Source organism: Neolamprologus multifasciatus, chromosome 18, assembly GCF_963576455.1.
Source record: "Neolamprologus multifasciatus chromosome 18, fNeoMul1.2, whole genome shotgun sequence".
Classification (NCBI taxonomy): Eukaryota; Metazoa; Chordata; class Actinopteri; order Cichliformes; family Cichlidae; genus Neolamprologus; species Neolamprologus multifasciatus.
This window is the reverse complement of record NC_140456.1, coordinates 9,021,215-9,137,416: the sequence shown is the minus strand read 5'-3', so window position 1 is coordinate 9,137,416 and position 116,202 is coordinate 9,021,215. Positions and strand designations below refer to the sequence as shown.

The window sequence follows — 116,202 nt, the reverse complement described above, 5'->3', positions numbered from 1 at the left end:
TTTTTTCCTTTTCTTTTTTAAAGACTCGAAAGGACTTGAAATTCAAAGTTTCAGACTTGTGACTTTACTCGGACTTTTACACCAGTGACTTGAGACTCGACTCTGACTTGCCTGACATTACTTGAGACTTGACTTGTGACTCGAGGATAAAGACTTGAGACTTACTTGAGACTTGCAAAACAATGACTTGGTCCCACCTCTGCTACTACTACTCCTTAATCGTGTTTGTTTGGAGCATTTATCATGCAGTTAGCTCCCAAATAATGGGCTTATTGCAATGTTTATTGTACCACAAGATTAAATAACAACTCTGATGCTCAGTTCTGGTAAGTAAAATTTGAGTACTATTAGCAATTTAGCACTACTGTACTGTAATTAGCAGTTATCTGTGAAGGTGCCTTGCTAACCAAGTTAGCAGACAGCTTAGCCATCCTCCCTCTCTGTTATTATATCAAAACTGAGGGGTTATTGTCTCAAAATTTCAACTCAATGAGTGACCGCCTTTAAGTTTCAACAAACCTACTTAAGATTTTGAATTATAAGGACATTTTTAGCTCTACACTAAGCTACCATGTATTAACTCGATATTTGCCTGTCAACCTTCTACTTATATATTTAGGCTATCTGTATGTTTTGATTGATGAGTGACTTAATTCTCATTTATTTATTGATTTATTTGTTGGTGAAGGGGATAACAACAGGCAGGAGTGTGCTGATGCTATTGTGTCAACTTTTAAATCATTTAAATAAAATCTGATGCTGCTCTTTTATTTTTAATACTTTGTAAAAGTTACAGATATCTTTATATCTGTAACTTATATCTTTTTCTTGTGTTTATCCAAGAATAGAATAGCCTTTATTGTCATTGTACAAAGTACAACGAAATTGGAGTGCCACTCCCTTGGTGCAAAATGCAATAATAAATATAAATGTAAAATATAAAAAGTACAATAAAACAACCGAAGTACTCAGACAATAATAAGTACGATATATACAGGATAGCAGCATAATATAATGATAGTATGAATAGCAGCATAATGTAGTGACAGTGGCAAGTATGGTATAGTTAAGCAGGCTCAATTGTTTTGTGCTTATTTACTACGGTGATAGCTCTGGGAAAGAAGCTATCCCTGAATCTGTTTGTCCTGGTTTTATGTGACCTGTACCGTCGGCCTGACGGTAATAGTTCAAACAGTTGGTTACTGGGGTGAGAGTAGTCCTTAATGATATTGCCAGCTCTGCTGAGGTACCGAGAGTAAGAAAAAGTTTAGTGTAATAATATACACTTTTTATATTTTACAACATAGTTGTTTGTCAATTCTAAATAGGCAGCTTTAGCTGGTGAATACGTGACCGTTTTTACAGGTCATGGTTTGCAACTTTGTGCAAGTCCATGAACAGTCAAATTTTGTTTTTGTCTTTTTGTTTTACTTTTGTCCCACCAATCCCGAGAGAGTGAAGCCACAACATGCTCTGCAGTAATTCTAAAATCCTCACTACAGTTCATAACAGGTGTAACAACAAAATATATCAGAGTGTATGAGCAACTTCAGCCAACCCTGAAGTTGAGCTCAGTTGTCTGGAAACTTTGCGTTGCTCAGGCAAGCAATCTGGCTTTATTACTCCACAACTAATTTCCGGCTAAAGTCTGGCTTATACAGTGCATTATCATCCATCCAGTTTAACTTTGGGAAGCACAGCATATAAGCATCTGCTCCACAATGTCACAAGATAATACAAAAATTCCATCTGCATCAGCTTTAAATAGAATTTTTAACAAATTTAATTTTGGTTGTTTGCATAATCCAAAATAAACCTACATTTGCAGCATTCCATGTTCTCCCATTGGCCAGTCAGTCATACACTGTCTCCAGGCAAGTCAGCGCACATCTGTTAACGACTCTGATGTGAATAATGAGGCAAAGTATTTTTGAAAAGGTTATGCTCACTAAATCCCACCAGCATGTTAATTCAGGAAAAAAAATCTCCTAAAAAATTATATGTTATTTTGCCATTTCGTGAAAGGGTGGTTAATGGTTGCTAGGCATTTATTTCCTGTTTATCATTATTCCTTTTTGATTGTAGGATTGCAAAGCGGCATGATGAGGAGAACCCATTTTAGCGCTCACCTGTTACCATCATGCAGGAAAGCTTAAAAGTTTAATTTCAAAACTGAATTCCTTTTGTACTTACAAGAAAACCGCCTGGTGATCACTGTGCAGCATTTAAAACCAGATTACATCCTCTAAAATGGTCTTTTTGAAAATGCAAAAAGCTTTCAGATAGCTAATAAGGTTAGTGCTGTTCTATAATGAGTTTTACATCTCTTGCCAGCAGTAAGCATATTCAAATATTTCAAATGGTAACTATATCATTTTGCAAGGACCTTCGTCTTTTGAAAAGTTCATAAAAGTGAGTCTTGGCAGAGACGTACGTGACAAATTTACAGAAAGCTTAGCACTCGGCACAGAAAGAAAGACACGGCAGGCACTTTCAGCTGGGTTTACTTTTGTCTTCTGTTGACAACAGCTGGCGACGTGGGGATTTTATTTTTATTTACGTTCTCTTTACAACACATTACAGTCACCAAAAGTCGTTAGTGGTTCGAAAATGATCACAAGCATTAAAATAAATGTAAAAAAATGTAAGAAGCTCCAGTCATTTCAAATGAAGGAATGTTATTCTGCAACTACGACTAACACGGTTCAAAATACATACAAAACGTGTGTTTAAAAGGCAGTTTTAATGCTGTTTGTCTTACGTCAGGTGTCTGTGTGGCTTTGCTGAAAAAAGAAGAAAACATTCTAACTAATCCATTTGACTGGATAGTTAAACAGCGACTAGTGAAACCAGTTATATCGATGTGGATTTTAGCACCTCCATTCCTGTTATGAATTTTAAAGAAACATTCAAGTCTACGCTTTCCACCCTGCATATTAAGCTCACCAATCGCAGTCCATCTTTGGCTCAGGGTTGGGGAAGGAGCACCTTTAAAAGAAAGCTCTGGGGGAAGAGGAGGCTCTATCTGTAGTGATACATATGGATTTTTGGCTGGGCTTAACACACCAGATAAGTCTCTTCCTCTAAAGATTTCTCCCACAGCAAGCACCTTCTCCCCCCATCTTTTTTTTCCTTCCCAGCCACATCGCGCTGCATCTAAGGCTAACCAAACCCTTATCCACCCTTCATCTTCTCTCTGACTCCGCACAACAACCTTGATTTCCCTTCATCTTTGAATAAAACATACCATAGAGACAGCCACACAGTACCTTCCATAACACACAAGGTCAGAAATATGACATATTCCAAAGAGTTACATTACATTTCTTCCCTGCCTCCATAAACATGTTCTCCAAGTGTTTTCTTGCACACATGTAAAAATGCCTCAAAAACATTTGCTTTACTTGGGGTGACATACTGCTTTTGTTTTGTTTTTTAAACTTCACATGTAATCTAAATTTTAACACTTTTAACAAGACACACATATACATAAAACACGCAGTGGCGACCGGAAAAGAGCTAGCTAGATTATAAGTTTTTGTTTGGCGTCTTCAGTGAGGACTAAAGGCGGATTTGTGCCCATCCGTTTCTTTCCTCTGGAAGTAGTGGGCAGAGGAGAACCTTTTGGCTTTCGAACCAGCAGAAAAAAAAGACAGTAAAGGGCCGGAGAAGAAGGGCTGGCAAAGGGACGTGCCCCTTAGGGAGGTGGTGCTTGAAGGGCAAACGAGAGGGCGTTGGTCGATCACTGGTGAACACGAAGGGAGGGGAGAGAGAGAGAGATGTCCATCACCGAGTTGAGAAAAGAGAAGAAGCAAGAGGAGGAAGGACAGAAGAGAGAGGAGCAGAGCATTGAGCTGTAGGCCTGGCAGTCAGATAAGGAGAGGCTTAAAGAGTGGAGTGGATTGTGTATAGGCCTTTTCTGTGGGGGAATAATGCAGTGCAGACTCACTAACTGGCAGGAAGAGGAAGAGATAAAAGAAGTCAAAGACGTTAAGGACGGCGAGAACGAAACAGGGAGTTTAGAGAGAGGTGATGATTCTCAAGATGGGGGCTGACATGAAGAGCAAATAACAGAGGAGAGGAGACCGCAGAGGAGGCAGGGAGGGAGATGTAGAGAGAGATATCTTGTTACCAGCACACGCTAAAATAATTAGCCCTGGGTTGGCGAGGAGAAACGTGCAAGCGGATTAACTGGACCTAAAATAACTCTGAAGCTGCACCTCTTCCTGGTAAGCTCTTTTGTCAGACTCGTGAGAGCGTTCGCCAGCCTCGGGGGCCGTGACGTCATTCCAGGTTGTCAGTCCCCGGCCGTCGAGTCAACAGCAAACCGCCTCATACACTTAGCGCAAACAGCACAGCAGGGCCCCCACCACCTGCTCTGCTCGCCTCTCTCTTCCACCCCCCTTCCCCCAATCTCCTGTCGTCTGAAAAATGTGCAGCTGTTACAGTAAGCCCGTACGCTCTTATAGGACCAGAAATAGCCCCCTTTAGCCAGGGCAGGGACACAGCGACAACCTCCATTAGCTCAAATGTGAGAGGATTGAATCACCCCGAGCTCGAGGGCTTGAACCTCTATCTGCGCCGGCTGAGAGCAGGAATCATATTTCGCTCCCACTATCACTCTCCTGTCCCTCTCTGTCTCGCTTTTTCTCTGTCTAAAGACCAGAGTGCACTCGCAACTCCGCCTAGTGTGTGTGTGTCTGTGTGTGTGTGTGAGTGCGTGTGTGATTGAGTTGTAAACATTAAGCGGGGACATTCAGGGGACTCTAAACACGAGGGGATATCTTTCAGGTTCCTCTTAAGGAAGTTATGTACATAGTTAGGCCCTAAACAGTTTTACAGTTTGCCCAATGAGCGCATACAGGATCTCCGGCGAGGCGTCGTGAAAATTATTTGACACCATTGCCGCTGATATAGTGGGACTATTCTTACAGCCAGTGCTGTCTTGAAAGAGTAGAGATAATGGAAAATAATGGGGGTTGCATCAGGCTGGGCGGAAAAGGAGGGAGCAGACTAGAGGATTGGAGGCAGTCATGGAGAAGTCAGACCTTTATCTACAGGAGGAAGAAAAGAGGGAAGGGAGGTGAGAGAGAGAGAGAGAGAGAGAGAGAGAAACAGGATAGAGCAGTTAGCATATAAATCACTTCTGTAATTTGAATTAACAAGAAAGTCAGGAAATTCACAGTGAAAGGAGGAAGAAATGGAATAGGAGAGGGGAAGAGAAAGAAGATCAGTGTGAGGTGAGAAAGTTGGAGTTTGACATGTTGCCTCTGAAAAAAGCAAATTGGCTTGTCCCCGCAGCCAGGGCTTTGTGATGCGTATCGGACGCACTTGGAGAAAGCTCTTCTTTTTTTTTTTCGGTGGATAGGATCACAATGAAAGGAACCAGAAAGGCAGAACCCAGGGAGCAGCTTTTTAGATTTTGTTATCAAACCAAGCCGTCTTAGGGTCTCGCTTCAAATGGCATATCTTATGACCTGACAAAAGCACTCGGGGTGCTGGCTGGTGTAAGAGATTATCACGACATCTAAGATCTCAGCCAGTATAGCTGCGTTTATAATCATCAGCCTGTGACAGGAGCAGTTATGATTTGACTCATTTATTCAGGGACTCAGGTTAGCGTTGTGGGTTGAAAAGCAGGTTTGTGGTTTCTCAATAGACTTCCCACTCTCTTATCTTCGATGGGTCCCCCACCCCCACCTCCCTCTCTCGTGGTCTGTTATTTGAAGGTGAGCTGATTGGCGAGCCTGGAGAGGAAGCCAAGCGGTTCGGACCTCCCTGTCCCTCCTTCACCGCTGGGGCCCTCCTCACCATTTCTGCGAGTCAGCTCCAGCTCGATGGTCATCAGTACCCGACCCGAGCCCTCCTCTCCTCCTCCCCCCGCCCTCTCTGTTTTTCTGACTATGGTTCGCTGCTGCTGCTTGGGCTGGGCCTTCCCCACCGCCTGGCGTACGGGCTGGAGCAATCGGTCAGCGAACCCGCCCCAGCCCCTCCCCGTATCCTATTTCTTATCCTTGCGTGACTCCTGCTTCTTCTTTTCCGAGGTGGCCGCCTTCACCTTGGAGGGGTCGGCGGGAGGCACAGGGCCCTGTGGGGGGAGGAGGGAGAGGGGAATTGGGGGGAGAACAGGGGAGGAGAGTCACTTCAGGAGGAAAGGAGCGTGAGGAAGAAGAGAGAAAAGAAGGGGGGGTGACACAGGTGTGTTAGAGGTGAGAAGATGAAATATGGGGTTAGCAGGGTGGGTGGAAATGTGAAGAGGAGAGAGAAAAACACATTTAGGTGAAAGAGGAGGAGGAGGGTGAGGAGGTAGAGAGAGAGTCCTTTTAGGGGAGGGGGTAGCAAGTGAGGGGGGGCGGTGTCCAGAGCTGTAAGGGGGTGACAAAACAGGTAACCATGCGTTAGGATGGGACCCAGTGGCAGGTAGGCTCCATACACCTGTGACAACTGAGTGACAATTGATGATTAACAAACAGACAAACACACACACACATGCAGAGTAGATTTTGATTGGCTATTGAGCAAATATTGCCCTTGAATTATTTACATATCCAGTGTCTTTGAATTTAGCCTTGGTTTGTATGAATTAACTCTTTGCCGTCCTTGTCTCGGTCAAAAATAGTTCCCTTTACTCTACCAGCCACATTCACCCATTCACTCCCACACATTCACGCAGTGCTTTTTTTACTATACATACAGCACTTTTATTTCCACTTATCAAACACACATAAATGACACATCAGGTGCAGTTTCAGGGTTTCGAAATCTCTCGCCCAAGGACGCTTTTGCATGCCGACTGAAGGCACCGGTGATAAAACCACCGACCTTCTCATTAGTGGACGACCTGCTATTCCTTCTGAGCCACCGCTGGATCCTTCAAAGAAAATGTTTACAAATGTCTCAAATTTAGCTGGAAAGTGTTTTCATCTAGGTTACATTTCAGTGCTGAACATTATTCCTCTGACTGGAGTTCACTACGGAGTGAAGACCTTTAGCTCAACGCGAGGAAGCCGTTTAAACACTGTTGAAAGTGCCGTTGCAGATGGAGCCAGGACAGTTAAACGCCACGCATTGAACTCTTTTTAATTATTTTTAAAAGAAAGATTTTTCATAATTAAAATCAAGATAATTTTGCTTTAAAGTCTGACTTTGTGACTAAATAATTATACTGTTGTCATTTTTCTTCTCCCGTTTTTATGTGTTTCGCTTGTTGTTCAAATACATAAATGGTGAAAATCCAATATGTTTGCACGACCCTCTTAAAAAGAAATGCGTCTCTTGGGGGGGTTAGCCTGTTAAATATGAAACATGTTTTGATCCCAGACACGCTTCATTCGACCATTAAATACTAGATGTCTGGTACATGTTTTAGACTTTTACAGTTACACCAAGAACAGAAAAATTAAATCATTTCCAGGGTGGCTGCACTTTGAGGCACAGCATCCCATCACATTTAAAAAGGGCAGTTACAGGGTCAGAGTGGCAACAGAAAATTAAATATTTCTGAAGTATCTAACTGAGCTACTGAATAAATAATAACTAAAGTGTGCAGGGGAATAGTCGTTATAAATCTTCAACACTGTTTTGCTGTAGCTGTGGTCAGGGACAGACTTGCGTAATCTCTTAACATCCTCCAGGCCTCCGGTTACCCTTTGAGGATTTGGGTTAAGGTTAAGTTAACATTATGCATCATAACAGAAGAACTGAGAGCTAAGTACACTTCACTTAATTTTTAAAAGTAACATGCTCTAGTTTGAGAGCACGCTTGTTTAACCTGTGGCTAAAACACACTCTAACCCTAAACCTGAACGAGCCTGAACGAACTGAACTCTTTATTTAGCTTCTGCTTATATAACTTTGCAGTTTTACTGGCAGTCCTTCTGTTTATCGTTTGTGTGTTTTCTAAAAAAAAAAAAAAATCTCCTATAAGAAATCTATAAACGCAGGAGGAGGAGAGAGGGAAAATGAAGTAAAGTGTTGCTTCATTTGAGCACAACAAATCCAGGAGGAAAGACTTGACCAAGTGGAGATAAGGTCAAGGCAACACTTAACTTTACAATAACTGTATTCCAGTGCATTAACCCCTGAGTTAACCTATTGAAAACTATCACAAGCCCATGATAATGCTTTGATGGAGCCTAATAAAACTTTGCTCGTATGTAATGGTTTTTATAATGCCATTCCTTTTGAACCCCGGGTCAGCACAGTGTTGTCGTGTTACAGAGAACAGAGTGAAGAGGGAAGCGTGCCGGATATGAGGCTTCGAGACTGAAATACTCCTCTAATACGTGAGGTTAGTCAACAGTGGAAAGCACACTAGAGGCGGTTTCTACCCACTGAAGCTCCCAGTAATAATACCCCGCTGATTGCATTAGAAAATTTATCTTCTTTAATTACGCACTCTGCAGAAGCTGCACACACAGACGGCAGTTGAGACACACAGTGCAACCAACTCGACGGGGAAGCTGCAAGGGCCGTCCGGTGTCATTATCTTCGATCATGCTTACATTCTCTCATACATCACTGTATTGTTTACCATTATGCATCCCAAGATAGGCTCGAGTTTTGCACTGCGGTGTTTTCCATAGCTCCCACGCTAACGACGGGCTTGCTTCGTAAACACACTCCTGCCTGCTTATGCAGAACGCAGTACCACCCTCGTTACAGGGGCTGCACACACTTCAAAGGAAATGTGGGTACAGTGGCAAAATAGGAGGGACTGGCGGGGAGGTAGATAGGTAGGTAAGTGGCTGCGTCCCGTGCTGCATACTAAAAAGAGAAGGTGACAGGTGAGGAGGGAGATTGAGAGGTAGATGAAGAGCGAGAGGTAGTGATTTTCTGTCTGGAACCATAGCTGATCAGAACCCAGAATACCTGAGGAGGGAGAGGAGAGAAACTGGAACGGGAGAGAGGAAGGGGGCGGCGGGGCGTGGGGAGGAGGGTGAGGAGGCAATCGGCAGAGAGAAAGAGAGAGAGTTAAAAAAAATGAAAGAGCAAAGAAGGAGTTACAGATAGATGCTTCTCATGGTCAGCAAGGTAGTCGAAGGCATGGAGAGAAGAGGAAGATGCGACTGAAGAGTGGGAGACAGGGGACAGGATAAAAGGAATCTGAATGAGAGAGAGAGTGTGCGAGGGAGGGAGTGGAGTGAAGTGAGGCAATTGGGGAGTGGAGAAGAATGGGTGGGTTGTGTGTCTGTGTGTGTGTGTGTGTGTGTGTGTGTGTCTGTGCTCAGATCGATACTGAGTGCACTCAATTATCATTCCAGTACAGTGCGTGTGTGTGTATGCGTGTTCAATCCTTTGAGCTTTCTTATGTGTGTGGCTGCAGGGTAAAGTCCTCTTCCACAACTCCACCTAATGGGGAGTAGCGGGCACCACAGGGTTTCTTTGTCTCTCTGTCTCGCTCACCCTGTTGTTCACTTCCCTGCCCAAAAGCCTTTTTTGAGATTTGTAGTGCAAGCCCAGCAAACAGAGGAGCGACGAAGACGGCGATGCTGATGCAAAGTTGTGTCGTGTCAGCAGAGCCTCCTAATAAGGGCTATGTGATCAAACAACCACTTATGAGCGCACTGTAAACTCCCACGAGTCCTCTCTGTGTGTGGTGCAGCTAGAAGACCAGAACCGGCTCAGAGGAGCGAAATAAATAAATAAGCTAAAACACACTGGAGAGTGAGCTCAGATGGAAAAGCTGTTTTCGCTGTATATTTTTCTTCCAAGCAGAGACTTGCAGGAGAGTAACTGCAAATGACAACGTTGTCAAATATTTCAGTGTCCTTTTGGCGGCGAGTTATTTATTCATATATGCACTGTCATCCGCCGCAGGCACTTGAGAGCAACTGACTGCAGCTCAAGAATAACCTGACAATCATATGACAGTAGAAAGGAAAGAAGAAGACAGAAGGAGGAAGCAGGGCTCCGGGGAGATGAGAATGAGCGCACTTGTTTAAGGTAGGAGGAAGTCTCGGTCCTTGCCGGTGTCGCCCTCTAGGTTTACACTACAGGGGCAACATGGCGCACTCCGGAGCCCGCCACCGCTTTACAGTTACTTCTACCTGTGGCTAAATGACTTGCTGTTACAATAACACCTTTGATCTCCTGCCGCGGATATCTTTACACGTCTCTCGTTTCAAAGCCGAGTCTTGATTGTTGAAAACGCCTTGAACTCAAATCCTTTGACTTCTGTCTCTCTATTTTTTTCCTTTTTTTTTTTTTTTATTATCAGCATGCAAAGCATACAGTCGATTACAACCCTGCAGCCCCCACATTACCACAGAGTAATCAAACAGAACTTGCCCTGGTGCACAAAAGAATACAAGCCACCAAAACGTCTGATTAATCCACCTCTTGAGGCTATCACACCCCCATGAGGAACAGAAGGGGGAAAAAATACACCAACTCCTTGGCGTGCAGCAGTGTAAAACCACTGATAACAGCCCAGACCATAATAGACCCCGTGATTTTCATTTGACTCCCAGTGAGCAAAATCAGCAGCTCCCGTCCATTTCCCCACTGCGAGCAATCATAGTCCCATTCAGTAAGGCAATAGCATTAGTGCCATAACCTGGCCTCGGCCATTTCACAGTCACTGGTTTGAGTGTTTCCTTCTTCTTTTTTTGTTTTTTGCCCCGTAGCTGTGTACAGGCACCGTACTGTTAGGACCCCTCCCATCCCACCCCCGAGGGAGCTGAAACAGTGGTGAGGACCACGAGAAAGAAAGGTGTGACGGCGTGGGCTTTAAAGCACCACGAACGCTGAGATGACACAAGAATTTTAACAGCTTGAACACTGTTATTAGTGTTAGCGGGTTTGAATGGCATGTTATTTTGTTGTTGATATGTTGCTGAGAGGAGGAGCCGGCTGAGTGTGAGGGCATACTCGAGCTGGTTGGACTGGCATCGGGGGAATGCGATTAGGAAACTGTGCCGTTATGCACTGTCATGTTGGATGCGTGCTATTGTGTTGCTGCACTGCAACAGAGGAGATGAATATTCCCTCTGACAACATGTTTCCTGAGCCCAAATACTCAAACACTGAATGCCATTGTAACCTCTCCAAAAGCACATGATTTTACTATTAGCGCCTGAATGTGACAGCAAACCAATCTGTTGCTTTTGGTGTTGTCGGCTGGATGTGTATATGCGCCGGTCTGTGTGTGTGTCTGTGTGTGTGGTGGGGCTGGAAGGAGGCAGAGGAAGAAGAGGAGTGGGGGCAGGAAGGAGAGGAAGAGAAGCATGTGGAATAAGTAGAAGGGGAAACTTGCCTGTCTCTGCTGTGAACCCTCTTTCTTTTTCTTGCCATGTTTGCTGGAGGGGACAAAAGAAAGACAATGTCAGGATGTCGAATCTATCTCTCCCTCCAGTGGTCACAGGGCTGCATTGCCTGGCAGCCATCATAAAGAACATCAACTTAATCTACTGGCCCTGTCTCAAGCACAGCCCCCAGGTGCTAGATGTGTTAAGATCTCATAAGAGTGGAAGATTGGAAGGGTATAAGCAAGATGATGAATCTGTCATTTTCATGATCTAGTAGATAATCCACTCAGAAACCTTCACTTCACTACTTTTAATCATCTCGCCTTGGACTTGTGCAGTACTGTTTTTAGATTAAATCTAAATCGAGAGATCATTATCTGTGTCTTTACAGCTGACTAACTTCAATTTTAAACGCCGCACACCTAACCAAATCAAACCGTGGCACAGCAGCTATGCCAGCTTGGCCACGCAGGTGTCCATGCCAGGGATGGGCTCCGGCTTCAGCTCCAGTCCCTGGCAAAAACCCGACTGGCAGAGAGTCGCCGGCCACAGGCCGGGCACTGACCTGACACTGAGGCTGAAGACTCGGCGTGCCACCAGGAACCTCATCAGGTAGTAGATGACCACGATGAGCACCAGCAGGCCCAGGACCACCCCGATGATGGCTCCTGTGATCACGCCAGCCTGGATGGGCACTATGAGTGGACGAGAGGAAAAAGCAGATGAGGAAAGGTCAAAAAGGACAAAGATGGAAAACTGGCAGTGGAAAGCGAATGCCAGGTTGAAGTCAGGAGCATTCGTAAGAAAAAAAAAACGTGCAACGAACAAAAAAAAAAAAACAGTAAAGGAGATGGAAAAGAAACGATGCTGTCATTTGTGGGAGGAAATTGGTAGGAGAGGAAAGGGTAAACAAAGCTAAAAGGAAAGTGAATAAGAGATGAAAGCAGCAAAGAAAAGTAAAGCAAAAGATAAAATAACGGTTGAATGAAAGATTAAAGATACCAGCACAGTGAAGGTAGAGAAGGAGATGAAGTGACAGAGAGATAAGGTAGAATAAAGGTGAGATCAGAGAGAAAGTCATGGAGAGAGGTGCTGAGGGAGAAAGTGGAAGACGATGGCGTAGGGGATGGAAGAGAGAAATGGGAGGAGAAGCTGAGAAGGAGGGGGAGAGAAGAAGTGAAAGGGAGGCAGTGATAGCAATCGCAAATAGAGAAAGAGATAAAATTGTAATTGATTTCATTTAACGGGAGGTGCGAAGAATTCTAAATGAGGCAAAGCAACGACTGGTTTGAAGACAGTCGCTTGATTCTGATGAACGGCGAGAACTGAGATTAATTTCAGAGTTTCAAATGATTAAAACAAATGAGAACAGTTCACTTTCAATGGGAAAAAAAAGAATAGAGGGCGGGTGGGAATCTAGCAAGCAGGAATTTAATTTAGGAGACAAACCCCCCACAGGACGCCTCACCTTTCTCAAACACCAGCAGTCGGACACTGGAAGGCCGGCCCACTATGTCAGGGGGGTTCTTGGCGTCACAGGTGAAGGTGCCGTTGTCGTTGAGCTCCAGGTTTTTGAGCAGGATGGATCCGTCACGGCGACCTGGGTTTCCCACAAACTCCAGTCTGTCTCTAAAGGGACCCTTGTTGTCAACGTAGGCAGCACCACCAGTGTAGTGGAAGATCTACAAAGGACAGTCAACACACTGTCACTCTGACTAATGCTGCATTTGGATGTTTAGTAAGTAGAGCAGCAGATCAGACCTGTGATTTCCTGCAATAACAAATTTTGCCACTATTTGTGTGCATTTTTAAAAAAATATAGAGATGCACGAAGCACCTGTCAGGGGGACACTCATGGAGCATTAGAAAAAAATAGGGCACAGCTTTTAAAACTGGCAAGCAGCTTTATACGAGGGCCAGAAAATAATATTCAAAAGCAGCTCCTGAGGGGTGTAGCAAATGTGACGCCAATTACTACCGCAGGAAAAACATATACAACATTTATAACTAATATATGGTGGATAATTGATAACTGAGGGGGTTTGGGGAATTCCAGGGAGTGGACCAAATCCCAGTGAAACATATGAGCAGTCTATTGCTTTGCATTTATAACTTATTAATTATTAAGTCCATTCAGCGTGCTGCCATTACTGCAGCAGCAAGTCTACAGTGATTACTGCTGCCTGCTGACACTGACTGCGGTGACCTATAGATAGTTTAACTGACAGAGTTAGCCAGTTTACTGTTTCTGATGCAGACGTTGTGCTTGTTTGGTTCCCCTATTTAGAGGTTCTTATCTTTCCCAATAATACAACAGTAAGTTGATTAAATTAGCCCATTCTTGATTTACTCCACAACCACAGCTCCCAGAGCAAGAGCTAGCTACCTGTTTCACTGTATTAAATTAAGCAGATGCACACTAATCACTGTGGTACTGCAGTTAGCCATGATGTTGTTACTGGGAACAAACCACTTTTTCTTAATAGTTTTGGTCTGTTTCTTGTGCACATCTTGTGCTCTGCACACACAGGTTAATGTATATGGTCTCAAACCGGGCAGCTTACAGCTTATTGAAGGCTTGTAAATCTCACTCCTGCTGGACCAGCTTAAACTGCAGTATTGGCTGCACAGCGTTGTCAAAGGTAGTTTTACATGTAAAGCAATTTAAAAGCCGGAAGCAAAGGAGAGCTTTGCATTTAGATGTCTGCATATTGTCGTGACTTCTGGTTCTTCTTCCTGGAAGAAGTGCCATGACTTTTAAAATGATGACATGCCGTCACCAAGTATCGATTATTAAGCATTAAATGGTCACAGTGGCAGAATCGGGGTGATGCTCTGGATTTTACAAGGTCAAGGTCAAATGTGTCTTTCAAGGTTTCATCTATAAATAAAGACCTGAGGCCTGCGGTTGCTGTTACCAAGTCCCACGTGAAAAGAAGAGGACCTTTCATATGATTAACGTGTCAGAAATCAAGTATGACATTTTAAAGGGACAAATGCAGCGTAACAACAGATAGAGATATGAAACTGTAAATCTGTCCAGGCAGGGAAAGAAATAAGTGACTGAAGATAAGTGAGGAAAATAAATAAATAAAAGAAGAAGAGAAGTCTAGTTTCAAAGTGAGGCCACCGCGGGAGACAGATGAAGGCGAAGGAGGTGAGGGAAGGACATAATGAGAGAGGAGGGGAGGGACAAAGAAGGTAGAGCTGTGGAGGAGGAGATTAAGGGAGGTGGACAGAGGGAGGCGCAGTCAGGATGGGGAGATAGAGAGATTAGAGAGATGGCAGGATGATAAGGGCAGGGAGAGTGAAATTAAAGAGCAGGAGGCAGGTGATGCAGCGGGAGGAGTGGGGAGATTAGCAGAGAACATTGCTTTTAGTTAGTGCAGATGTTAGAGTAAACTGAGTACTTGTGTATGATGACATTTCAGATATGCACAGTACTGCATTTGCTGGATTAAACATGGATTTGTTTTTGGATAACCGTGCTCCCTCAGTGCTCTACAAATCACTTTGTGAATTTTGGAAGACATTTAAAATACAGACATCCGAAGATTAAAGAACATCTCCCGAGATAAATCAAATCGCGTGGCCTCCAAAAGAAAACCACACCTTCTTCCTATTATCGGTTTTCTCCCTTTGCTTGCCGTGTTTCACAGAGATGGTGAAAACAATAAAAAGTCTTTTGGAAGAAAATATAGACATTTTTGGCAAGTCTAAATTTCTGTCAGTGCAGCAGACTTGTGTGCTTCCCTCCTAAATATTTATACATGACTTTGTGAATGTGAGAACAGTGGGAGTAAACAACATAAGAATGTCATTCATGCAAATAGCAAGAAAGGAGGGAAGGCTCTCCTGCTGTAGCCCGCCTTAGTGATTTACATCTGGCTCTTTAGCTGCCAAATGCTCCATTATCTCAACAGCTAGACGCTATCGTTGGCGGTCTGCTGTTTGATTCTGGACAAGAGATGTTTTACTGACACAGCTGCATGCTGCAGATGAAAACAACACTGTTGTGGGCAGGGAAACAATGACTTTATAGATACCACGCTCGGTGACGTTTCGCTGGAGTTTCATCAAGCGCAGCTTTGATGCGACTATACTTGAATTGCTTGTTCCTTTCAAAGTAGCCGACCTGTAAACACACGACCTTTCATTTTGCATAGCGTGTGTATATGTGTGTGAATTTGAGTATTACAGAGATGGAGTCCCGTGAGCCATCGGGCCTGTATGTCCAGGAGAAGGTGACGTCCTCCGAGGTCCAGCGCCAGGAGAAGAAAGAACAGGAGAGTCGGATGTCAGAGCCCACCAAGGCGTGCCGCTCCCAGCCAGTGTAAATCGCTATGGCCTGGGACTGCTCAGGCACTGGGAGACACAAAACAGGTTTAAGTGGTTAAATCACACATAGAAAGAACAAAATATTCTGGGAGCTCATATTATTTTTGATACTATGAGTTGACCTTCACCATATACTGTGTTCAGGAATCTAAATGTGTAACTACAAAAACACATGTACATAGTTGTTAGTGTGAGCTGGTGTAGAAAAATTAACATGCACTGTTTCTTAGAATACCTTGAGTACCTTTGTGAATATTTTTACACCTAAACTGTTATCAAGAGACACAAAGTAGTCCTCTTTTAGCATAATGCTAGGTGCATGCATATACATCCAGATAGTCACTGACAAACTGCACATTAAGTGGGGTCAAATGTGCCATTGATTCAGAGTTGCACTCAGTAAATATTTGGGTTGTCTCTGAAAGGGGGAGCTTCATTTTCTCCATTGGTAGGGATAATGTTGGCCTAATCATGTGCACAGTTTATGCTTGAATAATATTTAATGATCTATGTTAATTCAGTCTTGGCTGCAAAAATCAATATTTTAACTTCCTCCAAAAATGCACTCAGCATCTCAAACAACTACCAAAGCCCCTCGGAGCTGCACAGTCTCGCCGCTGAGCAGTATCATTTTTTTGTATTGTTCACTTTCCCTTGGACCGCGCCACCAACGAGTCACAGTATTCTCACTGCTGTATCAACATGAATGCCCTTAAGCACTCTGGAGTTTTCAACACCCAGGGAGTAAAGTTCGCAGCTTTCGCTGTGCACATCCTTGAGCGATAGCCAACCCCCGCACAACTTGTCAATGAAATCACGCTTGACGTTTTTAATTAAAATTCTGACAAAACATCTGACAGGAGGGAGTTTAGAAAGCTGCCTCCTCGAGACCAAAACTCCTCAGTTAAAAAGCTGTAATGCTGCTGCTCTTTAAAGATGCAAGCTTGGAGACACCTGCTTCGAGAGAGAAGCACAGATGGACGGTGCTGACCCATTTACTGGAATGCATGCAAAAAGAGACTGAATCTTCTACAGGTGTACTGTTGGCCTTTTAGATTAAATCAATACAGCAAATGCCAAGATATCAATTAAAATGCTTTAGCTAAGTGTTAATCCAGTGTAGTGGGAGGTATTAGAGTGCACTCTGAGATTGATTCAGTATCAAAGCTATTAAACCTTTTTCATTGTCATCAAGTTTATTAGTTTTCAGGTAGCACAAAACACACAAAAACCCACTTTGCCATATCCTCACATTAATAGAAAGATCATTTCTACATCATCACTTTCAGTAGATTAAGTTAAGTGTGAGCTTTTTTTGTTAGAGAAGTCCTCAAAAATGAAGTTAAAACTTTAAAAGAAGATGTTTTCTTTCATTTTCCCCCCCCATTTGTTGTTGTTGTTGTTGTTTTACCTATTCCCAGGAGGACAACCGACGTCAGCGCCAAAAACGTCAGCATGGTCTCTGGCTTCTACGGAGCTCCCAAAAGACTGATGCTGCAGACCCGACTGGAGTCGGTCGAGGAAGAGTCCCTCTCTGGAGGGAGCGTGAGTGGAAGGAGGAGAAAGAAAGAGGTAAAAGAGAGTGGAGGGGTGCAGGATGCCAGGACAGAGGGCTTCAAAACAGGACAACAACAGAAAACCCACTGTCCCAAGTTTTATACCCAACCACACCCCTCGTTCAGGCCTCAGCCCGGCCCATTCCTCCTCTCCTCACACTCCCCTCCTCCCAGCTCTCTCCATTTCCCTCTCTGAAATAAATGAGCGCATGCTATCTTTTGAAGTGGAAAAGAAAGGCAGGTGACAGACACCTGCTCAGTACAGTAGTTGGTGAATTAATTGGATAGGCAACTAGGGGCGAATTTGCAAAGTATGCGCGACATTACAGAATGATGAATGTGATGTGTCACATTAAACCCTCACCTTGATGTGACTGAGCTGACAGGAGATGCTAATTAACACTTAGTGTGTAGGTGCAGGTAAAGGCGTGTGACGGGGACTCGTGACCATATGCGGCTGCTCTGTATGTGATCACTGCTCGCATGTTAGTATAACATGGAGAGATCCAGCAGAGAGGTCAGTCCAGGGCTCTCTCCTCCATCCCCCATGCCTCACCCCTCATTCTCTTCTCCTTGCACTTTCGCCCTGTGACACAAACAATGCACCAACTATTTTCTCTCATTCTTCCCCCTCTTCAGATTCCTGTCATTTGCTGACGTCTCGCACACGAACACAAAGGAGAGAGAGTGGACAGGGCCTGACTGGTGTTTGCCTGTCTGTCAATGGGGCTTTCTTCCTCTCCCTTTCTTTTTCCCTGCCCAGACAAAGCTGCGTATTGAAATCGCAGCACCCACTCCTCACTTTTCCAGTGGCACAGACAGCAGTAGAGTGTGGGGAGAGACATGCTATATATAGATGGGTTGATATGAGGACAAGAGAAGAAGCACAGACGTGAAAGTGAGGCAGCGGCGAGATACAGGCGCAGGGTGAGGAAAATATAAGAAGGAGAGCAACGGTGTGAGCGAGAGTGAAATAAAAAAAAAAAAAAGAGTCTGATTTCTGGAGGTTTCATTCAATCATTTTGTCACCCGTCATGAATATGGATTCATTTAGCCGCTGGCATATTTGTAGTGAATACATGCTCAAATTAGTAGTTCTCCTCTAGCTTCAGCAAACACACAAGCTGGATACACTCAACACTAAAGTGTAAATCATATCAACCTTGATTCAAGTCCTGCTACCTCTCTTTAGAATTTGTATATGATGAGTGAGAAGAGCTGGCACTTGACAAGGACGTCCACTTTACCCACTTCACGTCATTATTACACTGAGCCCACTTATCCAAGTTTTCTGGGATAAAAATCAAGGCTCTCGTTTTGCAAGGTAGCACAAAGCCAAGAGAGCAGCAAAGCGCCGAGCATCAGATCAACTTTCTCTCACGTTTCAGACGACAGCATACTTTTTTTTTTTTTGCCACTTGTGACAGCCACTCATTCATCTTAACTCCTCAGATACCCCCCCTGACGGATCAGCTGAACAAAATGGACCATCTGCCAACTTGTTGGCGCCATCAACTGTCTAAGCTTTGGCTTGAATGTCTAAATCGCGACATCCTTAACAATTATTGCAGATCCTGCCTTCAGGATCCCAGAGAAACAGGGGGATTCTTTATGAGTCTGGCAGGTGCAGAATGTGGCAAGCACCCAAACTCGTCAGCACCGAGCGATGGTGGCAGCAGCAGCGGCTGAGCTTGGCAGGCAGAAACTGTATCACGTATAGAGCGAAGGCCTCCATTCCTTTAGCTGGCAGTGATATAGCACACTAATGCAGGAGAGGGAGAGCTCATCTGCTGCTAAATTATACAGAGAGGAGAGGTAGAGGAGAGGGAAAAGAGGTACCAGCGGGAAACAGCGGGGAAAACTCGATCTGTAGACCAATTTTAACATTTTTTCTTTTTAGGAAAATTATACACAAGTCCTCAGCTGCACTTTAGTCATATTGAGGTGGACAAGGCTTCACATCAATTGGTGTTATTAGAGATGACTGAATACGCAAAGTACCTCGGGCTTTAGCCACTGTGCGAATGAAACCATCTCAGCTGTCTGCCTGTATAACCCATCAAGCTTGTTTTCATGGGTGGAGACAGTGGCCTCAGTTGTATTTGGTGAGGGCATGTCATTAGACACCCATATAAATTTACAGAGCACATTTCCTTGTGATTTTCTCATTTCCTTTGACATCAAATTATTTCCAATGGAATGAGGAAAAAAGAACATACCAAAGCCCACAGATAAACACAGGCTGGGAAGGCATCCTGAGCTGTAGATGTTTGGGGCACTTGTCAGCTCTATCCATGTCTAATTTTTCTGCAATGTGGAGTATGTTTGTCACAGCTGAGTGCAGCACTGATCACAAGGCAGGCTGGCAGATGTGTAGAAGGGGAATGTCTTTTTCAAAATGTGGAGGGCTTCTGCGAATGAAGAGCCGCTTTAAGATGGGACTGCTGGAGGGTTTCTTGCCGGTCGAGATGGAAAAAGACAGAAGAGATACACAACACAGAGGCCAGTTCATACCAAGGTCAAAAGACTAATGACCGTCAACAGCGATCCAATGGAGTGCACTGCAATCTCAACCCCTTAAGCACAAGCATCTCAGTGTGGGCCAAAGTGAAGCGCTGAGAAGTGGGGAACAACAACTGCTGCCATCATAAACCCATCACAAAGCGGTCTCGTTAGCGACTGGATCGACTCGCAGTTTCGCTGAAGGGGTTGAATAATCAAGCGAAACATTTCCATAACCAAATAAGGCAAATGAGCCATGGCGAGCAATTGGCCAGAAAACTGTCAAAAGTTCAGGCTAGAAGGCAGGATTAAATATAAATACAGCCGTGTTATTCCACCATGGGTTTCTAATAGGAGGCAGGTTAACGATGCAGCAACAACAAAAAAAAGGTCAACAGAGGAAAGAGTAGATGACCAAATGTATGACATAGGTGTGTATTCATTAGTAATCTTTGACATTTAGAGAAGTTATTCTAAAGAGTGGGAAGTGTGTTTCATAGAGCCGCAGCTGCAGCTGCTTAGAGTTACAGTTTGAGACACTTTTGGCTCAGTTTAGAGTCAATGGTTTTATTTTCACTGTTTCTGTAAATGTGTAATGATATGAAAGACTGAAACAGCATCATTGGATTTACAAAGAAAAAAAAATTCTAATTCTTTAGTGAAACTGTCGTTTGTTTTCCATACTCTTCATAGCTATCCAAATCTATCCTACTTGAAAAAGCAATCACCCCCTAAACCTAACAGCTGTCTGTGCCATGTTTGCCAAACAAGAACTGCAACCGAGCGTTTGCAATGACTGACGAGACTTCCACATCCCTGTGAAGAAATTTTGGGCCACTCTTTAAGGACATGCCGGGACATCTCAATTTGATCAAAGTCCAGACTGACTACGCCCGCCAGAGCTTTCAAGCTGGTGTGTATCAGGTAACTGTACTGCTACATAACCCGAGTAGATTTGAACTTTCTTCCACAGGATTTTCTAAATCTTAGATCAGCCTCTTCGTTCTCTTTGGTCAGCAGTGGCTTTCACCTTGAACTCTCCCATGGATGCCATTTTTGCTCAGTCTCTTACATATTGTCTACTGAAACACGAGAAGTCTGCAGTTCCTTTGGGACCTCCTGAATAAGTCGTCAATGTGCTCTTGGAGTAATTTTGGTAGGTCGCTCCTAGGAAGGTTCATCACTGTTTCATGTTTTCTAAGTTTTCTCCATTTGTGGATAATATCTCTCAGTGTGGTTTGCAAGAGTCCTAAAGCATTAAAATGGGTTTGTAAGACTTTCAAGACTAATAGATGTGACTGGATGTTTCTCAGTTGTTTCTTTACATTGTGTCATATTTTGTTGCTTTGTTAGTAGGTTCTATGTATATGATTTATTGATGCACAATAATGAGGCCTACGTGTCAACTCAGACTTTCAATAAATGTAGTTAGTCACAGTTAATTCACACAGGGTCAGGTAACCTTTGACAAATAGGCAAATAAATAAATCAGAAAGCAGGGAAATATTTTCTGCAACTGACTGCAACTGTGCAAGAGGGGAGGACACACTTTGCACTGATCACTAGTGAAATCAAGCTTCCATGCTCACATCCACAGCTATGCCCAGTTTAGAATCATCAGTCACCTTCTGCATGCATGTCTGCAACAAGCACTCTGAGAAAACCTCCAAATGCACTGGAAGAAGATGCAAAAACTGCACACTACACCCAACTGACCAACAGGTTTGCACAAATTTAGAGCACTTGCTAGCTGGTTTTCATTGTTTACTGGATGTAGACTGGTGTTTGTGAAGGTCACGTTGTCGAACACAGCTCTCCACCACTCCGCTCCCATGTCAAATAGTCCTTGCAGAGCCTAGGGGTGTGTTTTGATGGTCCCACTGAGCTCAAACCAGATGGGATGGCGTGTCACTGCAGGATGTTGCTGTAGCCCTGCTGCTCAAAACAGTGTTGCTTTGAATGCTGAATAAATTTCCAGCAGTCTCACCTGCTAAGTCCCCCCTCCCCAAAAGCCACACGCCATTACAGCTCATCCTCTGTCCTTCATGGCGTGAAGCACACATGCAGATGCTCAGCAAACCAAAGTCCAAATTTCCACCTCATCTAATGTGTATTTGTTGAGTTTATTGGCCTTGTTTTTCTTACAGTTTTTTCTGATTGCTTAAGCACATTTTTTGTAACTATTGGCTATTTTTGCAAAACTTTACACACAAATAAGAAAACCTGTCACCCAATTATCAAAACATTGTAGTTCTCTTGCAAAAGCGAACACAGCTAGATTAACTCTTCACACCTTTGTAAAAATGGTGTTTTCGTATCAAACAGTACACACAAGCCATCATCTACTAAGCACACAATGCGCCAACTGCACACTGATGGTATGAATACAAAACACATCTGGCTTTTGCTTTCTCTGTGTACAGATGTCAATTTGAGGTCACACTTTTGTCATAGTGTCATGTAAACATACAAGGATCCAAACTTCAAGTATTGGTGTTTATTCACACTCATCAAAACCAAGACAAAGTCAGAACACAAAATAGGAATTTCAAAAAAAAAAAGACAATCAGCCTACATCATGTCGTCTTTCTGGGTCCGGCCACAAAATTTCGTCCACATCGCATGCGATATCCTCCAGTCCAAGGCACCAGGGAAAATATCTCCTTGAATGCCGTATCCAGGCCTGACATGATGCCTGGTCAATATCTCCACATGCCTCCTCCATTGCCTGTAAAAGGGCTACCTGTTGATGAGGATGAGGGTCGTACACTTTCCAGCGCCAGGCAGAGAAGAACTCCTCGATGGGATTTAAGAATGGAGAGTATGGAGGGAGGTTGAGTGCCATGAAGGATGGGTGGTCTGTAAACCAGTTGCGGACCAAAGCAGCCCTATGGAAACTAACATTGTCCCATATGATGACATATCGGGTCTGCTCTGGTCTCTGAACAGTGAGCATGTCATGCAAGGTGTCCAGGAATGCAATAATGTGTGCAGTGTTGTATTGGCCTATGGTTGCATGATGGTGAACAACACCATTTTGGCTTATAGCTGCACACATGGTTATGTTACCACCACATTGTCCTGGGACATTGATGATGGCACGGTGTCCAATAATGTTCCTGCCACGTCTCCTGGTTTTACTGAGGTTAAAACCGGCCTCATCTACAAAAAGTAGCTCATGTCCCGTTGCATCTGCTTCTAGTTCCACCACTCTCTGGACAAGACAAAACAAATGCAACACATCAGGCCCATGCACAGCACTACAGTATGCACTTCCAAATTCAGAACCAATGACACTAGCTTACCTGCACATAGTCATATCGCAGTTGCTTTACACGTTCTGTGTTTCTCTCGAAAGGAACTCTGTAAATTTGCTTCATTCTTATTCTGTGGCGCACAAGTACACGACTTAGTGCAGAAATGCTTGCACTGTGTATATTTTGAAAGATGGTGTCATTATCAATTATGCGCTGCTGTATTTCGCGCAGTCTTATTGCATTATTGGCAATCACCATGTTCACTATATGGGTCTCTTGCTCTGGAGTGAACATTCTGCCTCTGCCCCCAACATCTGGACGTCTAGCAATTCTGTAAAGTAACAATTTCAGTATTTTTGCATGTATGGTACTGTTGTGTTTCTCATTAGAGTATGGCAGTGCTACAAAGTACTAACCGATTCTCATTTCGAAATGTCCTAATGATGCTTGCCACAGTGTAGCGGCTCAGTTTAGGCTGAACCCATTGGCCAGCTTCCCTCAGGGTCATCCCATGGTTGATGACATGGTCCACTATTGTAGCTCTGATGTCATCAGTTATTCTGTTTCTTACTCTTCTTACCCTTCCTCTTTCCCCTCCTCGTCCTCTTCTTGCTCCTCCTTGTCCTCTTCCTCTAACTTCCTCTAACCCTCTTGCTTCTTCACCTCCACGTCCTCTTCCTCCAACTTCTTCACCTCCACGTCCTCTCCCTCGGCCTCCTCTGATTCTCACTCTTCTCACTCTTACTGCTCCTTCCATTGTACTCCACATAGACAGCTTACCTGTGACCTGTTTATAGTACTTAGGCTGATTGCAAAGTGGACTAATTATCTAAAACAGTTTTCACATGTGAAAGTGTGCCAGACAGTTGGCAAAATAGTGTTAATAATAGCCATAAATGTGTATAGTTTTGCTAGGAGTGTGTTGGAAATTTGGTAATTGAGTGTAAGCAGTGAGTTGTGTTTAAAGTTCTGCAAAAAGAGTGTTGTGCAGTGAATTGTGCCTACAGTTTTGCAAAGTGTGTGTTACAAAATTGCAAACTGAGTGCAAAGCAGTGTTTGTGCTTTTAGTTTTGCAAACTCAGTGAGTGGCTTTGCTATAAGTATTAATAGTTTTAGGAATTGTGCTATAAGAATCACAGTTAGGGTTAAAGCCATCAGAAAAAACTGTAATGTCCTTCAGCAGTGGTTTCCTTGCAACAGCTAGAGTATGACAGACTGATTCACACAGACTTCACCTAGCAGTTGAGGTTAAGATACTTGAACTCAGGGAAGCACCACTGTGATGCTTGTGGTGCCTGAGGTGCTTTTTTTCAGACTGACTGACCTTCATGTCTTAATGTAATGATGGACTGCTGTTTCAGTTTACTTGGCAGCGCTGTTGTTGCCATTGAAAAGGGGTTTATTTGCTGTGCTGTACCAATATTAGCTTGGCACGGGGAAAAAAGATGATTTCAAAGAAAAAAATAGGGTAATACATTTTTTAAATCTCTTTTGATGACTCAGGTGATGTGAAGAATCGCAGACACAAGCAGCATTGTTTTACACTGTCAAAACAGAGGGGGGAAAACATCAAATATGTAACTGTCCAAAGTATAGACAGCCACAGCATGTGATAAAATTGTAAACTGTGATGTAACACCTGAACACATAAAAACCAGCTGAAAAGCAGGAAGTTCATCATGATGAAAGGGAATAACTCATTAAAATTGTTTTTTTTGTGTGTAAACTCTGAAAAATATCTTTGATGTCTGAGCAAGCACAGAGACTAAAGGATGAATGTGAATATCTACACGCAAGTGTCATTTACAGGAAAGGATTACAACGGTTATATTTCACGGTGACGCCTCAGCCATTTGAAGTTCAGTCATGCATAGGTTCTTTTTTTATTTTTAATTTTGTGGAGAGTATTGCAACTTTTCTCCTTTATTGCCTGGTATTTTTTCACTGTTTGTGCTTAATAAAAAAAAAGTCAGTAAGATTGGAAAATATGTCTAATAAAATCACTGCTTTGTGAGTCCAGATGTCTGTGATGTATCATAGCCTCTCCATAGTGAATATGAGTGATTAACATCAGGATGGAGGTATGTGGTATCGCTTTTGTGGACCTCCTGTTCGTGGAGATGTTTTATATGTCCTAGTTAGTAAAATGCTGTTAAACTAACTACGATATGGTATGAATGTAAGTCGCGTTTGTTATACTTGGCATCCACTGTTGTTAATCTAAGTCTATCAAGGTTATTGTACTTAATCAAAACTTAACAAAAAAATAAAGCTAAGTGCAATTTTAGTTAACTGAATTAAAAACTAGATTTTAGGGTAAAAACAGATATTTTGTGCTTACAAAGCTTGTATAGGAAAATTCACACACACTGACACTTTATTAGGTGCACCTTATTAGACCCCCTTTTGCCTTCAAGCTGTTTGATCAGAAACCTGCACATCTCTGGAAGCTCTCTCCCTGTTTCTCACACAGATGGAGCAGATACTGGCCCTGCTGCTGGACCTTATGTAACCTTAGTCTCCTGGTTTCTCCTTCACACTGTTCAGATACTTAATGGTCATTTTATATTTCTATTTCCAAATAATCTTACCAGTAGTTGTCTCCTTCTCACCAAGCTTCTTGCTGATGGTCTTGTAGTCCAGCCTACAGTTTTACCCCTGACATCCTTTCACAACTCTTTGGGCTTGCCCATGAAAGTGAAATGGAGGAAACTGATTCTGTGGACAGATGTGCCGTATACCCATAACAAATTTAGACCAGAAGTATCTACAATCAATTAATCAGTTACAATATTTGTACCATATGAGCACACAGTCAATCTATGAGAGCCAGAAATCTGGTTGGGTTTCAGGGGATCAAATACTTATTCCACTTAATGTCACCAAAATCAGTTTATAACTTGTGTTTCTAACTTCCATAAAAACTAGACTGTTAATTTCTTTGGAAGTGAGCAAACTTACATATTCAGCAGGGGATCCAATCATTCCCACACTGTATGGATGCAGAAATCTGGATGGGCTGGACTTCCTGTGCTTCAATGGGCTGTTGGTGCTCATGCTACCAGCAGTGACGCTATCAAAAAGCAAAACCAGAAGGGATAAAGAGAGAACAACGGTCTGCTGCAGACAACTTAACTCCTTATTTGGAGGTACTTTTATTATTTTTCTTTACAGCTTTCCATAAACAACATGTGTTTACATTCAAGTGGCACAGATCTCAAGAACCAGCAGAAATTATGACCCTTGTGCACTTTGAGCACGGAAAAACTGAGTGTGGGTGGTGGTGGTGGTGGAGGGGCAGTCAACAAATGTCTGATTTTCAGGATGCTGCTCAACCATGAGAGATATCGCTGCTAAACTTTTCCCCTAATTAGGTCTGTTTTTGTGCTTAAATGTAAATAATTTAAGCAGAGCAGTGATTTGTCATGGCGTGTCAGAAAAGAAAAAAACACTGGAAGACAATTACCAACGCCATTGTTTGTGGTTTAATTTCAAGGATTTGTTGGCACAGTTAAACCCAACTCGCATTAGTTAAAATGAGCTGATGAAGTGCGCTGATGAGTCACACTGCGCGCACAATTCTGCACTGTCTCTGGTGTTGAGGAGCTAATACCCTGTTAGAGTGGAGACTGGAGGACGAGGGAAATCATATAAAGGGCCTAAAACAGAGGGGGCCTGACATCATCAAATCCGAAAGGTTACTGGCCAACGCTGGGCACTCAAGCTCAAGAAAAACACTATTGATATGCCGTGGGTTTGGCTGGGGACAATGGCAGGGACTGTCCCTCCCGCTCTCCCTCGTGGCCTGGCATCGCAGAGATGTCACAGAGAGCACCAAACAAATGGATGGAGGGATAGAAAGGGATGGAGGGAAGGCGAGGAGGTGGAGGAGAACAAACACATTGTTCTAAGGGTGGAGAAAGCGCTATTGTGAACAAGACAGATAGCTTATGTGGGAGAATGGGGTGGGGAAAGAGAGAGGGACACAAAAGGACAGAGAAAGGTGAAACCTGGCATTTTTTATAGATGCCCCCCCTCCCTCCCGTGCACTTGGAAGTAATCCATAATCCTGGCTTTAGGGTACACTTCCTGAAAGTTTAAAGAGGAACACAGCAGGGACGGTTTCAGCACACAGGAGCAATCTTCAGCTTGCCTTTCATGTGCATCAAGCCTAGAGATCCTTTCTCCTTTCAAATTGTGCTTCACATCCAAGAGCCTCCAGTCACTTCTTAACATGTGGATAAACAGTTCAACAGAGGCAGGGAGCAGGTAGGTCTGCAGCAACTGCCCCCTGGGTCCAGTCTGAACGGGTGACTTGATGTGAACTAACAGCACAGCTGTTTGAACATGGGCTGAGACCTCAGTGGAGAGATGGAGGCCGCTGTGCTGCAATGCCCTGCAGGCGTTCGATGCGTGCCAGCTGCCCCCCTCGGTAAACATCAGTGACACAAATACACGGGCAGTTAACCAGGCGCACACACACAAACACGCACGTGTTCATGAAAAGATGACAAAAACAGCCTCGTTCAGACATGCAGAAAAAAAGGGAACAAATGCAGAACAGTGTCAGCATGCAGGCATTTAGACCCAACAGCAAACCAAGGAGGTTTGATCATTTCCTCTCCACTGACACAATGACACAAATTAGACACTCTCCACGTCAACCTTCAGTTACCCACAACAATGGACAATATCATACAGCACACACAATATGGGATTAAATTAAATACATGTTTTCTTTCTAAATATTTCACGCTCTGCTGCCTGCGTGATTCCCATTTGGGACTTTTTCCCTCAAACTGGATGTTTAAAGCTCCTCTCTAAAGCAACAGCACAGCTGAACACTGCTGGTTGAAATTCAGATTTCAGTAACACCAGCAAGCCCTTGTTCTTACTTTTTGTTTTTTTTCCTTGAAGATGAGATGTGATGATGATATTCAATATGTGCTTCAGATTTTCCCAAAGCTGTGTGCACGAGAGACGACACATTGAAAGCAGAAACTAGACTAAAACATTTCAGTATTTACACGAGAAAAAGGAAGACTGAATAAAATAGGAGGGAAAATGTGCTGCAGATAAACAGAAGACAAAACAGGCAGGCAAATCTGGATTTGGCATTTCCATGATTATTCAGCCACAATGGTGTCCTTCTCAAACTCCCCCTCAGCAGACACAGGACACGGCCCACACGCACAAATAGGCAAACCACCAGCCGTGCAGTATGCATACCTGCATGCAGAGAAAGCATAACAAATAGCGATCTCAAGAGCTTTCGACTATGGGAAATATAAACCACTCTGCATGTAAATACACTGACAATAGTGTGCCACATGCTGTTAGATGCTGCACAACTGGCACAATTTTCCAAGTCTATGCTAGAAGCTGTGAGGATGCACAGTGGTGCCTTTAGCTAGATGGCATCTGCATGCCAGTAAGCAGGCCGGTATAATACTTAATATGTTCATCATTACAGACCGAAAGGTTTGCTAATTAAAAGTGCAGCTGAGGATAATCACTTTTTTTCCCTCAGTCATAAAACACATTGGAAATTCAAATTCAGACAAGATGAAAAGTAGCATTATCAATGAAGCAATTACACTTCATCATTAAGGGAATTTCACAACAATCCATCCAACAGCAGTAGAGCTTTAATTTGCAACAAAACAGGTAAAGTGAATGGATTTTGTGTTGTGGGGGGCTGAGCAGCAGCGTGATCCAGAGGTTTGCGCTGCCTCACACACCAAAGGGTCTGGGTTCGAATCCTCTGGGACACATTTGTGTAGAGTTTGCATGTTCTCTGGCTTCCTCCCACACAATAATCACCCCAATAAGACATGCTTATTAGGAAGATGAAAACTGAACAGTGATGGTTAGAGGCAATCTCACTTTGCACTTTGAGTATAATTAGCTTAAAAAATACACAACAAAAGCTGTTGATGCTTTTTAGATACTGAAGTAATATTGCTATTGTGATTTATTTTTTTCTTAGTGTGATCAAAAAAAGTTCTAACTTGTAGTAGATTTTATAGCAATCAATCCTAATCTGTTGAGACATTTTATTCGGGACCACACGCAAAGCCCCACCTTATCTTAAAGACCTCACAGTATCTTGTTATTCCCGTAGCATACTTCAGAGGAAGAGCCTCCAGCGATCTGGCCCATCTTCTGTGGAATCTGTTTCCAGGTTTGGAAAACAAGTGCCCTCTCTACTTTTTAGATTTACCTTCAAACTTTCCTTCTTGGAACTGAACCATCCTTTAGTCATGCTTCTACAAACTCAAGCTGCTGGTGAGCCTGTATTTATATGCCACTACTGCATATAATCAACCTTGTGTCCCCTTTGGTAATCTGAAGCAAATGACCCCTGAAGCTGCTCCCTGTTTATTATATTGTTTGTTGTTATGCTCTTTTTCTCTTTGTTCACCTCTTCTTCTCTGTTCCCCCCTCACCCAAACAAGCAGAGACAGATGGCGGTTTCCCCTGAGCCTGGTTTTGTACATCACACTGTATATAAAACCTGGCCATCCCGATGTCACCTTTTGGTTAGTAAGGTCTCACTTTGAGGCCTTGGCATCTCGGGGCTTGAAACCAACAACAAGTGAGGATGGATCTGAATTAGAAAACAAAGACACTCTGTGATCATGTGATGTTGAGCTGTCAGTCATAAGGAGGGTATGCCACAGAAGTGCACTGGTGAAAAGGCTTGCTGGTGGCAGAGGGCTGTATGGAAGCATATTAGTGGAAAGTTGGCTGGAAGGAAAAAGAGTGAGAGAAAAGTTGCACCAGCAAAGGGTCGACTGCAGGCTTGAGAGGATCGTCATGAAACATGGAGGCAAAAGCTGGTCTCAGGCTGATGTGAGTGCATCAAGAGCCACCAGCCTCAGAAGTCTTCAGGAAAGGAGCTCCAACTGTCGCTTTCCTAATCTAAAGCCACTGCTGAACAACAGACAATGTCAGAAGTTTTATCTGGGATAAGGAGGAAAAGAACTGGACTGTTGCTCAGTGGTTCAGAGTCCTCTTTCCAGATAAAAATATACTTTTTGTTACATATGGAAAACAAGGCCCCGGCGTCTGGAGGAAGACTGATGAGGCACTGGATCCAAGGTGTTTGAAGTCTAGTGAGAAATTTCAGCAATCTGTTGTTATTCGGGGCACTATGGCAGGTGGTGGTGCTGGTGGGCTATGTCAATGCAACTGTCTAACAAAACATATTATAACACTTCATGCTTCCATCTGCTGAAAAGCCTTATGGGGAGCTGCCCAGAGTGCCAAAACTACCATCCAATAGCTTGCACTCTATATTAATAATACGTTTAAATTGGCTAACCAAGTCGCCTGAAGATGAAGATGAGAAACAAACGAGGCATAAACAGAGAAGACTTGAAGGCCGCTATCAAAGCAACCTGAGATTTAATAACATCTGAGCAGAGCCACAAGCTGATCCCCTACATGCCACGTCACACTGATGCAGTAATTCACTCCATAAACTCAAAATCTGAAAATGAATTTTCACTTGTTCCATTGGCAGATTTTTTTCTAGTTTCAAGGTAAAATATCTTGTATTAAGTGAAAAAATCTGCCAATGGAACAAGTGAAAATTCTCTAATTTTTCTCTAGTTTCAAATTTCACTGTCTTGAAACATGTTTCTATACCTTACTGAAATGTTGCTCAGTAGCTGATTGTGTCTTATTTTAACTGTAATGAGATCATTTTGACTAGAAATAAGACAAATATACTTGGTAAGATTTTGAGTTTTTGCACTGCATGTTAAAACAAAGCTCTAAGTATTCAGTATATAAACAAACATACTTTTCAGAACTGGACATTTTTATAGTGTCCAGAGAAAAAACTTTAACTCTAAAATAATTTGAATGACTGAATTTCTGATTTTCATAGACTAGAAATTGTAAATTCACTCCAGTTTTATTTATACTGTGTCAAATAACACATCAGTCAACTCAAGGTGCTTGTTATTAAGACCCTACAATCATATCAGAAACCAAAACGAGCACTTGATGACAGCGGGAAGGAAAAACTCCATTTTAACAGGAAGCAGTCATATCGAACACATAAAATGCACCAGTATATGCAGTTTATATTTCCCCGCCCTGCCCGCTGACGATGTCAGGGGATCATCGAGTATCTTTCTTTACCTTTTCCTTACAATGGAAAATGCCCTGAGATGACTGTTGAATGGGAGTTTATGGTGGATTGATATTACCACCCCTAGAGCCAATACTGTGGCTTAGTCAGTAAGCACTGCTGCCAACATGCTTGCAGATACAAGAGCTTATTTGCAGTTCAACAGTTTTCCCCCTCCGTTCTTATTGCAGCTCTGTTGCCCTTGCGTGATGTGTGACTCGCAAAACATATCTCTCAAGCAGTGAGCGTCTGTCAATGTCAAAATATTTCCCGCTCATTCAGTCTGTTTAGCATTAAAATAGATTCTGAGGTGCTCACAGCTCACAAATACCAAAGTAGTTCAATCTCCGCGAGCACTCGCTGCCTCGCACATGGAATCACTGTGCAGAAAACTCACAATCCTCTTTCTCCACGTTATAATCACCCATCCTTGGCGCTTGATTCGCTGCGACTCTCCTTCCACACATCTGTGATTGATTCATGCTGGACAGTTAGTGGATTTCCATCATCTAATGCAAGCTGTGAGTGCTTCGCTTTTGTCCTGCTGTTTGAGCAACTGTCAGCTCCGGCATCGTCAGCTACTAATAACATTTTAGGCAGTTGGCAATCTCTTTGGCTCGTACTATTATTACCACACACTTTGCTGTTGCCTTTTTGAGGAGAAATAAGGACAGTCTAAAACATATTTGCATGCAAACCTTACTTTTCTGGGTTTACTTGGCGGCTGTGCAGAGTGAATTTCTGATAGGGATCTGATACCGGCAGGTATGCTGTAACTGCTGAATCGATGCAGGTTTTAGGAATTTATGTGCATCGCATGTGGCAAGATGTTAAGGCAATTTTGACTCTCAAAAGGAAATCAAAGTAAGTAAAAAGGAGCAGCCTCAACAAATCAATAACGTACACAGGACGCTTAAAACTGGCAAGTGCCTTTATTTTCATTCAACAGTACACAAAGAAAGAAAGAAGCTATTTACAATTACAAGACTTAAAATTCAATTATTTATTATTCCCTGCTGATGACAACAGACGATCAGTAGTAGTCCTCTGGGTCAGCTTTATCCCCCTGATTCTGAATCTGCTGCTGCTTCTTGTACAACTCGGCGATCTGCAGAGATCGAGAGGGAGAGAGATGTTTAGAGAGAACAAGGGAGATGAGATGATTTGCGAGAAAGAGGGGAAGCAGGGTGGAGGGAGGGAGAGACTATCATGAAGTGAGGTCAGAAACATGAAGAGGAGAAGCTAAAAATATCAGTTTGATTATTCATATGCTGGGCTTTGATGTTGGTGACTCCCAGCTGCTGAGTGCGAGACGGGGGCTGCGCTCACTTGGGCTCATCGGAGTTCGGGGGCGAGGGAGGAGGAAGGCGGGACAATGAATAATGCGCGAACAGCAGGCCCACCCAGAATCAGCAGTATCAGTACCAGTACAGCAGGGTGGCACAGTGAGGATGGAAAACAATGAAACATCACATTATTTCTCCTCCGCAGGATCAAGGTAAAGCTTTGATTCTCAGCCCAAAAGTGGTTGCATCCAACATGATCTGGCTGGTCTTCATGTTTTCTTAATTCCCACCGACTCGAATGAGGTTAAGTTTTATTTAAACCGCGCGCTACGTCAGGCAACGTGAACCGATGTGCTGTGCTAATGAGCGTGTGTGCATCTTAACTGATGAAAACTGACAGAAGCATCATTTTAATGCTGCTGATGTTCCGACTTAATTCCCTGCTGTAAACGCCTATATCTACACTCTATAAGTAACAGATGGGCATTGATTCAACTCAGTGAATATTAACATTTTATTGTAGTTGAGTCTTTAGAAATGCTACACAAGTTTGGGCGCAGGTGGTGTTACACTACAATGAACCTGGCATGGATTTTCCCGGTGAGGCGCGGCGTGTTTTTCCGAGCTGGTGCATCTAAGGCGATGCATGATGCAAGAAAGCATGTCGTAAAATGTTTAGCAGGGAATCAAACTTTAAAAATCTCGTTTCATTTTGTTGACTTGTTAGAGTCAAACGGTTTTGAACGTAGGGGATCTCTTTATATTCTGCTGTGAATCAGAAAACATGGTCAACAGCAGGAGGACAAAAAAAAATATCAATGTTCAATGTTGTTTTCAGGTAAAAGATGTTCTATAAGTCAGGCTATGAATGATACATGAACGCAACCTTCAGAAAACAAAACTTTGAGAATACAGAAAGAAATCAACATGGAGACTTCAGTACGAGTTTCAGGCATCATAAAGACATTCTGGTGCATGTTAACACAGAAGTGGAGACTTCTGGTTTCAGACACATAGGCCCAACAGACAAGGTAGTAAATTAAAAAAAAAACAAAAAAACACCTTCATGTCTATTTTGGACATATCTTTTCTACATCGACATTGTAATTGAAGTACAGCTGAAAGTCTAAAAAGTGCATGAAAACACATATTTGGTAAGTATCTTACCCTAATGTTTAGGTTAATTGAGAAGAATTGGACACTTTATTTTATTTTGTGCATTTCACATTTTAAGGGTTCATTATTAAGCTCATTTCCACCTCCATATTTTTAATACTTTGACTCTGTTAAGAGTAACTTTGTTTTATTCACATTCAAATCCATATTTGTATTACTGGAAAACAAACAGAAAACAAATGCAAGAGTAGAAAAAAACTTTCTAAAACACAGTTTTTAGAATAGCACTTTAGAGCTTTAAGCTGATCACTTGTATATACACTGGCACTATATAAGAGAAATTACAGAAATATTTGGCAGTTTTAGCCCCAAGACATAAAATAGTTAAGTACAAGTTGCAGTATTTTATGGTAATATTCCAATATATATCAATATTTACCATTATTTCACTAATACTACAATCTAGGAGAAAAAACAAAACATAAAAATATTTGTATGTATAAAGTATACAGTCCATATACAGTCCTGTAACTCAGGTCAGCATAGTGATAAGAATTTTATATGCTCATGGGTCAGCAGTCAGGTCATTCAGAGGCAGGCAGAGATCGACATGGCATAAAAAAATAAAAAAACAAACAAACAAAAAGGAAAAAAACACCTAAGCAAACCGCTGAAAGTTGATTTGTGTTCTGGCAAAACTTTCTGCGAGTTATGTCAAACACAAATCCACCGTTAGACTAAAATAACACAATTAATGGTTTGCGCTGGTGAGCTTGGCGTTGTCTACTTAAATTTGTTTTTCTGAAGATACGACTGTCCTGCAGTTTGTACAGTACAAATCATGGTTGCTGCCTCACAATATATTGCTCCGAAACCAACAGTGCTTTAACTGACTGTAATACAGCTCTGTTCGACATGCAGCAGGAGACCATTACATAAACCAATTCCTGTATATAAAAAAAGACTGTCCTTGGAGTGCTATTCACCCGTGAAATTTTACAGGACAGCTATGATGATGCTTTTCTATACAACACGGTCAAACAAACTTATGACTGAATTTTACTAGGCCGCGATCTTCCTTCTTTGACCTCATGATCCTTCATATTTTCTAGTCCTATAAGAGATCTATCTGACATTGTTTGTGAGTGTGCTGCTGGTTTCATATTCATTGGTGGGACCAGTACTGATCTAATGTACCTGAGCTGCGGCTGTGGCGTCCTCGGGCTTCTTGTCATCTCTAATCCTAAGGAAGCGAGGGAACCTCAGAGAAATGCCCTTCTCTGGATCCACCTGAAGAAGAGCAGATCACAAGAATTATAATTAAAACCAGCAAACAACCTGTGATACTGAGTTATCATTTGTTGTTACTTCTAACATACCCCCACGTACTGGATATTTTGTTGACTAACATGCACTGAAAGATATTCAAGCCCTGCTAGCTCAAGGCTTGGAAATATCAACTTTCTACTCCGGTTCCAAAAACCGGAATAAAATAAAATGAATTATTTGCCTTGTTTAGTATTTTACTGGCTTTAGAAACAGTACTGTACATTTTCTTTTTCAGAACAACCAACAATGCAGATATATTGAATGTGAAGGGTGTGTTTAAGATTTTTCAGACCTGTACTTACAGTTTATCAAATGCGAAAGGGGTTTTGTGTAAATTCGGGGGGTCAAATGTAATTAATAAGTATACAACATTGACAATAATCTGACCTATCAATTCAATCTTTAAAGCTTTTCGTAATTTGCAGTAAGTACAGGCTATTTTTTTGCTGTGCCTTGAAATTTTGGCTTTTAAAAAGTTGGGAAACTGGCTTAGACCACCATAACAGCACATGAATTAGCGAGGGTCCCAGCAAAGCATGATGACCCTTCTGTTCACAAGTACCTGAGCTGCTCACATGAGCTGCTCGAGCTTCACGTACACAGAGGGGATGAACATCATTAGCAAATCCACATAGCACTTATAGTTACATCAGATTGCACTGCTCTAATATCTCAGAAAGTATACACTCTTTTTCAAGCTACTGACTATCGCAGAAAGCCGTAGCCACATTATGTGTGAAGCCTCAGGGTAATCTTACAAATTACCTGTCAAAACCATCCTGGGGATCACGGTATTAAAAGAATTGATACTGCTAATCCTCTTTTTGGTTACTCATCCAAACATCTGATATTCAACTGTTTAAAAATACGATGTATAGAAGGCTTATTGAGAACGAACGCAACACCTGGCAAATTTCACACCGGATTTTTTTTTAATTAATGGCAGCGTTTTATCCATCCCACTGTTGTTTTACTTTGCCTGCTGTTAAAACGGGAGCTATATTCTGGCAAACCTTTTTTATTTGTGCTGAGGGACTCTGCATCTAACATGCAGCCAAACCACGGGTAATAAACAAGTATCTGTTCTATTAAAACCGGACGCTTTTACAACATTTTTAATAACTCAATTAAGAGGCACTAATTATGACTTTTCACTGTAGGCAACAGAGCATAACAGGCTGAATTTATCAGTGGAAACACATGGAGGGCGGATTAAGACACTGAACTGACCATTCCCATTGCAGCTTTGTAGACCGGAGACAGTGAGAGGTCAGCGCACTTCACCTCCCAAACCTGCACAGCATCCAGCCACACGTCGGGCTCGGCTGATTGGTCAACGCGGTAGTAAGCACGGGGCTTGGGCAGGATGTGCTCCTAGAGAACATAAAATGAAAAATTAATGATTAAATCACTAAATTATCCAACTTAAGAATAAAACGTTAGATGAATGTTAGAAATGTGTACCCAGAGTTAATGGTGACTTCTTCAAAGAACTCAAATTTGTTCTTCTTACAGTACAAATATATAAACGTTTCAAACTCAAAACTCTTCAGATATGCACAGCTTGTGCAGGGCACTCGGTCACACATAAAATGTCGTGATTAGGATCCAAGTTGGATGAAATAACATTTTTACTTTTAGCACAGCATAAACTGAATGCATGTAGTTACATAATCAGACAGACACCACCAGATTACTTTTAGCATCTGACTTTTTAAACGCCACTCAGTACCAAGCCAGTTTGCAAAAGACAATTTATATGCCCTCAGTTTGTGCATATACACTGAGTTAACTGGAGTAGAGGTCAGTTAGTTCAGGTTTATTACTGTTGTTTAAAAACAGCATAGAGTTCAATACAAGTCCTGGCTCTACACATAAATGTTTGCTTAGAGTTTTAGGTGCATAGTGGGATTTAAGGAAGCATCTAAAATGGCCCAAATAGCTGACCTTAAAAAGGAGTTTGGGCAAATTCAAGTCTGGTAAGTTTCTATTCGTGCCGATATTCTCCTTTCCATGTTTAAATATAGTAAGCAGCAACTCTTCTTATTAAAGCAGCTGTTGAAATATAGCAGCCATGACAATAAAACTTTGACCTCATGCATTGTTTGTCAACTGATATACTGTTAAAATCTCCTTCAGAGTACTTTATCCCACACATGCACCCAATGCCGTGGGTGTCTGAAGGAAAGCATGAAAAAAGTGACTCATGCCGAAATGAAAGACTGCCATCATTTGAACAGACTGATGAAGCCGGCAGTGTTATGTATCCCACTTCTGAGAACAACTAGAGTGTACATACAGTGTACATGCAAATATGCACAGTGTAAAAATAGGGCAATGCATGCACAGAGAACCTGGTAAAAAAGACAGTGATGGAGCGCTTCTGGTTGCCCTGCTGAATTGTGCCGTGTCTCAAAAACCACATCCCAAGAGGCAGACACAGTCTCAGCACTCCCATATTTCTTGGTGGGGGCAACATGATTTCAAAGACACATTATCACGCACCTACACGAAGGATTTCATTTAGACACAGCCTGATATACTGCACTTTTTTTCTCCTTATTTTAAACTCGATATTTACCTCGCAGGCTTCACCGCCAAACTGTTTCTGTTCCCGCGAGGCGACCGAGAAAAATAAAAAGAGCCAACTTCTGCAATATTTAATAGTACCATTTTAACTTTGACACGAGCAATCATTCTGTCAGCGTAGGTGTCAGTCTTTTACAAAATGATACCCATCTTGTTTTGGCGTGAAACAGCCATTTCAGCGAATGTGCCTCTGAAACGGTTTAATGTTAACGAGACTGCTGCAGTGTCCACAGAACTGGGTCATAGTTAAATAATTCTGGGGGAAAGAAAGCTCCAGCTGTAGCGGTGCTGTTTCCCCGCACACATTATTTATACTGTGGGCATTCAAGTGACACTCCAATACAGAGTGAATTACAATGCATGAGCTGGTAGGCGTGTAGAGTCTTATAAAATATTGAGTTCTGTCGGAGCTCAAACCTGTGGCCTTTCAGTTATACTTGGGGATACACAGATACAGCTATATAATAGAAAGAGTTATTATTGTAATCATTAGATGGGTCAAGTATTAGGTGGAGTTAATAAAACTATAATATTGCAATTTTACACGCCTTCCAGAGCATCATAATTACACTTCACACAAGCCTAAAAAGGTGTGTGGGCTATTTCAGTTACATGCAATTATTCATGTTGATTTAAATGTATTTACACCACCGAGGACCAAGTGAAGAACTCATCTTCGGGGCATGTAAAGTGACTTATTTAAGGTGGAGTGGCAATTATATAATCAAGTACAGTTGTTACTGCTGGGAAAACTGTGCAGTTTGTGCCTGCTGTGGAACAGTTTGGCTTATATGATGTGAAACGGTAAGTTGAAAAAAATAAAAGAACTTCTACTTACATTTTAAGTAAGATTTAAGTGATACCTAAATCACTCATGATTTAGGTATCAACTCTGTTCCAGGCTTTTAATGTGAAATGTGTGATCAGAATACTAATAATAACATTTTATCAGTTCACTGAATGAGAAACTGAAATTCAGTTCAATTCAAATTCAATTCATTTTTAAATGATGATTTCCAACTTTTGAAATGCTATATTTTAGTTATATATTTTTAAATAGGTACTATATTTGTCCCTTGGTTGTACCTGAATCTATAACACATTGCTTCCACCAGAAGGTGACAATAAGGCATCAAAAGTCATTTTCCAAGTATTATTAAACAAGAAAAACACAAAGAATGCGTGATATTAATTAATTAATTAATTAATAATGATAAAAAAGAGTGCTACAGGAATGTTTTTTGCAGGCCATCCTGCGAGTTAGGACTCCACCCTATGCCAGAATCACACGATCCATGAATATACTTTTAACTTGTTAAAAAAAACCTGTCACATCATGATAATGATATAAAATGATAAAGTGACACCACGCGTTTACTTTGCCTAGCACACACGACGATAAAAACAACTCCAGACATGTCTGAGAGCGAGAGCAGTGTCATTTTAGTACTTAAAAAGGGAGTTTCTTCAATGACATCCAATATAACATGATAACGCAATATGCAAGAAAAATGTTGCTGCTAACAATGGGAACAGTGAACTTGTTTCACCACTTGAGGCAAAAACACCACCGACTAATACAAGGCTATGAAGGCAGGTAAAGCGGAAATAAGAGCAGCGACGCAAAAGTAAACATCGCTTGAGCACTCTATATGGCAAGAAGAGCCAATGGTGGATGGAAATTAGTAATGTGGTTACACAGCGGTAACGCAGGACTTTAAGCAACTGGTTAAACAGCTCAAATAAACCCAAGTTAAAACACCCTGGATAAAAATAATTTTTAGACTTATACTTTATTATGTGATCATATTGTGCAGGCTCCTGTGGAATTACAAGGTTAAGTTGCTTTTCTGGTTAAACTGTGTTAAGCAGTTGCATTATTATTATTATTTTTTTTAACTTAAAACTTCTGGAGAAAACACTGTCGAGACTACAATTGTACTTACAGTTGACTCATGCCATGTCAGTGGATATAAGGCTGTCTCACAGCTACATTAATGCTGTGAACGCTACACTTCAAATTAGGTAGTCTGTCATCAATGACAGTAACTCAATGGAAAAAGAGGATGGAAAATGCCCTTCATTTTGTTTGCACATAAAGCTGCTGCCTGCGAGCTAAGATCACCAAAGAAATGTTAAATTCTTTCCCCTCTATTGTCATAAATATGGTTATTGCAAATTTTCAAAATCTCATGATATAATTGGGCTTTACTGCCCACTACCATTTTGGATTAATGTAGAAAATATGTAGAAAATAAAAGTTTATGGTACTTACATAGTTTGTTCCTCACAAATTGACACCACTTCTATGATTTTTGAAGCCTAAATGTAATTTTCAGTTAACAATAAGCTACGAACAACTGAATGTGAGTGTCACCACTGCTTAGCTGCTTTGTTCAGATCAATGACACCAAAGTTCTGGAGTCTCATTTAGTCCTTTGTTACAAAATGCCTCTTTCCTTCAAAAGCGCCAACTCATTCACAAATCATTTCTGGGAGAGTTTATTTGAATGTCAAATTGTACTTTTGCTTAAAATCTATAATGAACATGATTCTGCATCAGCCCCCCAAAACTCCACTATCAGTCAACCTCTAACATCTACTACCTTTAATCATTTTCAAGCATCAGAATAACGATTAGACTGAAAAATGGGGAGGAACAGCTCCCGGTGTTACAGCACAGCAACTCGCCACCCAGGGGATTGTGAACCGAGCCAATCGTCTCCCCGTCTCGAGTCCCTTCGGCTTGCAGCACTGCTGCAACTAAAGCAACACGGCCACACCACTGGCCTTCCTTAATTCACCATCCATCACTTTCATTACAAAGCAGCACAGTGCAGGCTCTATTGGTCTCACAAAGAAAAAAAAGAAAAAAGGTTACACCGCTTTCTAAATCACTGCTTCACTGTAGTGATTCGACACTGGGCAGCAGTTTGTTACACCAAATTCAACCCTTTAATCTCTAAAAGAGATGTTTTAAAAAACCCCACGGTGTTCACCAGGTTTGCTCAGTCTGTATTAAATAACGATTACGTTGTTTTAGAAATAGATGACTGTATTTTAAAAACCCCGTCTCTTTTATTCCTGTAAAAGAAGTAATAAATTTAGCTGATAAAGCCAGCAGAATACAAAAATGAATTCACACTCTTGTAACGGCTATCATTTTCAGAGAGCAGTTGTCAAGTTTCTTCAAATGCTTCTGCTGCTCTGCTGCTCTGGAGCAAACCTCTTCAAATATAAATTGAAAAAGAAATTCATTAACCAGCGTCAGAGCACGCCAACACAGTTTCACTAAACACATTTTATTTCATTGGTAAAATAGAAGTGATTCATAGTGCCAGCCCAGCATTTCCTAAACACACCAAATGAACACCTCTGAAAGGCACGTGCAACTTATTTTAGGTAAAATGTAACACGTGTATAAGCCTAGAGGGTAGAAAACATCATCTGTAATCCCTGAGCTTATTCCTGTTACTTTTCTCCTTTTGGATAATTAAAGGTATCCTCAAGGTGCTGTTTACAAAATGAAGTTGTAACTTAGGAGTTTATCTGCACACTGCTCCTATTATTTTAAAACTAAAATCTTGGTTCATATCTGAAGAGACTGAATGAACAAAGAATATAATCTATGAATGTATAGTTGTGGAATTTCACGACTCCAACCCCCCAAAAACCTCATTGTGGTTTTGATCTAAAATTTACTGCGTCTGTGTTTATGTTACTATCAAGTAAGTACTTATCAAACAATGAATTCAAGTAATCCTAAAGCTGAAGCTTCAGATGTCTTTACACAGTACTGTCATCTGTTATCTCTGAATGAAGTCTGTTAGATGGGATATATATACTTTGTATGGTCTCCTCAGGCTTACAGCTCTGGCTTTGAGTGGAGAAGCCGGCCATTCAAACCTTATGTTTGCGAGGGACTGTCTATCAGAGAAAAGCTAGCTTCAAGGAAGCACTAAAAAAAGCCAATTTGAAAAGACTGTACCAAGGCCCAGTATAAGACAAATAAAGATTGTTTTGAAATCACACAAAGCTAATCTTGTTGAGTCTACAGTTAAATATTTGGCTCCTGTATATTTGCGATTTAAAAAAGAGGAAGAAAGAAAAAAAAAATCAAGACATCAATGTAAAGAAACAACAGTGTGACTGTTTAAAGAGTAAGTGCAACAGCCTTGCTGTGACACTTTACCTTTAAGAACTTGTAATGCTGCTCCAGATCTTCATCCTTGAAGCCTGTCCCGATCTGGAAGAGACGAAAGGAGATAAGAGGCATGCACACATCTATACACACACACACACACACACACTCAGTCTTAGATGTGTGTGAGGCAGCAGACATTTGGCAGCAGACTGCAAAACAGAGAACAGCAAGAAAATCCCTCCCTACACCACGAGCATCTTGTCTGCCTACTTCACATTAAGCAACACGTCACCTCTCAAAAGACCTGAGCCTTGCTGAGGCACAAGAATCACCCAATGAATAAGGGGGGAGGAAAACAGGCTGGTGTCTCATGCAAATATAGGATTTCCCAGCTTACAGATCTGCATGTATTCTGCAGATCTCCATGATAGGCTTCACTGTGTGTTTTAAAGGTAGCATTCAAGAAGATTTGGAGGTTAATCCAAGCATGTGTTCATGCATTCATTATCTGTGCTGGCCAAGTCTTCTACCAAGCTGACTGCAATGTATTTTTAAGAGCACCTGTTCCACATGAAGTAGAGGTAAGCTAATTACTGTACAACTAGTCTGTTTTGTGGATAATCAGAGTCTCCCAGCAGCTTAATCCAATCAATACAAGGGTATGTGCGCAAGTTAACAAAAGCAAACAGCAATGCTCACAAACATTCATATTTTTTTAACACAACAACAACAAAAAGCAAAATAAATTATTCTATTTTGGTAGTTCTGGGCTGAGCTTCCTTTTCTTGATGACCACAGCCAGGTCCACATGTTTGATTTGCCCGCTTGTTATGCTGGATGCCCTTCCTGACACAGCCACAGTGGGATTTGTTTGTTAGATAAATGTTTAAACCACTACATTATGCAAACACTCTTAATTTGATGATTTAATTTTTGGTTTTATAACTCAAAACACAGGGAGATCAGTGTGAGCTTCATTGCAAGCCCACTGACTCACTATGTTGCAAATTTAAAAATATATTTAATTAAAACTTGACAAAAACCAAGCATAAAAAAAATTGACTTGGGTGGAAATGAAGTACATGAGCAGCAACACGGACAAGCACTTAGCACGGTCACAGCAAGAAAATTCCTGATTCAAGTGACTGCTTGGGAATGCCCCATCCAATTCAGGAGAGTATGGAGCGCTCACTGTAGCTGAATGGGTTCCCTGTGGTTTCCTCCCACAAAGACATGCTTGGAAAGTTAATATATCTTATGTGACCATCTGTGAGAATGTGGGTGCATGTGGTTGTATCCACATTTGCCCTGTGATGGACTGAATAGCTCAGAGTTGATAGATGGAAATCTATGGGTTTTATTTCGTTTTAGCCTTGCCAAACATGCCCGAGGAGGCATCGGTTCATTGAGACCGACTGTATGTCAAATGCTTTTACAAAATGTTTGTATTTTTAAACACACGGTCTAAATCCTGCCCCTGACAACTAGCCCTAATATTACTTTTAGTAACAAACAAACACTGAAACTAATAAAAATGGATCCAAAACTAAACATTGACAGCTGTGCATGAATGTCCTCGTCTCTTGCACGCTCTGCACGCCTATTTTCTTTCTCCCGTATGTGGGAATTTTGCGTTTGTGAGGTGTGTGTGTGTGTGTGCATGTGTGTGTTTTTAATTTCTTCATGGTGGAGAAAAGGTTGTGTGGCTCAGGTCCTATTTGTTTGGCAGCACTTTTCTTTTCCAATATGCTTTCTTATTTTTCTATTTTGACGAAAACCTCTCAGCTTGCTGCTCTGAGTCATTCCTGCCTGCCTAATATCAAGCTCCTGCCAAAGACTGCAAACTGTAAATACACTTCTAAGGTATTTTAATGGGCTCACAGAGAACAGACTCAACAAACAATCATTTAATGAGATGCGTGTTGACATAACTACCAGTATTTGTTAGAAAAACCTAGCAGATTAAAGGCAAACCAGTGGCTTCGATGTACATTAATAAACTGTCGACATAAAGTGGAGAAGACTGAGATTTAGATCTTGTTTTCCTCTGTGAAAGTCCTCAATACTACAGTATTTCAGTACTGGTCATTAACAAATTACCACTGAGTCAGTCTTAACTATGTATAAGTGCTGGTTTCTCATTGTGCACAATTACTTTACAAGCACTTGTTTTAATCATTTAAATGACTGTAAATAGCTAAATGTATCTCTCAGCTGTCACCTTCCATTTCATTAGTGTCCCTTTTTCTTCTCTGTGACAGCAGCCTGTGTGAACTGTGTGTCCACAGCAGCAGCACTGCTCCAAAATCTGCTGCTCACTCAAGGACACTTCACAGGACATACAGGTGAAATTACATTTGGGAGATGGAAATGTGGTTTAGATTCTGCTTTCGGCTACAGAGAGGGTTACTGAAGTGTACAATGTCAAAGACAAAACATTTATTCCTTTGTTGTTTAGCTGACACTGGAGAGCAAAGGGAAGATGAGTGCAGCACACAGGAGAAGTGGATGCTGCAGTCACATGGCACACACTGACAACTGCAGAAAAGATTAACGGCGTGTTTCCATGTGCTCACTCATCTCACACACATGTGAAAAAGTATGTACACTCCAATTTTACTGAACATAGCTGTCCACGTGAGACGTTTAGACAGGAAACATGATCTGAAGTATTTTTTTTTCTTTCATTGTACAAAAACAACTGCAGGAGTTGAGTGCTGCTAAAACTGAAATGCAAGTTCAACACGTTACACGACTTTCAGACCCATCTAATAAGATGGTCTCGAGACCGATCTTGGTCTTGTCTTGGTCTCGATACCCTCTTGGTCTTGGTTTAGACGGTCTTGACTACAAGTCTAGCTTAACCACAGTTAAAGTTGGTCATCTTAAACAACAAAAAGCCTTTAAAAGCTAAATGCCCTTTAATGAAGTTGGAAATGAGCGGAAAAGAAATCAGGAAAAATGTTAAGACTGTTTTACAGTCAGACACTTCGCTTAGAGCCGTGGGAAGGGCCTTGAAGGTGGGGGTGCTGTAGTGTGTTACAAAGGTTGTCAGTCCTGCAACTAGCAGACCCCGCTGCACACAGCAGACACGAATGAACACCCGAAACTGAACTGAACCGCTCAGAACAGCCGAGAAAAAAAATACAGCGGCTTGCACACAACAGAACACTAAGTAAACTGCACACGACGGACACACACATCAGTCATACTATGAGGTTTGTTAAGACGAAGCAGTGAAGACATACAATAAAACTATTTGTGCACTGCTGACCAAAACCTATCAAAATATGGAGCCAAATTTATAAGTACCCTTTTGGTAACAAAGGCAGAACTGTGAAATTACTGCTTGATTACAATATTAAACTGCACAGCGGCAGCTCATAAGTCAAAGCCTGACCTTCATCTGGGTGCAGGTTATAATACTCAAAATGTGACTTGGTGCTCAGAAGTTTAGGCGATAAATGTCGATGAGGACATTTAGCTAGAGAGAGGTACTGGCTGATAGCTAATTTTGAAAAATGCACCACTTCTAGGGATGTCCAGTAACGTCATTTAACCATGATGCTTTTAAAAGGGGGAAACAAAAAGTACTTTTATTTATTTTACCCCCAGTTTTCCTTTTGCAATTGGAGGTGCTGCACCACTGGCAATACCCCCACTTCTCTTGGTGTTGGTTAGGCTGATATCAATACATTTGTTCACCAAAGACAGTTAAATGAGTCATTTGATTGATTTGGTACTTTCCTTCTGAAGTGGAGCCTAAAAATAAGTCAACAATGCAGCTATATGTGATCTAATGTGTCCTTGAGGCAAGAATAGTGCCACTGAGTTGTGAAAATTCTCATGGTGACCTAAAAAATTTAAGTCAGTTTAATAATCTTTAGGCCTTTTGATTACTTGTTAAAGTCATTTTAAGACTTTCTAAAGACCCTGTAAACATAGGTGACCTAAAGTAATGCCTGACTGCCTCAGTCAACTGAAGAGCCTCCTCTGTAAACATGGTTTAAATGACGCCCTTCGTCTTTGAGAACTTTTGCTGAAATTTACTGTTAATGAAAAAAAGGCATCTGTCCAGAAAACATTGGCTTTGTTAATCCTTTACGTCTGTGAGAGTGTCAGCAACACTTACATCTTTCTTTCCGTTTTATGTGTCAACATGAATAAAAATGGAAAATGAATGACACTGCCTACAAAGTCCAAATTGTTTCCAAGCCTGAAAAATAACAAGTAGCCCAATAAGTGCCAAAACATCAGTCAGTCAGCTTGCAACTTAGTTATACAGTTTTTGGCTCTGGCTTTTGAAGACTGTCCCCATGTATTTACTGTGCATGGAGGAGGTGATGCTCCAACATGACTTTAGAAAAGCACAAAGTGTAACTGCCAAGTTGCATGTCAGAGAATTTAGTCAGTACAGCACATATTGTATGGGACATCACGCCCCCGTGTGTCCTGGCTGAAGAAACCTGTATTAATGCCTTTAAAGTGGATGACCTGTGATAGCATGCGTATGGCCCCGCCTACACATATACCCCATGTCATCACAGTCATCCCTCAGTTCTTATCCTCGTCATCTCGCTAAAAACATTTCTACTGAGTTGGGCTAACTATCTACTCCTAGTTATCTCTGTTGTCTGACTGCTTTAAGTTAGTTTAACTAACCCTGTTGGTGTTAGCTTCCACCGCACAGTTGGTGTGTAGTTTGCTCGCAAGGCGCCAATTTAGAGTCTTCCTGTGCAGTGCTTTGCATTTTGTTATGGATGCTAAACAGAAGCAAGGAAAGCCGAAATCTACTCTTCTCTCCTGTCCTCTGAGACGCTGTTTCTCTATGCACAACAGTGATCCTCACCGGTCACTATGGACGATACACGGAGCCGTCCCTGGCTGCTTATCTGGCCCTGTCCCAAGACCATGGTGCCGGTGGCCCTGCAACACTGCTGTCTAAGCACAACAGATTCTCTGCGTCACAGCTGGATTCATCGAGCTCATGCTTTGCGTATCTAGCCAGAGGTAGAGCTCTGTGTAAACAGAGGCTGTCCCACTGGATTACAGAAGCTCTCTCACTGGCGTACAGCACCAAGGGTCTCGCTTCGCCCCAGGGTATAGGAGCTCATTCCACCAGGGCAAACTCATAGGCTCTTTTTAACACTGTAACTGTAGGTGATATTTGTGCTGCAGCTAGTGGGGCATCACCGCACACTTTTGTTTGGTTTTATCGTTTGTACATTACAGCTCATGCTGTCCTTAAGATGCTGGTGGTCCAACTCCAGTTCAGTGGCTGCTCTGCAGGGCATGTATATATGTCCCATACTATATGTGTTGTACGGAGTGAATCAGCTGAAAGGGAACAAACAGTTACGTTTGTAACTTCTGTTCCCTGAAGGAGAGGAACGAGGTCCAACACAAGGTTCCTCCGCCCCGCAGCTTGGCTTGGTGAGGAGCAGCTATTGAACTGAGGGATGATTGACGAGAGGGGCTATATGAACGCATGTCATCACAGGTCAAAGGTGTGAATACAGGTTTCTTCAGCCAGGACACACAAGGGCATGATATCCCATACAATGTGTGTTGTACCTCTCCTTCTGTTAAGAGAAGCTATAGATGTAATTGTTTGTTCTTCACATAAATGAGCTCAAAATAAAATGGGGGCAAGTGCAATTCACAGTTGGAGATTTTATCTGATCTGAAATTAGCCAAACTCTGAACAAGTGAGAGTAAGAGTTGGGAGGATTAAAACATATGAGCAAGACTGGACGCTGCAGGCCAAGCTGACAGGATAGTTATAAACCTGTCACCTCTGTGGCTCATTCAGCATTTTGGACATTTGGATCTTTGAACTGGAAAACTAAAATAAAGAATTACTAACAATATACTGAAGAAATCTCCTAAAAATGAAGGATTTTCAAGCACTACAGATAAAATCAACACGAGCAAAAAAAGAAAAGATAGAAAAATCAATGAAGAGCTAAAAACCAGACGACTACAATTTTCACTCCATCTTTTGTTATCCACAGCTTGGGAAATAATTATTTCACCCACTGCCGAATTTGTAACTGTTCAATTTACAAAGAAATGAATGGTCTTTAATTTTTATGGTAGTTTCATTTTAATAAATAGAGAGACTACCAACCAAAAATCTAGAAAATAAAACCCATTACATAAAAGTTATAAATTGATTTGCACATCACTGACTCAAATAAGCATTTGATTCCCAAACTAAATAGTACTTTTTGGAAAAAATCTTGTTGGAAAGCACAGCGGGAAGATGTTTCTTGCAGTTAGTCAGTGGGTTTACACACATCTGTGGAGGGATTTTGGCCCTTTCTTCTTTATAGAAAGTCTATAAATGTTTCAGGCTTCTTGGCTGTCGCCTCAGCTCTGTCCACAGATTCTCTATAGGATTGAGGTTTGCAGAGGTCACTCCGTGACTTTAATGTGCTTCTTCTTCCTTTGCTGCCTTAGCAATGTGTTAAGCGATATGGTGGTCATTGTTACACAACCCATTAAAGTGTTCTGGGTAAAGTAAAGGTGTTCTCAGGCAAGATTTTCATGGCTCCGTCCAGTACCCTTATCAGAAAAACAGCCCCAAAGCATAACATTTCCACCTCCGTGCCTGTCTGTTAGGACAATGTTTATACTCAGGACCGTACTCAGCATTTCTCTTCTTCCAAATACAGCAGAGTTTGATTTTGGTTTCATCTGACCACAGCACTTCCTCCCTCGCCTTCTCTGAATCAATTAGATTTTCCCTGGCAAACACCAAGTACTAAATCATGTTTTGCTTGGGGACAAAATACCTATTTTACTCACTGACATGCAAATCAATTTATAACATTTACGTGGTTTTTTTCTGGATTTTTGTTTGATGTTCTCACCCCATTAAAATGAAACAACTATAAACATCACAAACTGTTCGTTTCTTTTTAAGCGAGCAAACTTACAAATTTAGCAGTGGATCAAACAATTATTTCCCCCACTGTACATCTGCCTGGCTGTACTTACTCAGGATAGTGATCTCAAATATGAACTCCATTTACAGATGAAAAAGCTTGAAAAAGAGAAAACTACCAGCATTGCCCGAATAGTTAACGTGGCTCTTTAACGGTCGCTTTAACCTCCATCGGCTCCACTGGAGCATCTCATGGGCCAAAAGCGTAAACGCTGCGGTTGTACCAATGAGCTCCCAGGTGTGAATGTGTGTAAGTAGATGTTGTAGAAAGAGTGTGTGTTCGCTGCTCTCTAAATCCCTTTTCTCCGGATAAAGACATAAAAGTTATAGAGACTGAAAAAAATGGAGATGAAAGGTTTTAGGAGGACAGAGGAGAGGCTGAATTTATGCTCTGTGCTGGAGTCATACTCTGACTTGTTCACACTGTCATTATCTCACACACGTACAAATACACACACTGAAGCGGTCACGCATGTTCCAATATATGCTTACACCTTATTCCAAGACGCATCCAGTCACACCTCCACACTTGGGGACACAACGATTTTCCTCTAACTCGGATTTCAGGGGAAGCACGACAGTTCAAAGCACGAAACAGACTCACAAACACAGCTCCCACACACATAAGAGGCAAAAGCAGCACACATACACACAGAAAAACCTTCGCACTTAATTAACACTCCACACTTTCGAGCACCTTAATACAAAGATGTGAAATATGCATTGCACAGAAGACAAACAATAAAATATGTCAAAATTAATTATCTTTAGGCAGAAAATTAGCTGCACTATTAAAGACCTTTTCTCACAATCACACATCACACGTTTACATGCACCAAAAGCCACAGGTCAAAATTTAATTACACTGATTAACATTTTGAGTTGAAGGACTCAACAGCTGCCTGGAAATGTTGACACACTTGTTCTGGATGAAAATATTAAAATAGTGTCTCTGGAGACGTTTAATGTGGAACGCCAGGAATGCAAGGCCATTCAAAGATGTTTATAGAGCGCAGATATTCCTTACAAGATGCCTATGTTTGTTTTTTACATAGACATAAGACAAAAAACACACATACCTTGCAGACAGACTGGAACTCTTCATTTTCTTCATCGTAACAAGCCAGCAGGAATCCCCCATAGGTGCCTGTCCTTTTTCCTTTCCCCAGATAGGCCCCAATCACACACAGGTCCACTGTGTCTCCAACTCCCTCCAAGTAGTCCTTCTTCAACTGGGGGATAACAGCATGCGAGAAATACATTCATGAATAAATCACCCCAGGTTTTGGTCATTGTTCAACACAGGCAAATAAAAAGTGCGACTTTAAATGTCTGCAATTTAAAAAAAAATAAAATAAAAAAAATTATAGTGTTAAATGAGTAATCAGTTATGACTCCAGAGTGTATGAATTATCTGTGCATAAATTAAATGCCTGAGGGTATGTTCATGTGTTTTGTTTTTTTATACAGTATGAACCGTCACAGTTTTTGAATGCTGCGTGAATTAGTTGAAAACCTGATAGTTTAAAAATGTCCTCCAGAAATTCAAACTCAGTTTGGATGAAACCCTTTTAAACAACAGTGTAATCAACTTTGGTGTGCAGAAAAGAAAAAACCAAATTCAAAATCTGTTACATTTATCTGTGTTTATATTTCTGAGCAGAAACCTGAGAAAAAAAATGTCTGTAATTAGAATACCAGGTACGGATAAAAAATCCTAGACTTTGATGCTGAAAATCGAAAACGTGATTTCGACTCGGCAGATATTCCCTTCAAGGCTGTCTCATCGTGCACCTCTGCACACCTTTGGTGAGATCACCCTCTTTCAGTCCCGTTCCCTCCCCTTGTTCTTGCGCTTCTATGACGTATACTAGAACTTCTCCAGTGTGTCAAAATGGCGCTCAATAAACTTTACCATCATTTTGGAGAAAAGGAAATCTCAAAAAAGTCTCAAGAAGGCAAATCTGGTGAGCGAAGGCTGTCTAGGTATGCTGAGTGCTTACAGATGCTGCTGCAAAGTTCATGTTTCTGATTAATCTTTTCACTTGAACAGAGCTAGGCATTGAAAATCTCACCATTAGAGATGAAGTCACAGTCCACATCCATGTGAATATCAAACTTATAAATCAGTGACATAGTAACTCATTTTCCTCATTAGCATCTCATGGAATTGGTCATTATTGGTATTAGTATAATAGTAAAAGTATAATTAGCAATATTAAGGTCTCAACCAACATGATCACCTCATCTATGATCATGCTCATCTCCATCTGTATGCAACATGTGCTAATAAATAATTTGGCATTTCTGTAAGTTTGTTGAATATAAAAAATCCAACAGAATCAAGCTATGATAGCTTTATTAAATATTGTTAAAAAGATCAGGAGTAAGAATTTGGTAAAAGTGTAAATCGTGTGCATGAAGGTTATGTGAGAAAACTGCCTGTAAAATGGCAAAAGTGATCTTGAGCACAGCTTGGACTCATTAGAAGATAATTGTTTTTGGATGAAGACCAATTAGGTGATCATTGTGTTTCCAGTTTGAGTACATTTTGACTGGTACAGTAGGAGGAGCAGCGATTCTTTTGAATTATGGAAAGACAGATGATGGCTGCTTCACTATGGCATAAGCAAATAAACAAAACAAAAATAAACAGCAAATATCAAATGAGCAGGCTTCTGATTGTACTCTACATCTGACATATTACCTGTGGGCTTGAAAAACCGCAGATTCCTCAAGTGGAAACCTTTAAAAATTGCTTGGGTTGTAGCCAGAGTCTTAGCTCTCATCGTCATTACTGATCCAACGACTGAAAGTCATGTCAGTTTGACAAAGAAGTTGTGAAAGTAGTTTGTTTTGGGCTTGTCTTCCGGGGAGTGCAAGATAAGATGACCTTAAAGGCTTTACCTTTAAATCAAGTACGATTTGGCATTTTACTTGGCAAATGTTGGGGCTTTCCAAGCATACCATGAAGCAAATAATGGTCTTTCTATAGTCACTCTATATATGTGTGTTTGTGTCATAACTTTATGATAGGGTAAGTGCACATCCACGTTGTTAGGCAGTGTGTGTGTGTGTGTGTGTGTGTGTGTGTGAGAGAGACGTGAATGTAAATGAATAATGGGTAACAAAACTGAAGCGCATGACCACACATAAACACACACCTTGAGCCAATTATGAGAGCGCTTGGCAATTTCATAGGTGGCATCCTTCTCTAGAGTCTTCACCATGAGGCCCTCGCAGGACTCTAAACACACAAACAGATTAATACTCCAACTCACGATTCCTGCTACGCAGAAAGGAAATTAAGAGATTATCTTTCAGATACATAAAAGGTCTTTGTTTTCTTTTGAAATACACAAAACAAAAGCAGGTTGAGGACACAAAGACAGCCAGTGGACAAGGACACCGGCGTATAACTCAAAGAGACGCACGGGAAACACAGCTCTATGTGCTTCCTCGTAAACAGAGCCAGACAGACACAACGCAAGAAAATTCAATTACACAACTAACAAGTCCTGTCTCTCTTATGCAAACACACAACACAACAAACACACACGCCAAACAAAGGGACGGCATGCAGGGAAAGGACGACTACTACACACAAAGCCCTCGCACAAAATCACAAATGAAATGAATCTCTCGCACAGCACCCCCACACACACACACACACACACACACACCCACAAAAGGTTCAAGACGCACAGGGACAGCAGGCGAGGAAAAAAAGTACACAGTTGGTGCACACACAAAAAAGTTATGAGACACAAAGAGACAGCAGGAAGGAAAACAAGTAAGAAAGCCTGTCTCCATCTAACCGGCACGTATACGCACACACACACACACACACACACACCTCGGACAGATTGCTCCAGGAACTCGGCGATGGTGTCGGTGTTGTCGGAGTCGATGGATCGGGCAAACACAAACTCTCCCTCCACCTCTGAGAAGCTTTCTCTCAGTAGAGCCCGACGCCGACACAATGGCTGTCGCACCAGGGACTAAACACAACACACACACACAGAAACACATACACAATTACAAATGGCAAAACTGTATCATTACAACCATTTCCTCTCTATAGCTCGGAGCCTTGCGATGACAAGGATGAAATGCCATCTCAACCATCTACCCACTCATACACAAACACACAGTCTCAGAGTATACTCACAGACACACAGCCACGGCAGCTTTGGGCACACATACAAACACCCACACGTATACATGTGCACGCACAGCCACACACACGAGCAGCCTTAAATCTGCAGAACATACAGTCTTATGCGCGATTTATACCCTTACTCGAAATGTATGCAGACAATGAGGCCGACGCAGCCTGCAACGTTCTGCAATTACACCTTCGGTGATTGTTCTATGCTACAGTATTGACTTTCTTTTACACTTACATATATGCACTTTTCCACAATCAATGGCGATTGAAGCTTGTACGAGATAAACAAAGGCTTACTGCAATTTTTCCTCAACCTGTAAGGGAACTGGGGGGCCGCTGCCAGCGGGCTGCGGGAGGGGAAAATGTGGAGTGAAGTTGAACAACTATATTTTGTCGGGGGGAATTTCACTGATACTGAACTTTTATTTTAATTCATTTGACTGACAAAAAAAACCAAAACTGTGAGGTGACAGGTGTGAGCTTTATTTGAAAATCACTGCTTTTACTGAAATTACTGCAACTCAGAAAACAGAAGCGTCTACGCACAGATTGGTGGAGCTCTGAAAACAAGGAAATGTCATACTGGCAGACCAAAAGGCTGCTGCTTTTGCATTAAGAGCATGAAAAATAATTACAGCCTATTACATTTTACATTTTGTTTTACAAAAGTTGGTTCACAACATTTCTAGGTAGAGACACGTAACGAGTTTGGTGCAAGCTACGCTACGGCACAGCTAACCTTTCGTTCCACACGTTCTTTGTGAGGATGAGTCTAACCATCTACTAGAGTTTAATTTATCCGTTAAAAATAACTGAAAAGGCCACATATTCTCCTAAATATCACAAGTCAGCCAACACTTGGCTAAAGCAGCAAAGCACCCACATACAGCACTGACAAGAGGACAATACATTAAAGGTCAACAGATGCAGGTTTCATCAATTAATGATGACACTGCAAGGTTTTTTTTATGCTTCATTTTATTCAGCTTAGTCGCAGCACTGAAATGCTGCTGCAATTTCTGTCTGACCAGAAACCCCAAAAGATTGTGGGAAGCTGCGGGGGGATCGTACCCTTAGGAGTTCAGATTTTGACTGGAATTACATTTTTAAACATCTTCACATTGTGTCTACTTTTGACTTTTTGATTATAATTGAGGTACATTTTACATCTATATTGTCATTTGACATGTGTCAATTGCCTGTAGTTGGCAACACATGGATTTATACACTCTGACAGTAGCTTGGCATAACAGCTAGGCAATGCCAATCCTTAATGATGCTCTTGTCTTTATACGTGTCATTGCTCTGAAATAGGACTTGGGCATATTGTGACACGGTGACATGCATTAACACAAATCTGAAGTGTGCTCTGGCATAGAGGATGTTGGACATGCACCTGGTATTTTGCAAGAATATATAGCAGCGAGCAAGAGGGGGAGAAGACTTTAAAGGGCCAAGTTTGGTGCTACATTCACTATCATTTCATCATGTACACCAGGGGTTCTCAAACTTTTTCTAGCATGCCCAATTTCAGAAGGTGAAAGAAGTTCAAGCCCTCCAGCATTCTTGAATTTTACTTAAATGCAGGTCAACACAATTCATCAGCAAATTGTAGATTATTACAGTTAGTTCATTCTGTGCCAAGCCTGCAGTGCCCCACAGGGTTGTAAATGTTTTACAGTAAGAGTGAACATACCCATCTGTAAATACACAACATATTAATTCATATCCATTATTGCGAGAAGTTCTAGCCTAGTTGACAACAGCTCCTTGACCTCTGCCAATCTGCCATATCTACAAAATTCTCTACATTTTTCTAAAGAGAGAATTTCTGTGACTCTTTACAAAGTTTATTTTTTTTCATTCTCTGTGCCGTTCTTCTGTCTCCTTTCTGCACAAGAGTTATGGAGGCTGTGTTGCCAGTGATAAATTGACATTTGGGAAGTATTTTGTGTTCAAACTCAGGAGGACTTGTGTCACTACATGGAATCAAGACTGATTTATAAAAAGAGCAAGTTCAAATCCACCAAGGGAAAGAAATCTCGAAGGATAATGAGACAGATGAAGCTGGACTTGAACTAGTAGTTTGCTGTACGGCTGCCAGCCAGTGCTCATAGAAAGCTTTGTATGAGTCATACAAATCTGTTTACCCCAGTGCGTTAAAACCACAAATTTATTTATTTTCCCTCCTTTTATATTCTTGCCTTAAAAATATGAACCCATCAAAATGAGCATATGCAGTGTATGTGTAATATTAGGTCCCTAAAGTAGATAAATAATTTAAAAAATAGCACCAAGGACATGACCTTGGTGTCCTGTGTGGTGGCTACTGCTGACTAATAGCTCTTGCTGGTTGGTCAGGCCTTAGCAGGGGAGGTAGCTGGTGTGAATAGCATTAAAAAACCCTCCCAGGACAACAACAGCGTTAGCAATGACAAGGACTATAGGGCAAAGGCAATTGGATGTTTCCAATTAATCGAGGAGAGAGATAAAGAAAAAATAAATTCATAAATAAAGGGCAACAGCCATAAAGAAGACAAAGCATGCATATACAGAGAAAAAATAATTCATCACATTTGCATAAACGCCATATTAGGAGGAAGTAGCAATGAAATGGCACAACTTAAGAAGACAGTCTTGGTCTTTTAATTACATAATTTTGTTTCTGTCCACTTGGGAAAACTCACATGGCACCGAAAGATGGAAACAGTAATTAGGATTTTCTTTAGCAGTCTTAAGAAATGTGCTTAAAAACTAAGCTTTATTTGGATAGAAACATATACTCTATCCCACACTCAGTCAGTTACCACCCACTACACTCTCAGACAGACAGGCACACACCTACCCACACACACGCACACACACCCCGTTGGAATTACAATGAGCATTACAATCATTATGTAGTTACGGCCTCCAGAAGCAGCATCATTGGCATTCAGGGACGATGCTGGCAACTTGGCGGGCGACGAGCACGCGGGTACTCACAAACAATAAACACGCGCAGCGGTTTAAAGAAAGAAAACAGGAGCGTTTTAAGAGATCTCTGGGAAAAATTTTCATCATCACTAGGTCTTACCTCGCCATTGAGGTAGAGGAGGTCGAAGGCGTACACACACACTTGGACTTTGATCTCTGATGCATCCACATCCTGCAGGGAGACATCAACACACATGGATACATTTTAATATTTTTCCCTTTGACAAAAATATGCAAATAGATGCATCTTATTCACAAATCGCTACATCCAACCTTGGGACTTGTTACAAAGAGCTCTTTGATTTCTCTCCCCGTTCGCGTTGAAAGTTAACCACCCAGCCTTTCCGTCTTCCTCTTAACAGTGTCACACCTCCCTGTTGTGTTCGCCCTCTCTCAGCCTATTACTTCCTGCTCCTCTGCTCACTTCACTCACCTCTTCTGCTTCTCCTACTCTCACCTTTCTTGAACCTCATCCTGTTTATTCCACTCCTTGTTTACCCCTGCTGGTTTCTACTTTCCCGACTCGACCTTATTACTGGGTTTCCAGCACACCCCTGATGGAACCCAAGGAATGTTGAATTCCGGGGATAAGGCTCCACAAGCGATTTACAAATCCATTACTCTGTCTGTGAAACCATTCTTTATTAGATACTAGCTTGTTTCAAACTAGTGATGTATGAAATCAGGTTGCATCAAAATTTAAAAAGGTACCCCTGTGCAGTTTTTGACCACTAGCAGCACAATAAAGCAACTTTCCAGAGAATATTTCAGGAGCATTTGTTTGCATGCAATCACAGCAATACACATTCTTAACTCCTGATTTCAAACAATCCCAGTTTTCTGCAATGGCAGTGACATGCCAAGAAGTGCAATGTGGCACAGACTGACTCAGATGGCTACCATTAATGAATCTGCCAGTTGTGGACCTGTGAGGTGTCGGCTTCTGAGACTACAGACTCTTCCTCAGTTGTGCATTATGGTCTCCCAGTTCTCCTTCTATTCTGGTTAGACTGCGAATTTGAGAAGGGAGCAGTGCCCATGGCAGCATGAAATCTTCAGTTTTTTGGCAGGCTTAAAACAAAATCACTGACCACTTTTATAAAAATATTCTTTTTTTGGACTGTAATTGAACCCACAGAGGCTGATGCACAACAGAAACAGTTTCTGCTGTGCTACCATACTTAGAAAAGGCTGATTAGTCAGCGTTGATAAAGATAATAAACTTCGCTTAACTAACAACTGGGACTCAACTGATGGCTTCTGATAACAAGCCTCTGTTTGCCTATTTGGGATACTTTATTAATAGTCATTATTTATTTCAGATGTATATAACCTTTCCAAGTAAATATTCTTAAGTCATCTCAAAATAAGGTTAAAAAGTTTAAAAACCACTGTTCAAATGTGTTTATATACGTGAAAAGAAAACATCAATACCACAGCTGATCATAAGGGATCTGATTATTTTAAGTATGAAACACTCTTCAAACAAACTTTGCCTCCTAAGTTTATTCTCAAGCCAACTACTGTTGTTTTAAACAGATCATCATGATCATTAACATCAGTGTACTGAAAGCCTACTTGCCCACGTGGCCTAAATTACTCCCTCCAAGCCTAAGCATGGCGATTTTAAAGATTTAAGGTTTTTTTTTTAAAGGCATGAACTACAACAACTAACTATGTAATAGGGGTGGGGGGGGAAAATCGATACTGTGTAGTATCGTGATATTTTGTTTGCTAATAATGTATCGATACAGGGACAGCAGAAATTGATATTTTGTTACAAAAAAAGTTTTTGTGGACTGGAACATGCTCTGACTTCAAAAAGAAAGAAAAGAAAGAACGAGTACAGCCTTGGGGATGCTGGACTCTGACTCTCCTTGTGTGTGTGTTTTTTTAAGTTTTTTAAATTTTGGGCACAGTAAACAACGTGAGTTTGAGTTCATACTTCATCGAGCATTTTGCACCGCGGAGCGGGCACGGCGATTTTAAAGATTTAAGGTTTTTTTTTTAAAGGCATGAACTACAACAACTAACTATGTAATAGGGGTGGGGGGGAAAATCGATACTGTGTAGTATCGTGATATTTTGTTTGCTAATAATGTATCGATACAGGGACAGCAGAAATCGATATTTTGTTACAAAAAAAGTTTTTGTGGACTGGAACATGCTCTGACTTCAGAGCATGTTGATCAGCTCCTTTTTCTGAGCAAGAATCCTGACATTCCTTCACTGTCCAAATGTGTTCAACTTTTCTTTTGGCAGCAATAAACATGACAGTTTACTTATTTTAATTTAAGACATGTTTTATTTTAATTAAGTTTAAAACTTTTTTTTATTTAATGTAAAATTATATTTTGTTTTAATTTACTTTCAAATTCTTCAGTTGCTGAAGGGGCTGCACTGAAATGAGAGAAAAACTGAGTGTGAGACTTTGATATCAGATAAAATGAATATTGATAAAGTTTACCTTTATGTACAGAATCTGAATATCGCAAAATATTTTAAAAAATTGCAATAATATCGTATCGTGCGTTAAGTATTGTGATAATATTGTATCGTGGGATGTATGGTGATTCCCACCTCTATTGCCCACGTGGCCTAAATTACCCCCTCCAAGCCTAAGCATGGTGATTTTAAAGATTTAAGGGTTTTTTTAAGGCATGAACTACAACAACTAACTATGTAACCCATCAACCTACCAATTTATGTCACTACTAAAGTACAAACTGACACTAAATCTAATCTGTGCCAAATTCCATCTGCAACTAACTTTCATCCATCTGTCACCAACATACAAGAAGCTCATGATGAAATACATACTCAGCTTCATCAACATTTCCTTCAGGTAATTATTAGTTAGATAGATAAGATAGTCAGATTAGATAATTTTGTAAAGTGTGACTTGCAGGTTCAGTTCTCCAAACTTCTGTGAGTGATCTGATAAGGACTGGATGAAAGAATTAAACAGCAACGACTAAAAAAAAAAAAAAAAAAAAAAAAATTGACAAAAAAACACCGCAATCTTTAAACCTGAAGGATTTTTCTCTCTTTAATTCTTCTTTTCACACCCTCATTACTTTCCTCTCTGCTCATTAATAATGTTTAATTAGTGCATATCGGGTTTCATCTCCTCAGCAGAAATATTTCATTTCAGGAAGCGTGCTTGTGGTATTGAAGTAGTTGAGATGTTACAGAATGCCAGAAGGGCAAAACAATCAGTATGTGCATCAAAGCGTCATTACAAATAATCATAGTTTCACGGTGGCAGTAACAGTATCCAAAAAAAAAAAGAAAAAGGAAAAGAAAAAGTCATCAAGATAATCATTTTCAGCAATTTCCATCACCATGTTCTCTGTATTTTCCTCCTCATTTCTCTTTTCCTAATTTACAAGGGTGGCATCATGCATACAAAGAGAAAGTAAAAAGAGCAGTTTCACTCTAATGTGATTGGTGTAGTGGAAAGAGGCCGTTAGTCTGATCAAAACTGAATAAACACCTTGCTGACATTTGCAATCTCAGCCACCACCACCACCCTTCTCGATCCATTTGACTCTTCCTTCTCCTACTTATCAGTCTCCACCTCGTTCTGTCTGCTTTTTCTCCGTCCATCACCCTCAGTCTGCCGGATCATTTCACACTATTATCTCGCTCTACTCTACCTTCAAGTCTTTATCTCTGTCTTGTTTTCTCTCTTCAACCTTTTCACTCCTCCTCCTTTCTCCTCTCATTATCTCCTACTCTCTGCCTTTATGACACCACAGCCATTTGATTTCCCTTTCCTCTTCCCTATTACATCCCGCTCTGTCCATACCTTTCTCTTACGGGTGGTGAGGACCTGGAAGGGCTGGATCTGTTTTTTCTCGTGATCCCAGGCCACCGCCTCAGAGTCCAGGACACAAGATACAACAGAGTCCTTCTTCACCTGCGTGAAAAACCATGACAGAGCAACAAACAAAAATAGATAAACAAAAAGATAAAAGATTGAGATGAGATGAGAAGAGTGAGATGAGAAAGATGAGAAAGATTTTTTATAGATGAAGGGGGGAAAAAGCCAGACTGCATATAGGGAACATCTGCTGTAGCAAACAGAAGACGGCTGGATTTACTTCAATGAGACTTTCAATCTTCTGACAAACTCAGAGATTCAAACTCTGTTCATGTCTTTGAAAAGCGCCAAGTTGAGTCTCATACAGAGGCAATCATACCAGATCGATGTTCAGATCGTTTCAGGACCCGCAGCTGCCCCCAATTTGTTGCCAAATGCTTTGGAAGACCGCATATTAACATTTTTTATGCCCTACATTTATTGCTACTCTTGAGCAGTCATGTCTTATAACTGAAGTTTCTTCTTTTCAGACAGTTTCCAAACTGTTAAGCACGTCCCCTCTTTTGGTCGGACGCCCACGTCTGGTCAAAGGCTTCACCAGAAACATTCTGCAGTTTGTTGTTTATCATTTCTGCATTAACTAAAGGCTTTGGCAGCTGATAGTTATTTCCCTGTGCAGGAAGACACTGATAGGGTTTAAGTTGCGGATAAACCGTCTAGCTCATGGGCAGATTATATTGACCATCACAGCCGAATCCCAAGATCAAACTGAGCAAACTGAGCGGCTGCTAATTAGCTGAGCCACCAAATCATGTGTGAGGCTTTAATCCCTCACTTCCTGGTCAATTCGAGGACCTGTAGGATACCTCGAAATGTCTACATTTCTAATATGAATCAGACTGGGAACTTATTAGCGAAGGAAATCTGAAAGGTAATCAGACACCTAATCAAAGCTAAGCGTAACAGACACTTTAGAGGTAACAGCTTGTTTGCAAACAGTCTGAAATATCAAACACAATCAGTTCTCCTCATAAGGTTATTAGGCTAAGTAATGAATTAATTACTAATTAATGCATCTGTATTAATATTAATGTATTAATATTAATGCATAATTTGAAACTTTAAGGCTCTGTGGTAGCTTGGGGAAAATTGGTTTTCCCTTATTGAAATGCAAAATAATGCAGCAAGGTGCTGTAAAATCTAATCAAACCATCTTCTCCATGCAGGCAACCTGAGTTAGTTTGAAGTTTAACTCAGTCTGCTCACCAAGTGTGTTGGCACACACAAACACACTGCCACGAAATCATAATGTCAAGATAGGCAATGTAAATGATTATCTAAGCATTTTCTTTAATTAACTGTCTGCCACATTAATGATCAGTAATCAATTTCTGAGACAAAAACTTCACATAACCAACATGAGCCATTTTCAAAGCGCAAGAAATTCAGCATCTTAAATTATGAACCATTAACTTCACAAACCCATAAAAAGGAAAATTACTTCAAAAGAAAGAAAGGCAATGCCATCACTCAAATCTATCTCGAGTCATCCAAATAATCAAGCAAAGATGCCAAAATCTGACACTATGTCTGTTTCTTCTTGCAATTTAGGAGGTAATAATGGTGAGAAAGAAAGGTGAGAGACAGAGAAGGAGAAGAAGTCTGAAAATAATCCAAGAAATGCTGGTAAGGGGAGTGCAAAGAGAACAAGGTGAAAGAAGAGGAGCAAGGGAGGAAGGAACCAAAAAAAAAAAGTTAAAGAAAATGTTTTAAAAGTAAGGGAGAAAAAATGGTGCGAAAGAAACAGTGAGAAGGGAGACAGGGATGAGAAGAAACCGAAGGCAAAAACAAAAAAAGGTGAGAGAAGGCACCAGTCAAGATCGTCGACAGGCGATGAAGAGAAAGCGAGAGCAAATACGTAAGAAGTGTAGAGGGAGTGAGAGGAGAAGGGTATAAGTGGCAGAGAGGCAGACCAGAAAGGTGAAATTGCAGACAGGTAGTATCAAAGCTTAAAAAAAGATGAGAAGAAGAGAGGCTGAATAAGACAAGAGTGGAGAAAGAGAGGTGGGGGGGAAAAGAAGAGAGCGAGCCAGGAGTAGCGAAGAATTGAACAAGTATCATCAAGACGTAATGAAGAAGAAAGGCGGGGAATGATTAGACAGGCAGACATGAAGGAAGTGGACGGAGAGAGCAATAAGGTGAGTGTGAGAGACAAAGATCCGTGTAGCTTTTAAAGTTATTAAAAAAAAGGGAGGAAAATATCAGAAAGATGAAAGTCGGTGTGAGGGAAAGTTAGAGTGCAGATGTTATGAGAGAAGATGGGATACAGAGGTTAGATTGACTGAGGTGAGATATGAGCTATCATTTGAGTCATGTTGGCAAAAAGCTACTGTCCAGCAGGATGAGGAAAGAGATTTTACTTTCCTCCCATGTGGCAGAGGTGTGCTAGTTCATGTGAACAGCTCTAAAATCTTAAAACTAAAACAGGGTCAAATAACTTTAATCTTATTGTGAAATACATCTTATTTTAAATAACACAATTAATCCCTAAAGCTCTTTCACAGCAGTCTGCTAGCTTTTGCTTTTTGGATTTTTTAGACTTTTTATATATCTTTTTCATAGCTGACAATATAACATGTCAAAACAGGAAAACCACATAATAATATAATATATAATCGATAACATTAACGGTGGTTTTATGCCACTTAGATGAGCTGGGTCCGGGGTTTGTTACTGTACACCGACTGGAAAGGCTTCCTCGACTACTTAATGGACCAGAGCAGCCGTTAATGTTAGTTCCACCTAAGCGTTTCCTGCTTGATGAGTCAAACTGTCTGAAGTGAAAAGGGTCTCCTAGAAAACTGACAGTAAGGAGATATAAGGGAATGAAAGAAGAGAAAGATAGGAACATCATGCAAATGCTTCTCAGCCAGCTTTCAACCATTTGAATAGGGATGAAGTTAATTAGTTGTGACTTAAACCCACAATGACGTGAGAGTTCACCGTCGTTGGAAAGCATTGAATGTGAAAGAGGATATCAAGAAGTTATAGTGAAACATATAATACAAATATTGTTATTGTTTAACCCTTTACACCCCACAAGTTTCCTGGGTCCCAAGTTAGAACTACCTGTCAGTAAGTATAAGCACATCGACAATTTATCAACTGTTGGCAGACGCAGCCAGTGGGGAGACCAAAACAGACGTGGAGAAGATCTGTCGAGAGCGAAGTGAAGGCCGTCGGAATGACGTGGACCCAGCTAAAGAGAGCAGCCCAGAACAGAGTCCGTTGGCGTGGTGTTGTTGCGGACCTATGCTCCCCCAGGAGTCAACAGGAAAATTGATTTGGCAGACGCAGCCAACAGTCGATGGGAAAGAAGTATTGTAGAGATGAGAATCGAGAACTAGGAAACTGGTTCCAATCTGTCCAGTTCATCAAGCTCATATGCCTCCAAACTTGCTATTTCATTTAAACCAGAATTTTACATGGTTGTCTGAAGGCTGCACAAAGCTGAGCAATGTTGTCCAACTTGTGGAAGTGGAGGTTATGCACACCAGCTTTTTTCCTACACTGTGTTCAGACCATAGACTGTGGAGGGTAAAGGCAATGTGACATCAGCCATTGGTTTTGGCTCGACATTCTTAAAACCTTAACTTTAGCATCGTGGACACCGTCATGCTACATTTCTGGAGTTAGAAGCTGTATCCTTGGACCAGATGGGGACACCAGCCAGATATGTTAGCGAGCTTTTACCATGAAGTGCAGAAATGCAATGCAGACAAGCACGTCTGCTTGTTAGACCTATGGAACAAACTAATAAGGAATTTGACTCCGGAAGCACAAACGTCTTCAATATTGTGGACAACAAAGCAAGCCATACTATTAGTCAGACAAACCACTGAAAATGTTTTAAGAAGCATAAACAGCATGAACGTAATGGAGATGGTCAAACTCAGTTACTCAAATGAGCTTAATTGAAGCTGAGCAACAATTTTACTACCCCACTGTATCAACTTCAAAAATACTAATGGCTGCTGGTGTTGACCCTCAGGCTCCTAGTAAATGCATCTATGGTAGAAATGTGAAAAGCCTAAAAGTTTTTCTGAAAAGTTGCCCTCTGACCATGAAATATAGGTCGATGTCGCTGCGATTTGGGTAGATGGAACTATTGTATCAATTTTAAAATCCAACGTCACCTAATTCTTGAGTAATCATGATAACAAACGTGGGTGTCCACACCACCCACGAGGTGGAGTGATGATGAAATTCAGCTTTCTGTGGCTGAAGGGTTAAAAACCTCTTTAGGTCCAGTTTTTTCTCCTCTAGAGAAAACAAATTTGGATTCTATCAGCAAAATAATAAAGAATAAGATATTATCATTGATAAATGTTATAAATATCTTCTTATAGATAAAATGTAGAAGTGAAACTAAACTCAAGCAGCACAGATTTAGTCGGGGATGAACTCAGAGAGGCATTTAAAAACAAAACACAGCTGCACATAAAGAGCCAATCAGTTTAACACAAGACACTGATTAGATTTGGGGGGTGCTTATTTCCTGATGATATGTTCACAGGTTGGAACAATTAACGGCTGACTGTACTGACGTCCGGAGGGAACATGACCTCTGTGAACCATCATGAGTCATACACTGGAAAATTAGTTGCATGTTTGACCTGCAACTGCAACCTTCAGGTCTGCAGCTTCACATTCTCCCCTTGAAGTCAACAAAATACATCTAGGATCTAATTAATGACAACCTTGACACCACAAAATACCTTGCAACATGAGGAAACAAAGTGTGAACTCTACAAAAGGTCAAGTCTGACCTGCAAACTAAAATACTTGAACTGAAATTTACCAAAATTATGACATGATGTGATTCTTTTGCTTTCTTGCTACGGTGTTGTGTTGCCATTTTTTTCCCTGAATTTGTTGTGAGAAACACCACCTGTTTCCACTAACAAGCTCTAGTAATTAATAACGTCTTAATAAATTCTTGCACAGGAACCCATTAGAAATACACGTCTATTCTGAGAATTCATCTGATTCGATAATCTGCTCTAATTAGCACAGACCAGATGGGAATTTATTTTAATGTCAATGACGTTTCAATAATAGCTGTGCATCCAACAAAAGGCTTAAAAACAAAATAAATGAGAGCAGCGTGCAAACTGATGTAGATTCATTTGGTACTTGACTGCAGTTCCTTACTACAGCAGAAAAACACACTCAGCAGGCACTGAAGCAGTGAGCACGCTCAGATAACCTCAGGCCAAGTGCCAAAGTTTCAGGTAGTGTTGCTCTTTTTCTCACTCCCCACTCAAGCAGATCCTCACTAATTTGGCAAACCTTCCCACGGCTGAAATTTAAAGGTAAAACTGCAACAACGTGTGTTTTTGACATCCATTAGAGAGATGACAAGCTGGTTAAAATTCCCATCCTGAGTGGACAACTCAGTAGATTTAAAACAAAAAGAGAAATCTAATGGCCAGCAGCAGCTCTCGATGATTGCAGGGAGAGTAAGGACAGGAAAGAACAAATAAACTGAACAGGGGTTACCAACTGTGACAAATCTAAGGCAGAAAAGAGAAGTATGCGCATGGAAACGAGACAGATGAAAGATAGGCGAGAAGAAGAACCAAAGTGACGAGGCAGTGAGCAGGATAAATGCGTTCAGCTGTTATCCGCTACGCTGTAAAAGGCCTCATTTGACAATCACACTCTCCTCTCTCCCAAAGGGCTGAGCTGCGGTGTCGAAGTGTTTTACCTTGGGAATGCGGGAGATGATATCTGGGTATTTGCTGGTGTTGTCTTCCTGGTTGCGGCTGAATATTCGAACCTCGCCACTCTCCAAAATGTGAATCTGTAGAGGAAAACAAAAAAGTCACAATAACAGCATGATTTATGTGTTGGTTAAAACATGTAAAATTACAACAACAACAACAAAAAGAGACTTGACGTTGCATTCAGATACAGATGGATCGACTTGTAAAGAATTCATGGACCTCAAGGAGGAAGAACAACAGCTATTGTTATTAACAACTAACCACAGGAGATGCATGTGTAGGTGGAATTCGTTACCGGCTCTTATTATGCCAAGATAACAGTATAATAGTTTAAGTGTCAGATAGGACAAACGTATTCGGGCAAAAATAAATTCATAACTTATGTTGTTTAACAGGATATTAAAAGGAAAACATTTAGTCTACACATGAAGTGCCTGCTACATTTATCCTTCTTTATGCAGAAGATACATTTAAAATCTCTTGTGCAAAAGTGTTCTGACTGGCACAGGCAGCTCACTAAATACACAAAAATAGACACGATAACATTCACAGTCAGCTTTTACCGATTCCAAATCATTTAAAATTACCTTCAATTCATTTAGTAAGACCAGCTCACCAAGCTTTAGTTGATATTACTTAAAATTCAAATGCTCCTTTTGCCCAATTAAGTGGGAGCTTTGGGGACAGAATGAAGAAATAAGTCCTGGGAATGAAGAGAGCAACTACCCACACAGTAAGATTATGAAATCATGCAAGCATTATCAATACATACATGCACACAGGATGGATTCCTGACCAATTAGCACCAGTTTTCTGTCGATCTATTCCGGTAATCGGCTCAGTCTTCCAGACTAATGACTATCTTTATGTAAATATGTATTCTGAAGGAACATACAGCTGACAACATTTATGATCACTCAGAGGAGAAGGTTTTTCCTACCTAGCGTAGGGGTGATCATTAAACTGAGGCCTCAACAATTAGTCTCCCAATTATTTTCTAGATTAATGGATTAACTGTCAGGTCACCGAAATGACCAAATGAGCAAGTAAATGGCAGAAAATCACAAGACAGCTACGCTGACACATAATGTTTTTCAGCAGTCAATCTCATGCAAAAGGATAAACACCTTAGCTTAATCAATACAGCTGTCTACATATGCAACATAATGGCTTGTGTTTTACTTTTACTATTGCGTTGTGCTTCATATACAAAACTACGGTAATTGTGTATTAGGCTCTTAATTCTTCCAATACACGGGTCATCTGCAGGTCACTGCATAATGTGCATAAACACATCTTATGTGGAAAAAGTTAGCAGCTGCTCCTCTGCTAATGCAAGACAGTCTAGTTTGATTCAAGTGTCACGTAAAACAAAGAAAAAAAGATGATGCAGAGGAAATATATTAAGTTGTAGCTTTATATTTATATTTTACTGATTCAGTTCAAAATATTCTTCATTTATTTTATCCTTTGTTTAGGTGCAGCCGCTCAGTTAATCCAGCGTATGAAACAAGATGTTTTAGCTCGTCTCCCTTTAAGCCAGCTTTCTTCTGGGGCTCCTGTACTCTCAGCTATAGCTGTGTGCCTGATATGAGATATAGGGAGATCCGCTAACATCAAACAGAGTCAAAAGTAGACTAAACTGTTTGAGATAGAGCATTTAGAAGAATCTGAAGCCTGAGCTTTAGGCTCACAGGGATTACTTGTGCATACACTGTGCTCATTATTTGAAAATATGTCCATGTTTAACATGAAAATCTAACAGTGTAACAGTATGCATATTTCAGAAAATAAGGAAAAGCCTAATAGTTCCCCTTTAAGAAACTAATGCTACATTCCATTTGAAGTACAAAGTCACAAATTCTGACTTCCCAGTCAGACCTTTTAGCTGGAACGCTGGGTAAAGTTGGCCTTGAGGTGGCAGTAGCGTGCATAAACATGGAGTAAAACTGTAGAACATTTCATCTGTACTAGTACCGCTTTGCATTTGTGACTAAATAAGCCATACACAGAGTACAGACCAGGCTGTATCCATGAGTATACTGCTGCTGTGTTGTTAAACACGCCAAATAAAGATAAATAAAAAGCCTTTGTTGTACTACTGGGCGACTGCTGAATGCCTCTAACATCCTAGGGAGCAAAACACTGCCTGTTTTTCCGACTGGTACTAGTACCAAGGGAAATGAACCACAGTGGGTTTACCATTTCAGCTGGAAAATCTGTTCTGGTAATTAACTTATTTTCACTGCATTTGCCAATCGGCAAACTGAGTTAGTCCAGTGACAGACAAGATCTTAACGCAGGTGAGAGACAAAAACTGTTGCTCCTTATATCTTGAAGTTTCCCATACTGTGTCGAGTGCAATGACAACAAATAAGCCATTGTTACACACACACACTGTTGGGTCAGCTCATCGTCAGTCTGATCTCTCACTCTCTCTGTATAAATGTTCCCTTTGGGTTTTCTGTCTTGTGTGCAGGTGTAGTCTGTTCTCTTTTCAAGTGTATGTGGGGCCATGTGTGGCTTAACTCACATGCTTTCAAGTTACCCACTCAACAGTCACTTTTTCGATACGGTCATTTAGCTTTTCAAATAGAAACATCTATTGCATGTCTGTTCACACTGACATTATGAGCTTCAGATAAATTTAGAGATTCAAACTCAAAATAATATTTCACAAACTAATTGAAACTTTCGCTCATTAATACTCAGAGATATGAACATTAGCACAACAACTGTCTACTTTTTTGCCCTTGTGACGTCTCTTCTATTCAGCTCATTTCTTTTCTAACCATTACATGTGTTTAACCCCCATTTTTCGAATTAACTACCTAGAATATCTGCAGATTTTGTCTATTTTTTAACCTTCAGACAGGGACATCTAATTATTTTGCTCATTTACAGTTTTTTTTTTCTTCAGCTGTCATACAGAGCAATGCTGACTTTCTGTTGGCTGCAATATCTGACCACACAATCATTTGCATACACACAAACACACTCACACACACACAGAAGGTTGAGTAGTGAATCGTGAGTCCCCCTGCTGGCCATTTAAGGTAAAGTCCACTGCAGTGAGGCCAGAGAAAAGAGGAGGACGTCATACGGCTTGCTCGCCGGCTCGCTCCCTCTTCGCATCCAATTCCTCTGTTTCTGTTTCTCCCTCTTGCTCTCCTCATCTTTCTTCTTCTCAATTCAACTCAGTTCAAAGGCACTTTATTGGCATGACTGTCCAAAATTAACAATACAGCTGGAGGGGTTTACACTACAATTTCTCTCTTGCTGCGTTTCTGTACGTCTCCCTCGAAATTTCCACATACCCTCTTTTCTCTCCTGTTGTGGTTTGGACTCCCTTTTTCTCTGATCTCTCTTGTCTTCTCTGTCTCTACCTTCTTGCCTCATGTCTCTTCATCTCCCCCCTTCCACCACCTCCACCTCCTCCTCCCCTCTAGCCCACAGTGGCAGAAGTAGCTCAGTCTACCCACAGGCCCAAGGAATAAGCAGCACTACTATTTATCTTAAAAGAATAGGCACAGGCACACGTATACACACTGTCAAGTGAACAGGCAGTGAGAGTCACAGAACAGCAATACTTCATACTCAAAAGAACACAGCCAAAAGCTATATGCATGCAAAATTCAGCAGGCATATGTCTGGTGCCAAATGCAAGAAAAACAAACAGTTGCACTCTGTCACTTTGCACAAACACAGACCTGTGCACGCTCCCCGTCGTATTTGTACTCGCAGGTGAACGCTGCCTCGTCAAACTTCTTCATCACTTCGCCAACACCCTTAGTTGGGTGAGCCAACATGGGTCTCAGTGGTACACCTGGAAGAAAAAGGGTGAATAGTGGGAGAACTGGAGTAAGTAAACGGCTAAAAAACGGCTAAAAACAACCAGACGAAGAATGGCAAATTAAGTTTCCATTCATTTGCCATTTTTTCTGGTTCTTGTGTAGAGAAAAACTAACGCCAGGAGGGCTAGTGCAAACAGAGCTTCAGGTTCCAAGAATCTCGTATCCTTTTGCAACAAAAAATTTAAATAAAACAAACCAAGAAAATGTGAAACTGGCTTCAACAACACATTCCCACATGACACATCAGCATCACACCCACAACTGTTTCTGTGACAAAACCACAGTCGAAATTAGTTTGTTTGTACTCCCATTTGGCCTCAATATTAACGTTCTGACTCACATTCCCTTGGGGTGTGCTGCTAAGTTAAGCTTCAAAAGCAGCAGACATAGCATGATATAATGAAAATATACCAAACAAATTCCTTTAATTGCAGCTTACAGAGCAAGAAGCCCAATATGAAAGGGCTGCAACATTTTGTCCAAATTGGCTGGTGTTATGCAAACACTCACCAGCTCCTTTAACTATCTCACATTTCAGAACAATACAGGCCCCTGAAGAACAATTATTTACCTGCCAAAATAGCAGCTAGATTGCTCTAACTGACCAACAACGGCCAATTTAGTTTCCCAATTTAGTATCGTTCAGATGGTGGCTTGTATTAATTTCCTACGTTGGTGCCAAGTCTCCTTATCACAAATAGCCTGACAAGAGTATAATTGGGACCTAATCCTTAGTTTAGGGTATCTTCTATCTTTCTGTGATAAATGACTTAACTAAAATAACTGACTCACCTCCACTGAATGGATCAATAAACACACACCAATCACTGCTTTGGATCTTACAACCTTTCTGCCTCTTGACTGGTTGCTTACCTGGAGTGAGCTTGCAGTGATTGGGCAGCTGGTCTATGCCCTCTTTTAGCAAAACGGGGATCAGAACGTCGTAATTGGGCATCTCGCTGTATGGGAGAGAGCAGGGCAGCGAGTTAGACATGAGACAGGGTGATTGGAAAGAATCCCCCACCTCACCTCACCTCCCAAAAAAAAAGAGAAGAAAAAAATCAATATGTTCAAAAAAGAAATGTGAGGGAGAATGAGGGACGGGACTTAAAGGGGGCGATGAGGCATTGAGGTGGTGCCGAGGAGAGAGTGCAAATTGAAACAAGGGTGTTTGTTGAGGCTTCAGTTACCAGTAAGTCTGTTTGAGAATGAGACTCTTCTCTTCAATCCACGCCCGCCTGCTCTCAGCACTCATTCCCTTCCCTGCGTCGATCACAGCGGGAGGAAAACCTATAAGGAAAGAGGGGGGGAGGGGGGGGGGGTAAAAATGCATTTCAAACAGATCTTTGCAAGTGTTTGAACATTTGTATGACCTAACATTTGTTGGATGAGAGTTCAGAAGCACTTCAAAGGCCAGGAAATATACAAGACTTGCAGCAATTACTTGAGTATTGCTGCACTTCACTTTTATTCATTTATTTATTTATTTAGCTCAACAATGAACAGTGAAGACTGGATTTAATTCCCACTGTGAAGTCCAAATTAATTATATTGTTTCCCAGTTTAAAATTAATAATTATGATACATTTAAACTATGACTGAATAATAATTTATTAAGTTAAATTATTCATCACCATGATCCTCTTCAGCCCAACAAATAATTTGCTCTGAGTTGACCTGCCTGATTAAATAATGGCGAAATAAATAAATAAAAATGTTAAGAAAAACATTTCCAGACCAGGCCACAGATCAATGCAAATTTCCCCTATGAGCCTCTGGTCTAATTGACTCTTATTAAAGCACACCTCCAGCCGTGACTAAGCAACTCATTTTAATAAGTCTAGTGTTAGTAAGAGTGCTGAAAGTAGGTGGTAAAGCGAGGCAGTCAAAACTTTCTTCGTAAAGAGATGAATTTAGCAACAGATCAGGTCAGAAAACGTGTTAAATATATCAAATCCACAGATGATGTACACTGCTCTTTCAAGCTGAAGCTGATCTATGACTGCTCTAATTCATGTAAAGACTATTTTAACGCTGATTTAATGACTAGCCTAAAAATAAAGCACATCATTACTTGCTCTAACACTCCACCTCCTCCTCCATCGTTGTCACCTCCAAGTTAGGATTCAGATTCAACTTTTACAAAGAATAATTGGATCGTACCACCAGAAATCTAATGATTTTAACCATTTCAAGTATGCAAAGTTCACCGTGTGAGAAAATATATGAATTTGAAATATACATTGATCTGAAGTTTGCATGAGACTCAAACAATCAGAACTAAGCCCTTTTGCAAATTCCCAAAACTACCGGGCCAAAAGTTGGAATTGTGTACATCAGTGGCTTTAAGAAGCTACCACAACAAAAATATCAAATGATTTGCAGATTCAACCCCCAGAATCCGCCTGCCGTGATCTTCTTCCCACTAAAATCACTCAAGTTCTGCTGCATAATGCTATTTAACGACTGGTTCCCAAATCTGCCGAAATGTTGGCTGGTTCTTGAAAGGGACGGGAGAAGAAATGGCTCAACAACAGCTTATCGTTGGTGGAAACATGTACTTGATCACAGTGTAAGACACATCTACCAATTTGATTGTGCTTTGATCCATCCATAATCTCCTCCTCCACCTCCCAATCTGTGTTTTGTTTTGTTTTTTCAGTGCAGAGAAGTTTATTATGAACTATGCCTAAAGCTTTCAAAATGCAAGTAAGGCACAGAGGGATGACATACTTCATATCTTATTCTTTTTCCCCCCTAGTTTAGTAGCAATGCAACAACTCCCGAATCATTTGCTGCACAAACTGAAAAGCCTGCAGCTTGATACTGAACAATCTGACAAGGACTGGCAATCGGGATTCTATTAGCCCCAACAGTGTGGCACAGTAAACTCGTTTGGTTTCGCAATTCAAGTAGAAATCATTTCAATATTTAGTCCTTTCACTGTTAACCTCCCTTCTCTCCTTTTCTTGAGTTTGGTGTAACGCACAGAGTGATGATTTACATCAGAAGGTACTCGGCTATGTAACAAATTCGTTTATAAATTAAAACAACCAGTTAACCAAAGCTCTGTACACATCATAGGGCAAGAAACCTTTGAATATGTGCAACAGAGCAAGAAAAAAAAAATAGGATTTGAAAAACTCATATGACCAATTAGTAAAATTAAATAAAATTAAAATTTTATGCCAAATATTAGCATAAGCCAGAACGAAAGTGAAACATGGATGTCTTTAATTTTTTATTAAGTGTCAATAGAGGGAAGTAAGGGAAGGACAGAGGGAGGTAAGGCACTGAATTGTAAAATGTCAGAGTATGCAAGAGATTTCAAGCCACCACCACACTGACTGTAAAACAGCTGGATTCAGGTGAGATGCAGAGACGGAGTAAAAGAAGTTCTGATTTTGAAAAGTCTGTACAAGATTTGGCAGCCACTTAAACCAAAAGTTCACTAGGAAAGGATCTTTTCATGGTGAGTGCTCACAGCACGAATGACTGAAACAGAAAAAAGCTTTCTTTCTTCTTCTTTCATATACTTATGGAAACCTGGCTGCTGTTTTAAAAAAAAAACAACAAAAAAAAGAACTTTTCCTTTAAAATTACCTTGTCCAGGTGGGGTCAGGCAGACAGCTTGGCTCAGTGCAGAGAGCACACTTTGCTCAGCAAGACCAATCCTCAGCTTTCCAGCCAGAGACCTGTCCATCACAACCAAAAGTTCAACAGCAGTCAGAAGACACACCTATTTGCAAGTCAAGTCAGTTATTTGCACCTTGAACAACACCTGCAAACAGAGATTGAAAATAAAACATAATAATAAAATATAATAATAATAATTATAATAAAATATAAAGGATGCAGCCTTGACTTGAGTTTTTCCCCCTTTTTCTATTTTAACCAGACCTCAGGAGTTAGCAGTGAACCTGACTGAGAAAGCCAGACGTAATGCAAACTTAATTATTTCAAATTATCAAAAAAAAAAAAGGCAGTTACAATTTTGTCTGTTCACCTGGATCAAGAAACGCGTTGGTCAACAAGCTCCATCTAGAAGAATCTTTCTGTAGGTGAACCAGTGGCAGGTTTCTCACCCGGTTGGCTTTTGGCAGCACACCGCTAAGAGGTCACTTGATTGCCTACTCACCTTTGCCCTAACTGTGCTATCAAGTCCTCCCACCCCTACTCCTCTTTTTACTGTCTGCACATAAAGACATTGCAAGAGGGAAGTTCCCAAGCCCCCATTTATTTTTCCTATGTGCATTATATTCAGTTATAATACTAAAGGATGTAATGTTAAAGGAAAATTCTTCTTTATGAATAATCAAGTTAAATAATCCAAGATTTCACTTAATAATAACACTAATGGACGTTGATTGTGATGGTTTTCTGCCATAACCATACAGTCACACTCTGCTTTACTGTAGATAGGATCTAGTGATTGAGAGAGAATTAGGGCAATATTGCTAAAAGCTCCTTTTTGCAACCATTAGAAAGAATGCAGGTCTAAAAGATTTCTACTTCTGCAGTATTTTTCAGACTCCAAGGCTACATTCATCTTTTATATACATGTACACAGAGGGTTATGGAGTTATTATGCATTTCTGCGTCTATAAATGTGCAGACGCCCATGTATGCCTGTGGTCACACGTGCAGCCAAGGCTGTGTGTGCATGTGTGTGAGAGAGAGTCTTATTTTACCTGACTATGTAGCGGGCCTCTGAAAAGCGGCATGCCACAAAGAGGCCTTTGATGATGTCGATTTTCTTATTCATGGCCTGAGGCAGGCGGGAGGAAATTGAGATTCACAGAAGAAGAGCGAGAAGAGACAGAATGCAAAAAGACTGAGGTCACCAGCGAGTACAAACTCCATGTTCAATACAGAGGAAAAAAATAAAAATAAAAAATGACCCAGCAGCAACCATGAAGGGAAAAGCAACTAATTGGACAAGAGAATCAAGGCAGGTAACAACTTATTCAAAATGTGGAAAATTAACCTTGCCCCTCTGAACCAGACAAATAAACTATTAATTTCTTGTTCGATACACACATTAACATTCGATATGTCACATTAACATTTCCTTCCTTTTTTCCCGTCCATGACCTCAATACTGAGAGGCAAATAGAGCGAAAATAATATTTTCCCAAGACTGCTCTCCTCTAATGAAAATGTTATTCTGTGGCTCACCGAGTTCCCACTCATGCTGGCAATTTCCTTCAATTTCCTGAACACGCCCCCTGCTGTCAGACTGGCCGGCTGAAACATCATGCGCTGGTTGCTACGGGAGCTCTCGGCCACTAGGCCCAAATCTCCTTTCTCCTGTGCCTCTGCTTTGATTTTGTCCAATTGTCGCCCTGGAAACAAGAGTGAAACGGTAAATAGCAGCAGCCTCGCTGGCTGATGAGCTTCAGAAAAGGGTGGCATCAGCAGTTAGGCTGGGAATGCACAAGCAAGTGTTTGGGTGCAGCAGAGTGCTTCCACATGTTCGTGTGTGTGCGCTTATTACCAGTGGCTTGAGCAACAGCTTTCATCAGCACAGTCTCGCCAACACCAAGCTCCATCCCTAGATAGGCAGGACCGAGTTGGTTCAGACACAGATACACGCAGCAGAGCAGGTCATCTAGGAAGGAGAACACATATGAAGGCTTTATTATACTCCAAACACAGCAGCGCACACACACACCTCCAGACAAGTCTGCAAAGAGAAGCACATACACACAAATAAAAACAGATACCACCAAAAACGGCACAGTAAACCCACATACAGACACGCAAACTCAGGCACATGGATAGACACACTCAAGCAGCGACTCAAATACACAACCACACTCTGAGACAACAGCAGGCGGCACAAGTGTGGGCACTCAAAACTCTTGACGCACAAATGAACACCCACAAAATCACATTCAAATACATACAGATAGGCAACACAAGACTAAGGGGTTTCCACCAGAAAAGTTGTTGACTGTGGCAGCTTTGGCTTCAACCAGCAATCTTTCCTTCCTCCCCAGAGTCCCCTGTTCTGGGTGCTGGTTGGATTTGTTATAAAAATGTATCAGGTATCTTTTTTTATTTTTTAAGGGTTGGCAAGTATGACAAATTCCCTGGATGGAGTTTCCACCAACTACTGGCATGACTAGACTGGATGTAGAATTTCTTGTGGTTCATTTATCGGGCATCAAACTTGGTAGAATTGCAGCTGAAAGTTTTTAGTAATATTAGCATCACTGATATGTGTAATTGTTTTGCTTTTTTTAAATTCTCTTATTTACAGTATACATTATGTGGCAGAAAATCTGTCAATATTAAGAGTTTTTTAAGTCATTCTTGACAGAACAAGCCAAAGTTCTCTGAAATGTGTTTCGCCCACAAAGGCCAAAAGTCATGAATTTTTTAATATCTTTTTGGCTTTTACTGATTTAATTTGGCAAAAAAAGGATAAAAATTCCAGGTAGAAGTTTCAAACAACAGCTTTGGGCTTAAGGGGTTAATATAGTACACTCCACCAGTTGTAACCCTACTTTTTTGGGACAGACACAACAGCAGAGCTACATACTGCAGATCTAGATCTACACACACATAATGGATGAGAGAAAAGAGAGAGACATGCTTTCAGGCTGCACCACTGAGAGAGCACTGAATCACATTTAACAGGTTTTTTCAGCATACAGGAATTTCTTGTTTACCAAATGGTCAAAAATAAGAGGAAAGTGCAGAGACTCACTGCTTTTACTTTATGTAATCATAAAGGCTCATTCATAGCCAATAAAACCTTGGCATACAAGTATGACTAATTACGCCTACCATAGCCACTAATGGCTCAGTCACACTAAAGTAAAAATATCTATGTATCTATCTATTCATATTTCTATATCTATCTATATTTCTCTCTCTCTCTATTTATCTATGCGAATCTCTCTCTTTCAGTTTAAATTTAACCAATTCCTAATAGTTGCAGTGACTAACTTCTAGCAAACCACTTTCAATTGCAATTGCTTGCACAAGTTGCCTGGTCAGAGGCCACCTGTTTCCAAACAACTGTAGTCCGACACAGATTGACGGCAATCACTAACAGACAAATAACTGCGATCCCAATTTATAAATGCAGATAAATTGCCAATATATTCCAATGAATCTGAGCTTGCGCCAGTCAGCCCAACTCCTTCAGTAAGGAGCTTGACTCAACTGGTTGCCAACTAGTTGTACGCTGGTTATATCCCTACATTCTTAAAGCATCTCTATGTGATGAGGAATTTCTGAATTTTTGCTTTAAATTTCTGAGGCGCTGGGTGGACTCTAAATATAAATTTATTTGTACACAGACAGCAACAAATTTGTGATTTTCACCAACCTACGGCATTTAATTGCTATAGTGTCACAAAAAGATTACATGTAATCGCAAACTTTTCCCCATCCGAGCTCATTGAATTGTTTCTATTTGGACAAAAGTGGTCAGCATAACAGTAGGCTAATTAGCTACCTCAGCTCATTTAATGCCTGCAGCTTTTGTATTGCTGTATGACTGTATTGCTGAGGCCTGACACAAACACTATTATATTCACAATGAAACACAGGTAGAACAACAAACACAAACACCATCAGATTCCCACATTCTCATACACACATCGCCCGACGTCCTCCCACTTTTGTGTGCAACCTGGCGTCAACATCATCTCCTTGATAGAGCGGCTGGCAGCCAGCTGCCTGTATAGGTACATCAGCATGCATTATGGCACAGATAAAATAGCATTTACCTGGGGAGAGCAGCAGCACAGAGCGAAACAGGTTTGACAGTGTCTCGATGTTTCTCAGCCTAGGAAATGACAACAGGATTGCTTTTAGACAGGGAAGACGAGTTAAACGAATTTTAAGGCCATCCCGTAAATACTGGTAGGTGGGAAATGAGATTAGTCTGGAGGTTTTAATCAGAAATAGGGGCTTGGGAGGCAGATGAAGAGTTCACTTATGAAACACTATACATCAGTTTCAGATAATAACATGTCATTGCAAGGAGATTTGTCATTCAATATCCTTTAAAGATAAAGATGTTTTCAACTAGCAGCAAGATACAAAGGTTACAAATCATTATTTAAAATGTAGGGTTTCTAAAAATAACATGCAATTTCTTGTTGGGTTTTTTTTTTTTGCTGGTTTACACCAACCCAGGTTTACAAAACAAAAGATGGAAACTAAGGTGGGGAAACGTAGACTTATATTCTGTCAGGTATAGTTACAATACTGGCTTTAATATTAAACGCGACCACCCCTCTGAGCAGCCTGACGTCTAAAAGCTGAGACTGTTTTTTTCCCCACTCTTGTATGACGGCCAATATGCTCACATCAGGCATGAGCACATAAGCTGCTAACCTGCTGTTCAAACCTTCTGTTTACAAGAATCAGCCAATTAAAAGAAACGAGGCTTAAATGAAGGGTGGCCTTTAAGAGAGGGGCTAAAATGATTGTTTTAGACGGCGCAAACTGAGGAGCAGCACCGCAGCTCGTTATGAGGCAAATAAGGATTATTTTAACTACTTTAGTAAAACATAAGAATAAAAATATGCAGCTGGATGAGAGCATAATAACTCCACATTACAATATATTTGAGCAATCCTAGAAGGTGACCCATTTTAAAATTTCTTCATGTTCCCAACACAACCAGTGAATTATTCAAATTTTCTCACTTTTCCTGACTGGCGAGCACTTAACTAATTTAGTTCCAGAAATTCCCAGCTGAACCTGAATGGTAATTTTATGAAGAAAAAGAAACTCAGTAGCACGTGTGTGTGCTTTGCAAGACTTGCAATCATTTTCTTACTAATGATGTTCAACTCATTCTGGCATTTAAAAGAAAAATTTCCCCCATTGGGAAACTTACCTGCCAGAGTCCTCTTCAATCCTCTCAAAGGTGCGAGCCACTGCCAAGTAGGGCACTCTGGAGAGTGATGAACACATAGTTAGCAGGCAAAGCATCAACACGGACAGATTTTCACCCTCGCGGCGCTGAGCTGACTCGGCTATTCAGAGCGACTAGCAATTAATGCCACAGTAGAATAAGCTTTGATTCAAGGTTATCAAAAACCGCACAAAAATGACAGCAAGGAGGGCGAAGGTGACAACGCCATGTGGAGAAAAGTGTGTCGTTACAATTAGTTTGACAGAGAAATATGGTGGGAAGTGCAATTTTTTTATATATATATATATATATATATATATATATATATATATTTTAATCTTTATAATTTTTTGCATATATTCTGGATATAAAGCTACTATATCCTAATGTGTTTTTAATCCTTACCACGAAGCTCTGACATTCAAACTGTTTATTCAATTTCAGAAAAGAACAATTTAATTCAGAGGCTGATATTTAGCTTTAAGAAGCAGCAGACTTTACCTGCACACGGCTTAAAGCAGGTTAAAACAATCTGTACAGCAGTCAACCTGAGAATAAGCCGAGCACATAAGCAGCATGCCTTACAGCGTGACCTTGATATAAAATTCCATGATTTCCCTGTGATTACCCATTACTAAGTCAGAGCACTTCCCTGGCCTGAAGGTTTTCATTCCTTCAGTTTTTTCCCCTTATAAATAACTCGCAGATCTTCACAGAAAAACAAACAGGCTGGTGTTCACTTCAGTTTGGCTCAGAGGGAAGAAGGGAGAAAAAATAAAACAACCCCACCAACAGTGTGATGACTCTAATCGCTGTTGAGTGAAAACATTGCATCCCAAATCTTGCCTGTTTAGTGAGTAGATTAGCTTTGTCTTTTATTTGACAGCCAGAAGTGGAGAGTAAAAGCAAATAATCAGCAGAGAAAGAGACAGGTTGGCGTTCGACTATAGTTCCTGTCCACATTGCACTCCCAAGCTTTATTATTACCCTGCTTGGCATAATTCATGATAATCAATCTCAGGGCATCTTGTTTAAATAGGTCTAGGCACATAGGCAGGCTGTGATTTCCGTATTTACTTTAGGATTACACAAATTCTCCAGTAAAGGGAAAAAATAGGCAGCTGCCTAGTTAAAATAACGGCTGTTTTTCCAATGATCCTTCACATAAAATTTCCTTATGCAAAGCTAGTTGATCATCCCACGTGCTCCCCTCCTCCTTCTGTCTTTCTTCTTTATATTTTAATGTCTGATGTCCAAGCGACTGGATTTGGTGGGTGGATAAAGAGGCTATCCACCCTGTGAAGAAATTATATTATTTTGGAGACATTTGGAAACAGGGAAAAGCAGTATACAGAAGCAGTGATAAAATATGTCTGAGAGGTGCCAGTAACTGATGGAAACAGTTAAAGATGCATTTGAATTTCAATCAAGACATTCAATCAGAGAATTTGGCTTCCTATTTTTGCAGCAGATAGGTGACTTACTTCTGGCCCCGTTTCCAACAAGCGTTGTCCACGGGATGATAGTTTGGTCTCGACGGATCATAGTCTGTTTGTCCTGAGGTTGCCTCACTGAGGAAATAACACAAATTTTAAAAGATAAAACGAAAGAGCAAATTTGTGTCCAACTAAATGATGACAACAGCTGTTGCAGTGACTGGTGCCAACTCAGATTCCTTTGTAGGCAGAGAGTCACGCACACAATTATCATAACAATGAATCACTTTAAAAATGTGAAGAATATTTTGGAAGATATTCTAGTTGTGTTTCTGGTTAGCTCACAAAGAAAGAAGCTGAACTATTGCAAAGTTTATCCGAACTGAACGTGCAAGTAGATATTTAAAAAAAAAAACAGAAAAAGTTCTGCACATTAAACAGAAAAGTGTTTCCATTGTCAGCAGTTATTGCTTCCAAAAAACAAAATACTGGGATGGTTTACAAGTTTAAACAGTCTCTCTTTTACTGCAGTAACATACAAGATGTTGAGTTTCTGTTCCTCAAACAAAATATCATTGTCTGAATTCATTACACAGAGATAAACTAACGCTGTGAACTTTCTTTTGTGTGCAAAACCTGTCATTCCCAGAGTGTCACACACAAGGTAGTGATAAAAAATAAATAGTTAGGAAGATGAAAAATGCATTCCCTGCTTTCCACAGCCAAAAATAGTTTGGATCCAGAATAGTTAACATGACCTCAAAATGACAAAGCTGGCTTATTTACATGTGGTAAATGCATTGCTTCCTGTAAGGGAGACTGAATAATTGCAAAAGCAATCATAATAAAGAGAAACCGATTGGTTTCCAGCAGCACGGAGTGCATGCCTGAGCTGAGAATACAACAATCATCATATACGGTGTTTGCTCGTTGTAGGTGGTGCAGGAAAAGGAGAAATTAGCACAACTGTAAAAGTTGTAAATAATAGCAGTATGGAGCAGCCTAATGACTCTCACACCGAGCTGAAATAAAACAAAGGCAAATAAATTTAACTAACGCCTGCGTTGGTCCTGTTGTCATGTATTATTACACTATACAAGATAGCGGTTTGGTAAATATGTATCTTGGGTATGTTTATTTGTCACATTTCATTTCACAAAAATAAGAAAACAATGTTCCAGTCTCGCCTGATGCTGTTTTACACATAAAGAAAGATTTCTGCTCTCTTAACTCCTGACAGTGCTTATTATTCAACACTGACACTGGATCAGAAATCAGAATGGGCAGATCCCGAAATCAAAGGCATCAGTATCGAGTCAGAAATGCAAAAGGCTGCTTTGAGTCCACCTTACTGACTGCTCAGCAGCTTTATGGGCTTTGGTAAGGACGCATGGAGTATTGCTGGCTAATAAATCACATTCTTTGTAGGATAGAATAGAACGGCCCTTTATTGTCATTGTACATGTACAACGACATTATGGGTGCTCCACTCCAGGTATAAAATATAAATAGTAAGACAGCAGTAATAAATAAACAGAAGAAATATATATAGAATCACAAGGAATATATAAAAACAAGAGGAATAGACAGAAAATAAGAAGGCAGTCACTGCTGGAGAACAGTTATAGTTCTGGTAATGGAACATCAGGAAGAAATTACGTTAAATAATGCAGAGCACACACTGCATTAGGAACCCCATTTAAGCCCAGTCTCAATGATGAGTTTTGCTTCTCTTTTGCACTGTGTATCACTGTCTGTTTACATGAAGGAGGGGCACACACACACACACACACACACACACACACACACACACACGTCGCAGCTGACTAACAGACTCTGGACTACAGTTTATTTGCGATGATGATGATAGTGTTCGTTATCCGTGTGTGCAACAAAATCTGCTCCCCTCTTCACCCCCAACACTTGTGTTCTCTACACTGAAGAGCTCTGCATAATTATAGTTGAGACCAAGTAGCTGCAACCAGCCAGGCCCTCCTCCTCTCCACACGAGCGAGTCTCTTTAAATCAGGAAGGAAGAGGAAAGAGGACAGCAGAACCTGATGACACAGCCTGTTTAATATTGAAGAGGTGGTGCACTCCTAAGCATGTTTTTCAACTGTAGACTAAAAGGTACAACTGTACTGTAATGAAACAACAGTGCTGGTGTTAATATTCACTAGCAAATTTATATAAGTCAGCCTTTCACAGACTGAAAATGGCTCAACACGACAGCAACTGTTTTAAATAATTGGAACTACTTAGATAAAACATTTATAGATATTTAAAGAAAAAGCTTGATACCGCCCACTCATCCACGCCTCCTGAGCCTTGAATAGAAATCTGTAGAATAGAAAGCGCACTCATTTATAAATATACACTGACAGATTTTAATCTATTTTGCTAATCCTATTACTCTTTTTATTTGTTTGTTATTTTTAGGACTAGAATAATCACCCAGTCAATCGCTTTTTTCCTTTTTTTCCTCTCACTTAATTGACACTTAATCATCAGGAACATTCCTAAACAAAACAAGCACATTGCTGTAGTGATGAGTGCAAGAGATAACCTTGGTTTCATTCACTTTTTAAGGTATCGATGTCATATACTATTGGATTTTTCGTATTTACTGCAGATCACTATTAGTTAACGCCAACAAAATGTAACGACAGCATCATTTCACCTGTTTTGGCTACAAGTCTTGATAGAGACTGCTCAAAAGCAGACAGTATTTCTCATCCACCCACCCAGCTGTGCCTTCACAGCCATCTTTTTTCTACATTTATTCTTTCAAAGCTCAAAGTAACCATGCATTTTACTATATCTTTACAAAACTGATAAAGGAACTGAATTCAGTGTTTCTTTGCAGTGTGAGTGCCTACTTTGAATCAATAAAATATAACCTCTCTGGCAGCTACAATCAATCAACATAATAAAATGATTAGGTAGTCACTGAAGAATATAATGGAAATAATTCTCAGGAGCTGCTCTCCGTCTGCTCTTCTACACCTTGTCACTAAATTTTGATCCTTCTTCTTTTCCCCACATGCACGTACAGTTTACACTTTAGTAAGAAGGGGTCAGGGGTGAAGCTCAGCTGAACAGGCCGACATGTGGATAAGTTTAGTGTTCCAGCAAGATAACAAACAGGCAAGCAAGGTGGCAAGCTTATCAAGCCTGAGCTACCTGTAACCTCCTGTTGCGACTGTCTTACCCTTTCATGTCTTTACTCTCCTCCTCTGACCTCTTCCTCTCTGGACTCATCTTTTTTTCCCCCTCATTCTTCTCCGGCTTCTCCGTCTTCACTGCTGCTTTTCTGGGAGCTATCGAAGGAAATAAATAAAAGACAAGGTGAGGGTGATGTAGGGGTTGAAGTGGAGGCTTATTTTACCTTGTTCTGCAAACTGATAAAAGCACAGTACATTCACATGCTGTTTTTTTATGCAAGCACAGAACTATGCAAATTCCTTCTCACCAAAGAAACTGCTGATGGGGGCTTTCCTGGTCGGCTCCTTATCTTTCTGCTCTTTTGCTTCTTTCTGCCTTTTCACCGTTTGACTTTTCGGGCTCTCTTCTGTGCCTCGCGTGTCCTTTTCAACCACCTCCGTTTTGGCTACGGCAGGTCCTTTCTCATCATCATCATCTGTCTTCGGCTTTGCTTCATTTTTCTTTTCCGCCTCCTCAGCTTTCTCCTCTTTCTCATCAGAGTTCTTTTTCTCCACCCGCTCCTCTTTTTCTACAGTTTCTTCCTCGTTGCTCTTGTTCTCCACCTCCTCGTCCCCTGGGTTGTTAGCCTCGGTCACTGCCTTTTCCCCCCTTTCTTCCTTTGTGTCCTCCTCCATGGGTTCATCTGCGTTACCTACACAGGGGCAAGACAGAAAGGGAGTGGAGTCATTGAAGAGAAAAATGCCAGCAGGTTTACTGAGGGCAACCCAGTTTTTTTTGTGAGCCCATGTTTGAAGACGTAAGAGCCTCCTTCAGTAAAAGCGCAGGTTATATTTCTGAGGTTTCATTTTCACCTGAGGAAGGCAGCTAAGAGAAATTACTATTGACAAACTTGTAGCACCGACTCCCAGCAGTCAGAGCTGGGGTTATGATACTGGCTGGGTATGGAGGGCAGCATGAAACTTTAATTTTCTCATTCAAACGTTAAAGTAAGTGGTGGAATGGACCGCTAAACCCAGTAGTCACAGCTGGTACTTTACTAGACAACTTTAGAAAGAGAAAGAGAGCCATTTCCCTGTCTGTGGGGAAAAAAAGAGTGGGGGGGGGAGCACCAAGCTGAGCTGCTGTCAATTTTGTTTTGTTTTTCCCCCCCAAACACACTAAAGTGGTTTTCAAACACACTTCAGCTTTAACCTTGTTTAGCTGTTGTCCAATATGAGCCTTTAACCTGCCATTTCCCAGATTTAAACTGCATGTGATGTGTGACTGACCACATGTGTATTCACACTGAGAAAGTACAAGATGCTCTACCAATGCAGCATCCTAACCTAAACCAAATAGAGTATTTGAAGTAGTGAGAACACATGTGGAGTGAACCGCTCTGAGACGGTTTCTAACCTTTTAGCTCTGTCCAGGTGGTGATGTGATTGGTTCAGTTTGTTTGCCCGTGTGTTAGGAGGACTACTCAAAAACATAACGGACAGACTCGCTTAAAAATCTTGTGAGAAGCTGGATTTAGCACATCTAAGAATTAATTAGATCTGAACTCAGGGCCATTGAGAAGGACTGCTTATAATTGTGAGACAGGGCAAAACTGGACATTGCATCGTGTTTGAATAGCCTTCATCTTCTCAAGAAAATATCACAGGCTAATATCAATTTATGCACGTTTTGGAGTCAATTTTCAGCCTTGGTGGAGGCTGCTACACTCTTGGGCTGCTCCATTTTCTTCATAATTCTGCCTTTATTGAGCGTCTGTGTCAAAACTTAGACAAACCGATTAAACAAAGCCAAACAGGCTCCGTGGATGGTGAATTTCTCAGTTTGCATCTCACAGATGGTAAAAATGAACTTTGCTTTATCACAGTGCAGAGCTCCTACAGTTGCAGTAACAGACTGAAATCATTACCCTTTATCCTCAATCCTTTGAATCTCAGGCTGTTTTTGTTGTGTTTCTCTCTATTTGCATTTCACTATAACAGTAGATTAGGACTGTCAAACATAAGGCTCAGGGGCCAGAATCGGCCCACCGAATAAGGAAAGGTAAAGGAGGACATCATTTTTTTATTTTTAATTATATTTTCAAAAGTTTTGCAACTTTTATTTTTTTATTAATAAAGACTTCCCTCATGGTCATTCATAATACATCTATGTAATAAAGTAAAGTAATAAATTAACAATTAAATGGCAACAAGTTCCTTTTTTTCATCATCTGAAAAACATACATTTCTATAGTAAAGTCACTACGCAGTTGAACAAAAAACTACATTTTCTGTAAATTAACAAAAAGTTTCTGTTTTATAATTACGGGACAGTCTGGACAATGAGCTACCAAAACATTTTCTGTCATTTGAAATATTAATTTCTTACATAATCTTCTTAATTTCTTATTTATTTGAATCCAAAGAGATGTGCTGACAGATTTCTTTCATTTGCTTCATAAGCATTTCTCAAAACTGACACATACAGTTGAAATTGCACTTCTTTTTGTTATACTGGGATATCTCAGGGATTAAATGTGTAGTTAAACTACAACTAGTGGAGCTGTAAAATGAGTTTAACATGCTCGCAGTAGTCTGTACATAAAAGATGAACATATACGCTGTTATGTAATCCAGTTTTAGCACAAAGGCCGTTTCACCATTTTTCTTTAGCCCTTTATTTGCAGAAGAGAATTGAGCATTAAGTTATGAACTAACATTAGCTGGCCCGGATAGAAGTGGACATCCATAAACCGTGTGGGATCCTGTGGGGTGTGACTCGCTTTTGTCCTCAACCACAAGTCAAAACTAAAGGAAATACACTTCTGCATTGTCTGAGATTATCTGTCAGTCCGTCACTGTACCATAATTCTCTGAACAACATACATCTATAGGACTACAACTAGACATTACTTTGTTTGATTCACTAGGCTACATTTTTTTGTTTTCCTCCACTCATCGTTAAGCTCAGAGAAAAAGGCCATGATGAAACGAAACACATGCAGCAATTTACCAGAGCCCTGTGACAGCAGAGACAGCAATGAAAATGTTCAATCTTTCACTTCAAATCTTTCAAATTCATGATTCAATAAAGAGGAAACACTTATTTGCAGAGCTGGAAGTGAAAAGCATTTGCCTGGTGATTAATAACTAATTAATTATCCAAGTTGTTGCTCTTTATTATTGCAACCCAATCGGCCATAAAATTTCTGGAAATAAATGGGTGGATGAGACCATGTACAGCAAGAAAATAAGCTGTTTGGTACTGTGACACTGCTAAACAAAAAGTATTGTTTATGTGTTTAGTCAGGATGCAATTGAAAGTTTCTAAAACTGGATTTTAGTAATGATAAGGTGTGAGTTTGTTAATATAGCATGCTGATTTTTCCCCCTTATAGCCGATGTGTCTGTGCAACTTCCCCTCCCACGTGGACTTTCCAAACCTGTACAGGAGCCAAACTTGGTTATCAGACTCGCAGCAGAAGCGAAAGCATACCTTCACCGCTGACACTAGTCTCCACACGTGGCCGTTTGTTTTGCTGACCCTGCTCCTCCTTGACCTCTGCATCTTCTTTCTGACTGTCACTGCCACTCCCACTCTCGTTGAGCTTCCTCTTAGGGAACATCTTCCTTGCTGCACATATCAGGACAGGCATTACATTAAAAGAACATGATTTTAAAAAAGAAAGGAAAAAAAAGTGTGAGGCATCCCAGCTGAAATCATGCCGAGATCAAACAGTAAGAGAATAAGGAGATGAAAACAGGACGAGTCTGCTCTCTTGCTGCAGATGTAGGGCAAGAAGAAGAAGGAGAAAAAAAGGGAGCGAGAATCATAGATACATACTTTGCTAATGAAAACACTAATTCCATCCTGAAGAATATTATGCAGCACAGCAGCTTACGGTTCCAGTGTAAATTACCCTGCAATTTTATGCAGCAGTGGTGCTCGAGGGCAATTTCAGTTTTGGTAACACATCCACCTCTGTTTTGGCCCTTGTTAGGGGTTCTAGCACAGGTAGCAGTGCTGATGTTTCTCTTCTGGATATTATAATGAAAGCATTAACCCGGGACATTAAGAATGCAATTTCTGGACGAATTAGGGAGTTACTTTAATGTGATGTTTTCGCCAGCAGTGATGGTGGCGGGGCTCTTATTGTGGCAACGCACCACTGGTGAAAGCAAACACTGCAGTCATCAAACACAAAGAGAACGGGACGAAGAGAAGAGAACGAGACACTTTTACTGCTGCAAAAACTAGGATGAAGGAAACAAAGTGGGAGAGGAGGTGCTTCTCAAATGAAGACAAAGCTGGAATGCTAGAAAACTCTAAGCAGCTTAAATTCTCTGTTCAAACTCCAACGTATCTGGTGTTATATGGGAAAGACAGCAACTACAAAGAGCCATGTAAAAAAAAAATAAAAAATAACTAGGCCATTCTGTTTCGTTTTAAATGCAGATATTTGCACACATCATCTGATTAAGAATTTACAAACAAGAAACAGCAGCTCTCTTTCAGTTTTATCTTGCAGATGTGAAACATTCAAGCTGCTTTGTACCAACTGCGGCTATAAAATAATGATCACTACATATGTTTATGCTGGGTTTTTTTTAAAAAAGCCCAAAGTTTCTAAAGCTTGCAAACCCAAGAAAGCACCCAAATAAACACTGACAATCAGCTGCAATAATAGGACGACATGCTCTGCTGGTTCGATTAACTCCCAGTCAGCACAAATGATGCACTGCTAAGACAATATAGCAGTAATAATATTATTATCACAGTGCAAAGACGTGCAGAAAAATAATGATATAGGCTCCAGGAGGGTGTACTCGTGGTGCAGCAGATGATGATTAATGATAGCACAATCACGGTCTAGTCTTGTGGTTGTCAATCTAAGGCAGTCCAGAGTGTGGAAAGACAAATGAAAGAAAAGAGTGAAAAATGAACTTCGCCGCTTCTGGTGAACAAACTTCTTATGCATTCAGTTCGAGATAAATTTCCTGTTTTCTCCCTCATTGTGAAATAATGAGTATTTGGAGCCATTAGGCGCCTGCTAACAAGTAATCAAATAAAACAGCTCGAGGCAGGAACGCTATTAATCCTCTGCTGGTGTCAAAGTTCAAAATGGTGCAAGTTTGGAAAACGAGCTGAAAAGCACAATTCTGAAACAGCTTAATTAAGACAAAGTTAATAAAAATCTGTTCAGATGCTGACCAGTCTTGCGTTTGACGATCCCAGTGGGGGAGATGGAATTGGGAGTGCTGGGGGTCCCCGGTGAATCAGAGGTGGCTGGAGTGGCAGGGGTGGTCGGGGTTACAGGCGTGGCTGGGTCCGATGGTGGAGACAGGGGGGTGGGAACAGCTTTAAACGCATCATCCTTCTGAAAGACACAAGCACGAGTGATGGTAAGCATTATGACAAGAGGCGGCATGAACAACAGCTTGAAGAGGCAAAATGACTGCAGATCATGGTTTGTTTGCATGGCCGCCATCATCCACAGATTTTACTGAAAATGAAAAGGAAGTGACAGCAACAATTGTCCAGCTGTCTGCAACAATATCATTTGGATCGCTGTGGATTGTTTGTGTGGCTCATCCAAAATGTGGCCTGTTCTGCTGAGGAATACGAATACTGTGTATTATTTAGTTTTTATTGCTGAAATTGTTTATTGAATGTGAAATAAAGTAATTTGATGAGGACATGCAGTTTCTCATTTTTGAACTACGTTTTGGCAACCAATAACCTATGCTTTAAAATTATCCTTAAATCCTTCAAGATTTTTTAGGACCCATCTTTGTAAATCTTTATGATGAAGAATATTTTGACCTAGTAGCTCATAAAAATTAACACAGGTGCTCATTTAGACATGAAGCCAACATGTTTACATGCCACAAGACTTATGGTAAGAAGTGAATCTCTAAAAGGGGTTTAAACACCACTGTGATAATGGGAGGCAGGCTTGAGAATTAGAAGTTTTAGAAGTAAAAATGGTTATTCTGATCCAAGACAGGGTCTAAGGGCTCCAAATCAAGACTAGAGTGAAGGTTTGCAAGAGGGCAGCATGGACCGCTGTGGAAACTGGATCAGCTGAATCCAAAGCACGATCAGGCCGAGGAAAAGTGAGCGCACTGAGAGAAGATCAATACGAGAGGCTTTGTTCTCTGAGAAACAGAGAAGCAAAGTCACAGATAACAGAATTAGCTAAATAAAGAACACAAGACTCCCTGCAGCAACAGTCCTGTCAAGAGAAGGCCGTCTAGCAATAGTCTCAGAGGATGGAAGGGTCTCTAAATCACATCTTGTAAGGGGAAACAAGGTGAAATGGTTGGGGTAGGTTAAGAAAGAAAGACCAACAAACACAGTGAAAGATCCAAGTGAAAATACATTGATGGTTTTTGTTTTTTTGCACTAATAAAGTTGTGGAGTTGTAAAGTATTTTGTCTAGTGTCAATTATATCGTCAGTTATGTCGTTATCGCAAATTTTCAAATGTATATCGTGATAAATATTTTTGGTCATATCGCCCTGCTCTACCTAATACCTTTGTCTATATAGGGTACATTACATTCAAACAAACTCTATGAAATGAGGTGAACCAAGGTGAATAGATACCAGGTAAAGCTGACAGAGGAAATCAGAGTTTGCAGCAATTTAAATAGATGAAAAACTTCAGTGAAAAATTTGCTTCATGCTGTCACAAAGCACCCATCAGCTGGGATTCTCCTCACAACACTGACATCAAGCTTACTGGTGCTATTTGAGGGCAGCTGTAGCTGTATGGTTCAGTTTCACTTTGATATAGAGCAAAGGAACAAAGAGAGGTTGGAGAAAAGTGAGAGAAATGTATTTACAGCACTCATTTGAACTCCTCCTCATCCTGTTGGCTTCAATAGTATTATCCTTTAGTCTCAATGCTAATGGTTTAACTTCAGAGTCCCATTTACTTTGCAGGTCCAGTCACTTGACTTTCCATTGCCTCAGATGGCCCTTTATGCATGACGTTTTCTGTGCATTTTTTTGTCAACGCACCACTCCTGACTTGACAATAAGGTCCTTGTGAAATGGTGATAGCGAGGCTGAGGTAATCAGTTTTTTTGGCTTAAGTGCTGCTGTCATTAAAGATAAGAGAAAGGCAAATACTATAGTTGCTGAAGTTAATGAAATACATGGAGATTTTTGTTGAGATTCAAATTTTCCACTCATTATTTTATGGAAATGTTCTGTATTACATTCAAAGGAGAGATATGTTTAATAAATATAATTATAGCACAGACAGTGAAAACGAAAACTAAGAGCAAGAGATAAAAGCAAACCTGATCAATACTGAACATCAATTCATTTGAGAACAGCAAAAAAATGAATAATTACATGAATAAATACTGTCCATTATAAGTAACAATGGTACTGGAGATATGCTTTAAAACTAGTTTACATCACGGAGGAGGGAATTTTTAAGTCTGGAGATAAACTGACTGAATTGGTCTCCCACCAACTTCCCTCACAATAAAAACTCAAAAATAGAAGTCTTAAAAAGGAGTCTGAACAGTTAAAAAGTCATAAACACGTGAATAACAGTGTTTAATTTAACATAACAATCACATTAAAATAAAAATCATTTGTTAAACTAGTTTGATCCCCCTTCCCCAGCTGAAGGTTCCCTTCTTTATAAAGACACCAGCAGCTCACTGAATTGGTCACATCTCCCACCAAATGGCCTCAACAACATAAAAAAATATATAATAATAGTTGGAAAGAGCGAAGAAGTCAAAATAGAAAGCCAAGAGCAACACAAACAGCCAGCTTCTGCCACAGCAAGGGGTAGCTGTAGAAAGGCAAACCGGATCATTATTAAGCATCGACCAACTGGAACTGCAAAAACTACATTTAAACCAAGCAAACTAATGATGTTAAACATCTGGATTCAAATAAAACCATATCACTACAAATTAAGAAGGAAAGGTGGCGTTCACATGAAGGGTCCACTGAGAAAACCTGCTGTTTCTCCAACATTGCAGGCTATTTCTAATGTTCATGTACCCTAAAAATAAGTACCGGTAGTTCAATACCATACTGCACAGTGCAGAAAATGTAATTTAATTTACCAAGTTATTATCAAGCAAACAAACAATTTGGCATCACAAGATTACTTAAGGTATTTTGACACTTCATTTACCATTTTACAGACTAATAACAAATCGGATTATTAATTACTGATGAAAGTGATACTTAGTCGCTGCCCTGCATTTATCTGCGGGGGAGCTGATCCACTGCCAAGAGTGCAAGAGTGGATACATTAGTACCTTGTCACAAAAATTAATAATTACACCCATATGAAAGGGATGTGAGGTGAGGGCAGCCTGACAAACATCATGTATCATCATAATCACTTCCCTCAATCAACAAATAGTGAATAATTGCTGACATACAACAAACAAAATAAACAGGCTGGTTAAGAGAAGTGTTTATCAAACAACAGGTGGCTGAAAGACAGCCAAAGCTGATAATCAGGTCTTTTCATTACATGGCTTATTGACAAATGTATTCAAAACTGTGATTCACCATACAATTACTAGGCCTTTGTGTAGCATTGTTTTTCCCTATAACCAAACCAACAATAGGCACTGATATGCCTACAGGAGCCCTGAGCGTCTTCATTACACTCGTTCAGCATTTGATGGGTAACACACTGTTTAGTGTTTCCACAAAGCATGCCTGCGTTTTTTCTTTAGCACCATGACAGCCCATCAATCTGTCAGTCTTTTATTGGTGAAAACGTCACTCACAAATTGCAGCTGATGTGTTGAATGTAACAGATTAAATGAACTCTGACGTCCCAGTTATAAAACCACATGTCGCTTTTACCTTTTCTGTTTTACCAGGAGCTTCTTTGTCTCCTTGTCCCTTGCTGGGAACTTGTTCTTTAACGACTGGCGCCTCGTCATCATCGCTGTCCAGGATTTGACGGCAGCGTTTCACAACCTTCTTGATGGGCGAATCTGCTTCCTGAACACCGTTCTGCACCTTCAGTGGACTCTTGACAGACCTGGAGATAAACCACAGAAACACACTTCAGATATCACAAATTTTAAATAAAGCATTAAAGGGGACCTATTGGGCTTATTTCCATCTCAATACCTTTTATTCTGTGCTTTTACTTGAGTAGCTTTGCATGATTCACAGGTCAACATATTATATAGCCTATTATTATTTATAAATAATGAATCTACATTAACACATCTGTTTTTTTAATCAAAATTAATTTTATATTAAACGGTGCATGCCCTGCTCTACTGTCACTGTAATCCACTGTTAGGTGGTTGCCAGGCAACCTGCATAGCATCATGATATAATATGTATTGTGATAAATCAGATGTCACCATCACAGAATTAAAATTATGCTTTTATAAAGTGTCATAGATAAATTAAGCATTTTTGGTGGGTGGTTGCCAGACATCATGATGACAACATAGGATATGATATAGATGGAAACCTTTAGGGTCCTAAGATGCATCTGTGTACAAAGTCTGGTTACTTAATTACTGCTTGTATAGAAAGAATTCACAAACAAACAGAAAGAGAGTTTATTTATTATAGTTAGAGATAATCTATATGCATAAAATAATCAGCAATTAAAACTTTAAAATTAATAAAGACTCTGCTGCTGGAATAACTGCTTCCAAGAGAGAGGGGACCAGCTGTGCGAGAGAAGCTGTGCAAACAGCTTGTTTGATGAAGGACTTTTATTTACATTTTAATGTGAAAACACTGAAAAAAAACAAACAAAGAAAAATAATTTGTCATTCAGGGTTTATTTTAGTCAGTGTGCTTTACAGCTGAACATGCCATCACTGACCCAAACAGGCCAGCATGTCTATATATATCATAAAAGTACAGTGCAGCCCTTGTTCAACTTGAGCTAAAATATCTTCTCTCTGTAGATATTTAGGACATAAAGCCATTGTTCCTTCATATAATATTGACAAATTCATTTAAACTTGTTAAGTTTTAAACTGTTTTAAACTCGCAATATTTAAAAAGGCCACCTTCAGGAGACTTGATCGCCCATCACAAACAGAAGGCTTAAAGAGCCGGTTCACAGGAACTACTTACATGAACGCTGACTTTATTATTCAAAACTCTAATTGTATTTGATATAAACAGCCACCATTTTAACAGTATATTATATACTGTTATATATATATTATATAACAGTATATTAACCTTAAAGAACCCTTTAAGGTTAATTCACGTGGTAATGTTGACCCACAAGGTGCGATATTAGGCATTTTTAAAGGATCAAGTCAACAGTAAAATCTATCATAAAAAAGAAAACCTATAAAATCAAAGTAAGACTCGTAAAAAGAGGTCAAAGCAATGATGAGGCGATCATTACAGAAAGGAAAGTCAATTAAAGTGAGTTTTAAGACGTACTTAAAAGATTAAAGAGTCTAGAGATAATGAACATTTTATCACCAAAGCAGCTCGGAAATGAGAAACTGAAGTTCTCATCTCTTCATCTTTTGATAGGAGCTACTGGACACAAAGTTTCACTCAGCAGCGAAGATAACTGCACATACGCCACGCGTGGGTGGGCTTTCAACACAAAAATATGTTTGAAAATGGTATCAGTATGCGCCGTATCAGCCACCTCGCTTTATGCTTCTGCCTGAATACAAATGCAGGTATTTTAACTGTATTATAGGCAGTAAAAATCTCCATCCTTCTGATAATATGACAGTTTTATTATGTGGTTTATTCCTTAAAATAGCCCTGTTTGTCCAAGTATAAGGAAATTTGCAGCCCAATTAAAAGTTTTAAGGGTTCAAAATTGGCCTTGATGCAGTGACTATGTTACGAATGAGTACATTAAACTCCACTAAAACAAAAGCTAACTCTTCTAAGTTCAGGCTATGTAACTATTATGAAAACAAGACATCTGAGACAATAACTATTAATAAAAAAAAACTAACAGTTATTACTTTTGCTCTGCAGTCCTTTTCCCAGTACAAGTGCCAGACATAGGTGTGCATTTGCACCTCTATTAAAAATCAAAGACACTCTGCTGTGGCTTGAATTAAGATGAGAAACAAAGAGAAACCGGTGTAAATAACAACAGTAAAACGAATTCAACAATAGTCTAATTAGAAAAGATATACAAAAGGGTTTTTCTGAAGGTTTAACAAAAATGTATAATGCTTAAACAGTCGAGGTTTTACAGCAGCAGCCGCCAATGCAGAAGTTTTAACTGACACTGCACCGTGATCACGTTATGCAAAGTCTGAATCTTCATTCTTTGAATAAGATGGGACTTTTTGGGCCAAAGAATTACTATGTAAGGTAAACCTGAGGTTTTAAACTGATCTCACAGAAGCAGCACGAGCATGTTAAAAGCTTAAAGAAAACAAACAGGTGCAGGATTTTCATACATATACATCAAAGCTGACACCAGGATCATGATTTTTAACTCTTTTGTTTCCAGGTTTCAGGCTTTAGGTAAATAAGGTAACACATCCTTTGCCTGAACTATATACAGACCAGGCATGCTTACATGCGGAGTCAAACTATAATTTGTGTCTAGATTAATTCAATTGCTCTGAGAGATTTAAAACACCCTAGTGTCAAAGCTAAATTAACAGTGATTGCAGGCAGCAGACTCTGGATAAGTCTTAACTCACTTTTTCACAGGCTCCTCTGCAGCTTTCTTCTGAATGTCCTTGCTCTTGGGCTGAAAGAAGGATCTGTAAAAAGACCACACAAGCATTCACTGGCTTGATACATGTTTATACCAACACGTGTCTGTATTTAGTGCATTAAAGTGTAATAAAAATCGGTAATAAGACCGCACTTTTACAATAATACAGAAAAAGGTTTGCCTGTTAATTAGAAACTTGCCGAATCACAGATTACCATCTTTGCTATCTAGTGTTACAGCAATGTGGCTCCACTGATCACAGCCGCTTCAAAAGATCTCTATAAGGTAGGAAAATAACCTGCCTTTAAAGATCATGTGTACTTATATAGCTATGATATCGTCTGTGTCTGTGCTGGAGATGAAACTACCCTATTTTCCAAATAGGTGATGCAGATAAAAGCATGCTAAAGCTAGCTTACAGGTAGTCCGATTAACACCGAAACACACATGTTTTTTGTTTGTTTTTTTAGTGTAACCCCCTCTAAGTCACACTTAACCCCCCCGCCTGATCACCACTTATTACACAGCTAACTCTTCTAGTGCACAGACACAAGCATCGTTAAGCTAGCGCTAATTTCCAGCAAGCTAACTGCAAACTTTGGCTTGCACTTACGCGATGCTCCGCTGCATGTTGTCTTTAAACTCTTCCTTCACCTGATACCCGGTTAAAACAAACGTTTAAATCGCAGGAAAACTCCGACATTCACACACACGAAGACACCAACTCCCGCGCTGCAGAGGGGCAAAATAATAACTTGGAATATTCGGCGCCAAAAGTTGTATCTCAGCCAAAGATTGTCAGAGAGAAGATGACTCACTACGGGAGCCCAAAGCGAGCGGTTACCGCTCTGTACGCATGCGCACTCACGTACTTGGTTTACCCAAAGAAAAATATATTTTTACTGCAGCTTCACAAAATGTATTGAATAAAACTACTCTGTTGCTACTAATAAGATGTGACTGTGCTTAGTCAAAGCCTCTACGCTACTGTTAAGATAGTATACAACTCACTATGGAATGGACAAGATGAGTAAAATATAACAAAGCTAAAGGTTTGCTATGTTCATGCAAAAAATTGTACTTTCAATTTTTGTCAGACTTCTCTTGCAATGGCTGCATGTTTCCCGATGCAATCTTTATTAAATGGTACTTGAATTTAATTCCTGGTGTTTTTCAGTCTTACCAGCAAGTACACATCAGAGGCCATAATAGACTCATAATGAGGAGGAGAACATTTTGAAAAGCTAAAACACTTTTAAAGTCTGCAATTTACACTGCCAAAATGGTGCCAAGCAAGCTAAAAAGGCATGTGGGAACAAGGGTCAGTCTGATAAGGAGGTGAATACCAGTTATATAAACTGGTGGAGCAACGCAGAGTAAAGGGGGCTTGATCTGACAGCAGAACCAGCAGAGATAGAGGCTATTTTTTTAGTGACATGAATATGAGCCTTGACATTTTGCCTCGACCTTTGGTGGATCTTGGGTAAAAAAGGTTTGAAAACCTACAGTCATTCCAAACCAGGGGTGTCGACCCCTCTTTGATCCCTCTGTATGGGGATCTACACAGCCTTTTTAATCTCATTTCTGCAGATGTTCAGAAAATATTTCTCAACTTATTACTATCCGTAATATTCAAAAGTAAAGTTTGGCTTTTATTGAAGGGCCAGAGTGTCCTGATGGTTAATGTGTTACCACATTAACCACAAAGTAACAAGTGGACTACCACAAGTAAAAGAAATACACATAAAACTGGGAGAAAGTGGTGGAAAGTGAATGTCAAACAGCTTTCCCAAAATTTTTGTCAGTCATTTTCTTTGTCATTTTTGAGTTTTACATGAAGTGTAGCTCAAAAAGTGATGTGATATTTGAGATATATAAAAAATGAGTTCATTCACGCTGGACAAGCCCATCAAATGTGTCGTAATGTCCAACTACAAGACACGCCAAGCAAAGGCAGTACTCAGAGAATGTGCCATTTGTCAAATGCTTCCCACTGAAAGTCAAATAATAGACAAAACAGCATCTTAAAACTACAGTTAAGAAGAGTTTTAAAGGTTAAAAGAGAACAAAAATGGCCTGAGTGTGTCTAAGCTTCTTTTTATTGTCATTGCGAGCTCTAGAAAGGAAACATCTCATCCAGCAGTTTCATGCCAAGCAGGCCAGATCAGTAATAGCACCATACCCATCCTTTAACATAAAGAAGTACAAGTGAACGCTCCAAGAAAAAAAGAATAACACATATAATAAACAAATTAATATATCTTGAAAAACAACACCATAACTTAAATGCAACAAAACAAAATATAAGCAAAAAGTGACAAAATGCTTCAAATGTAGATTCCTCCGAAGGCTCCATAATGTTGCTTTAGAGCAATATTAACAACACCCCCTAAAAAATCTACAACTTAATATCAGGAAAAATAAATAGTAGATCAAATATAACGCGTACTATCTTTACTGATCAGAGTGGCACCTCTGCTGTTTTACACCTCTCCGCTTAGACGCTCTCCCGGGAAAATGGGGTGTAGTGAAAGGTTCATGAGTTGTCAAGGACGCTACTGCCCCCTGTTGTGTCGGGGTGGTAACTGCAACAACACCGGCTCCTGGAAATGACACTGCAAAGACTACACGAAAGCCCCCGTTTCAAGAGGATTTTCCCTGGGCCTGTTTGAATGCATCATTTATGGAGCTCGTATTATTTTCATGAAGCCTGGAGCAGGGGGCTGGTGAAATGCTAGACAAACAGCTAAATAATGCAAGCTGAGTGCACTGCTTTATTTACCCAAACACAAGTGTCATGTAGTTAATTGTTTACAAGTGCATTTCCCCTACTGTGGCGTGAAGTGCTGACAGAAGAAAAGCAGGATTCATAAATATTTCTATGCAAAAAAAAAAATTAAAAAAAATGAAGAAGAAGAAGACAACATGGTCCAACTAAATAAATAGCCCATAAAGTCTGTGCAATTTAAACCACAGGTAGTGAATAATAAACTATTGTACAACAAGCTCAAACAACACACAAAAAAGCTCGTGTTTGAGAGATTTGAGGAGGGAAAGCAGTCCATCTGTTGTAGCTTGTTTTCTCTTTGTCACTCTAACCGTCTCCCTGCTGCCTTCTCCTCATCTTGAAGTTGTGTCTGCTTTGCTCCCTCATACAGGCTCCGACTGACGTAATGGTTCACATCCCACCCTGCGGGGCTCTTGTGCAGCCAGCGAGCGTTCAGGCTCAATTCCCCCAGCTCCCTCAGGTTGACTCCTGGCCGTGCAGGGGTGGAGATGACGGGGAAAGGGCCGTGGACAGCCCGAGGCACGGGGAGCGGTTCAGGAAGGCAGCACGGGAGCAGGAAGGGGTGAGGCAGAGGCTGAATCGCTGTCAGGAATCAGAGTGAGAGTCAAATCAATCAGAAAAGTAACCCCTGAGACATATGCAAAGCTCAAACACATAGTGATTTATTAATACCACTACTCTGATGCATTGAACGGGCTTTAAAGCCATTCGGAGGGAACCTAAAACTGGTTCTAAGTAGTTAAATTAACTGTTTAAAGTGAATATTTTAAGTCTATAATAGATCAAACACAAATAAGAACAGCAATCTTGAATCTAAATCTTCATTGAAAATGTCAAATTATTAGCTATTTTTGTTTTAAACTGATATTACGGTAAAACCGTAAGTTTCTGGATTTTTTTTTTCTTTTGGGGGGGGGGGGGGGGGGCATGTAAATGAACATTAAATTAGTGTCCTTCCCACATAAATTCAATCTTCCAGGAAACATGCAGTATTAAAACGTCCAAGGTGCAAAGTACAGAGCATTTTTTAGCATTTACTTTCTTTCATGCGTGTTCAAGCTGAATGCATTTATTCACTCTGGAGGAAAAGTCTTCAAGGTCAGGATCGAACTCCTTCCTTGCATTATTTTCCATCACGTCACCCTGTTTCACCTTGAAATATATTAAATTACAGAAGAGGCAAGCCATCAAAATGACGTCTCATTGGAAATTGAACTAAATGCAGCTGAAGGAGTTTAAAAATCTGCAGTTTACAGGAAATGAAGAGTAGTTGTGTAATGTGAAAGTGAGTGAATATGAGGACAGTGGAAAGGCAAGGTCAGTCCAGCTAAAACTACAATTACAGCTTTCTTAATTACAAGCAAGCGGAGAATTCTCAGTAAAGTCCATGAAACCTACAGTAGCAATCAACTGATCCTTTCAATGAGTGTGTCTGGGTCTCGAAAGCCTTTATTAGACTTCATTGAATCACATAAAATTTTACCATTAAACACACCATCCTTCTCCTGCACTAGAGGAAAGAATAATTACAAAATAGTTATAAATATATAAGAACATCAAATGTGTATTAATCCAGAGGTAGAAGTAGTCCTGAGTCAACTGAATTACATTATGTGGACAAAAGTACTAGCCTTCCTGCACATGATATGCTACAAAGCTCCCAGTGCACAGCTTTTTGTACTGATGTTAATAAGAGAAGCGTTTGCAGTGCTACAGTTATCGGGACAGCAGAGAGTTGATGAATTTTACACGTCTCATTAGTAGCTCCACAGAGCATTAGTTTGCACGTTCGCCTAGCAAATGTGTGCCTTTCAGGAGTCAAGCTACAGTGTTTTGGAGACAGGGTGATGCACGAAGAAAGACTAAACAAAAGGAAGCCATAAATTCTTTTCTCAAAGTCAGTGAAGGAGAAAAAGAAACGAGCTCACACAATAACATTTATTTGTTTCTTTGCAAAAGGGTGTTTTAAAAAGGTCAAGATGACTGTTAAGGAAAGCGTGAAGGTTAGGGGCTCCAAAAAGTACCACTTGGCTCATACAGGTTAAAAAAGTTCAGTGTCATCCGCAGTGTTATATCATCAAAGAGGTCCAAGAAGACCTTCAAGGGGTTGTGGTTTACATTTCAAGGAGCAGATAAGTTTGGGAATCATCTGCACAGCTGTGAAATTAAGTTCTGTATTTTTTGAAAATTTATCCTAACAGCAGCATACAGAGTGAAAGAAGTACTGGACTGGGAATGGACCCTTGAGGGATCCCACCTGTGAGGGGAGGTGATGATAGATAAATAAAAAAAACACCCAGCCTGCCTGTTAAATATGATTTAAACCATTCAAAAACAGCCTCTTTAACACCCACGCCATGATCCAAGGTTACCACTAAGGTCTAAATAAAAGATGATTAAAAACTTTTCAAAGTATTCTCTCACAGATTGCAATTTGGGACTCTTTGAGAGCCAGATTTCTCTTATTATGTGTCTGTAATCACTTGGTGCCTCCAGTGGTATATTATTAGGTTGACACACTTGCTTTGCGAGTGAAAAGTTGCTGGTTAAATTACACAAATTCCCTTTGGGATTGTGTTAGTAAGGGCATCCGGTGTAAAAACGCTGCCATGTCAACCATGCAGAGCTACCCGCTGTAATGACCCCTTGTGGCAAGGGAGCAGTGAAAGGCAGCTTTTTATGTCTTCATCTGTGTTATCTGGACTCTGCGGACCTCGTGCCTTACCTCTGTCCATCACTGACCCTGCTCTTCCACAGAGAGGAAGGCCACTGTCAGCAGCGAGATGAGGGAATAGAAGAGAGCCGCTCTGGACGAGCTGGAGGGATGGAGGTATATGAAGAATGAGATGGAAGGATGGTTGAAATGCAAAGAGTGCAGACAGACAGAGAGTGCACAAAACATCAAGAACACCAGGTGAAGATTAATTTATTTTTAATATACGGAAGATCAAAGCTCCTGGAGCTGAAAGGAAAAAGGGACTTCAGATGATGAAGACATTAATCAACTTAATTGAAGTATGGTGTTCCTGATATTTTGCACACATATCTGAAAAACGTCATTAGAATATATGACATTAAGAGTTTAATTCCAAAACAGGACTTTTTTTAAATAGACTCTGCTCATGCAGCGCTTTTCTACCTCAGCAGACAAAGCGCCTCCCTACTAATCCCCACTCCTACAAAATGTATCAAATAATTAAACAAGGTCTGGTGCTTTTTTTTAAAGGCTAGCAGGTAACCCTTGCGCTGCCCATGAACATGACATAACTTTAACACACTGACTCCCTTCTACTTTAGAGGATCAGTCAATTGCTTGGTTTTACATTAAATGATAAAATTTCACTAATGATTTTTATTCAAGTCAGCCAAACTCATATTAAATGATAAAGTTGGGGCAATTGTTTCTATTAGAGCTGGTTCATTTTTTGTATATCAAATAAGGTAATTATTTTATTTCAAAGTGAAACTCTTCCTAAAGGACTCATTTTTTGGAAAACTGGCCAAATTACAGGTTCCACTCCACTGTATTTATAGTGTTATATAAAGTGTAACATAACCCAGGAGCCAGTTTTCCACACAGCAAAGTCCTTTAAGCTGAAGTGAAGACATGATGAATGACCTGATGGCTCGGTGCTGGTGGTGCTGGCGGTGCTGGCGGTGGGTATCCCGGGTAATTGACGAGGATGAGTTTACTGAAGTTGAACTTGTAGGTGAATCGTTTCCCTTTGGTCTTGTGCAGGATGCGTTTGTTGTAGTAGTATCTGGAAGTAAAATGTTTTCTCTGTCAAGACTACACTCTGAAGTGTGTGTCTAAGGTACACTTTGCTGTTCCTGTAGGGCACTTTAGATTTCTTTGTTGCTTTCCAGGTGGCATGATTTGCATCTGTGGACATTTTAGATTTGAAAATTTAATTTGACAACATGTGTTGGCGAGGATCCTGAGGAGGAAGCTGCACGGAGAGAAAGGATTACTCATATTCACAGTTATATATATATATATATATATATATATATATATATATATATATATATATATATATTTATTTATATATATATATGTATAAATATATATATATATATAGTCTGTTTATAGTCTGTTTGTATAACTTTTTTTATTTCAGTCTTTTTTTCTTCATTACAGGGAAAATTCAAATAAACTTAAATAAATTTCAGCAAAGTCAAAATCAAATTAAATGAGAAAATATGTATATTATAACATTATTTGTCTTAAATTCATTTTAAGTCTTAAGTTTTCAGAATATGTTGATGCTAATTTACCCACCTGAGGGCCCGGCTGAGCTTGTCGTAGTTCATGTGTGGTTTGCCCTTCCTCTCGCCCCACAGCCTGGCCAACATCTCAGGGTCCCTGATGACAAACTCGCCCCACTCCCCTCCCCAGCCGATGGCCCCGCCCTCGCCTCGGCCCAGTAGCTCGAGGAGGAAGTGCCAAAGCTGGATCTGTCGGGAGCCGGGCGACCACGTGGGTTTGTAGGCCCAGTCAGGAAACAGCACTGCTGGAGAAGCAATTAGGAAACAATAAGGAAAGTCAGCAATCTAAAATTCAGTGGTGTGCGTTTGAGTTAAGGTTGCTCATTCATTTTTCTCAGGAAGCCACAAATCACACTTTGATTTGCTGGGTTAATATCTTGCATTATTGGTTAAAGTTAGATGAGAAGCCTGAAGTTGACGCGGTAGCTATGCAAGTAAGAAAACATGAGCTGTAAACTGTATATAAATGATGGGACGAGCTGAGCATTTAATTGACCATTATAATTGTATGTTTTAGAAGTCAGATGTTTTTCTGAATTAAGACATGGACGCGATCACCGGGCATGCATACTCTTAAATCACTCTCAGGTTTCTTGCCTAATTCCTCCATATGGGACCGTAATTAGAAAAAAATAAACTGACATCAGATTTTATTAAATAAAACTTTAACCAGCGTTTGAGACCATAAACTCACCAGGAATGTGTTTTTATAAATCAAGTAAAAAAGGTTTTTATTTTTTGTTTTTCTACCGACTGAATACAATCGAATGTATTTTTTCAACCACACACATCGCCCCCTGTTGGCCATTACAAAGACTGCAAGTTTAATGCTAAATACACTATCATAATAACATATTACTGGTAAGTAGACTTTATCCAGTTAGATTCAGTGAGTGTGGCTGTTTCTTGTACTAAAACCTTGAAAAAGACAGAAGACGTAATTATTGGAATGATTAATTATGAATATTTGGTTATTTGATTCATATTAAGAAGGTAATGTGTCTCATGTTTTGTTCAGATTGGGGATTTTTTTTTTCTTTTAATCTTTGTGACAAGCTCAAAACTGCTATTAATGTAACAGAATAAAAACGCCACTGCATATGTTACATTACATGCTAATACGCTAATTCGCCATAAATCACCTCTCTGTCAGAGTAAAACAAACATATATGAAGTTTGCTGTGAGGAAGTTGTTGTTTTTTTTCCGCTGAAACAAAAATTGCTGCACATCATGAAAAGAAGCTCCTAATATAACATCTTATTATCACCATATCAGATCGTGACTCCAATAGGCTTTGGTTTCTTTTTCTTTATTCCACACTGATTGTACGGATTTTTGCAAATGTGATTTTGGTCGTAGAGGAGTTTAACTGAATCTCTTTCATCCAGACATGTCATAAAAAAAAAACACAGACACAAACAATGAATATTTCTCATCATTTGTTTTGGTGGTCGTGAAGCTTTGTTGTTCTGTGAGCACAAACTAATAACTCTGCGACTATGAGAAAAATAATTTCAAGCTTATTCAAGCTCAGCTCATTATTTTGGGTTCAGAAATATGCTCATCTGTTACAGAGGTTTCTTACTGCAAGCTGGTTATCTGTAAATTCTTCCACAAGGAAATAGATTGTCCTTGGATCTGTCTGAAGCTTTGCTATTTGAGGCAAGACTGTAAACTTCAACAAAATTAATAAGGTGACGTGAATACATTAAAGCATAGATGGTTGTGTGTCTGTCTGTGTTTGGGGGGGGGAGATAGAAAATGTATTACTAGATGATTAAGTTGTAACATATTTTAATTTAACTGAGCAAATAAACTCTAAAATAACAGCTGATGCGTCACCTCTCTGGTGGGGATGGAGCTAGTGCTTGAGGCCAAGAAATGCCAGCTAGATATAGTCAGTCTTGCCTCAATGCTCAGCCTGGGCTTTGGAACCTGTAGAGGGGCTGGATTCCATACTACTCTAGAGTTGCTCCTGTTGAGAGGCAGCGAGCAGTGTTGGGTATGCTTGGTTATTAGTTCAGTACCTGCATTTTAAGGATTGCAAAGAAAAGCGTCTGGACTTCTTTAAGTTATTTGAAGACGTTTCACCTCTCATCTGAGAAGCTTCTTCAGTTCTAAGGTCAAATGGTGGGGAGTCCCAAATATAAACCTAGTGGGAGTTTCCCCCCACAGAGGGACAAAAGGACCCCCTGATGATCCTCTAATCGCCTGAGCCAAGGTGTGAAACTGGGTGTGGGTCCCAATCAGTCAGAGTTTCGGGTGAGTTCATTGTGAAACCTGGCCCCACCTTATCATGCGAATTCCTGAGGTCAGATGGCCCAGGATGTGAGTGGGCGTTAAGGCGTCTGGGAAGGGAACTCAAAACTGGATTATAGATGGCAGAGAGTTGGTGTCGTAAACCACCGCCTCTGTTCAAAGATGGTCGCTCACAGTGGACATAGATGGCTTCTTTCACTCCTCTTTTAAACCATCTGTCCTCTCTGTCCAAAATGTGAACATTGGCATCCTCGAAAGAGTGTCCTTTATCCTTAAGATGCATCTTAAGGATAAAGGACACTCTTTCGAGGATGCCAATGTTCACAAGAAGTCCAGACGCTTTTCTTTGCAAGCTCCTTTGACTACGATGACCTGGATGACTGAGAACCTTCACAGACATTTTGAGGATTGTTGGACTTCTTCGCTTAACCTCAGCTTGTCTATAATAAGCGTCATGGCTGAGGTTAAGGGTGTTCTTTGCAGGTGGCATGAGGACTGTAGGCCAATCATAATTTTAGATCTGTGGTTTCAGGTTTTGGACACTTGGGTGAGGACCAACAGAGTTGTGAACTGAACCCCAGCTTGCAGTGAGTTGAATCAAATAGTGGGGGAGAATGCTGAACAGGCTTACGGTTCAGGTACACCAGAAGGTTAATAGATGTTCAGTAGCAATCTGAGGGACTCTGAGGACATAAAGTCCAAATGGATCATGTTCTGCACCTCCATTGTTGAGGTGGCTGTATGGAGTTGTGGCCTCAAAGTGCTTGGCTAGGAAGTAATCCCAGAACCAGATGTTGGACATTGGAGATGAAGAAAGAGCCATCAAGCTGTAGAAGAAGTCCTACTGAGCATGATTAGCCTTTGGGACTCAGGAGGCAGTTGACAGGTACTGACCAACCAGTGCAGCTCTGGCAGTAGCCAAAAACTTGCATGTGGGAAGATTTTGGTGAAACCATGGAGAAAGACTTTCAGTCAGCCTTGATGCAATTCTGGGAAACTGTCAGGTGACTCAGGAGGAGGAAGCAGTTTCCTGTTCACACTGTATACAGCAGGAGGTAGTCAGGCAGAGGAAAGAATATTTTGAGGATCTCCTCAATACTATTGAAAAGCTTTCTGTAGTGGAAGGAGAGTCTGGTAATGAGGGAGATGATTTGCCCATGAATGGAGATGAGGTCACAGACCATCTCGCTGTCCTCTTGTGAGTATTCCATGGTGCATGGCAATTCGCATGGCAATGAGGGAACATGAGCCTGATATCCATGGTTAGTATCTTCTTCACTTTATTTACTTCTAGTCAACTAGTCAGACTCCCTCTTGGCTCCACTGTCTTGTTCTTAATCTTCCTTGAAAAGAATGTTTACTGGTATCAAAATCAGCTTCTCTGCTTAACTAGAATAATGTCCTAAAAGATCCCTGAGTAAGTAAACTGATGGTGGAAAAACAGTTTTGCTTCAGAAATAAAACTGACAGATGTTCACGCTGGTATGCCATATCTCGTGGACATTATAGCTTCAGTTTTAACTTAAGTACAGACTAAACATTAATATCACAGGTCAAAATGGAGCAGCTTGTATCAGTTGCTGATTGGTCAAGACGCCATCAAGGCTGCACGACTCGCTGGCGCTGACATGATGACATATCATTCCTTTGTTTCTCGCAGTTTTATCTATTTTTATCATGCATCCGAATAAGATCTGCACCGAATGAATGCATAATAACTCTTACATAAATATGAATGCTATCCCACACAAACGTCTACCCACACATATGTAAATAACTGAGATGAACGCACACCGACACACACGGTCTTACTTCTGCTCCAATAAGGTGAGGAAAGGTGACCGACTGAGGAGCTGCAGCTGCACTGCATCTGTCACAAAATACAAACAGATAAAACTCGTCAATGTCTTCACTGGACTGATGGGTGAGAAACGAGAAGAAAATATCTTATAAAAAATATTAATTACCTCTCATCTGGTGTGAAATTAGCCATCACAACAAAGCACAAATGCAGCTGATTGCAGCAACTTATTCTTTCACCATCACCCACAAATTAAATCGATGGCAAAGCCAATCTCCCAATTGTATATTAGATCAATATAAGTAAATGAATATAATGTGTATGTATGCCCTGACAGTTTATAATGTGCCTGGAATTGCATTTGACTCAATAGCTGGTTTTACAGTGGCTTAAATGTGTGAAAGCACCCTTTTTACCTGCAGACATTGTTTAATACTCTATATTTTTCTATAATTTCATCCTATAAACACACACACACACACACACATCGTCCACCCACAGACACAATGACCTTCCCAGGCAATTCGCAGCAGCAGAGACACCCACCATCTTCCCTGCAAGGCTGAAAACTCATCTCTTCAAGAAGTACTTCACATAACCCTCTTCCCCCAACTGAATGATGCGTCTTCTGCTATAAGCCCTCTTCCATCGGCTGTAATATCCTCTTATCTTGGAGCAACAAAAAAAAAAAAAAACGATGTCTACCTTCAGCTCTTATTTTATTTCCTTCTCCCATGCAGCACTACTCTCACACATGATCACTGCAGGGTCACAGGGACATTATCAGGAAACCGCGGGAGACGAGCCAAAGTCGTTTCACTTGTTAAGGCCGACGATTAGACAAAAACAAGCTCCAGGTTGTTCCGCTTCAAAATTGAAAAACAAACTAAAACATGTGATCAAAAGAGGACTGCAGATGAATTAGAGTTAATTTAGTTTAGCTTTCTGTGCAATTTTATGCAGACTTTGGCTCTCATATTTAATTTTTCCCCCTTTTTATTGGTTGTTTTGGTGGTTAACTACAATTTTTTACTCCATAAGAGCACCAAGTGCCTAAAAATGCAACTCTAACTCCACCATAAATCTAATGGTAACTAGTTGAAATCATTATTCCAGAGAAGCACAACATTTTCACAGGGTTTTTTTTTTAAGTAGGTGAATTTAAGGTCAAAATTTAACTAATCATTCAAAGTAATTTTGTTTACAAAGAGCAGCCTAATTCAGAAGCTCCCGTGCAAGTGTAATCATAATGCAATTGGTCCTGTTACCTTGATTGGAGCCAAAGTGGAAAACTCTTCGTTAAGATGAGCAACAATGATCAGTTTGTCTGCCGGCCCACTTCCAATCTGGGACGACTGAAGGATGGATGGACCGAATCTTAAACCCTCTATCTCATCTCACCCCCTAACCGCACACAGACACACACTCCCACCTCCCCCTTCCCTCCTACAACATTACTCCCTCCTTCCCCCAGCCCCAGAATTAGGAAGACTGGGGCATGACAAAAAGATGTTGATTACACTGATGATGAATGAAGAAAACCCTCCCAAAACATGAAACCATCACTCATTAATGAGTTAGAAATGCAACTTTGATTAGCTGCTGATAGATCATCATCTAAGAGTTATTTTTGTTAAAATATATTAACATGTTAATTTGTGTAAAAACAAATAGGGGCAAATGATTGTTATAATTTGCAAGAGCCGTTAAGTGCACCTTTAAATTCCACAAAAAGAAATCATTCAAATCTCCAAGGGAAGTCATATATGGACCACAATGTGTTATTTAGCTAAAATAATAATAATAATAAAATAATTAAAAATATATATATATATATATATATATATATATATATATATATATATATATATATATATATATATATATATATATATATATATATATATATATATTATTGCAAAGTTTTCATTTTAAGAGCTTTATATAAAATTTGTAATTTTAAAACATCACTTTTTGCAGTCTTTTTTGTCACCCTTACATGGTTTGCTTATGATTTACACCTTATATGACTTACTTCTTGTAAGCACAGATGAGTCGAGGTCAACAGCTTCTCACAGTGCTTCGATGATTATATGAGAGAGTGGGTCGGAACTAAAAAGCACGAGAAAATAAGGTGTTGGGAAATAGGTGAAGGTACTTTTCTTCTGTGTCATGACTGGAGCATATTAGAGTGAGCTGAGGAGAGAGATATGATTGAGCAGACTGAAGGTGACAGAAGGGTTTTTTTTCCTCGCTGAATCAAATAGGTGATGAACTCAATACCGGAGCCACACTTTAGTCAACGAGAGCCGCTTTTCACTTGACAGGAGTGACTTTGGCCAAGGTCAACAAGCTGTTCAATACTCTGCCGCACAGGCACAGGAGGCCGGTGTAGAGGTGGAGGTAGCGGTGACACATTTTGCTCAAGCTAATGTCCTGCTATTGGTCCCACAGGCCTCGAGCACTTATCGCACTTCTGTGAAGGTGAGGGGCCATTCCTACAGCATGCAACACTAGACAAATAAATAAAACTACTTAAAATGGTTCAGAAGATGTATTACCGTAAATTCTAAATACTTTGATGATTCTAATCAGTTTTTTTTACTTCAGTTTTTTTTAATAACAATACATCCATTTCAAATAACTTTTATAATTGGAAGAATTCAAATAATTTTACAGAACAAAACTTTTGTTGTTGTTTTTTTAACAAAGCAAGTGAAACACTGTGCTTGAAAGTCGCAAAACCTTTAAAGCAAAGATGTAAGGTACAGATGATGAGTCATTTTGACTTATTTTTAATATTGATTCCATTTTTGTTCCCTTTCTTTTAACTTGAAAATGTAAATCACATGCTTTTTATAACTGAAAACTTCCTTTTAGTTTCTTCCGTGCTTGTGTTTACGCATCATTGAGGAGAACATTTTGACAGATCGATAAATCTTGAAATATCAGTTCTGTTTTCACGTGTGTTTGTTAAATATGAAGTTATAGCTATGAAGCTATAACTGGAAACAGTTGAAAGCAGTGTAGATCTGCTCATAGGTAAGCCTAAAGGTAAACCCGCAAATCTGTATTAAAAAAAATTACAAGTTTTATGTTGACAGGACACGTATGTACAGAATTACATTTTAACCAGACGCTATTATCAGCTTGTTGCCTAGCAACTTTGCAGTTACAAATGTATAGAACTAGAATAGCTTTTTTTTTATGTTAATACACAATTTATGCTAGTGTACAGCAGTAGCTAAGTGTAGAAGATTTCTACTTGTTTCTTAATCAGGTAATTATGCTAATGAAGTATTGGAAAGATATTTCCATTTTAGATTGTATTTCCTAAAATGGAAATATTATTTTTGATATGTTGATATCAGCTTCTTTTCAAGACAATCACACACACAGACAGCATCCAAATCTATATTTCACCGAGTCTGTGAGAACTGGGTTACGACTTAATCCTGCATTACTTAACCCGAACAAAATGTTGTGCCGCTGCATTTGTTGGTGGATTAGCTGTGATTTAGTGTTCCCTATACAGCAGGAGAAAAGACATAAAGAGAAGCTCCCAGCAACAATCTGCTTAGGCTTGTGATGCACATACATCCCTATACAGTCCCCCACCCTTTGCACAAAACACACACACACACACACACAGAGTCCCACCCGCATACACTTATCGTCCCTCAGATGTGATAGCTGACACCGGAGGCTTTTAATTCCAGTGTAAATACAAATACTCTCCCAGACAGCTATCAATTATGCATAGCACTAATTGAGTTGAATGTTGTGCTTTTAGCAGCCTGAGGACCCCGGGTCACATGCAGAGCTTGAAACCAAACACACATAGATAATTGCACATATACGAGAACCCATTCCGATACCATTCAGTTCCTTTTCCTTCACTTCAACCTTAAAAAACAGAAGTGAGACAACATTTTTTAGCCTATTACAACAGACTACATACTAGTTTACTACTTTAGGCTGGCTTTGGAAATGTTTTGGCCATTATATTTTACTATGAGCAATAGCCGGTGCAAACATTGCACTTAAGCTACATTACGATATAAAAATGTCTGTATTTGGAGGGAGAAACAATAAGGATTTGACATTCAGTGTCCTTCACAGCGCTGCAAATCTAAAATGAAATCTAAATATGTGGAAAATGATCAGCTAGACTTTGGCTGACACTGACCACTGATATTAGCCATAAGTCTCATGTTATAAAATACACAAAACTAAAGTTTGGTGAGCTGATGAGTGAGGTCAGTCTGACAGAGCAGAGTGAGTAACTTCTCAAATGCTTTAAAAGAGTATGGTATGGTTTCATACAGGAAAAAAAAATCTACAGTTACTTTAATCACAACATGTGGTCTTTTAACCTTTAACCTTAACCAAAGTACTTTTGTTACAAAAGCAAAACCACTGGATCCAATCTCATGTTTGCACACTCTCCACCAACCCCAACCACCTCTTCCTGGCTTTAAATTTATTAAAATATATTTCCTAATCAAGCCAGGCTTTTCTTTTTACATTTCTTTGAAGGTAATAATAGAGTTGCACATAAACTTATTTCTAGGACATCTGGTTTGATCTCACATGAGATGTAAAACAGGCCCCAACGGGTTTGACAAAAGTAAAGACTGGTTCATCCATGGTGCAAAAAGAACAGCCCCAAAAAAGACTTTATTGGAAAATGACTCATTATTTTTTGTTACATTGATCTAATGTAGCTTGCCATCGCCAGTGTGTGAATGTGTGTGTGAATGGGTGAATGACTGAATGTAGTGTGAAGCGCTTTGGGGTCCTTAGGGACTAGAAAAGCGCTATACAAATGCAGGCCATTTACCATTTAATATTAAAAATTATTTTTTATTTTTCTAAAGGACAAGTTTCTTGCTTGAATGATGCGAGCAGAGCTTTTTGATTTAATATTTGTCTAAGCATGTTTTACTCAGTTTGAATAAAAGGTTTTGATTTCCTCCATATTTATAGTACATTAATCCTACTTTGGATAGTTAAGAGCGAAACAACTTTTGTGCAACAGATACATTTAAAGTAGCTAAAGGCTCGCTTTTAATGAGATCTAAGCTGTTGTCAAAGTCTGTCTTTTTGTGAATCCAGAAATTGCTTTTAAGGTCTTAAAAAGTAATTTCACTTTCTTCCTGTGAGATGAAAAGCTCAACACTTCTTTCATGTCGGTGCAATAGATATGCAGCTAATGTTAAAAAATACTCCTACCATCACCTCTAAGGCTCACTAATTAACACACACACACACACACACACACACACACACACACACACACACACACTGATAAACACGCACACATACAGAAAGGAATATAAAAATTACATTTTGGCTATGTGATGTTTCCTAGCGACCAACAGTCACTTTGAGTTTCGGAATCTTGTTAGTGGGGTTGCCGGGCAACAAGGTCAAATAAAATTCTAAGGAATTAAAATACAGCACTCAGCCTGAAACTACATATCGTCATTTTAATATTTCTACAAGATGTAATATGTTAATGAGCTTCAGATGCGCCGGCTGGTAGTATTATTATTATTATTATTATTATTATTATTAAAGTGCAGCACAGGATGAGATAATAGGGGACATGCCATTGTTCATTTTGTGCTTCATATTTCCCAGAAATGTATAATTAGTTAAATTAACAAAATGGAAATTACATGCAGTAAACTATGATTTGAAGGGACCAACCCGGGGACAGTTGCTGCTCCTACACTAATTTAAATTTAACAAAATGCACTGCAAGCTACATTTAGTTTCTTCTGCTTATCCAATTTAGTGGATGGGGTGTTTGGGTCACAGGTCACCAATCTGTTGCGGGGCTAACACATAGAGTCAGTTTAGAATCACCAATTAACCTGACCCAATGGAGTGTGGGAGGAAGCTGGAGTACTGGGAGAGAACCCACACAGTCACAGGGAAAACGTGCACACTCCACACAGAAAGGCCTTGAAGCCAGGACCTTCTCAGTGTGAAGTGAAACTGCTGTAACAATGTTCTTGGTTTGAAACAAACTTTGTGATTAGTTTAAATATTGTTTGTTCAATCAAAAAAAATTGGGTTGCTAAAAATATTATATTTCATTATCTATTACGCCTAGTTGTTCTTGATTCATTATTGAATTGCTCTTTCTGTAAAATGTAACAGCTGAAACTGACACCATGAACATGAACATCAAACTGATGCCTTCACTTTGCTGTTTTTGTGTGATCTACAACTTAAAACCCCTTCAAAAAGAATTAAAGGAACAACTGGGGCTATCATTCTTAAGCAAATAACTACTGAATGGTTACATTTGATAGAAAAGTCAATAAGCTCTTAAATCTGAAACGTTTTTAAAACCTTGTGGGATTAAAGTCCCTTTTAACGGTCAAAGGCACTTTAAAGACAAAGTTAAAAGATCTCCGGATCTTTTAACTTTGTTAGAGAAGCTTTATGTATGAATCACAAAAAAAGATCATCCTTTTTCATCTCGAACTGGTTGAAAGGTGTATTGTGAGGGTCAAGTTTGTTTCTTTTTTTTAACTCTTAAACTGCCTTATGATACCACGAGGCATGGTGTGAATAACCCCACTTTTCAAAAATACTCAACTTCAGAGCAGTCCTAACAAAGACAGCTGATAGACAGTAAAAAAAAAAAAAAAATCCTGCTGTTAGTAGTGGATTTAAACAGACACTTTGGAGACACACACAAACACACAAACACACAACAAAGGAAGTGGCCTCGTAGTGAGTATAAAAGCTGACAGTTTGGAAATTGAGCCTTCGGACTGATGGGACTGCAGCACCCAGAAGCAGATGACAGAAAGAGAACTGAGGCTTGCAGCACTGTCTGGGGAATATTACAGTAAAGATGCAATATAAACACAGAGCTGTGTGAGGAAAACCCCATCCTCTGCCTCACTTACTCTCTAGTGTTTCTGTGCCAGATATTAGCCCGGTCTATCACCAAGAGGAACTGTGCAGGGGGATAAAAAAAAAACAAATATAATGAAGGACTTCTGCCAGGGTATAATAAGACTTCACATTCCCCGAGGAGCAATTTAGGTAGTGGCGCACAAAAATGGGTCCTGAGACGGGAATTTGCTTTCCACCAAGATTGTCATCCTTGTTGTTTTTTTCCCCCTACTCTCTTCTACTTGAGCAAGCTGCATTATCTCCTCTGTGTGTGTGTGTTTGCGTGTGGACAGAGGATGAGGAGGATGAGGAGGATGAGAGATGGGGGAAGGGGGGGGGGGGGGGTTAAGTCTGGATTTGATCCCTGCTAAAAGGACTGTTTGTTTTACAGCTGACGGCCCCAGAGTTTAATCTGGTGCTTAGCTGCCTGCTCAATCTCTCCTTCTCCTTCATCTCCCTGCATCCTCTCATCCTCACTGCCTCTCTCTCTCTCCCTCGCTTTCCCCTTCGTCTCTCTCATTCTCACTCATTCAATCGTATCATCCTCTCACAGAGAGTTACCCCCCTCCTCCCCACACTGAAACCTCTCCATCCTCCTCCTCCCCCCATCCTCCATCCCTTGTCATCTCCTTATTTCGCTCCTCTTTCTTTGTAGTGCCAGGAGCGCTTGTTCGCGATTTACATTTAACTGGATCCATCAGGTTGTGTGTTAGGCGTAAAATTAAGCTAGTGTTACATCATGCGGTACAGTGTGTGCGTGTGTGTATGTGTGTGTGGGAGTATGTAGGAGTGCAGTGAAGGTTTGAGTCCCTGAAATGTCTCAGAGTTCCTGTTTGTGTGGGCTTCTAGACGTGCGTGTGTGTGTTTGTGTGAACTGTGTGTGAGTGAGGGCAGGAGGACAATAGTGAGAGTGTATGTTAAACAGGATGATGGTATTGCAGCAGATGAGGGTCATGCTCCAAGTCTTAAGGGTCAAATCCTGTTAGAAGTAAGAGGGATCAAGGCTTTAGCGAGGCACTGCCTTTTTTCTTAACTGCTGCAATATTCACTGAGAGTGTGCAAGAGGAGCTCTGTGAGTGTGTGTGATACATCCTGTGTGTGTGTGTGTGTGTGTGTGTGTGTTTGTGTGTGTGTCTGTGGAATAACGCATAACCTTTTAAATAAAGCAGGCGGTAAGGTGGCGGAAGAAAATGACAGATTGTGCAGGAAAGGTGAAAAAATTATCAGGAAACAAAGACGGCATCACTTAGATTTCCCTTTTTTTATTCTTTCCCTGAAGCAAGCAGTCTCAAAGTGTGGCCCGCAGGCCGGTGTTGGCCTGTGGTAATAATTTATAAGGCCTGCGAGTGTGTCAGTCATCCTGGTGCCTCCTCTGAGGTCTAAATCGTCGTCGGCGATGGCCCAACCCCTAATCTGAACTCTGGGCAAACTCTTCTGTTTTTACTAAGTTGTTCTCCCAAGTCTTGGCGATCAGGGAATAAAAACGAAAATAATAATTCTAACTGACAAACATCAAAAACTATTTACATTTTTCCTAAGTTATGTCCATTGTGCCTTTTTACAGGGTTACCATTTAAACCTCAGAGGCTTAACTCTTTATCACCCAAGCGTCATACAGGCCGCCTGGATTTATTTGTACTCATTGCTGTAAAATTACAAAAAAACTGTTTTCATCTTTCAGGAAGCATTTGAAAAATCCACCCTGATGATGATTAAACATCTCAAAACCGACCCAAAAAAGGACAACTAACACAAAACCCCCAAACCTTCGTTACACAGGAAGCACTGACTAAAAGTCGCACCCGCATTTTGAAGCAGAAAGCAGAAAACTTGGCACAGTAGAGACTAACTGAGCAGTGACTACTAAATCGATCATAGGCCTGATGGGAAATAAGGGCGATCACTCATGGACCTGAAGGAGAGCTCGAGGAGAAATGAATCTCATCTTGGGTGCACTTCACACAAACAGCGAGAATGGACTTTCAGTTTGAAAGCAGAGACTTTGATAAACGTTATAAATAATAATAATAATAATGATAATAATAATCCAAGCCAAGATCCAGGCATACAGGTGCCAAATATCAGCCCTTGATACATCAGCAACAGATATTGAAGAATAAGAGGACTTTATGGATGTGACAGCAAATGTAAAAATCATTGTAATCATTGTGTGCAGCTCTGGAAGCTTTGTGGTATTTTAATCTTTAATAATAAGAAAAATGAAGCATGGATTTGTAATTATTTTGTTTAATGTATATGCTGGCTCCGTTAATTGGCACTCAGTCCTTAAAGCTTTGAGATTGCATTTGTCTCTGTTTGACTGTATTTAATTTAATTTATGCATCAATATGTCTCAGCTTTAAGCCCTCGCTTGCATTGTCTCCCATCAGTTGTGTGTTATGTGTAAGCGCAAAACAATGTGTGAGCACAGGCAGTGCATTATTTCATTATGTTTGCCTTGTTGGAAGACAGAAATCAATCAGTCATCACCAGACTTCTTGTTTTCCTGGCTGTACCAATCAAATATTCCTCATGCATCATTTCACATACATCAAAACAAAACCTGTATACCTTTAACCTTTCCAGTAAGGTGATCTGGCGGCTCTGTTGAAAGCGTTTTGCTGGCGTGGAGCGGGCTCACTTATCGCCTTAAAAGAAAGAGTCACTGCAACTGAGTTGAAAGCTGGTCGTCTTTATCCTGCCAAGAAACATGTCTGTCACGAGGGTTTTGACACATTGGCACACCATCGATGTCATCACGGCACATTTGGGAATCTCTCTTGGAAGAATGGTGCAGAGTTCTAGTGTCTTAAAGAAACATTTTCAAGGTGCACTGAAGCTGTTAGATGGTAATCAGGGCTCACCTCCTTACTAAGATGCTCTGCGCTTGTATGTTATATTGTTTTGAAAATGTAAATATTCAGTATTAATATATAGTACTCCAGGTGGAAAATGTTAAAACTGCTTTATTTGATAAAGACTTTGATAAAGATTTTAACCTGCAAGTGACCTCAGCATACTTCTGCTACTACTTCTCCAGCAACCTTTCATATTTGTTTAATTTGTCCAATGATTTGAGTCATTTAAGGGCCTGAAAATATATAAATGTTTTTCTTGTTTTGTGTATGCAAGTGTTTTATTTTATTGTTGATTTATTGTAATGTTTACAATATCTTATAGCTAACAAAAGCTACGCCTTTAGGAATTTCAATTTCTAGAGCGAGGATATAATTGCCTCAATTAATTGTGATGAGTGAGTTAAGTCTTTTTTTACATAAACATGATTGAAAACAATTAATTACAGTATGAGATTTTAGAATATTTGTTACACACTGACTAGACTCACCTTAGCTCTCTTAGTTCATGGTGGCACAGTTTCAACAAGGGGCTGGAAACACTTCTCAGAGATTTACTGACATGCTGACATGATAGCATCACACAGGTGCTGCAGAGTTTTCTTCTGCATGAGCTTTGTGACGTCATCCTGGTTGAAGCAGCCATCAAAAGATGGGTACACTGTGGTCATGAAGGGAGTAAACAGCAATACTCAGGTGTGCAGTGGTGTTTAAATGATGCTCAGTCGGTAGTGAGGTCCTCAAAGTGTTGCAAGAAACTATCCCCACACTGTTACACCACCACCACTCTGAACCGTTGCTACAGGGCAGGTTGAATCCCTGTGTTCATGTTGTTTGAGCCAAATTCTGACCGTGCCATCCAAATGTCACAGCAGAAATTGAGACTGAACTGTAGTTTCCTGTTTTTAGCTGGCAGGGGTTTTCAGTATTCTGCTGCTTTAGCTCATCTGTTTCAATATTTCATGTCTTGTCCATTCAGAGATGCTCCTCTGCTTACCTCGGGTGTAATGAGCAGTTACCGGAGTTACTATTGCCTTCCTACCAGCTCATAGTCTGGCTATTCTCAACTGTCCTCTGACATC

General features: G+C 40.4%; 3 protein-coding genes and 1 long non-coding RNA gene across 8 annotated transcripts; all 4 read right to left on the bottom strand.

Moving 5' to 3' along the window:
• Positions 1 to 2,498: 2,498 nt before the first annotated feature.
• mpz (myelin protein zero) lies at positions 2,499 to 17,235 on the bottom strand. Of its 5 annotated transcripts, none has more exons than XM_085141500.1 (7): positions 16,999 to 17,235; positions 15,448 to 15,614; positions 12,718 to 12,931; positions 11,815 to 11,944; positions 11,258 to 11,300; positions 5,812 to 6,088; positions 2,499 to 5,054 (listed from the first exon to the last, which is right to left on the bottom strand). In XM_085141500.1, exons 1-6 carry the CDS (start codon positions 17,042 to 17,044, stop codon positions 6,002 to 6,004), a joined length of 687 nt encoding a protein of 228 aa, XP_084997626.1. In that variant the 5' UTR covers positions 17,045 to 17,235; the 3' UTR covers positions 2,499 to 5,054; positions 5,812 to 6,001. The 5 variants fall into 5 exon arrangements, with proteins under 5 accessions (XP_084997626.1, XP_084997627.1, XP_084997630.1 ...); XM_085141501.1 differs by having other exon boundaries at positions 6,059 to 6,088; positions 16,999 to 17,234; XM_085141504.1 differs by lacking the exon at positions 5,812 to 6,088 and having other exon boundaries at positions 2,499 to 3,745; positions 16,999 to 17,232.
• A 4,561-nt stretch (positions 17,236 to 21,796) lies between these two features.
• Positions 21,797 to 23,713, bottom strand: LOC146497311 (uncharacterized). The gene is made up of 3 exons (XR_014870886.1): positions 23,596 to 23,713; positions 23,319 to 23,565; positions 21,797 to 23,233 (listed from the first exon to the last, which is right to left on the bottom strand). It is a non-coding gene; the product is annotated as an uncharacterized LOC146497311 (long non-coding RNA).
• Positions 23,714 to 24,069: 356 nt separating this feature from the next.
• On the bottom strand, positions 24,070 to 95,048 carry lig1 (ligase I, DNA, ATP-dependent). Its single transcript, XM_085141476.1, has 27 exons — positions 94,840 to 95,048; positions 94,210 to 94,272; positions 91,397 to 91,577; positions 87,750 to 87,915; positions 86,034 to 86,171; positions 82,867 to 83,250; positions 82,606 to 82,714; positions 79,443 to 79,529; positions 77,941 to 77,997; positions 76,820 to 76,878; positions 74,572 to 74,685; positions 74,253 to 74,419; positions 73,766 to 73,842; positions 72,678 to 72,769; positions 70,265 to 70,364; positions 69,948 to 70,033; positions 68,931 to 69,046; positions 65,202 to 65,297; positions 59,417 to 59,527; positions 55,706 to 55,777; positions 52,315 to 52,459; positions 51,623 to 51,705; positions 49,538 to 49,690; positions 41,558 to 41,611; positions 36,007 to 36,150; positions 34,645 to 34,737; positions 24,070 to 32,153 (listed from the first exon to the last, which is right to left on the bottom strand). Exons 1-27 carry the CDS (start codon positions 94,854 to 94,856, stop codon positions 32,079 to 32,081), a joined length of 3,039 nt encoding a protein of 1,012 aa, XP_084997602.1. The 5' UTR covers positions 94,857 to 95,048; the 3' UTR covers positions 24,070 to 32,078.
• Positions 95,049 to 96,039: 991 nt separating this feature from the next.
• Positions 96,040 to 106,934, bottom strand: LOC146497309 (uncharacterized). The gene is made up of 5 exons (XM_085141472.1): positions 105,356 to 106,934; positions 101,297 to 101,528; positions 100,634 to 100,775; positions 99,740 to 99,830; positions 96,040 to 97,596 (listed from the first exon to the last, which is right to left on the bottom strand). Exons 1-5 carry the CDS (start codon positions 105,411 to 105,413, stop codon positions 97,316 to 97,318), a joined length of 804 nt encoding a protein of 267 aa, XP_084997598.1. The 5' UTR covers positions 105,414 to 106,934; the 3' UTR covers positions 96,040 to 97,315.
• Positions 106,935 to 116,202: the final 9,268 nt, after the last annotated feature.

Excerpts from the sequence above, each read along its gene's own strand:
- LOC146497309 (XM_085141472.1), bottom strand. The coding sequence starts at position 105,413 with ATGCAGTGCAGCTGCAGCTCCTCAGTCGGTCACCTTTCCTCACCTTAT. Across the intron at positions 101,529-105,355 it reads CTCACCTTATTGGAGCAGAA|CAGTGCTGTTTCCTGACTGG; the intron begins GTAAGACCGTGT and ends TTGCTTCTCCAG. Across the intron at positions 100,776-101,296 it reads AAGCTCAGCCGGGCCCTCAG|ATACTACTACAACAAACGCA; the intron begins GTGGGTAAATTA and ends TTTTACTTCCAG.
- mpz (XM_085141500.1), bottom strand. The coding sequence starts at position 17,044 with ATGCTGACGTTTTTGGCGCTGACGTCGGTTGTCCTCCTGGGAATAG. Across the intron at positions 12,932-15,447 it reads GCTCACGGGACTCCATCTCT|ATCTTCCACTACACTGGTGG; the intron begins GTAATACTCAAA and ends TGTCCTTTGTAG. Across the intron at positions 11,301-11,814 it reads GTCTTCAGCCTCAGTGTCAG|CAAACATGGCAAGAAAAAGA; the intron begins GTCAGTGCCCGG and ends TGTCCCCTCCAG.
- lig1 (XM_085141476.1), bottom strand. Across the intron at positions 79,530-82,605 it reads GAGAGTAAAGACATGAAAGG|TGAGGCAACCTCAGGACAAA; the intron begins GTAAGACAGTCG and ends TTATTTCCTCAG. Across the intron at positions 70,365-72,677 it reads CCTGACCCCACCTGGACAAG|GTTTTCCTCCCGCTGTGATC; the intron begins GTAATTTTAAAG and ends CTTTCCTTATAG.